Source organism: Macaca nemestrina, chromosome 16 (assembly GCF_043159975.1).
Source record: "Macaca nemestrina isolate mMacNem1 chromosome 16, mMacNem.hap1, whole genome shotgun sequence".
Classification (NCBI taxonomy): Eukaryota; Metazoa; Chordata; class Mammalia; order Primates; family Cercopithecidae; genus Macaca; species Macaca nemestrina.
In genome coordinates this window covers 29,746,476-29,890,654 of record NC_092140.1, presented here as the reverse complement: position 1 = coordinate 29,890,654, position 144,179 = coordinate 29,746,476, and the positions used below count along the sequence as shown (strand labels likewise).

Genomic DNA, 144,179 nt, shown 5'->3' with positions numbered 1-144,179 from the left:
TGTGAAGTGTCTGCCTCTGTATGGATACATTGAGAGGAAGGGGACTGTGATTATCACTTTGTATCAACATAAGCATCATTGGACACTATGGTTCCCAGTTATTCAATCAAACATCAATTTATGTGTTGCTCTGAAGATGTTTTGTAGACACGATTAAAGTCCATTACCAATTAACTTGAAGGGATATTAGCATAGATTATCTGGATGGGCCTTGTGTAATTGACAAATCACTGCTGATTCTCCTCAGGACATATCCAACCACCCCAGTTTGCTTCTAGACTAAACTTAGAATCAAGTCCCAGCAGGCCACAAAAGATGAGTTACAAAGAATAACCCAAGAGGTTGTGCACTACAACCTCTTTTTGAGGATGAATACTGCTATATTTGGCTATATTGCCAAGGTATAACGTTACTTTTTCACCAAGTCTTTCTTAAAGGATTTATGACCATTTACCAGGGGTGTTACACTGGGGAAAGGGGGATGATAAGACTATTTGTTCATTGCTGGGTACTGTCTTTGAACTGAAAAACATTCCTAAAGACACAAAATATTATTGTAGTCTACCAGTCAGAGAAGATGTTTGAAGAGGTCAAATAATCCATAGAGTTTTAGCCCAGATCCATATCATTGTTGGTCCAGTAGGTTACAAAACACCTTCTGTGGTTACTTCCTCAGTTCTGGAATGCATAATCAAAATAGACATAGTCCTGGCAGAATCTGCACATTTGTTCTCCAGCTGTGAAGTGATGGCTATTTTGGTGGGAAGGCCAAGTGGAAGACACTAGAACTGCCTCTACCTAGGAAAATAGTCAGCCAAAAGCAATACTATATTCTGTGTGGGACTGCCGAGATTGGTGTCACTATCAAGGATTTAAAGAATGCAGGAGTGATGATGCCCACCACATTCCCGTTCAGCTGACCGATTTGCCCTGTGCAGAAAAACAGATGAATTTTAGAGAATGGCAGACGATCATAAATTTAATCAGGTGGTGACTCCAATTCCATCTATTCTTCCACATGTGGTTTCACTGCTTGACCAAATCAGCACATTTGTTAAAATTGATATTCAGCTATTCATCCAACAAATGCTCTTTTCTAACCACCTATTAGTAAGGGCTGCTGGAAGTACTGCTTTTTGTTGGCAGGTCTTAGCAATACAACTTCACTGTCCTACCTTGGCTGGATATCAACTTTCCAGCCCTGAATCATAATTTAGTCTACAGGTAGTTTGATTGCCTATTCCTCTCCACAAGATATCATGCTGATTAATTATATTGATATTACGCTGATTGGGGTTGGGGAGCAGAAATTAGATACTACATTTGTTACACTAAATATCAAGTATAGAAACTATACTTGTTTTCTGTGTGTCAGAGTGCAGAAAATAAATCCAACAAAATTCAGAGACCTGCCACCTTAGTTACAGTTTCAGGGATCCAGTAATATGGGGCATGTTGAAATATCCCTTCTAAGATGCATGATAAGTAGCTACAGCTAGTCTTTGCAACAACAAAGAAGTGCAACATCTAATGAACCTCTTTGGAAAAAGAAGGCAACATTTTCCTCATTCGGATATGCTAATATAACCGATTTACCCAGTGACAGTTATGAGCGGGGCCTAGAATAAAAGAAAGTGCTGCAACAGGTCTGCAATGCTATTCAAGCTGCTCAGTCACTTGGGCCATTTAGTCCAAATAAGTTTGGTACCTTTCACCAGCCTCTGTAGGCTAATTATGGTATCACTCTTCAGTTTTTGGAGCAAAGTCCTCCATCCTCTACAGAAACCTACCCTCCATTTGACAGTTTTTGTTTACTATTAGGCCTTAGTAGACACACTGAATGCTCACTGATGGACCACCAAAGTGCTAGACGACCTGATCCTCATGTGAACACTCACAAAATGGTGACCTCAGCAGAAGATTTTACTAACAAAGTGGATAGGATTACCAATTTTGTAGATATCATTTAGTCTCTTTCCCCAACTATTCTTGTCCATGTTCGATAATCTCATAAACATAATTAACATGGTGGCAGGGATGGAGGTTTCTCTTGGACTCGACAATTATAAACTGAGTGTTGTCTGACCCTTTAAACTGTAAATGGGACATGCAAGGCAGTACTCCATCATCAATGGAAGTGATACATGTGATAGCAGGCTTCAGCAGGTCCTGAAAGCTCAAGTAAATTGCATGAAGAAGAGGCCCAAAACACCCTGGGCCCTTCTTTGCCTATGTTACTTTTACTCTTTGAAGCCCACACTAATGACTCCTGGAGAGCTCTGTATGAACAGTTGACTGAGGAAGAGATAACTTGGGTCTGCTTTAGAGATAATTCTACATGATATCCAGGATACATGACAGTGGACAGCTGTAATACTATAGCCTCATTCTAAGACTTTCTTGAAAGAAAATAGTGAAATAAATTATTATCAGTTGGCAGAATTTTGAGAAGTACACCTATTTGTTCATTGTGCCTGGAAAGAGAAATGACCAGAGGCATGTCTATAGCAATCCACGGGCATGGCTAATGGTTTGACCATATGATCACGACTTGAAAGGAAAATAATTGAAAAATTAGTGACAAGGAAGTCTCAGGAAGAGGGAAATGGCTATTCCTCTAGGAATGGGCAAAGAATGAGAAGATATTTGAGTCCCATATGAATACTTATGAAACCATGACCTCAGCAAAAGAATATTTTAGTAAGTAAGTAGATACAATTACCCATTCTATGAATACAAGCAGCTTCTTTCCCTAGTTACTCTTGTCATTGACCAATGGGCTAATGAACAAATTGACCATGATATCAAAGATGGAGTGTATACACATGCTTTCCAATGTGGGCTTCCATTAGGAATACTAAACTGACTCCAGCTATTGCTCATTGTTCACTCTTTGAGAAGAGATTAAATCTAGGTCTCCTGGAATAAAACTAGATCCCTAAAATGGTCAGCCAGCTACCTAATGGCAGATTTATTAAATTGGACAACCTTCATTAAAAAATAGATAGTTTTTACCCTGGATCTGGATGTGCCTTTCCTGAACTCAGTACTTCTGCCAAGCTACCACCCATGAACTTACGGAATTTCCTCCATAGGTTTCCTGGAAACTGCAAGTTTAAGTGAAATAACTTACAACAAAGCCTCAAATAACACTGTTCACTTCATGTCATTTTACTATAATGTTGATGAGGAAGACATTAATTTTGCTATGCACTGTTTCACTTAAAGTCACAGTTTCAAAGAACCTATCAACAATATTCAGTGAGGACTTAGTGTACTCCACACAACATTGCTTCTCATCAAAGAATTCACTTAACAGCAACGGGCCCATACTCATAGAATTACTGGTATTAGCATATCTGCCATCATCCAGAAATGAATGATAGCATGGACTTCTGGAAATTTAGTTTCAGTGCCATATAGGTGGCAATACCTTAGAGGACTGGAGCAATGTCTTCCAGAAGACTGTGTATCATCTAAATTAGCATCCACTATATTATTTCTTCCATAGCCAGTATTCACTGGTCCAGGAATCAAGGGGATGGAAACAGGAGTGATCCTGATCACTATTTCACCAAGTAATCCACTAGAAATAAATGTAGTTCCCGTTCCTATTCATTTAGGCTGTACTGGTCCACAGGTTGGCACACACTGTTACAAAGGTAAGAATGCATCTCCAGGGAGATGCAACAATAATTGAACTGAACTGGACACTGAGATTACCACTGGCCACCCTGGACTCGACACGCCTCTGAATCAACAGGCAAAAGAGTTACTATACTCTTTGGGGCAATTGATCTTGACTACCAAGGGAGAATTGGGTTGCTACAATATGACAAGAGTGAGAAAGACCATGTTGGGAACAGGGCATTCCTTGGGGTATCACTTAGTACTATAATGTCCTGTGATTAAAGTCAATGGAAAACTACAACCACCTAATTCAGGCAGGACTGCTAATGGGCCAGGCCCTTGAGGAATGAGAATAATGACCAGTGAGGTGCTGAGGTACTTTTTTTTTTTTGAGAGACAGGGTCTTATTCTGTCACCCAGGCTGGAGTGTGGTGGCATGATCAGAGGTCACTACAGTCTCTGAATCCTGGGCTCAAGTGATTCTCCTGCCTCAGCCTCCTGAGTAGCTGGGACTACAGGTGCATGCCACATTGCTGGGCTAATGTGTAACTTTTTTAGTAGAGATGAGGGCCTTGCTATGTTTACTAGGCTGGTCCCCAAACTCCTGGCCTCAAGTGATCCTCCTGCCTAAGTCTCCCAAAGTGCTGGAATTACAGGCATGAAACACCACGGTCAGCCCAGGTGCTTCCTGAGGGCAAAGGGCATATGGAATTTGTAAGAAAGTAGCTAACTATAAACACCAATTGTGATCATGTGACCAGTTCCAGAACTAGGATTGTAATAATTATTCACATTATTATGCACATTTGTTTCTTATTTTGCTATGAATATGTTTATATATATATATGGATATGGAATATATATACACAACCACACACATATCAGATTTTGTGTTCTTTGATCCCTTTAACCCTTATCTAAAGTAAGATGTATTGTTAATACTTAACATTTTATCATAATATTAATCTAAAGGATATTAAAGGAGAAGTGTCAACCTCACCTCAAGGCTTTGCATCCTCTCCTGCTGAAAGGGTAAGCCTATTTTCAAATTTGTACAAGATAGTTGTATCATGTTTTGTTAAGGTATGACTTTGTTATGCTAAGTTAGAAACAGTTTGGTTTAAGAAGATGTGTATGGGTGCCAAGCTGACAAGGTTGGGACTCTAATGGTCAGTTTTACATTTCAACTCATTAAGCTATTGACCGAAGTATTCAAACAGACATTAACCTAGGTATTGTAGTAAAGGCATTTTGTAGATGTGGTTAAATCCCACAGTCAGTTGAATTTAAGTAAGTGAGATTATCCGAATGAATCTGCATGAGTCTCGTCCCATCAATTGAAAGGACTTAAAAGCAAAAGTGAAGTTTTCCTGAAGAAAAAATTTCAACTGTGGACATCAGCTTCAGCTCCTGCCCAAGAGTTCCAAACTGCCTTTTCTATCGCAAGTCCTATGAATTTCAGACTTGCTTTACCATCCCCCAGAAGCAAGTAAGAGATTTCCTTGAAACAACTGTCCTCATGTCCATCTCCTATTGCCCTGCTTCTCTGGTTGTACCTGACAATCTGTTATGTACCTTTTACATAATAGATGATGCAGTGGGAACCAAGGCATAGAAAGGAACAGGGATCAAATTGAGGACTGAGTGAGTGGGGGTGTGGTTTAGGGTTAGAGTGGAGGGATGGTGAAAAGATGTAGCTAGGCCTATGGTTTATAGGTTTCTTTTCTGACATATACACTGAGGCTATGAATTAGTTTGTTCATGCACTACAATAAAACTGAAACTGTGTAATTTATAAAGAAAAGAGGTTAAATTTGCTCATGGTTCCACAGGGTCTATAGGAAGCATGGCTGGGGAGGACTCAGGAAATTTACAACTGTGGCAGAAGGCAAAGGGGAATCAGGCATGTCTTACATGGCCAGAGCAGAAGGAAGAGAGAAGTGAGACGTGCTACACACTTAAAGAAAAAAAAAAAAAGAAAAAAAAGCTGGGCACAGTGGCCACGCCTGTAATCCCAGCACTTTGGAAGGTCGAGGCAGGTGGATCATGAGGTCAGCAGTTCAAGATCAGCCTGACCAACATGGTGAAACCCATCTCTACTAAAAATACAAAAATTATCTGGGTGTGGTGGCAGGCACTGTAGTCCCAGCTACTTGGGAGGCTGAGGCAGAAGAATCACTTGAACCCAGGAGGCAGGGTGCAGTGAGCCAAGATTGTGCCACTGTATTCCAGCCTGGGCGACAGAGGGAGGCTCCGTCTCAAAAAACAAACAAACAAAAACACAGATCTAGATCTCGTGAGAACTCACTATCAGGAGAATAGGAAGCAGGGAAATCCGCCACCATGATCCAGTCACCTCCCATCAAGCCCCATCTCCAACACTGGAATTGTAATTCAACATGAGATTCGGGTGGAGACCACAAATCCAAACCATATCAGCCTGCAATCAATATTCATGATGCTTTGTATTGTGTAGAAAATTTCACATAAGCAGCATGATCTTTTTCACTCTCTTTACATGTATTTCTTTATCTACAGTGTTCTCAAATTATCCACATTGTTTAATTTAGTAAAGAATAATGCTCAAAGGTTAAAAAATTTTTTTTCTGATTCTCATAATCTCAGAATTTTTAGTTTTTCAGCTGATCAGTTAAAATGCAACTGCAGTCTCTATAAATACCTAGGAACATACTCTAGAAAATTTTTTTAAATACATATTTAAGTTGGGACTGCATGTCTCTCTAAGTCTACATTGTCTCTGTTTTAGATTCTGAGCATTTCGACATATATTGTAACCACTTCCCTATTATTTTCTACGGTTTGTATTCTTCATGTATTCCTTTTATCTTTACTTTTGCTGAAACAAAATTGCTGCTGAATTGTCCATTAACTCTTCTTAGCAACTGCACTTTCTTAAGAAAAAAAAAATTCATACTAGCTCAAGGCAAAATGAACAGATATTGCCAGTATTTTCAGCAGCTCCATTACATAGCAAATAAGGGAAGAATATTAGACTTAAAGAAAATTAAAGCACTAACAATACAAGGTCTTTCTTAAGAATATTTCTGCTAAAAATTAATCTGTTCTAAAATACAGAATGAGTTTGCTATATTGATGAAGCTCTTCCTTACAATTAAACATCAACAAGACAATTAAAATATATTATCCTTGTTTTAGGTCTCTCTTTAGGAGGATAATCGGGGGAAAACACACACATACACACAAAATGAGGTAAGAAAAATAAATGAGACTAAGAGGAAAGATGGGGTAAAATAAGCAAGAAAGAGGAGAAAGTTCTAGAGAAAAAAATCTTGCCGAAATAGTAATATTCAACCTTTGTTAACTCAATGCATAATTCAGTCTGCCTCACAATAGACTATCTGATTCACGGGAGTCATTTTGAATGTTATCTTCTCAAACAGCAATTTTGCCTTTTGGAAAACTAATTTCAAATAGGCTAGGATTCCTTTGTAGACTGTCAACAATAATAGCAGGTAACAAAAGAAAAAAAGAAAAAAGAAATAGTTGCGGGGAGGGAGGGAAAATAAATGGAAGGAAAGAAGGAAGGAAGGAAGAAAGCAAAGATATACTTTGTGAAGTTTGATATACTCTTGTTACACGCATCTTGCATGTGGATTACTGTTTTTTAAAAGGTTCACATAGAGCATTTTAGAGGTTTATATTTAGATCCATGATGTTTATACCTTTAAATTCAATAATATATTTATTTGAAGATTAAGCTAAAGAACTATTAAATACTTAGAAAAATATATGTTCATTAAGCTATACATTACTGCAAACTTATTTGAAGAGGGGAAATTAAAAGAAATGTAGTTAGGACTCAGAGAACAGTTAGTAAATTGTAGGCCATTAATTAATGAAGAGTAGTATTCCCTTGCTAAGATGATTATTAGATGCTCTATGCCTGTGGGAATGAATATAATGAAGATCTGAAAGCAACAGTTGTGTTTGAGTAGTGGAATTGTAAGTAATATTTCAATAATTATCTTTTTTATGTAATGCAGGGAAATGAAGAAGAAGATTTGGCCTATGATGTTTTTTCAAAATTTTAATTTCCCTAAAATAATTGGTGGTTTTTAAATGACATTTTGTCTAAACTTTCTCTTCTACACCTGTATTTCTCTTTTACTTTAATCACACTCTTTCTTCTCTTGGTTCACTTGTCCAGTCCCACTGTTTTTATATTGATGGTATTTATTCTCAGACTCTCTAATTCATTACCTACCTCAACTCCCATTTTATAATATGTATTTATTTACATCTAAAGGACATTGTTGGGGAGGAAAGAAAGACATCTTGGGAGGAGGGAAAGAAAAGATAATAAAGAGAGAAAAAGAGAAAATAGAATTCCGTAATGTAGGTGCTTGAAGACACAAAATTAAATTCAGGTGGACATAGTCCTTTTCCAAAACGATGTTTTAGTCCCATAAGTGAAGATAGACATTAAAAATAATAATAAAACAATTGTACACATACTTATGTGGAAAATTCCGTGAAAATGAGTATACTTTAATACAAACACACACACACACACACACACACACACACACACACACCCCAAAAAGATATAATTTAGGTTTGGAGTTCAAAGAAGGTGGTATCCACAAATATCTTATATTAGGATCAATTATAAAGAATATAGTAATTATTCAAGGTGAAAGAAAAAAAGTGATTGTTAAGGGCTAAAGCTTCTTGTGTGGCAAAGATTTAAAAGAAAAAAGGAAATGAGATCTATAGGAGTTTGGCACATATGAGAAAATTGGAAGATTGTGGTTGTGGTCAGAGCATATGAGAAAGGAGAAGTATAGAGTTGATGTATGATGGGGTCAGAAATTTAGACATGACTTTTTTTGTCATCGTAAGAACTTAGGATATTTAATCTAAAAGCAAAGAAACCACAGAAGTATTTAATGCTAGGAAAGAACAAGAGACCAAACTCAGGTAGTAAAAGGAATGCCTGGATGCTTTGTAGACAATCATCTGGAAGTAGCCAAGGGTGAATATGAAAGCTATTGAAAAAGACAAAGCAAAAAATCATAGTGGCTTAGACTAGGGTGCAGACATGAAGACAGAGAGGTTTTGTATTAAGAATATATTTCAGATATAATCCATAGAATTTGGTGATTAACTAATGTGAAAGCAAAAAAGGTCAGACAAATACTGAAAAACTCATAACATTTGAAGTTGTGGTTAATGAACACAAATAAAAAGGAGGCGTCTAGGAAGAAGTGCCAGAGATATAGAAATAAATTTTTAAAGGGTAATCACAAAGAAGACAGGTATAAATTATGTGTAACTTAAGTGTTTCTGTTTACTTTTTCCTTCTGAGGATGACCCCAGCTATCTTACAGAATTTGGTTTTATTTTCTGTCCTGTGTTTATAGAGATCGGACTTTCTTCACTGCCTCTTCCTCCCACCAGGGACTCCTCACAAAACTCCTTGTAGGGAACTATTGTTCTGACTTACGTGAAAGCAGAAAGAGATTAGGATACATCAGGCTTCCATTCTCCTTGTCACACTCTGTCTCAGATAGCCTTCATGAAAATAGTATTCCAGAATGCAAAGTTTGCTTTGAAGGGCCAGGGAAATCTCAAAATGAAGCTAAAACACAGGAAATACTAGTGGTTAGTTAACTTTGACTTGGACATTGCACAGCACTGGAGAAAAATTTCTAGGCTTAAGCTATAGGATCCTGTGTGACGCCTGGGAAGTTTTCTCCACAGGCGAACTAACTCTCCTGGCTGGTATCCCCATTCATATGTAGACTGACTTCCTCCTGGCTCTCAGTTCTAAAGCCTCACTCCGTTCCCACCCTCAAAACTAATACCTCCTTTATATTTTCCCTATCCTTTCCTGCAACCTTCAAATGGGATGACTTCAGCCCATGAGTTAGCAAGCAAAACTCCATTTCTAGCTAATTCTCTTCACATTTAAGAGATCGTGGCTTCTTATTTCTCTTACTACAAATCCTAATCAGAAACATAAGTCTAAAAATTAGCATTTCCTTTACAAAAAATGCATGCTATACTTTTAAATTCATTTGCAGCCATTTAGACTTAAGGAAAATTAGGTTATATTCTGCTACTTTGGGGGGCACTAAAGACATCAAGCAATTAACTGAAAACATTTGATGGCCGCTTTTGGTTTTTCGTTGTTGTTTGTTGTTGTTGTTGTTGTTTTTATTTGGGTTTCACTCTGTCACCTAGGCTGCAGTGCAGTGGTGCAATCTCAGCTCATTGCAACCTATGCCTCCTGGGTTCAAGCAATCCTCCCACCTCAGCTTCCTGAGTAGCTGGGACCTTGGATACATGCCACCATGCCCAGCTAATTTTGTGTATTTTTGATAGAGACAGGGTTTCACCATGTTGCCCAGGCTGTTCTCGAACTGCTGAGCTCAAGTGATCCACTCGCTTCAGTCTCGCAAAATGCTGGGATTACAGGGGTGAACTACTACACCCAGCCTGTTTTCTGTTATGGGTGTCCATCATATTATATAGTTTTTATTTAAAGCATTTCTTTATTAGAAATAAAGAAGACTAACAAAGATCTATTTTAATGAGTTATTGCTAATCTCGGATACTAAATTCAATACCGGGAACACTAAATCTTTTTCACTGGGTGGAATGTCTTGTTAAACTGACGTGAAGTTATTCAGCTGTGTGAAGAGGTAGAGGCCAGACTGGAGCGGATTGAGAGTGTTGATGAGAGATGGAGAAGTGGAAACAGGCAAAAGAGTCTGCCTATACCATACATAGAAATGAGGTGAATTAAAGAGTTAAAATGGCTGCTGGATGGTGAAATCTCAATTTTAGGTGGGAGTATTAATTTTTAGAAGTCACTAGATTATATATGAATGAAGATGAAAAGAATAAAATTTAAAGGCAGAGATAATGTCATAGAAACATGGGCTAATCAAGATTAGAGAAACCAGAGGAAGAGACAGCTCACAAAGGAACAGATTGCCTTGATAAGAGGAGGGACACAATCTTGACTAAAATACATATGAAATTAAAGATGATGGGTACTGCAGAGATAGATTTGGATAATGTGTGCCAGAAATTGGAAATAATTTTTGCTTTGTCTTTTACCTTCTTAGTGAAATATGAAATGCCAAGTGTTCAAAATGGATAAAATTTGAGAAAGTCATTACAGATATTACTCAAGAAAGCTGATTAGAATAATGCAATAGGATACCAAGGGATGATTACTGAGGACCAAGTGGAGGTTAGTGAAAATAAATTTTCATCTTTAACAGTCTGCCGGCTATTTGTGTGAGATTCTCCAGCAGTCTGCATCTACGCTAGGCAATGTAGAGAGGAGGAAAATGTATTAATGATTAACGCTAGTGTAGGAGTTTCAGTCGTGCCAACAAATAATTATACATACTGCTCTAACACATTTTACTCTACTCTAACACATTTATATAACAATGTCATGTATGAAGTTTTTGTTTTGTTTTGTTTTGTTTTAGAGATGGAGTCTCACTCTGTCCCTCAAGCTGGAGTGCAGTGGCATGATCTCCTTCCCTGCAACCTCCACCTCTGGGTTCAAGTGATTCTCCTGCCTCAGCCTCCTGAGCAGTTGGGATTACAGGTGTCCACTAGCACGCCTGGCTAATTTTTGTATTTTCAGTAGAGACGGGGTTTTGCCGTATCGGCCAGGCTGGTCTCAAACTCCTGACCTCAGGTAATCCACCCAGCTTGGCCTCCTAAAGTGCTGGGATTACAGGCATGAGCCACCATGCCTGGCCTGAAGTTTTAAAATAAGATAAAATATGTGTTTGCTTGATCAAACAGCTCTGAGACTTAACACTGATAGCATCTCTTTGGAAGCTCTTCATGAGTTTGGAAATCACCCACGTTTGTGATTTCTCAGTCTACACTTTGTATCATTGCTTCTATATTTTAAAATCTAGTTATTGGCAACAATTTCACTATAAACTATTGTATATAATGGTTTAATATAAACTTGCAATGCACAAGGACATATATTCTATAAATAAAATTTCATTCTCTTGTTACAATTTTTATTCTTGAGCATAGATATAAACTAGTATGAACAATATAACAAATTCTACCACATTATAATCCTCACCCACAATGCAAAACTATTTGTAAAAACCTAAAGTAGTGTCATTATATGTATGATTCGATACATATCAATTATTTTAACCTGGTTGTGAAAGTGCAAAATAATTCTCCCAATTCTGACAAATAATGCATTTCTCTTTAGGTGATATCTATATGTAGTTCCAGCAAAACAAGTAAGATACTGGCTCTATCTCCTGAATATAACTACATTCTCTCTATATAGACAGAGAGAATTAAGATAGACACTCTCTGTATATTTTCATATTATTTTAGTGTTTGTGTGTGTATGTGTGGGTGTGTTTGCTTGTTTTGTTTGCTTTATTTTGTATGTGCAAAATAATGACTGGGGGATGTTGATAAAAAGTGATTCTTTTGTTGGAAGCAGAAGGCAATTAGGATAGAAACAATCCTTATATGCAGGTGATTTTAATAAAATATATATCTCCCTCTGCTACTGAGCCTTAATGTGTTTATCTCTTCCTACTTCTGTTTTTCATCTCCTAACTAAAAATGTTGTTTTAAAGGCAGCACATTTTTTTCTGTATTTTAAGGCAAATAACTCTTATTGCATATTCCACCTGCTTTGGAGAGTCTTCCTAAATAGAAAAAAATTGACTGTTGATCTAGAAGGATCATTTCTCAGCAGAAATAATTTTAGACAGTGGGAATATGGAAGTTACGTGTAAGTTATGTGTCCCTTCCCCGGAGCTGACTTCACAGCTTTAACATTCACAGAAGGAAGGAAACTGTAGCTGCAACCCTCGGGCTAACTGTCACTGTTTTTTAATGTCATGATCTGGAAGTTCAGGAGGGTCATCTGAAAATGGGTCTTGGGCTAATCCTGAGAAATGGCTAGAGGATGTATAAAAATTGATGCTGTGGCTGATAATACATCCTCATTGCCAGAGGATTTAAAGGCTGCTTGGAGAAGTTAGATAAGAATATTTTTTCAGAATGTTCATTGCTAGTAATTTTAGTAACTGGAAAATGTCTGGGTATCTGTGGTAAACATGGACCCTTTAATCATGCTCTGAGTGTAAACAAATATGATCATCCAAATAATAGTAGGATTATATAGTTCAGTGCTTTAAAAAAGTATATTATGACCTATAATAGTTTCACTTATTGCACATTTTTCTATGAATTGGCACTATTACATCTTTTGGCTTTTTGTCTTGTTTTGGTTCTCAGTCCACATAACCTTATTATTACCTATATTATTATAAGATACATTATTTTCAGAAGAAAATGTATTTCAACTTACTTTATAGCTAAGATATTTTTTAAAATAAAAATTCAGAATATTTGATACTATGTAAGATGCTTGAATGTATTAAAAACTGAACTGTGAGAGCTTTATAAACTCTAATTTTTCACTTGAAAACTTCAAAAGATGTTGTTGTTAATTGTAATTTTAAAATGGTAGAGTAAGGGATATGATTCAACAACATTTTAAAGATTAGATGGTTTGCATAGGTTTTGTCAAAATGCTTATTACCTAATCAGCATTACAAAAGAATAGGGGGATAATAAGGTATGATTTGGATTTTTTTTCTTTTGCATTTTCATCTGAGATTTTAATCTAGCTTGGGAAGAAAATTTCTCCCTTAAAAATTTTATACATTTTCTAAAATATTTCTTCCCAAAGAGTCACATCCTAAAATACTCATTGTGAGCCATGATTTAATAAACCAAAAGAATAATTTATGAAAATATAGAAGAATGATTTTTCCGAAAAATTTAGTAAAGGTGGGTATTTGTTGAAATAATAGCTCTTCATATTGAAAACAGTTGATTAAAGAGAAAAGCATAATGTAAATAATTATCAAATGTAACTCTTTATAAAGAATAACATAAAATTGAAAAAATCACTTGACTTACCATGTATTCGAATTTGTGTTGTGAAGTTTACATTTTTTAAAATATTTGAATATTTCAAATATTATTCATAGTTTTCTCAAGAATGAGCAGAGGATATATTGTTGTTAAATTTGCTCATTGTCACATAGCAAAGAACGTGAAGAAATTGAGATTTGAGATTTCAACCCCCACGTGTTGAACTTGCAAGTTAATTCCAACACAAATATATTTTTTCTTGACTCTAAATGGAAGTTTTTCTGATTAACTTATGAATAGTATTTTCCAAATAATAAATTATTATATTAGTTTTATAGAAAACATACAGATATAGTGAGATAATTTCACCTGTAATCTGAAAATTCTGTTTTAGTGTGTATTTGATAACCTGTGTGCTCCGTGGTGTGGTATATATACAGGTATGCGTGAACAAGGGTGTCTGTGCATGTGTAAGTGTATAACATAAACGTTATTCATACATAGAAAATATGTGTCATCTCTTCTTTCCTTTATTATGATGTCATTGAATGTGTTCAAAGAAAAACAAAAATTCATTTACAGATAATGTTTTTAATAAATAAAGCTATTCTTACATTTGAACTATATCAGTTGAGTTTTGTGAAACTGAATGACAAGTGTGTCTATTATCAAAATTAGAAGATGAATTCTCTACTTTGAAATTTTTTATCTCCCTGTTCTTCAATACACTTGTTACTTTAAGTGATCTTTTGACTTATTATATAATAAATCATCTATCAGTTCTTATAAACAGAGCATTTCTCAAATGATAAGAACTAAGAATTTTTTTTCATAACAACATGGGTTCTCCTTTTGGTCACTGGTAGTCACTGGCTTGATCAGAATTAATACGTTATATAATAGCTGCTCAATTTGTCAAAAAAGCAAATTAATATTGATCTCATTTTCCTTAACATGTTAAACCCAAGTACATATATACTGCAAGAAAAATTATCTCTGTTTAGAAGGGACATTAATATGAAGGAAAATAATTTTTTATTAAGTATTTATGCTTTACAGCAAGCATTGAAAATTGCCTGGAAACATTTTCTGTGTGCGTTAGTGCCTATAAAAATTATCTTCCATGTACCATTTAAGTATAAATAGACAAGACCATGTAAATTATACCTTACAACTACACCTCTGTAATCTCCATACAGTAAAACTGGAAAGGTCAGAATATTATTTAATGTTTTACAATTTACATGAAAATAAACTGAATCGTAGCTTCCCATTTGGCCTTGACAGGTAATATGGTAATATTAAAAGCTTCTAGATTCTTTCTTTTTAATTCATATGGTAATCTGACATCACCTTCAGTTTCTAATTTGCCTTTTAGTTTGCTAACACTTTCAGAACTACTGGTACATAAAGGTCTTATTAATACCTTGCCTCTATTATTTCCCAAACTGATCTGCATCTCTATTCACTCAATTAAGAAAATCTGTCCTACCTATAATAGCAATGCAGTCAATGAAATAATTGGTTTAAAATGTTGTACTTTGATGCTGTACACTGTAAAGACTTTTGCAGCCATTATAGTTTTTAGGATATCACTTAGAATGTGATTTGTGAAGTGTACTGTTATTTAGAAGAAATTGCAGGACAAATTTAATGCATTTGGTATTTCCCTTGACATGAGTGCTTTTCATACCTTTTCCCTCATATTTTTTGGTTTTGAAAATTTTCTTCTCCCATCTTATGCAGAGTTGCAATATGAGGCTGCAAAAATGCTCAAGTATTGCAAGAGAGCTGACTGATCATACAAAGCCCGTGTCTTACAGCCTCAGTTCCCTCACCTCCAAGCAAAGTTTCTAACCAAAAGCGATCACTGGAACACAAAATGTGTTCATGTAAACTCATTCCATGCAGCATGATTTGTTTAATTTAATCTTACTATATTTGTGATATTCTATTTCGCTTCATATTTGTTCCATAAGGGAAAAAAAAAACCAATTTACATTATCCCCATGTGTTAAATTGGCAGCTTGAAAATTTTTGCAATTAGGAAAACTTGGGCATAAAATTTTAAGAACTTGCTACAGGAGAAAGGAAACACATTTGGGAGTCAAGTATTAACTTTGCCAGTTAGTGGTTGTATATATTCTGGCAGGTCACTCAGTTTTCTCAATTTTGATATATTGAGCGTCTAAAATAGGCATCGTTAGAATAAAGATATGTAAAGTTTCTGGTATTTTAACCAAGTATACATGCAAGAATTCCCCACTACCCTTTTCCTTAATTTCAGGAAACCTGAAATGGGCCAATGATGTGCTATAATTACGTTCTTTTTAGTGTATATGGACACGGGTAATCTTTCAGACACAAATCCAGTCAGGGGAAGGGCAGAAACCTAGTGGGTGCTTTAAAACACTTTGCATTTATCAGTTAATAGGGATGATTACTCAAAACATGCCTGTACAGTGGCTATATGGTGGATTTGAAGCAGTCCAGCCAGAAAGAAAAGAAGTATTTTATCACAGATATTGTTTAGAATTGTTGGCACTTGGTGTTAATAAAACATATACTCACTTTTATTCCACTTTAATATTGTTTTTAAATTATCTAAAACAGAGGTTCCCCTCTCTCCTTATAGCAGTCACCTTTTGAGACATTATGGACTGAGCTGGTTGTTTTTGTCTGTTGTCCAGTCAGAATTGGTCACTTCCCATTTGTCATTTCCATGTGCCAATGGGTCAGTGCCTGTTTCTGAGAGTCAGTATTAATGCTGCCTTGCCGTCAAATATTGTCAATATCAATTCTGATTGAAAGAAACTATATGTAATATCAGATAGTAAAGGAATGATTCGGATATTGAGAAATCCATTTGCTGCCCATACATCCTCCAAAACCCTTTAAGATGCTATGTTTCTGATGCAATTGAATATATGTAGTATAAGAAATATGTATATTTTAACCATAAGTAAGAATCGCAGGATTAAAAGAATCCTATCAAACACTGATTTTTAAACACAAAGTATAATTCTAGCCATGTTTCAACTTTTACCAACATCCCGACTATTAAATATACTTTAAAGGAGAATCTTTAGGCAGAAGATAAAAATGACTTTGATATGCTAGCACAGACCTTTTTTTCTTTTAGCTACTTTAAAGTTACTTTTTCCCATTTCTTCTCCAAAATTCTCAAAGACTAGCTTTGTCTCTCTTTGTCCACTTTCTAACCTCACATTCACCATTTAGCCCACTGCAACCTGGTTCCTGCTCAGCTAAAAGCACTGTCGTTGTGAAGGTTACTAGGCAGTTCCTAATTCCCAAACCTAATGGACATCACTTCATTTGATGTTATTGAAACACTATTCCACTTATTTCTGAGTTTCATAATTCTTACTTTTACTTTTTTTATGAGCACATTTATCTCGTTTTCCACATTATGCATTTTACGATATTCCTCAGACCCACCACTCTTGACGCTTCACAAATTCGCTTACTCTCCTGGTAGCTATGACTTTGTATACATTGAATCCCAAAACTATACGTTCAAGAGCAGAGCTTACAAACAAAACTTGAGGTTGAGATTTTTTAAATCAAGATCAGAACTTTAGGACAAAATGTGAAGCTGAGATAATCATGAATTTACTTTCTTTGACATCTCCACCCACATGCCCTACAGGTACATCATATTGAATATACCAAAAACAGAGTCAATTGTGTCTATGCTTAAACAATACTGTATTTTCTGAGTTTGTGCTATTATCATCTATTTTTCAAACCTAGAAAAAGTTGAGTTATATGTTTAATTATCTTTACTTGCTTTCATTTATCTTATTATAGTTTTTTTTTTTTTTTTTTTTTTTGAGACAAAGTCTCGCTCTTGTCCCCCAGGCTGGAGTGCAGTGGCTGGCTCACTGTAACCTCCGCCTCTCTGTTTCAAGCGATTATCCTGCCTCAGCCTCCCACGTAGCTGGGATTACAGGCACCTGCCACCAGGCCCAACCAATTTTTGCATTTTTAGTAGAGACAGGATTTCACCATGATGGCCAGACTGGTTTCGAACTCCTGACCTCCGGTGATCCGCCCACCTGGGCCTCCCAAAGTGCTGGGATTACAGGCGTGAGCCACCGCACCCTGCCTCTCTTTAATCTATATTTAATGAATAATCTATTCCTTAGGTACCCTAATTTTTATCTCTATTTTATCTTCTCAAGGTCAGATCTTTCCTCTCTACTACTAGACATAACTACTGTCGAAGCCTCCTAAGCCAGTCTCCTGTTTTTGGTCTTATCTCACAACAGTCATTCTCCAGAGAGTCAATGCAAAGTTTTGTAATGCAAATATGCCTTTGTTTTTCTGTGTAAGTGTTGAGGCACATATAATGCATTTTTAAAAATATAGTCACATCTTTGTTCAATACCATATCTGTATTCTCCTCTTTTACCTGTTGTGAAGAATCTGTCTTGTAAGATGTCTCCTCCATGACAAGTTAAAATGCAAACAAACAAAACATGAATCTGAAGAGTTAGTGGCTTTATTAGGTCCAGCTGATAAATCTTGAAAATGTGATCAGAGAACAATCAGGTTTCATTCTCTGCTTCCATTACTGCTTTTTCTAGTTCAAAGTGTTATTATTGCGAATAGATTATTGTTACAAGATTTTCCCTTTCATCTGTTGGTATGGCCAACAGGCTTTGCTGCTAGAATATCAGCATTAGTTTCTTAGACCAAAACAGTTCATTTCTCCCCAGTGTTATCTTAAACCAGGATATCTGATCCTACCATAGTTTTTGCAAAGTAATAGGATTTGAATGTACCTTAATACACACACACACACACACACACGCACACATTTTTCAAACATGCCTTTCTAGTCTTGGAGTATAGCTTTTAGAAATAATTCTAGGCTAGGACTTGTTTTTTCAGGAACAAGCCATCTTCTGTGACAATGAAGACCAGAGGAATCAATTCACAATGCATTCCATTCTGATAATTTCCTTCTCAAGAGAGCCTTGATATCCTAGCCAGCCAAATGTCTTCACTTGGGGTTCTATAAATGAATGTCAAATATTCAACAACACCAACATTCACAAAGTAAGGAGTAAGAACCTTGATTCGTTTTCTTCCCAAAAGGGATCATTATCATTGCTCCATATCCGAGAAATGTGCTTTTCCTATTTAATATGGTATACTTTCCACATCAATAACTACTACTGAAAATAAACATAATTCATAATGGCTGTGTATATTATACAAATACACCAAAAAAATTAACCGATATCCTTATACAGAGTAATTTTTCAAAAGCGCTTTCTCTATTAATACTTTTGTAAATATCTTTGTACAGAGATCTTTGTTGTTCTGTGACTATTCCCTTAGAATGTACTTCCTTCAGTGGAATTACTACAAGAATATTTCCAACATTTTTATACAAACAGGCTAATTACTTTCTACAAAGTTATAAAATTTATATTCATGTCAACACTATGCAGGAATACCCATTTCTTATATGTTTAAGACTGTATTTTAGCATTTTAATAGCAAAATAGCATTTTTATTTTAATTTCATATAATGGATTTGTCGTAATTAAGACCCTAGGCTCTCTTCCCACTGGCATTTGTGCATTATTCATAAGGCCCTATGTATTTCTCAAATGAACTGGCATAATACTGTTAGTTTTCACTTTTTACAAATTACTTCTCAAATTTGGTCTTCATGGTAATTTACTACTGAGCTCTCTGATGTCAAGACACCAGTGTTATTGTATGTTAAAAAGAGTGGTTTATCTGGTTGGCCTTCTTAAAGATGCTTATGGTTGGCAAGATCCCTTTTTTGCTGTGCTTTACCCCTGACACATTTAAACCCTACTGTTATGTTCTAGTAATATTTTAAAAACAAACAATTCTACTTCCTTCTAGAATTCTTTTTGCCTTTGAGATATTTTCCTCATATTAATTCCCTGTGTTCAAACACTATTGTCTCTGCAGATGAGCTCTTTACTGTTCTTATGCAAAGTAACCCCCACCGTACTTCTTGTCAGGCCATTCAGAAGTGTACAAACCATCGATATGTTAAGCCATATCAACTTATAATCACTCCTTATTATAAACGGAACTTTGTGGTGTGGAGGGGCAATAGTAACTTCTATGACATGTCATAAGGCCGGTTACCGAAACATACCAAAACTTATAGAGACCAATATGCACTCTGGAATTCCTTAACTAGATACATTAAAGCCATCAATTATTTACACTTAATTCAGAGTATAAAACAACCAAAGGGAAATGAAAAATTCATTTATACTATGGTACATTCTTTCGGTTCAGGAGTTTTTACATAGGTTCATAATGTCCATGGTCCACTAGAATACGTATGAAGTTTTTGTTTGAATTGCATATTTTCTCTAGCTTTTACAGTTGCTGCAAGGGCTTGACTCAGAAATATGTTTAATAATAAAACCACATAGAGGTAGTTTTCAGTAAGATTTCTATCCTTCTGATTACAAGAGGACAGTAGCCATGTGAGGAGAGAGATTTTTACCTATGCCAGAGGGATTATAGCAATATCTTAACTTTTTGTTGTGTTTGTTGTGTTGATTTGTTGTTTGGTTGGTGGTTTTATGTCCTGGTTTTCTATGCAGCTGTGAATTAAGACAAAATGATTTGGTTTTTTTAATTTAAAAAATTGCTGAAGGCAAAGACTTCTCTCTTTAATACTACTCAGCAATTCTTAACTGAAAAGTTGGTTTAAGAAAAAAAAAACAGTAGGGAAATGATTTTGATTAACCTTTCTGATGAGGACATTAATTGATAATTTTTATCATTTGATGTTATTTTTCCACCTATCCACTTTCCATTGACCTTTACGGAATAATTCTGAATTAGATTTCAGTTTCCTTTCGTCTTTGTGATATTTACTATTGAAATATCATTTACTTTGTGGATCATTTTTAAGAGGCTCCTTTATGCACATAGCATTACTATAAATGAGGCACTGATACTTCATGAAGTCTTTCTTCTCTAATCTTTTCATCCTTGTAGCCAGTGTTTAGTTTCCACATATATATTCCAACTCTAAAATACACTGTTTTTAGTACGATAAATAGTGATCCTCTAATTATTTTAATAGGCAACTCTAATATAAACTAATATTGACTTTAAAAAATCAACTTAATGAACAAAAGCTTACAATTTGATATTTTAAAATAGCATTATTTTTCAGTGCCATGTAATTAACAAAATATTTGTAGTGTTTTTACGGCCCTGTTCTGGATATAGGAGAGATAGAGAAAATGGTGGCTACACGACTTTACAATTCTGCACAAATTCTACAGTCAGAAAGTGTAAAGTTTTCTACACTAGTGTATTAGCTGGAGATATGTAGTCTAAGATGCTGCAAAGTCATGTATTTCTCATTTACATAAAAATGAGGTAGACTGGTGGTCCAGTGTTAATAGGCCGCTGATCTCCACTTAATCATCCAGGTTCATGGCCCTTGTTTTTGGCTTCTCCTATACCTCAACTACTGTTGTTATCTGCATATTCAAACTTGGTTCACCAGCACCACATCCAAGTCCCAGACCACAGAAACGAGAAAAATTTAAAAAGAAATGCCAAAGGTGTGTGGTTTTAAGGGCAAGAACCCATCCTGAAAACAATTGTCAAGAACTTTATTACCCAATCATACATAGCTACAAAAGAAATAAGAAGTGTCTTTTCTGTCTATGCAGCTCTGGACTAAATTAAAACTTTGAAACCACTAATAATGAAAAAAACATGAGATTGAAAACTGGAGAATTATTATCATTACAAATGTGTTTTTATAGAAATAAATATTAACACAGACAAGGTGCTGTAATATGCAGAAAGGTGTGAATGTAGGAACATGAGCCCTTACTTGTGGATGTGAGAAGTTCAGAATATTTCATAAATGCTTTTTGAACTGAGGCTTAATGTTTCACTTGCAATTCAGCCTATATAGATGGAAGGAAGGAGCTTTCAAAGAGAAGGGTCAATGTGGTCTATGGTTTAGTGATGAAAAATATTAGGAGAAGAGGGGAAAGTAGTTTGTAAGAAGTAGAATAAAATTTTAAGATCTGAACATGCAGGGATTGCATGAAATTCAAGGGATTTAGGATTTATTCTTTAGAGCATTAAAAATAGTAAATGTTAAATAGAACCTCATGTTAGCAGTACATTTCTTGAAGTAATATGACTAGAAGAAGATAGGAAAAGGTAGGATGACACAACAATAGTTATGGTAACAGGTAATCAATATTCAAATCAGTACAATTGAAAATTAGTTTAATATTTTGAATGGTGGTTTTATTTTATATGCACAAACATCATGTTGTTAAGTAATTTAAGATAATCCTTGAAATATCTATAATCATACTTTAAGTTACTAATTAACAATATGATGCTATACATTTTACTGTGTTTGAAACACCTATAAATTAGGTTTCCAGATATATAAGAAAGAAAGATAACCAACATTTCCCTAGAGTTAATATTTTATGTTACTATAATTGAGTTGAAGTGGTCATATATCCAGTTTCTTGACAATTCTACTAATGCTATTATTCATGGTATTTGTGGTAGTTAGCAAATCAACAAAATAGACACCAATTCTAAGCACGTAACAAGACCAATGGCTTGGCTTCCAAATGTTTTGTGAATTACATGGAAATTTCTAATCAGAAAAATAAAGTTAATTATTAAACATTTCTAAAACAGGACTCAGAATTCCAACAATTCCACAATAGTGACTTTAAAAATATTTGAGACAAAATGTTAGAAAGAAGTAATTGAATCACTAGTCATATTTTATCTTCCTACGTAGCACAGGATAGCTATTCTTTCATTTTCCACTATTACAATTGGTGGGGAAGGGGGAAGAAACAGGATAATGTTGAAAGAATTTTGTATAAGGTGTTAGTAAAACTCAGTTCCAGTTCTAGTTTGCCTATCTTCCAAGCTATGTTTGTGTTTCAGTTATCTATTGTATCATTATAAACTACTCTAAAAGCTAGTGGCTTAAAAACAAAGTAATAATTGCATTGCTCACAAATATTCCATTTTGTCTGGGCTTGGTGAGGGCAGCTAATTCTATGTGCTGTCATCTACAATGGGTCAACTATGGCTAAAGGATGCATTTCAAGGTGGCTGGCAAGTTAAGGCTACTATCAGCGAGGAGTCAGTTCTCATCAATGTGAGTGACCCTCTTCGTTGATTGTGTGGGCATTTTCTAAGAGCAAATACTCTAAGAGGCAAGAAGTGAAGAACTGAAGAACTCTGCGGAACTGGAGATGTGAAGAACTGAACTCTCTGAAGATCTGGCCAGGAAACTGGTATGACATCACTTCTGCCAAAATCAACTGGTCAAAGCAATCTCAGAATCCATTACGATCCAAGAAGAGAAGACACCCAGTGGTATGCTGGTAAATTATCTCTTACGAAAAAAAATCCCTGTCTGTAATATACACCAGTTTCTGTGGTGTAAATATTCTCATGATGGCAGAATTTGAGCTACCAGTATTATGTCACTAAACACAGAGTAGGAAAGCAATGAGGAAAATCTGCTTTTGTGAGCTGATACAAGCAGGTTCCAGGACACTATTTCCCATATCCAAACTCCTAATGGCAGATACTATGACCATGTTTAACCGGACACATATTGACAATTTCAGTGAAATTGTGTGAACTTTTTCATTGCTAAGTTAGGAAGAGTGTCTGTATTGCTTCACAAATTTTGTGTCAGGCAAAAGGATAGGTTATAATTTAAAACACTTTGAAGTGTAACCGCTTTGTTACTAGAAGCTATTCTGAAATTGTGTCATTAATGATAGTGATGTTTCTCCATAATATAACATAAGGTGTTATTTCGCCATCTATTTTTTACACTAAAACTAATGAACACTGTGAAAATCTTTTAAGTTATAGCTCACATTCTGGAGAAAATACTGTATTTTATTCACAGAGAGTTCTCAAAAATATATGCAGTCTTAAACATAGGAATGCTATTTGTATCTGACTAAATGTACAGATTTTAGTAATCTCTTTTACATGTAGGGTAGAGGAGTGCCAGAATGCAGGTCTCTTAATTTGCATAATACAGTTTTTCTCCCTAAAATATAGTGATACAACTGTCCTTCTGATCTCAAAGAACAAGTAACAGTGATAATGAGAAGCACTTGTTTTAATGTGGTATTGAAAAAAAGAAAGGTCTTTTTCTAGAGATTGATAACATTTCAAAGCACATTTCATAGGCTGGGAAATCAAGGTTACTGTTAATATTGACCCTTGTTTCAAAGACAGCACTTTGTTCTTACGTTAAACAAGTATTTTAAAAGCAGTTTGTTTCAATATATATCTGTGAATTTTAAACCCACGATCAGATAGAAATATTTTTGAAACAGGAATCCCTAACAAAATAATTCAAAAACTACATTTTCATATTTAACTCTAAGTCTTCAAGAAAAATTTTTTTCTGAATTAGATTTTATAAACATATTCCTAACATCTCTTACAGATCCATTGATTTTTATTGGAGATTTTATGTTATTATCCATTTCAATTGTATTTCATGAACTCAAAAAGCATTTTATCAACTATGTAAAAAGTAAAGACTAAGTAGAATGCTGGGACTTTAGAATACCTTGTTGATATTTGAAAGAAAAATAAATTACTATGCTATAATATTTCTTGTGATCCAGTTGTCTATAAAGCAAGTGCTCTGCTGTTATTTAATTATTCTTTTGAAAGTGTAACACTCTCTCTGTATAATGTTATTTATAGAATATGGCACAATACAATATTCATATGAAAATACAAATGTAACTTACAGGGAAAAATCTGAAAGTAAATAAAAAGCATCATAGAAATGCTTTAGTAATTGAGACAATATTTCTTTTTACTGAATTGCTTTTTATAATATTAAAATATTTTTTTCAGGCTAGAAAATTTACTTAACCATATCAATTTTCTATCTTATAAGTAAAAAATTTGAAAAAATGTAACATCCATTTAAACAATCTTGACTAAAAACATACCCCCTCATTTTTCAAAACTACACTGAAATGACAGAAAGTTATACAATAATTTAAAATAAATGAACCTTACCTGTATGTATTACCATGGATTGATCTCAAAAACACAATGTGAATAACAGATACATACTTCACAATAATATAGAGAGTATGATAGTTTTCCTGTAACAATTCCTCAACACATAAAGCATTCACATACTGTTCTTGAGTGTGTCTTTGTTCGGTTCACCTAAGAACTAATTGTGTTGCCCGATTCAGGGGCCAGGGACTGTTCAGTGCTCTGGGGATTCAGATCAAACTGCTGTCTTCAGGGTATTTTCATTCTCGTGGTAACAGACAGTAAATAAACAAGTATAATTCATAAAATAGATTAGAGGTTGATAACTGCAATGGAGATAGAAGGCAGGTAAAGAGACAGTGTGTGTTGTGGATGGGGAATATCATTGCATTTTAAAGAGAAGTCCTCCCTGATTCTGTGTAATTTAAGCAAAGAGACGAGAGGAAGGATGAGACACTGAGCCACATGGGTATCTGGAGGAATAGCATTTCAGCAATAGGAAATAAATGCAAAGGTGTGGAGGGAGCATCTCTGCTACAATGGAAGAAAAGTATGTGTTGGGGCGGGAACCACCAGCAGCAGCAGCTGGTGCCGAGACATGAAAACAAGTAGCAGATGTGGCCAGAGAGGTAAGTAGAGTGGAGGGTTGTGTTGGGTTTGAGTCTGCAGAAACAGACCCTGAGAGTAAATATACATACAAGTGATTGATTATGGAAATGTTCCCAGAAGAACCCTGTGAGAAAATGAGGGGGAAGAGGGAGAAGAAGCACAGAAAGACTCTTATTTCAGGCAGAGTTCCTGACTCAGTCTGATCCTTCAGAGGAACTCTGGAGTACAAATTTCTCCCTCAGATTTTATTCCAACTGCAAGCAACATGGCTGAAGTTTCATATCCCAACTCAAGTTAGTCCTCAGGTTAAAGGCTGCTTGGGAGAATGTAAATGCCCTGGGGCCATCAGCTCCCTGAGGGCAAAGTGACTGCAGCAGCACGGTCCAGGCTCCGAAGAGACTCGCAGCTGTGTCCTATTAGAGGGAAGCACAGAACTAATAATAGGGGTTCTAGTGCATCTGAGCAAAACACTCACTGCGTATCTACAGAGCTAAAGATTATGTAGAGTTTGGCTGATCTTCCAAAGGTTTTGCCTTTTACTTTAAGCAAGGTGGCAAACCACTGGGAGATTCTGAGCGGGGGTGATGAGTTCTGATGATTGTTTTAAAGGAATAGACTAAAGCAGTCAAGGACAAGAGGAGAAAGAATAGGAAGTTAGGAAGTCGTAGCTATATTCCCTTTGACTCTATTTTCATAGCTTTGACTCAAGTGGTAACAGTAGAGGCATTAACAACGATTTGGGTGGAGGTTAATCTTGAATATGAAGCAAACAATATTATTACATACGCTTGTGTTGTATGATAGACAAAAAATCAAAACCAAAACCAAACAGTGAAGGAGGACTCCAAAGGTTTTGGTCTGACCAACAGGAAAGACAGAATCCATCATTACCAACATGGTATAACTTAAAGAGAAATATTTTTTAGTATGGGAGAGCATATCAAGAGCTCAGTTTTTGATAATTAAATTTAGAAATACTTACTAGATACTTGAGTAGAGATGTCAAGTAGGCATTTGAATGAGTTAGCCAAATTTAAGGGAGAGATTCCGTCTGGAGATTTAAATTTGTAAGTAAGTATGTATGTCAAGGTATGAAAATACACAAAGAACATCTGAAAGTGACAGTAAGCCAACAATAAAGGTTTTCAAAGATAGATACCCTGAGTTCTTCATGATCTATATACAAAGAAATGAGGAGAAATAAAGAAAATTAAGATACAGTGGTCAATGAGGTCCAAAACTAAATAAAATCCTTGGAGACCAAGGGAAGAAAAGGCTTCTTTCCTAATCTGAGAATTATATCAGATGCTGCTGTGCCTCAGGATAAGGACAGAGAATTGACCATAATATTCAGCAACTTGAAATCATTGGTGATCTTGACACCTCAACTAAACATATTTTGATGTGATGATGGTGACAAAAGTTTGGCCGTAGTGGATTTAAAGGAGATAGAGAAATGGAAACAAAGTGAGAGAATGAATACAGGAAGAATATATAAAGTTGTGAAATTTTGCTGCAATGGAAGGGAAAAAAATGGGTATTAGTTGAGTGTTAATATATAGGTAGAAAAATGTTGAATGTTTGAAGTCAGAAGAAAATTAAATAGTTATCTTTCACACTGGGAGAGTGGATGACTTAAAGAAATATGATTGTAAAATCATATTTTACAATCAAAACTTCAGTGAAGTTTCAACTGAAATTATTGATCATGAATTTAAATCACAAGATTCAGCAAAAATTTTGTTTTCTTTAGCTATATTTATCAAGTTACTATGATAGATCAGGGTCAGGGTTGTATTTTGGCCAAATGAGTGTAAAAAAAGAGTTCCAAGAGAATGAGGGTGTTTGAAACACAATGATTAACATGATTATTTATGTTAGTCAAATTCATGTTAACCAAAAGAAATAAATGCTGTTTTGTACATGTGAATATGAATTTTTATATATCAAGATGAGCAAACAAAACCCAACTGTTACCGAGTGACACAGCAATAATTCTAAATAACTGGAAATTGAGTATATCTTGTGACCTCTTTGGGCCATTCATGTAGGTAAATAAATCGCAAGGAAGAGATCACTGTGTTACATGGGATAATTGATTCTTATTATAAAGGAGAAATTGGGATAATACTAGCAAATGGGGTGTAAGAAGAAGAATGTTTTGCTTTCTGAGGTTCCTATAGGTATCTACATATCCTGCAACTAATGTCAATGAGAAATCATATGAACCCAGCAGAGCAAGGATGTCTAATAACCCAGACACTTTAGGAATAAAAGTTTTCCTCATTCAACCATACAAGGAACCACAACAAGCTGAGGTGGCTGCTAAGAAATACAAAATGATAGTCAGGAAAGGTAGTGAAAAACGCTCATTATGGCCTCATGACTAATATGATTAAATAAGGACCATATTTGTTATGAGTGTTTCATCTTTATTTCAATAAGGGATGTATTCACATAATTTAAGCATTTTTCCTTGCCTTCTACTCTCTTACCAACTAACAAAATGCCTTAGTAGTAGCTAATCTTATATCTCAATATTTAGGTTACAGAATATCAAAGAGGAAATGTGACTCATCCTGAAGAGAAATAAGCATCAGCTAAAAATAAAATAATTTTATAAATTTATTTAGGAAGAGGTTAGTATGAAAGGGACAACTGAATCACATCAGGAGTAAGCATGATTTTGGAATTTATGTCTGGTTAATAAGGATATGTATAGTTTCCAAGAGGGCAAGAGATACACCTTGACAGCTTTTTACTGTGTCAATTTAGCTAAGCTGGAACAATGTTTCTCAGACTTTCCTTCCTTTTATGCTCCTTAGGCAGGGCTGGCCACTATAGAAAATTACCTGTGGAATTTGGAAGGTGGACATAAATAACAGCTTGATCAAGGCTCAAAGGGTCATGTAATATCAGACACATTATAGCTCATGCATAGTGTTGTAGACTTGCTGACTCACCTTGTTGGTGTAAAGCAGTAGCCAGGCTTCCAACTCCTCCACCATCTGGGTATGTGTCTATGCCCTTGGCAAATAGCACCTGCTTTTGTCTGCAGATTACCCATATCATTGAAGTTGGACAGTTGGAGGTATTGAGACACAACTATGCTTTCCAGTTTATACTCATAGGTTCTAATTCATCCTCACAAGTTCAAATTTGTCCTTGCCCCCTCTTATACTATATATTTGTTTCCTCACATACTTCTTAACTTCTTCACTTCAGACCCTGCACCAGATACAGAAGCAACATTGGTAAATGAATTTTTTAACCACTCCCACAATTGCATAAACAAACTCTTGTAATAACTATTTTGTTATATGCCATTCTTAGTCATCCTTCCCTAATTGATCTCTGCTACAAATACCCACACACTGAGAAGAGTTTTGGAAACTTCTCTTCTCTAAAGAATCTCTTATTTAAATCTATCACTGATTTCAAAAATTTCTGTAGAAATTTTCAGTATTTTTTAGTCATTGAAATACGGTATGTAATAAAGTAATATTTATGATAGAGTAACAAATATTTTCTCCCTTTAGCAGAATATTATGTTTTTGATTTACTCTATATTAAATTTTTTTAATCCATAAAATTTAAAGTGTTATATCAAATTAGGATTAGAGACCAAATAAAACTAGCTTATAGAAACATGCCCAACACAATGGCTCATACTTGTAATCTCAGCACTTAGAGAGGCCTAGGCAGGAGGATCTCATGAGGCCAGGAGTTTGTGACCAGCCTGGGCAACATAGACCCCATTTCTACAAAAAAGTAACAAATAAAAAAAAAGAAACAAAACTTAGCTGGGTATGGCAGTATGCACCTGTAGTCCCTGTTACTTGGGAGGCTGGGGCAGAAGGATCACTTGGGCCCAGGAGATCGAGGGTGCAGTGAGCCATGATTGCACCACTGCTCTCCAGACTGGGTGACAGAGTAAGACCCTGTCTCTGAAAAAAACAAAAACAAAAAAAGAAATTTACCAAGTTTAAGATAATAAAAATTGATAACATTTGCTTTTATAGTCAATTGATGAATCTACTTTCATACTTTTATTTATTTGTTTATTCTAAACTATCAATAAGATGCAAGTGAATATTTCAGGCCACTCTTGCCTGAATTTCGTTATATATGGTAGTATTCTTCCCAATATACAATAAAAACATATAAAATGACTGCGTTTTCTAAGTTTTATTTTAGTTTTGAATTATGTATGTATGTTATAAAAATGTTTATGAAACATATATGAATTTTGATCAAGTAAGTTAATTTGTAGATTTAGTGAAGATCATTATTATGCAAATTTAACCCAAGGGAAAAAAGAAAGAAGAAGAAGGTTATACAAATGAAACAACATGAGACGAGGATTGATAAATGTTTAACCTCTATGAAATTACTTGTGGTAGGCCCTCAAATAGCTCCAGGATGGGGCCTGATCACCAAAAAGACTAACCACATTAGAGGGTTTGAGCTTTGAACTAACCTAACTTCCAGAGGTGGGGAGGTGGCCAGTGATTAATAAATTATGCCTATGTAATGAAGCCTTGATAAAACCCTGTACACAGAAGCTCAGTGAAACTTCCTGGTTGGTAAAACCCATTGATGTGCCTGCCAGTGATATATTGATTCCAAGAGATAGCTCAGAAGCTCTGCATTCCCTCTCAGAACTCATGCATATGAGGACCCTTTTTATTAAATCTGTAATAGAAGCACAGCACTTCCCTGTGTTCTGTATCTTTCTAGCAAATTATCAAACCTTAGGGGATGACAGAAACCTTCAGATTTGTAGCCATTTACTCAGAAGATCAGATGGTCTGGAGACTGCTCTGAGAATTGCAGCGCACATCTGAAGTGACAATGGTCTTATGGAGGTTGTTGCCCTTAACTTGTGGGGTACGTGCTAACTCCAGGTAATTAGTGTCAGAATCAAATTGCAGTACACTCAGTTATGGTTGGACTAGTTGGGCTAAACATAATAATTGTCTCTTCGATAAGAAATACATTTCTTTTGACATATTCTTTCAGATATAGCCTCTTATTTCTCCAACATTTGTCCCTACTCTCTAATTCAAATTGGTTTTGTAAAAACACCAACATGATTATATTCTAAACATATCTTGCTTCTCTTCATGCCTATGCTCATGTCACCCTCTGTCTAGAATGTCCTTCTTACAGTACTTAGGTATAGTCAAGTATCATGGACTGATTCTTTTACACTTAGCTTGGTAATCACTTTTCTAGGATGCTTTCCCAACCATTAAGCCAACTACACCCACTGTCAGAAGTTTGAGTAAGGTACCTTTTTAGTATTGTCATCAACCCTATAACCATCTCTATTACCGTGCTTGTGCGGTATTTTATAGTACTCAAGTAATTCTTTCCCACAGCATGCAGTTAGTTCTTCACAAAAATGATTTTATCTTTCTGTTTTTCTATCCCCAGAACATAGCTCAATAATTGCACCCAATGGGTATTGAATAAGTATTTGTCACTGGAATTATTTGAAGAAAGTCAATGTCTCTGTATATGCCTTTGTAAAATGTTCATTTTGGTTCTTTAGATCTAAGTTTAATGTGTGATTTATTCTTGGAAGTAAGTTATTTTTATGATTTAATTAATTTTAAATAAAGTTTTTTTTTCTGTTAGATGAGGAGCATTGTTTGCTTTTTGTTACTTTTTCTATAATTTTCCTTCATGTTCAAATCAATCTGCTCCAATTGCTCTATGCATGAATGAACACAATTATGTGTGCTTTTTCCTCTCAATTTGAACTGTCCTTAGACATCCTCATAAAAATATTTTATAATTACATTGTAATTTTGGCATATAAAGGCTAGATAATAGCATATATTAATTAACTTTGTCTATATTTATTACTGATATAAGATTAGATCTTTATGAAAGGATGGTACATTTTGCCATTTCTCTTTTGAAGATTAAGCTTTATGGTAATACAAATATCATATTTATCATCAAGACTATCAACTGTTGAATAGTAAAATAATCCTTAATTATTCTATTAGAGTGCATCTTCATTATATCATGTTGATTACCTTTTATCCTCTCCAGTGTATATGGAGCAGACTAGTTTTGATCCAACAAACTGTAAGACTGTGTCTCTATAATGTCTGTTATTTAGATGATGAGTAAAATTTCAATTACTCTAAATTGATAACTGGTGTGCAATTAGAGAACTGAAGCTAGAAATTCACTTCTTTTTTTTCTTAAAATTAAAGCTGAAATGATGTAGGCCTCTGGACTCTCACTGTAAAAGCAGTTAAGAGTAATAATCAGGATCTGCTAAGAGAAAAACTTTCATAAGAACCAGAGTATAAGTGCCTTTATCAAAATAAATATTTTAAGTCTTGTGTACAGAGAGTGTAAAGTGATACATTTATATCTATATAGACCATTTTATTTTTTCCCAAGCTACTTCTTTGCAATTATGTAGACATGGGTTGAATGTATTTACATTTAAGGTTCTCCCTTTCATTCATGTTACTGCTCATTTGCAAATTCTTTTATGTTTGAAAATTAAAATAATATATAATTTCTGCCTTAAAAGAGTTTTAAATTACCCTTAGAATAGGATGTAAAAGCGAAATCTTTCAGCAGCGGCAGAAAGGATGCCTTGGTTAGAACTCTACACAAATGTTATCACTCAACGATATTTCTGAATGAAGGAATGCATATATGCATGGGATAAGAATCACTCCATGTTATGAAAAATTGCCTAGAAGTTATCACCAGATCCATTCAATTTATCTATTTGTATATGTGATATTTTAGATTAAAACATTTTATATTTGTAGTAATCTATCTTTTCTACTGGATTCTAGAAAATTTGATCCTATTTCTCTAGTTTTTAGGTTTCATTCTTCCATAAATATTGAGCTCAAGCCACCTCCTCATTGGTGCCTCTGGCTCAAACTTAATTTCCCTTTTTTTCTTACTAGTGACAGCATAGCACAATTTACTACCTTATTATTCTCTAACTTTTTGAGAACTGTGCTTATCTAGTTATGTAAATAGCTCTTTTAAATCACCAATAAGGTTTTATTTTTCTGTTTTGCTTTCTTCCTTCAAGGAACAACCCAAGAAATATGGTACCAAACGTTGAATGGATATATTATACTTGCATGATTAATTAATTAAATCATTGATTGACTGAACTTTCTACTCAATGTAATCTCTTCTAAGCAATCTTCCAAAGTAAAAAGACAGCCCTGGGCTAATATATTTAAACAACTAGGATAATAATGCCTCTTCCCTTGCCTCTTCCCTTGTCAGTTTAGACTTATTCATATGTAAATGAAATAGTTGCATATATGTGACTCTGTCATTTGAATATGGAGAAAGAGGAAAAGCAGAAAAAAAGAGACAATATAAACATCACCACCATAAGGAACATTAGCTCTGAAGCCAAAATGCCTATATTCTCACCTCAGCTCTGTCATATATTAGCACTTTTATCTTGAGCAAATTACTTAACTTCAGTGTTTTAATGTCCTCATTCAGAAAATGGGGATAATTTGTAACCATTTAATACTTTTCTTCATGGAGAATAAATAGGAATTCAATGTGAAGTAGCCAGAATAATAAATATATATGTGTTAGAATATATATAGGATAAATGATAAGCTGTTTGTATATGCATTACAAATATACATATAGTTCATACTTAACCCTACATTGTGGTCACCATAATATTGTCATTCTTAGTCATCTTTCAAGACTCCTTGAGAAGATTCTATTTTTTTTTTTTTTTTTTTTTTTTTGCAACAGAGTCTCACTCTGTCACCAAGGCTGGAGTGCAGTGGCAAGACTCAGCTACTCAGCTCCACCCTCCAACCCTACCCCCACATCCCCCAAGTGATTCTCCTGCCTCAGCCACCTCAGCCTCCCAAGTAGTTGAGATCACAGATGCACAGCACCACACACAGCTAAGTTTTTATATTTTTGGTAGAGATGGGGTTTCACCACGTTGGCCAGGCTGGTCTCGAACTCCTGAGCTCAAGCCATTCACCAACCTCAGCTTCCCAAAGTGCTGTGATTGCAGGCATAGGCCACTATGCCTGGAGAACTTGACAGGTTTCTTTTGGGGATGTTTAATAGTTAAAAAAAAAAACTAAGTCAATTCCTGGGAAAGAACGCACTATAAGGGAACAGGTATTAATAGTTATTGTATTTAGCATGCGCTAGTACAAATTCTCAGTGTCAGTAATGGATGGTTTGAGTACCAAAGAGCATGTGTCATTTTTAAATTTATTTAGTTATTTTATTTTAGGTTCATGGGGTACATGTGCAGATTTGTTACATGGTAATATTGTGTGATGCTGAAGTTTGGGCTTCTAATGATCCAGTTGCCCATGTATTAGGTAGGTACAGAAATAATTGTGATTTTTGCCATTACTTTTAACAGAAAAACCGCAATTATTTTTGCACCAATCTAATATTAAACATGGTACCCTATGTGTAGTTTGTCCACCTTGTCCTCTTCCCTTCCCCCCTCTTTTATATTACCTTCCAATTCAGCCTGTGGTGACTGACTGATGCTCGAGTTTTAGGAAGAAAGAAATGTGGCAAGAAAACGTGTATCTGACATTTGAAGGGAAAAGCAACATGGTCCTGTAGCCCACTTATGGAAGCATAAGAATTATTGTTGGCAAATGATGACGTAGACACAACCACTTGAGATACATCCGGTAGGAGGAATGGCTGGCAAGTAAATTAGTTTATGAGTCACTAGTGCAAGAGTTAGCTAGGAAATTAGATTTTGCAGTGGTTTAGAGTTGTTTGTGGTTTGGGGGTAATTTTCTAGCATTTCCTAGCATTTTTGGTAGCACTGATCCTGCCATTAGTAGTAGGAGTTATTAATGTCAAAAAACAGAAGATAAAAAGTTAGATCTCAGAGAGTAACTCACTAAATATTATATGGCTTGCTTAAAAATTTTACAAAGTGGAACAGAAATAACATGTAAGTTTTCCTTCTGATCCAGAACTTTGTGCCATGTTTTCCTCCCATCATTAACTAGATTTTCATATATTATTGGTGATCAAAGTCACTTGGAAGATTTTTCAAAAATCCTGAGTCTAGTCATTGAAAATTTGACTCACTATATCAATGGCTGGTCCAAGAAGTCATAGTTTTTGTAAATCTTTTTTTCTGTATCTGAGACACGGTCAGCTTTGGAAGCCAATAACCTAGACTATTAAATGATTCCTTTTTAAATTTTATTCTTTATCTTGTTTTGGAATCAGCTAGCATGAGTAAGTATCCTAGGGTTTTATATATATATATAATATAATATATATAAAATACATATTATATATATAATCATATGATGGTGTGTATATAATATATATAATATACATATATATCATCTGGTATATATATTATATATATAATATACATACCATTATATGATGGTATTTTTAAAAACACTTTCTTATAATAGTTTTTATATACTTGAGATAGGTTAATATCATTACAATTCACAATTTATAACAAAGAGTGGGAAAAAAAGTCAAAACTGAGATTTTACTGAACTGAAATTCTTTCTATTTGTCAAAATACATAAATTATTAAATAAATGAAATACCTTTCACAGGTAAACTACTTAGTTTATTGAATTAACTACCAAGAAGTATCAATATTTACTATTTTAATTCTAAGAACAGTCTATCTCATTATTTTTACAATGAGCTGATTATTATTGCTTGTTATGTTTTCTTACTACTTTGAAAATTAAATCCAAATATTTAAATTATTTAATATAAGTTAAATCCTGGAGTTGGCCAGTTGATTTCCACTTTTAGGATTTTGAACAAGTCATAAATTCTATGTAACTCAGATTTCCAGTTTGCAAAATACTATTTACTTTATATGTTTTATTACTTCTGTTTTATGAATAATTCCAAAATATGCTATTTTACTACCCAGCTTTGACTACTATCAGAAATTTTGTATAGTTATGAAATTGAGGTTCACTATATGAAAAAATTAATATGTAATATCAAATTTAATTCAGTTCTATATCTTCCTATAAACTAATACAAAGATGAAAATAGTTGATATTTATAAAATTAGAATTTTCTATTTTATCTGAAGTCATTTATCAAAACCTATTTCTATAAAATGCCTTGAATATTTTTACAACACACATACACAGACATGTATATACTATATACACATATTTTTTGTTTTCACAAAACATTCTCTAGTATAGTACAAATAGTTTCAACTGCTTCATGTTTGCAATCAAATTATATCATTCATAAAGATTGTTACCAAGTGGCATTTTTGTTTTGCTTTGTAAATATATATTATATATAAGCATATATATGTTAATATAAAAGCTAATAAGTGTATACACATTGTGTGTATACACAATGACATATACATTCAGTTTGTTTTGGAAGATATGAATAAACATTTTTATTCAAAAATTTGGCTGTTTAAGAGTTTAAATTAAAGAAAACATATTTACTAAAGACCTTTACATACTTTTGCAATTTTTCCTAGTCCTAATTTACAGTGTTCATGGCCAACATCTATATTATAATCAGCATTACTATTCAGCATAATTCAGAGAATCAGTACATGTAGTCCTAATATTGAAACATATTTTAGAATTCTCTATTCTATTACAAAGACTCCAAAGTACACTGTGCAATGCGCTTGAAAGATGTTATTAAATTTCTATGGCAACAAACAGCAAAAAAAAAAAAAGAAATGGAATCATAACAGATACGCTGGATCTGCTTAACATTTAAATTATGTTAGGATAAAGGTGTTTCTGATCGTGAATGGAAGCATACAAGTAAAAAGAAGAAATAAAAAATATATAATCCTTATATTCCAGGCAGTTCAAATAGAGAAGCAAATATCAAATTAAAGAGAAGCAGAGTAAATCATTATTGTACTATAAGTACAAATATTCACACTGATTATAATAAGAATTTTCATTTGTATGAGGAAATAGTCTTTTTCATAAAGAGATTTATGTTCAGCTTTAGAAGATAGTAAGTTTTAAACAAATAGAGAAGGAAGTAAGGAAAAAAGGGAAGAATTTTAGAAAAGACACATAGTAGGAAGAGTACCATATGCTCCTCTTTTCAGAAAATGGCAAATTGGCATTTGACTGAAGAAAGATTTGGGGATAAAATAGGAAATAAAAAAGGGAAAAGTCGAGTGACATATCATATTCCTTATGGAATATGGAAAGGTCCTAAACCTTTCCAGCAAAATATAAGGAACTTGGTCTTTTATACTCACCAAACAGTTGTTAAGAGAATAATGCTATAATTTAAATTGTGTTATAACACACCAGCTACCCAGAGCACAAAGAATAAAGTAGGAGACTCAATTCTGGGTGAGTAATTAGACCACTATGAGGCAAGGAGCATTGAAATTTTGAATAGGCAGATGAAGTAGGAAGAAAGAAGGAAATACAAAATATTAAAACAATTTAGTTTATGTTTAAAGGTGAGGTTAAATGAAAGCAGTGACTTTGAGATTTGTAGCCTTGGTGACTGAGGGGATATAACAACACAAAATAAAATATTATCTTACAAAAACCAAAATCAATTTAAGAATCCTACAAAATAATATATGATTTTCTGAAAATCAACCAAAATTACTATTAAAAATATCTTACTATTTATATAAGATATTTATTTAGAAAATTCAAACCTTTATGAATTTTAGCATATTAGAGATCTAAGCACCATAAAGAGTAAGTAACTTCATTTAAAATAAAAGAGATTTGCACACATAACAACCCATTAAATACCACCCTCACTATTAAGTCTCTTGAATGTGATTGGGACATTCCCCCATGACAAAAATAACTAATTCTCAGAGGTCATATTAGATGACATGATTTAGTTTACTATGTTTAAAACCTTTCTCAGCTGGGTGTGGTGGCTCAAGCCTGTAATCGCTGCACTTTGGGAGGTCGAGGCAGGTGGATCACCTGAGATCAGGAGTTCAAGACCAGCCTGGCCAACATGGTGAAACCCTGTCTCTACTAAAAATAGAAAAATTAGCTGGGCATGGCAGCCCATGCATGTGGTCCCAGCTATTTGGGAGTCTGAAGCAGGAGAATCATTTGAACTCAGGAGATAGAGGTGCAGTGAGCCGTGATGGCACCACTGCACTCCAGTCTGGGTGAAAGAGAAAGACTCCATCTCAAAAAAAAAAAAAACTTTCTCATCCCAGTATTTAATAAGTGGCTGTTTTTTCAGGCTGTTGCTTCATAATAGAAAATAAGGAGTCATGTATGATCTTTGTTGTAAGGAACTGTAAATGTTACAAAATTAGAAAACTATTCATTAAATGTTAGATGCAAACAAGTGCGATGAAACTTCTTATATTTTGATAATGGTGTATAAGAGAAATTCACAGAAAGTCTCTAACTTCAATTTTACTTAATCTCTTCAATCTCCCTATACTAAAAATTTAACCAAAAGATTTAATATTAGGTAAAATTCCCCTGATAAAATGTGTCCTCTGACACAGATGCCAGCATGATATTAAATGGCCAAAACTCTTGCAAGGCAAGAATACAAAAAAAAAAAAAAAAAAAAAAAAAAAAAAAGAAGAAGAAGAAGGAGTTAGTTATTAATTTTAAACTATTTTATAAACTTGTGCATGAAAAGGATGTGGATTAATTGAGCTATTTAGCAATTCCTAATATGATGGTAATTTCATGATATAAAATGTTTAAATAGTTAAAAAAAAACTAGGCTTATATAGCTCTATTACTTATTCATTATGACTTTGACAAATTTATAGGCCTCTTCTATGTGTGTTGCAGGTTTTATGACATAAGAATACTGAGTCTAAAAGAAATGAGTAAAATATAAGGTTACATGCTTATGTTAGCCTTGAAAATTATTAATGACAGTAATTGGAAAGGAATAGCAAAAAAAAAAATTGTAAATCCTGGTTCTAACCAAAGTTTCCTTTAAAGTCTAATTTGTTAGTTTTTCTATAGATTGCTATTATCTTCATTAACCTAAAAGACTTTTGAAGACACGTGCTTTAGAAGCATATCCTAAAAATTACTATTGATGGAGAAAGAATCCAGTACATTTGTAGTTTTCTAGACACTAGCTAATGTGTTCTCTACTTTATTAGGCTTAGCTTTAAAACGTGGAGTATAAAGAAAAGGAAGACTGATTTAATAGACTAAGGCCGGGCGCAGTGGCTCACACCTATATTCCCAGCACTTTGGGAGGCCGAGGTGGGTGGATCACAAGGTCAAGAGTTCAAGGCCAGCCTGGCCCATATGGTGAAACCCCGTCTCTACTAAAAATACAAAAATTAGCCAGGCATGGTGGCGGGTGCCTGTAGTCCCAGCTACTCAGTAGACTGAGGCAGGAGAATCACTTGAACCCGGGAGGCGGAGGTTGCAGTGAGCCAATATCATGCCACTGCACTCCAGCCTGGGCAACAGAGTGAGATTCTGTCTCAAAAAAAAAAAAAAAAAAAAAAAGAAAAAAGACTAAGTTAATTGGATTAAAGAATCTTCAGATTGGGAAAGATACATATGGGGATCTAGCTTGAAAGCATCGCATTATAATACCAGCTAGTATTTGCTACAAGCCCATAAGCCAAAGTACCAGAGTCTTAACATCATTTATTTAATTGTCACATTTTAATAGGTGTTATTATTAACAATTTTATTTTATAGATGAGGAACCTGAGGCCCAGCAAGCATCATTAGTTCATTAAAGCCTATCCAGCCAGCACGTGCGAGGTCCAGTGTTTTCACATACAAATATTTAACTGTCAATACTTTCATCTTTCTGCTACCTTATTCCTCAAATAAGCTATTTAGTGTAAAATATTGGTGTTAGGTGCGTTAAGATCAGCTTTTGTCTATAACTCTGAGATGTTTTCTTCCAACAGATGGATTGCCTGTTGACGACGCCCTGCTTTTCCTTTTATTTTTGAACCTCAGTGAATTATTCAACAAATGTAAATAGTATCACTTTTATATGATTACAATTAAATTTAGAATCTTGCCCCAGATTTAAATTAATCAGTTGCCAGAATACATCTTTTTCTATTGTCTTCTGTTTAACCTTAATAAAGGATCGAAATGACTAGCACAACCTCTACAACGTTAACTCTAATTTGAGCCTTTGACACCTGCATTTTAAGGTCTTCATAATTTTATCTTCGTAGGCATAATGATCCATTTTGAAAAGATGAATATGAACTGGGTTATCAATACCACCATACAATTATATTTAAGTGTGTGTTCTTGTTTCTCAGTCTCTATTCCTGCTTGTAATCAGTATTAGTTTGCATGTTTCAAAAACATTTAACATAAATTAGAGTCCCGAGAATGGGCTTTGCATGCTAAAGATGTCGCTTCCTGGATCTTCTTTGTATAAATTCTCAATCATCTACTATGATCTTATCTAGATCTTTGATTTATCTTTGATGCATTCCACCATTTATATAAAATTTAGAGATTGATTTAAGTATTAAATTTCTGAAGGAGGTGAAAGCAGCTCATCATTTTTCTTCTGCTTAAAAGTGTTAGATCTACATTAAGATCATTTTCCATTTCTCTTGAGCCTTTTAAACTGTGTTCTTAGGTGAGAACAATGAATTACCTGACAGAAAAAGGTTCACCTGTACTGCCAAACTTCCACTGCATGATAAAAGGATCTTATGCAGTTTTTATGTAGCCCATAATGGCTGCTGGCAGGCAACTGTGACAGGCAAGGACCAGACAGCACCTTTATTTCACAGATCACACAGAACAGCTAGTGAACCAGGGAAAGGGGTGCAGTGAAGGGTAACTCCAACTCACTTCATTTAGAGGAGACATGGCTTACATTTACCTTTCCAACTTTGAACAAAATTGCAGGATTGCAATAAACCAAACTTTCCAAAAGGAAACATGGTTTGATGGTTTGGAAGATTACTTGAACTAGTAAGAAATGTATCATAAATGTAAGAATAATGCTATTAATACATAAAATTGTTCAAGATGAACCTTGAAAACATGATACTAGGTGAAAGAAGCCAGACAAAGACCATATATTACATAACTCCATGTATATGAAATGCCCAAACGGGCAAACCAATAAAGATAGAAAGTAGATTGATACTGGGGATAGAGGAAGGGGGAGGAAGATATAGGGAGGGACTGCCAATAAGTACATCTTTCTTTTTAGGGTCGTAAAGGTCTTGTGGATTAAATAATGGTGATGGTTGTACAACTTTACAAATATAGCAACAGCAACTGAATTGGACACTTTAAAAAACTGAATATTATGGTATATTAATTATACTCTAAAAAATAGTTTCAGACATAATATTTTGAAGATGTTCAAAGCCAAAAAATCTAGGGAAAGGAAACAGAAATTTGACCAAATGCTACAAAGTCAAAATTTAATAAGAATGCATATTCTAAAGTTAATTTTTCTCAGGCACTTGAAAAAACCTTAAACTAGAATGTAAAGTTAAATATTCCAGCCAATAGCTAAGACATGAAGTTCTAAAGTTTCCAGATATATTTCCTTTTATAATAAGTATGAGATTTGAAATCCAGGAGTCCCTAAACTCTTAGCTTAAAAGTACTGAAGAAAACAACAACAACAACAACAACAAAAACAGCAAAGTAAGCCACAGTTAATGTTTGTATTGGTACTATTTATTCTAATTCTAATTTTTACTCTCTAGTATGGATACATACATCAGTGTTATAATTAAATCTGAAGATTAAAATTCTGTGTGACTATAAGAACCTAGCTTTCTTCTCTCTTTCTCCTTCTATCTCTCTTGAAAATGTGCTAAGAAGCTTTGTTTTAATGAAATGACAGAGTAAAATAGCTTTTTATCAAATAAAACCATTAAGTTTATATAATAATATTATAGCAATTTAAATGCACTGTTGGTAAGTATATTGCTTATTGAAAAGCAATCATGTTTATGGCTTACTCAAAACTTTATTTTTTCCACCACACACATTCAAATGAAGCTGAAACCACAGTAAAATTTTGGCAATGTAGAAACTCTGGCCAAAAATGTATATTAGTCATACAAATTCCTTCATTACCTATTTCTCAGTAGAAAAGAATAATTCAAACAAAGCATCTTATTTCCTGCACCTGTATTGTTCACATGTTGAATGGCACATAAAAATAAATGTTTTACATTCTGATTTGCAGTTACTTATTTTTATTTCCTAAGCCATCTCTTTAATGACACAGTGAAAATGTGTTTCAGTATCATGAAGCTAACATTTTAAGACTAATAGGCAAAGAACTGAGGAAAAAAACATAAAGAGTAACAGTATAAGACATTTTAAACTTGAAAATAAGGAAAATTGTTATAGATACTATTTACTAAGCATCTATTAGAAAGCAAGATTTTATAACACATAATATCAAGTAATTCTTCATAATTGCAATTCATCATCAAAAACAAAAGTGTGAACTTATAATGCAGTTAAACTTTTTCAAAATCAAACCATTTAATAAGTAGATGTTAATATGTTAACATTTTAATAAGATTATATCATATCACTTTGAATAAAGTTCACCATACTATACACCTGATTATAGGACACACACACACACACATACACACACTACACACACATGACAAAATAAGAACAAAAAATCTACCAACGGTGCTATTTTGTAACCACATATTTGTGACAGATATTTAAGTTCTCCAATTGTCAAAGATGAATTATTATAGTCAATTCATTTTTTACTCACAAAATTGTTGAAATGCACAATGATGTTACCATAGCATAGTGGCATAGTGATACAAAGCAGCATGAAACACCATAAATGTAATGTGTTTACACAGTTGAGTAATATTAAGCCCATTTACTTCAAGTGAGATAGTGTTATAGGCCTTGTTGTTACCATAATTTTTTGAGAAGGGAACAATATTATTACAAATAAAGTCATATGTTAATGAGAATGTTAGATAGCATTAGGTAGAATTTATTCATGGAATTTGAAGAAAAGATAGCATCATTTCCCAAAAAAATTATTATATTGCAAATATATTTGGAACCACAGACTGGTTACATATATAGATTCTGGGTATCTGTGTATTTCCTATCTCAATACCATTTGAATACAGTGAATGATAGTGTTCAATATTTTACAAATAAACCTTTTTAATGAATTTAAAAACAGCAAGAACACATTATCCTCAAAAGCTGTACAATGTGTTTATAGTTATTTAAGTTGTGTTATATGTATAATACATTCGCTCATTATTGTTTTCAGAACATTAATGGTATGTTCTACTATAATATGGTTTATTTAAAAATTCATTAAAATACACTCTTTACTTGTATACAAATGACAATTTCAGCTTTCTTTGTATATTTCCATTACAAAAAATTACTACATTATCACATATTAATTTTTTTATATGTAAACCATTCCAGATTAAAGAATGCTAATAGGATTTTGATACTAAAATAAAAATACTATATGTATCAGATTGCATGACTAGCAATGACAACATTACATACTATTATGACCAGAATTTAAATAAAATCTAGCAAGGATCAATTGAGCCCAGGGGTTCGAGGCTGCAGGAAGCCATGAACATGCCACTCTGGTCTGGGTCACCAAAAATAGTAATAATAATAAACTAATTAAAAATAAATAAAACTCAGCTAAACAGTCACACAAATATTTAAGATACCTGCCTTAATGCATAAATAAAATGTTGAAAAAAAATTTCTGAAAATGAAATATTAAGTGCCATCTTCTACAAAGTTATGTTGTTGTGATTTGATGTAACCAGACATTGATTTACTCTAGAAATATACTAGGATTATATTTTTATGGACAAAATAGGGAAAAGGGCGTTTATTTATTGGATGTCAGTGACACTTGGTCTATGTCTCACTAGTTGACTAATTTTCAGTCAAATGAATCAGTCTTTATACTAAAATGAGAGAGAAAGAGAAAGAGAGAGAGAGAGGAGCTTAACATTTTAATGCTAGTCCTAGATAGAATATTATTACAGACTGTATATCTCTTCCAATTTAACTTAGAGCAGCTAGTAGAGATTTGCTTCTTTATTGAAGAAAACATCCAAAGTTAGGACAGCAGTGTTCTTCATGCTTACAGCAAAGATAAATAATAAGACAAACTAATATAAATCAAAAGTAGGAAAGGCATATCACATTTTTTGTTGTTGTTCTTATTTATGTGCAGTTATTTTGTGTTTGTTTTTGTATAAATTCTGTATCTGGTGGCTGAATTTTTCAAGCCTATAGTTATAAAGTTCAACTACTGTCTGTTCAAGGGAAGCAATTAAAATATGGAGTGGAAAAGTATGTCCCAATTTGTTAGTCTTGTCTAACTCCAACAAAAAGCCACTTCTCCTTGCTTTGTTATGTTAATCACAATAGTGAGGGACTACAGGTGAAAAAGATGCCAGTGATGGTGAAAAAATCATCCACATTGAGATAGGTCAAGACATCAGAGGATTTAACAATGGATCTCGGAGACACTTCTCCTTAAAATAGTGTGAAATATACAAAATATATAAGGGCACCTAAAACTCAATAGTATTTTTTGAAAACCTAATAATTCCTTTAAAAATGAGCAAAAGACTTGAATAGACATGACATCAAAGAAGATATACAAATGGCCAACAGGTATATGAAATAATTCTCACATCATGAATCATTATGGAAATCCTGCCATATGCAAGAACAAAGATGAACCTAGAAGACATTATGCTCAGTGAAATTTTCCCGTAACAGAAACACAAGTTCTGTATGATTCTATCTGTACGAGGTATCTAAAACAGTCAAACTCATAGAAAGGCAGTGTAGATGGTAAATGCCAGGAACTGTGGAGAGGAAGAAAGAGAAGTTACTATACGGCTATAAGTTATCAGTTATATAAAATGGAAAAGTTCTAGAAATCTGCTGTATAACATTGTGACTTTGTTAACCATACTGTGTTTTGCACGTAAAAGTTTGTTAAAAGAGTAGATTCCTTGGTGATTGCTTTTACCACAATTTTAAAAAATAGAAAAAAATGTGACATAAGTCCTGGGATTCCTTAAGAAATAATTTTGGTACATTAGAGTCAATTTATATTTGTAAAATTCTCTCAGTTATTCACTTGAATGTAATTTTGTAAAAACACAATATAACATTTGTGGGAATAAATGTTAATATTCAGACAATGAGAGAATGTCAGATTAATTAACGTTTATATCTATATTTTTGTTAGACAGTGTTCATGTAAACCTGTTTTTCATTTCCACTTTGGAGTTATACTGACATATTTTAAGTATACTTAAACATGATATATTGTCTCTTTTTATGGTTTCAGCAGAAATATTCATTTTTATCTATAATAAAAAGGTTAAAATAGCAATATTTTGTTATTGCCATTATTTTTGTTTTCTTTTTATTTTTGATTATTTTCCAGCTTTCTTCATACCAGAAGTTATCACTGAACACACTTAAAACTTGATTTCCAGCACAGAAAATAATACCAACCATCTCACACCCTTTATAGGCCTATCTCAAGAAAATTCCACATTTGGAGCCAGTTCAGTTGTTAATTAAATCTCAAAGAGAGTATGATATAAAGTCCCTAGTCAATATGATTTTAAAAATATTAATTTTTGTATTTCAAGTATCTTACCTTGAAAATTACAAATTCTGAAATAATTTGCATAATGTGTTATTTATTATTTATAAAGTTTGATTTGTATCTCCCCTTGAGATACATGGGATCATGAGTGATGGGAGGATTGCCTCACAAGAGGAAGAACAGATGAATGGAAGCGGATAAGCCACAGCCACCATTATAGGAGATATCCTACCCATATCTATTGAGTATGCAGCTGTTGATTGATTTAACTATATTTGTGTAACCATGTTTTCCTGCCTGCTTCATGTGACTAAACTAAACATTAATAATATTGTACTGTATAAATAATAACTTTTTTTCTGTTACTCAGTGAATTGATATCAACTACTTACATTCGGTTAACTTAATAAATGCTCATTTCATTGCATTTGGAATTAACTAAGATAATTCCTAACAGTATTTTTCTCACTAACTAGACATATAAAAGCATGAAGTGAGAGGTCTTGAAGAGATCATTCATCAAACATATCCCACCATGGCATTGGGGTTGGTTAAGTTGGGGGGGGGGGCTCATGTTACTAAAGGCAAAACTGGTATCTATTTCATTTTGCATTTTCTAGAAAATATATACTGTATACCATAATTTTAGCAATATAAAATATGACCATTTTAAGGTTTTTTTGTTTGCTTGTTTGTTTGTTTTCCTTTTTTTTAAGACAGAGTCTCGCTCTGTCTCCCAGGCTGGAGTGCAGCGGCGCCATCTCGGCTCACTGCAAGCTCCGCCTCCTGGGTTTACGCCATTCTCCTGCCTCAGCCTCCAAAGTATCTGGGACTACAGGCGCCCGCCACCTCGCCCGGCTAATTTTTTGTATTTTTTAGTAGAGAGGGGGTTTCACCGTGTTAGCCAGGATCGTCTCGATCTCCTGACCTCGTGATCCGCGCATCTCGGCCTCCCAAAGTGCTGGGATTACAGGCGTGACATTTTAAGGATTTGAGGTGTTGGTTTTGTAAGAATTTTTAATGGCTCATGGAGATTATGAGTATAACAAATACTTCATTGTACAGTTGATTTATTATTCACTGTATGTTCTGGCTGTTTAAAACTTTTATTTTTTTTTCCAGTTGTTTGACAGTTTACTCACATTTGTTTTTTCTTTTTTCTTTTTCTTTTTTTTTTAAGAGAGTATTTCGTTCTGTTGCCCGGGCTGGTGTGCAGTGTTGCAATCATAGCTCACTGCAGCTTTGAATGCCTATGTTCAAATGATACTCCTGCCTCAGTCTCTGGAGTAGCTAGGACAAGTGTGCACCACCAAACCTGGCTTATTTTTAAATCATGTTGTGGAGACAGTATCTTGCTGTGTTGACCAGGCCGACCTTGAACTCTTGACCTCAAGCTATTTTTCCCCCCTGGCCTCCCAAAGCACCAGAATTACAGGCATGAGCCACCCCTCCCAGTCTCAGTCATGTATTTCTACACATATATTATGAGTTATTGGTGAATGACAGTAACCAGTCAAAATTGAAGTCTTGGTATAGATATCCATAAGTATAGCAAAAACCAATGAAAATGAACCAACTACTGTTTTATGCAAAACGATACAAGAATATTAGACAAAATAGAACTAAATCTAAAAAATGCCACACACCACAAAGAACATGTTGTATGAGTCCACATAGATAAAGCTCAAAAACAAGTTAAACTAGCCTATAGGATAGGAAGGCTAATGTCTGGAGTGTGACATAAGAATGCCTTTCTGGTGCTGGGAATGTTTTATATTTTGAAGAGCATTGTTGCTAAACAGATGAGAAAATCATCAATGGCATATGCATTTATATAAGTTAAGCTTTATTTTTAAATATTTAATAAATATATTGGAAGCAGAGTGTTCTTAAAAAAAAATTCCAAAGAAAAAGTACAATGGGTTTTGGAAACTCTTAAAAGACAAAAGATAAAAAATATATCTTATGTTATGAAAGCAATTGACTGATATCAAATATATGGATTTTACCACATAGCAGATACAGTTAGCACATTGTAAATCCTAGCTTCAATTATTATTATTTAAATTATGTTTATGAAGACTTATAAGAATTTTGGTGTTAAATATTTAAATAAAATAAAGGAATACTAAAAATATTTGGTAATATGTACAATACAATCAAGAAATAAGTACAATAAATTGTTAAAAGTAACTCTATTGTGTTAAAATGGTTGATTTGTCTTTTCTACTTTATACTTTTCTATATCTGTGAATTTCCTAAAGTTTTCATTAAAACTTAAAAACCATTTCACGAAAATTCTCATTTCCATTTACCCAATGATTATAAGACCGAATTTTGTTTTGTCTAAATAATTTTACATACAGGAAAAGAATAATATTATTTATGATAAAGGAACTAACCAAGACTTGATATTCAACTAAAGGAGACCATTGCAGGCCAGGCGTGGTGCCTCACGCCTGTAATCCCAGCACTTTGGGAGGCCAAGGCAGGATGTTCATGAAGTCAGGAGATCGAGACCATCTTGGCTAACACGATGAAACCCCGTCTCCACTAAACATACAAAAAATTAGCTGGGCGTGGTGGTGGGCACCTGTAGTCCCAGCTACTCGGGAGGCTGAGGCAGGAGAATGGTGTGAACCTGGGAGGCAAAGCTTGCAGTGAGCCCAGATTGCACCACTGCACTCCAACCTGGGCGACAGGCGAGACTCCGTCTCAAAAAAAAAAAAAAAAAAAAAAAGATCATTGCAGTAACTATCATATACCTGACAAAAAGTTTATAACAACACATACAATATCATAAAACTAGTGATTCTTCTTTCAATATATACTTTTCTCTATTATTATTTGCTCAGAAGTGTCATGTTATTAAATTAATATTTTAAAAGCATAATATGTACTTTTTGTTGAGCAGCATTTGTGAAATATTAACCAGCTCTCACATGCTAATAGTCTAGAATAGCCCATATCCAAATACAGTGTTCATTGTTTAATGATGGAGACACGTAATCAAAGCTGTGTGTTCATAGTAGGTATAGGAAAGGTAAAGAACAGGCCAAAGTTTCAAGCAAAGGTGAGGATTAAAGTCAAACTACGTATAATTGTCCATATAAAGAAACTCTGCAGTTGGAATCAAGCAACCTGTTTAACAAGTTCTGCGTATGATTCTGATCCATGCTAACATTTGAGAACTCCAAGTGTAAACTAGAACATAATGGAGTGGCTCAATATAGTTGGTATAGATATTGGCATTAAGACTTACCACAGGAGTAAATAAAAGTGAGTAATTAACTAGAAATTGCTAAGTGTGTTGTAAGAATTCTAGTTAAAAGAATTATGTCTAGATCTAAAATTAAATAACTAGAAGCAGGTCCTACAGGACTCTCTTATTTATAAATTTCCACAAACCTGCCATGAGGAAGCTAATATAGAAAAAAGAGAAAGTTAAATTATTAATTTAAATTTATGTAATGCATTTCACATTATGAAAGCTTTTCTATAATCACTGTTTAATTTTATCCTCAAAGTTGCTAAGAAAATGTACATGAAATGTTACATACACTTTTTATGAAAGAAGAGAAAGACTGTGTCTTAAGATGAAATTACCTTCTTCAAATTCCATGACTGAGAATAAGCAGTCAGAACTTTTGGCTCCAAATCTACTCTTCCAATGTTTGTATTTTAAGAAAGAATCAAAGGAAAGAACAATTTTTGCTTAGCAAGCATGACTACTCATGAATTTTATTGTGTGTGTGCATGCATGTGTGTGTGTGTGTGTGTGTGTGTGTTTGTGTCTTCATACGCCACTCGATTTCCCACCACTACAGAAAAGGAAACAAAGTTTTTTACATGAGGCTCAGAGTTATAATTAAAACAATCAAATCCAAGATCTCTAAAATGATTCTGAATAGATTGCAGATTGCTTAAAAGCAGAATATAATCAAGCAAATAATCAAGCAAATCCACGGACAATTTAATAGACAGAAACTTCTGTCTTAATTATATGTACTGGTGCAGTAGAGAGCCTGTAATAAAGAGGGATCATTGTATTTTGTTTTTAGCGGACTGTGTCTCATTATCTTGCCATTTGTCATAACAAATATTTATCTTAAAATGTGCATGTGACCAACCTTTTAACCTTTCTCTCTGTGTGAACTATCTGGATCTAAATTTTCCTTTAAACATATGAGATTATTCAATACTTTTTGGGTTTCCTAATTGCTTATCAACATGTAGGTCTATATATGAGAGTTAGTGATACAAACTGCTCCTTCAATTTCCACCAGTCTGCCTTTATTAAAAAATAATAAATCTATTTGCTTTAATGACGTAGCAGTAGAAACATATGAACTAGGTTAAAATGTAAGTTGACAGCATGAGTAATACATTATTTTTTGCTTCTATTCACATATTACCCTGCATATGTTACAGGGTTGAGTCTTTTTTGGTTTAATTTAATGTCACTGTCCACATCAAGGTATACAGAAGTTTTATGAAGGAAAAATAAACCAATTCAATTAAATGGGGTATCAGTTATATGTCAGGCATTAGGCTAGGTCGTAAGAACTCAGTGGTGAATAACAAAGATGTTGTTTCCTTTTGGGAAAGACTGACAATGAACAACTATGAGAATAATAAACATGAAGGTGGAAGTTAAAATGAACTAGGAATCCAACCTAGACACAAGAGAGAATTGAGCCCTCTAAGAGCAAGTTGTATTTCTGATAAGAGATAAAGTATATTAGTTAGGTAGCTACGATGGTTATAAAAATAGATTTCATTCTGACAGAATAGCATGTTTAAAAACATGGAGAACATGGCTTATTCTCAGAACAGACAGAAGAAAAGCAGGGTCAGGAGCTTAGAGGGAGTAGTGTTAAAAATGTGCTGAAAATGAAAGCAGAGGCTATTTACATGTCTTCAAAGCCAGATATAGGCCTTGACCAAAGATCTATAAATAGATATCAAAGGACATTAATGACTTTATATACATTTTTTAAAGAAATAATAATTTTGAATGCAGTGGGTGGAATATATTAAAGAATGTCAAGAATAGGGATTTAGCAGGATACTCACTTAGTTTTGCTTGTGATAGAGGCATTAGGGATGGTTGGAGCTTAGTGGAAAAGTTCAAGATACATTAAGTTGTTAAATGAAAAGATTTGGTAATTGGTTAGGTGCACATGTTAGGAAGAGGTGTATGTTTTAGGAAGAGAGAGGAATTGAGAATGACTCCCTGGGATGTGGCTTGAGAAAGGAGGTAGACGGATGTGTATAATAATGGCAATAAGAAACTCCAGTAGAGAAGTTGGTGTGGGTGAAGTAGAATGAGCAGTACAGTCAGAACCATAATGAATTTGAGATGTTTGCAAAGAGGTAACACATACAGATGTCAGTTTCACAGTTGGGCAGTCATTCTAGATTTGCAACAAGGAGTTTCGGGCTGGGAATTTGCATTTACAATTTGATGATGATAGTAACTGCAATGAATCAACTCTCATTAGTAAACATACAGGACAAGACAAATGCCAGCCTTCCAGGAACATGAGGGGATACACTATTTGAGGGAGAGATTCAGCAAATGATATGGAGGATAAACACCTCCAAAACAGAGTTGAAAGCCCAAGAGAGTATAATGTCCTGGTATCCAAGGGTACATCAGGAAGGTTGGGGGGAATAAGCTGGATCATCTATCCTTGAGAGATCCAAAATTCTCTAAAGTAACGATTGGTTTCAGTGACATGGAAGTCATCAGTGACTTTAGCAATAGTCAGTTCTACTGATCAGTGAGAACGAATTGAGAACAAATGGGAAGTTGAAAAAATAAAGACATTAAGTCTATATAAAATTTCAACAAATTTTGCTTAAAGGAAAAGTAACATAGATCAAGTTACATATCTAAAGGTAAAATAAACCTTCTCAGGGGAAGGGAAAATAATACAGAGTTTAACATTTTTAGATTGAAAGACAAGAATACAGCATAGAGGCAAATAGGAAAGAGTCAATAGAGGAAAAAAGGCTGAAGATACAGGGAAGAGAGTGGATATAATTAAGGTTCTACTAGAAGCAGAAGAAAACTGGACTACCATGGGTGGAGATTGGAGAAGGTGTTTATACAGATGAAAGAAGTGAGAAAAAAGGTAAGAATAAAAAAATGACTAGAGAAAAAGGAATTTTAAAATGTATTCTGGCTGGGCACAGGGGCTCATGTCTGTAATCCCAGCACTGGGAAGTCTAGGTAGATGGACGATGTGAGGCCAGAAATTCCAGACCAGGCTGGGCAGCATGGCAAGACCCCGAACTCTACAAAAAATGAAAAATAAAAAATAAATTAGTTGGGCGTGGTGCCACATGCCTATAGTCCCAGCCAGTTGAGAGGCAGAAATGGGAAGATCTCTTGAGTCCAGGAGTTTTAGGTTCCAGGGACTTACGATCATATTATTGCACTCCAGCCTGGATGACAGAACAAGAACCTGTCAAAAAAAAAAAAAAAAGAAAAGAAAATTATTCTGAAGGAGAGCTGAAATAGAGTATTCATAAAAAGAAATACGAAAATAATAGAAGTTGAGAAGTTTAGTGGAATGGAAAAGTAAAAGAAATATCAGAGAGCTTGAATAGGAAGAAAATTAATTAGATAGCACTGGGGAAAGAGGAATGAGAGGAAGATGGGGGAGTTTGTCCTGAAGAATTTGAGGGCTATGACAATATTGTAATGCAAATGACCCTAATTAGTGTCTAGAATCTAAGACAGGGTCAGGTATGTGTCTCCTTTTTTACAAGTTATAACACAATCTATAATTACAACTTAACTTTGTACCTGATCTAGGAGGAACACCCTTACTTTTTTCCCCATTTTTTCATTTTCTATCCTTTCAGTCCACATGCAAAACACAATTTCTTGCCATTGTGATTCTAAACTAGTCTTGATTTACCATTGTCTTCAATTTATACATGCTTCTATTTATTCAAGTCGTTTACAGGTGGCAATTTTGACAAAAATGAAAGTACTTTTCTTGACACAGTTGATTAATACCAATGTGTACTTTTATTGGCACAGTTGATTAGTACCAGTATATTTTGGCATTGTTTCCATTGTGTTTAGTTACAGAATCTAACAGATTTCTTTTATCAGAATCAAATAAAGAAGATATTATAAGGATATAAATGGGCAAAGTTCATGATCCTCCACCTGCACAAACACAAGTTTGTATTGTATAAACAGGAATTTTGCATTGCATGGTGCATGGTCTTTGGCGCCACAGAGACCTGAGCCTCAATTAAAGTTTGAAAAACTTAAGCAATCTATTTAAACTTCAAAAGCCTCAGTGACTATGTGAAAAATAAGAGAAACAATATCTGCTTTTAGAAGAATATATATAAAATACACAACTCACAGCAATGCTCAATAAATGTTAACTTTTGTTTTACAGGATTTTTTATTTTTTATTTTTATTTATTTATTTTTTGAAACGGAGTCTCACTCTGTTGCCCAGACTAGAGTGCAGTGGCGCAATCTCGGCTCACTGCAAGCTCCGCCTCCCAGGTTCACGCCATTCTCCTGCCTCAGTCTCCCCAGTAGCTGGGACTACAGGCACCCACCACCACGTTCAGCTAATTTTGTTTTTGTATTTTTAGTAGAGACAGGGTTTCACCGTGTTAGCCATGATGGTCTCCATCTCCTGACCTCGTCATCCACCTGCCTCGGCCTCCCTATACAGGATATTTTAAACTGTTATTTTTTATTGTTGTCAGTCGTACAATCTGATTTGTTGAGAAAATAAATATTAAATTTAAAATAATACACCACCAAAATATTATTAAGGAAGGATCACTAAATTCAAGGGCAGAATATAGTAGCTAACATCTGATTTATTTTTGCAGAAATCATTTTCTAAAAAATTTTGGTAATGACTTAAAATATATTTTATTATGAACAATTAACTGTAATAATAAAAGAGGGAAGGACATGATATTTTTGTATTATCTAGTATGTATGCTCTGCTACATGTGCAATTTTTACCCATTGTCTTATGTAACTATAGAACAATCTTTATCAATGCAAGTCACCAGGAAGAAACTAAAGTTCCAAGAGATTTGAACTAATCTTCCATGATTATTCAATTAATGCATATTGGAAACGAGCTTTAGACAAATCCCTGTTGGTGCCACGGTCCATCCTCTACATTTCACAATTCTACAAATCAAGAGAAGAAATTCCACAAAGTCTTTCCATTACAGAAATGATTCAATGGTAAGAACTTCCTACTAGGAACTTGAGAGAGATCCTTCCAGGAAGAATGCATGTCGAGTTATTTTGCCTAGAGTTAGGTAATGAAGTCTCTGGTGTCCAAACTCTCAAAGTCCTTGTCATTGATTTTTATCCCATCAGTAAAACAATTAATTTATTGACATGCCTGATGAAGTCCAATCTCTCTTTTAGTTGAGAATTATATATAAAGAGCTATGTGTTGTGGTGTTTTTCTTCCCCCCCTCCCCGCCCCCAGTGTTTTGTGTGGCAATTTGGACTCAGATTAGGCTGCAGGACACATATTTCATAGAACACCCAAGAATGTTAAAAATACCACCCCCAAGTTAATTCTCTGCAGTAGTAGGGGGAAAGAACCAATGGCAAAGTTGATCCTACTTGCTCACTAAATTACCTATAATACTCAAAACTCAAGGTTTAAAATGCTTAATGTTCAAATAGTTCTCAGATATTGTTAGAAAGTTAAAAAATCCCTTTATTATTTGATACAACCTAGACCATTCTTCACATGCTAGCCATAGGTGAAAGTACTGTCTTTCCTTGCTGACTTTCTGGAAATTTTCATGCCATCTTAATTATTCTGTTGACTTATTTGCTTTAGACAATAAAATGGTATATCATATATTTTATATTATCTAATTTTTAGACACAGTTGCAACAACACCAAAATAGCATATACTTTCCCTCTCATTTGGCACTATTTATGTTTACATAATGCATGGGTAGCAGCAGGTGTTTGCAAGATATAATTTCACACATATATACACACACACTAACTTACTAATTTATATAGGTACTAAATAATTAAGTAGTTACATTTGGTATGCAGCACATAGAGCAGCAGCACAGATAAGTCTGCAATATTAAAGTTTTTTGAACTGTAGAACTATATTCTCATATTCAGATTGTTGATGAATATTTAGTTTGGGAATGGGGACAGTTGATTGCACTAACGATTTTGAGGCTGCACACCCTTCTTTCTCATCTGCTCCAATAAAAATCATAATATTGCCCTGGAGTTGACTATTACATGTTTTAGTTCATTTGCATTTACCTCCCTCTTGAGGCCTATTGTCCTTCTCTTTTTATGTTATAGTGCATGATTAATTTATCTACTCACATTTATACTTGAAACAAAGCCTACATTTAAGAGGTAACATTTGTTTTAAAGAGAGGCGAAGAGACTGACTCTAGTTGATGTTTGTAGCCAGAGGTTTAGTCAGCAATAAGAACTTTATGGCAGTAGAGTGATTGTATATTATAAAATATATACAAGGCCATTTGGTGATTATACTCTGTGCATGTTTTATAAAGGAGGATTTTTAACACAATCATATTTGCAATTTTATGGCAAATAAAGTACATATGGGCGAAGAGATTATATGATTTTTTTCTAAAGCTTTAGTACTTTACCAATATTTTCCTTAAAGTATTTGCTATTAATTGATTATCCTGGCTCCTATATTATTAATTTATTATTTTGAATCTCTTTCAAAAATAAGATTTTTAAATGAAAATGACTTGGTATATAAAAGTTAAATCAACTTATCAATATGTATTTTTATGAAAATTAAATATATTTTAGATTTTAGAAAAAATAAATCGAAACATATTTTTACCTGAGCAAAATAATTTTAAAATTATACTTAAGTCAATGATGAGTGAGAACATTATTATATGATTAGCATCTTCATATAGTTTTGAATTTTCTTACAAAGCTTATCTGAGACTTAAAATTAACAAATTATGGTATTTATGATGTTTATCATTCTTCATTTTATATAGATATAGATATAAATAAAAATATCTTTATGTATCTTATTATATAATCACTCAATTGTTAGATCAATAGATCAAGAGATAGATGCATCTTAATGCCTCTCAGAGAATATGTGGTCTTAAAGCAATCACACATAACAAAACACTACCAAATAAAGACAAAAAGATTTAGATATTCATTAGTATTAGTATATTTTTGGCTATTTAGATATTATTATTATTGTGAGAGAAAGACATTATATGCTCAGAGACTTTAAATCCTGGGAATATTGCGCTATTCTGGCAGATATTTCTCAGTTGTGTTGTATGTTCTGCTGACATTCATCTCTAATAAATTCCACCATTTTTGCTTTCTAACTGATTTCTCTTTTTAGCTGTTGTGACTTTTAACTCACCATTCTTCCACAATTTTGAGTAGCACAGAAAGTAGTTAGATCTATTGGCATCTTGCTGTTAGTGTTGTCTGCGTGATGAATCCCATGATTTTACCGGCAAATATTGAGATAGCAAAGTCCAATTGTGTCATGTAGTAAACCATTTGATTTCCCTCATGACATAATCCTTTTTTTCTGATGCCATTTCTCTGGATAACTACTACTACTATTCATCCTTACAGCGATTACAGGCATGGATATTAAATACATTCATTTCTGAATAACTCTTGCCCTCCCCAAATACATGTATTTGGAAGAAAGTAGTTTCCAAATAACCAATATGTTAGTAATGTGATTGGAGGAAATACTTTGTGCATGCCTTCAAGGGTTACCAAGAACACATGCAATTGTTTGTATGGTACAGAGGATCAGAGGATTCTCCTTTTGCTCAGGCTGATTTGTTCCTTTTATAGTCTTTTATTTGTGTTAAATTCTGTTTGTGATTTGTGTCCAAAAATGTGTTGGATATTTGTTTCCCCACTAAAGTCCTGTGTAATTAAGGCAAATTTTAAAGAATGAATATTATAAAAGTGAAATAAATCATTTTTAATAGAACTTTTAAAATCCTTTTAAAAATTATGGTAATACATTTCCCCAAAAGGGAACTCTTTTTTACATTCCTTTCACTTTCCTACTTTTAGCAATACTTATTTAACTTTGCTATAATTTTCCAAATTTTCTGCAATACTATTTTTTGTTTGTTTTGCTTTATTTCCACTGCTGTTTTGAGTGTGCTGCTACTTTTTAATGTATGCAGAACTGTATCTCATCAGAGATGTAAATTAGAACACAACACGTCATGAAAAAGTCAGAAACTTTTAGGCAGAAAAATATTAAATTTCAATGTGGAGGTTTATTCTTATGTTACTTTTTGACAATAGTGTGTCAATTTTATAGATGAGAGAATTTTTCTTATTTGAAATATCTCTCTATTGACAGATATTTTATCATGAGGCATTTACTTCATTATTTATTCCTTATGTATAAATATAAAATATAAATTAAAGATATTTATAAATGGCATAAGCTTTTCTTTTGGAAAAAAGAATTTATCAACATAACAAAAAAAGGCTCTATGTTTCTTTCTTTCTTTTTTTTTTTTTCCAATGTGAGATGGAGTTTTGCTTTTGTTGCCCAGTCTGGAGTGCAATGGCATGATCTCGACTCACTGCAACCTCTGCCTCCTGGGTTCAGAGGATTCTCTTGCCTCAGCCTCCCAAGAATCTGGGATTACAGGCACATACCACCACGCCTGGCTAGTTTGTATTTTTAGTAGAGACGGGGTTTCTCCATGTTGGTCAGGCTGTTCTCGAACTCCTGACCTCAGGTGATCCACCCACCTCAGCCTCCCAAAGAGCTAGGATTACAGGCGTGAGCCACTGCCCCAGCCCTATGTTTCTTCTTATTATTAATGATACCACTGAGTACAGTCTCAGGTTTAAGTAGGACTAAAACCAAATTATCCTCATGAACCAATTTGGCATTTGTCTACTGATACCCTTCTTTGGAGAAGACAAGATCTTGTGAAATTTTTTTCACTCATTTATTTAATATATGTATTTAGCATCTATTTTGTTCCAGACAGTCCTAGGAACTGCTGATCCAGAAATAGTACACATAGCTCCTCTCCTCATGGAATTTTGTGTGTGTTCCCTATGGAGTTTAGAGGGTGTTCTCTACTAAGTCTGTGAATTTCCCATGATTACATCAACACCTTCTTTTCCCCTTGCTGTAAACCCTCTTTCATTGTACAGACACCTTTCACCATTATGTTAGATAGAAGCAATTAATCTTAAAAGCAATAAAATGTGAGATTGAAAAATGTACGTCCTTTTTGTCTGTTCTTACCATATTATATTTAACGGGAGAAATGGAGCAGAAGAGTGAAAGGATATATATTAAAGTAAGGAAAATGCACAATTACCTTGTAACCATTGATAACCACTTTGATTTAAAATGTAACAATAAAGTATAAAGAAAACCTTTTTTGGCATTTTTAAGCCTCATTTATCTTTTCACAGAAAATGTTAATGGCATTTGCAATTTAGCTTAACTACTAACATATCAGTAGAGGTCTTATTCCAGTTCTCCCTGAAACCCATGCATCTCCTAATACTAAAGTTATTCCATTTCCATCTTTATTTAAAATTCTTAAATTGCACCATTTTCATCAGCAACATATTGCTCTGAAGCAGTTTTCACAGCAGTCTCTTTTACCACATATCAATCAACATGATTAGTCCTGCCAAACATTCAAAAGTAAGACATAAAAGAGCACAAATAAGACAGACCTGCCAGGTATAACTTTTCAGATCAAATGATTCAAAATCTCTGTATTAGTGATCATTGTAGCTCAAGGAATATTTAGAGAAATGTAGACTTGAAGCTGAGTTTATCAAAAGTCATTTTTTAAAAATCTCCTATCACTTTCTTGAATCTCTTTTTCCTACAATAACTTAAATAGATGGTGATAACCTGCTGAAATTAAATTTCTGATAATTTAAACAATAAGCCAAAGGTTACATATAAAAGCAAATTTTAAGGAAAAATATATAAGCAAGCTCTCTCAAATGCATATGTTTCTCTTTATTCACTTTCATTAAATATAACCACTCTGTAATTTATATAACAAAAATGAGATCATTTTCTAACTTGTAATAGTAATGAATGATTTGCCTAGATGAGACAATGTTCTTATGACTGTTTTAGATAATTATTTTAATTCTTTTAGTGTTCTTCATAAGTACTTTGTTACATAATTAATAATGCTGAATTGATTCAGTCATATAGTGTTTTACCATTTTTTCCTGAATCTTATTTTTAGTTATTCTGTAGACAAAAGCGTAAAGCTTAAAATTTAGTGTAACACTATAATATGATCAGTTTCATATGTACCCATTAGGACTAATGTAAAAGGGGGATCTTCATAAACAGAATTCTACAACCATATGAGAGTCTTTATGTTTCCTCTCCAACATAATGTGATATGTGAACAAATAAAAGTGGCCAGATGCAGAGGCTCAGTCCAGTAATCCCAGCACTTTTGGAGGCCAAGGTGGGTGGTTCACTTGAGCTCAGGAATTCAAGACTAGCCTGGGCAACATGGTGAAACCCGGTCTCTACAAAAAAATTAAAGAAAAAGAAATAGATAAAATAGATGGGCGTGGGAGCACATGCCTGTAATCTCAACTACACCAGAGCGTGAGGTGGGAGAAACACCCCTGAGCCCAGGATGTGAAGGCTGCAGTGGGCTGTGATCCGGCTACTGCACTCCAGCCTGGGTGACAGAGTGAGATCCTGTCTCAAAAGAACCAACCAACCAAACAGTAACAAAAAAAGAAAGTGAATAGCCTTTCCTATTTAAAACTTTACAAATAAAAATATTTATTATATGGGATCTAATTACACTAAAGAGTTACACCGCAAAAGAAACTATCAACAGAGAAAACAGACAACCTATGGAATTAGAGAGAATTTTTGCAAACTATGCATCTGATAAAGGCCCATAAGAAACTGATGCAAATTTGCAAGAAAAACAAACAACACCATTAAAAAGTAGGCAAAGGACATGAAGAGACACTTCTCAAAAGAAGACCCTTACACATCCAACAATCATATGATTAAAAAGTTCAGTATCACTGATCATTAGTGAAATATAAATCAAAACCACAATGAGATACCATCTCACACCACTCAGAATGCTACAATTAAAAAGTCAAAAAATAACAGATGCTGGTGAGGTTGTGGAGAAAAAGGAACACTTTTACACTATTGGTGGGAGTGTACATTAGTTCACCCATCATAAGGGAAGACAGTGTGTGATTCTTCAGAGACCTAAAAACGAAATCTGATTTGACCCAGCAATCCCGTTACTGGATGCATTAGTCCATTTTCACACTATTAATAAAGACATAACCGAGACTAAGTAAATTATAAAGGAAAAGAGGTTTAATGGACTCATAGTTCCACATAACTGGGGAGGCCTCAGTCAAGGCAGAAGGCAAAGGAAGAGCACAGTCACATCTTACATAGTGGCAGGCAAGAAGAGCTTCACCAGGGGAACACCCAAATATAAAACCATTAGATCTCTTGAGACTTATTCATTACCAGGAGAACAGATGGGGGAAACCACACCATCTCCACCTCGCCCCACCTTTGACATGTGGGGATTAATACAATTCAAGATGAGATTTGTGTGGAGAAGCAGCCAAACCACACCACTTGGTGTAAGATTATATATCATTCTATTATAAAGACACATATACGTGTATGTTCACTGCAGCACTATTCCCAATAGCAAGGACATGGAATCAACAAAAATGCCCAGCAATGATAGACTGGATAAAGAAAATGTGGTACATATTTACCATGGTATACTACGCAGTTATAAAAAAGAATGAGATCATGTCCTTTGCAAGGACATGTATGACACTGTGAACCATTATCCTTAGCAAACTAATGCACGAACAGAAAACCAAATACCACACATTCTCACTTATAAGTGGGAGCTAAATGATGAGACAACACATTGACATATAGAAGGAAACAATGTACACTGGGGCCTACCAGAGGACAGAGGGTGGAAGGAGGATCAGGAAAAATAACTAATGGATACTAGGCTTAATTCCTGGGTAATAAAAAAACCTCCATAACAAACTCCCATGACACACATTTACCTATGTGACAAACCTGCACGTTTCGCAAATGTACCCCTAAACTTAAAATAAAAGTAAAAAAAATCATTATAGTTTTCCTGCTATTTTTCTATATGCATTGGGGCAGGATATTTCATTATTCATTTATCTATCTATCTATCTATCTATCTATCTATCATCTATCTAACTGTTTATCATCTCTAGACTATAAAGAAAAATATCTGTATCTGACAAAGAGGAATGCATATTGCATTGAGATACTGGTCATGAAGCTAGGTACAAAAATTGTATGTGATTCAGTCGTCTCCTGAAAAGATTGAAGTTAGCATGTTTGAAAGTGTATATAAAAAGAAAAAATATTGTTATTGGATGGCTGAAGTGGTAGAAAATAGAAGTTATTGCCATTGAACTCCACAGACACACATTCCTCCCCCAACTACCCAGCTGCACTACCCTTTAATGTACATTTGGGTGGGCTCAGAGTAGTCTATGACTTGATGATTATCTCAGCCCCCTTGCCATTTTTTTGCTCCAGAAAACCCAGTCTCTATATCGATCAGCATATAGTAATTTTACAGTGAAAGAAATAAGTACAATTCAAGCCAAAAGTTTACCACTGACTTCCTGGAAAATTTTTTCCTTTAAAAATCTAGGCAATGGTCATCTCTTCCCTGCTGAATAAAATTGCTACTGTTCCCCTTTGCAATCATTCTAGATCCTCCATGCCTGCCAGAGGGAGACCAAGTGGAACCATGGAAAAAATATGTATGAATCATGATGCTACTGTTCCCCTAAATCTTCAGACCCTGGATCTCATGCTAAGCTGTAGACTTCCTTTAATGTGATTAAATACATATTAATATTGTTCAAAGCAATTTGAGTTAGATTTTCTGCTTCTTACAGTGGAAAGAATATTAGGGAATACTTTATCTCCAGGTTTGATCGAATATTAGCTTCATCTTGACTCAATAATTTATTTATCCTTTCAACATTTATTAAATATCTACTATCTCAGTAAAACTATATTTGACTGTAAATAAGTGTCTTAGACAAAACATATGTTTATTTCCCTCTTGCATAAACACACTTCCGAGGTAAATGGTCCAAAATTATTTACTGACTCTGTTGTATGAACTCCCTTAGGAATCAAAGGCTTCCCCTTTAGAACCCTGCTATCCAGTGGATTTGCCCCCAGTGTCACATTTCAAAATGGAATACACATCTCCCAAGAAGTGACATGAAGGAGGGAACCAAAAACAATAAGGCCAAAATGTGTGTGCCAGCTCTCGCTTGAGGAAGGTTTCTATAAATTGCCAGATGACATTTCTTCCTATATCCCATCTGACCTGAATTTACGCTCGCTCCTGGAGTCATGTGTATTTTGGATTGGCATGTATAAATTTAGAAAATTTGGAGTACAGATATTGAGGACAGCTAACAATCTCTGCCACTACCAGTATGTGCCAGAAATTATGTTAGCTGCGGAACATTAGCATAATTCGGGATTTACAATAATTTTGTGACAAACATACGACCAATAGATAAGATAACCATTTAATCTATTGCCCAAACCAGAACAACTTTAAGCATGAAAGAAGGTTCTTTGTAAAATTTTGTTGGATAATTAACATAAATCAAAACTGTATCACAAAAGTGTGCAGGTAGGCAGTATCATTTAGGTTTTAGAGCCATTTATATATTTTTCCTCTTAATTAAAACATGTCATATTTGCATAATTTTAAATAACAACTCTGTATTCCTAATATTTTAAAATTTAAAATAAAATATTCTTTATTAATGATTCCATGTCCTGGGGAAATTATTTTTAGACATTTGGGAATATGTTGAAAGCCATAAATATGTGTCCCTATGCATTTTATTATATATGATTATGTTTTATGAGCCCCTTGATTATTTTTTATTATTTCTTTTCCTCTATGGTTAATCTGTAAATTATTATTCTTGGTTTTGGTCACTATGCTTTAAGAGTCACTCTAGCACTCTCCTATAAAATTATTGTTCCAAAGTAGATTGAGCTGAAAAAAGAGATAAAAGATCTTACTAGAATTGTGTGTAAAACAAAATGCTGAGATGGATCCAAATGAGTAAAGTGCATTTTAGGGCATGAAATTTTAGACAGCTATTTCAGGTTACCTAGAGGTCTGTGTAATGTCTTAGTTCAAATATTAATACTTATTCTATAGAGTGCAGATTATTAAGGGAATCTGTGCACATAAAATAGAAAAATATGTCCTGTTGCTATGCATTGTATTATATTTGCTCGTCTATATGGCAAAACACACTTTAGACAAATTTTTAATTCCCTTACTGTTCTCTTCCTTTAATATGCCAAGTACATTATCATTGTGTCTTCCCTAGTCCAGTCAGAGAAACAGAAATCAATCCAGGTTGTTCAAATGGGCTGAAAGCTTACAGAGGCAGCAGAGGGATAAAAGATAAAAAAGACAAATGACTGAAAGGACTGAAGGAATAAAAAGAAAGGAGACATAATGCCAAGGAATTAAAGTTGCTGATGCCTCTGGGCTGGAGTCCTCCAGCCTGCATCAGCTACTGCACACTAGAAGAGGTTGTAGTAGTAGTTTTGGATCCACTAATGAGGCATCTTTTTGATAAACATTGAAACTATCAAAAAAGTGCTCAAGTTCAATAATTTCTCACTGCCACCAACCACTCTTGTTTCTGTTAAGAAATCTAGTCAGCAAGACATGTGAAAAACAAAGTTTGTAAATTCCCAGTGCCCTAAAATACATAGTGTGACACAGAAAAACATACATGAGGGCCTATATTAAACTGGAAGAGATGAAAATAAAGACTAAACTTTGAACCTAGGAAAATCAACCATACAAATTGAAATTGAGGGTGATCCTATTGGCTGTGGATGTGTCAATGATGTTGGCTTCTTATCCACATGCTGTTTATAGGTGTTTTCTTCTTCTGCCTGGAAAGTTTAGAGTAACTCAGGGATAGCTTTTTTATTACCAGATTCAATTTGAGTTTTTACTTGAATTAGCTGGTGACTACTACGTGCATCGGTCACAGACATGTGAAGCACATGTATACAATTAGACTAGTATCTTGCATAATTCTTTGGAAGGTTGACATAATTCAATAAATTCACTTATGTTTGGTAATAAAATTGTTTTCATGCCTGTAGGATTGTTCCTATTACAATAAACACATTTTCACTTTTATGTATCTATTCAGCTAAATATGTATCAGTTGTGTTAATATATATACATACTGTATATACATTAATATATACAGTATGGTCAGAATAGCTTAGGTTTTGTTGTGCTGTATAAAGAAAATGGCACTGACATATCACACACACAAAAGTTTATTTCTTGTTGCTCTTATACCTGTTGTAGGCTCAGGTGTTTGTTTAGACTATACTGTCAACCCTCCATGTCGCAAATGAGTCATTTAAGCTGCTGAGACCTCAACATTCTTCCTCTACCTCAGAACAAGGTCTTCTCACTTTTTGGAGAATTGCATGATGCAGGCAGAGGGTCGCACAAAGGCTCTCCTATGCGTATTCCTGGAAGCGATAAATTACTTCTAGTCACAAATTTCGTGGCCCACTAAAATTTTCTGATATGTTATCTTTTAGGAGTTTCAGAGTATTGTGTTTTACATTTAAGTAGGTCTATGATCCATTTTGAGTTAACTTATGAAAGGTATAAAATCTGTTTCTTGATTCTGTTTTCTTACATGTGGATGTCCAGTTTTTCCAGCATCGTTTATTTAAAAATGATATTTTCTCCATTGAATTTTCTTTGTTCCTTTGTTAAAGATAAGTTGACCATATCCATGCAGAAGATGATTATTTTAAGAATTGATTATAGGAATTTCAAAACTAAACAGGAATAAAATTCCCAGATTACAATAAAACTAATTTTGGGGTTTGGCAATGACTTCTTAGTTTAACACAAAAAGCACAATCCATAAAAAACGATAAATTAGATTTAATTAGAATTAATAACTTCTGCTTTGTGAAATATACTGTTAAGAAAATGAAAATGTAAGCTACATACTGGGGAAAAATTATAAAACACTTATTGAATAAAAGAAACAGATCCAAACTATAGAAAGAATGCTTAAAGCTAAATAATAAGAAAATAAAGACCCAATAAAAAATGAGCATATATCTAAACAAAAATTTCATCAAATAAGATATACAGATGGCAAATAAGCATATGAAAAGATGTTCCACATCACACGTCATTAGGAAATAGCAAATTGAAAGAATAATGAGATGTCAATATGGACTTATTGGAATGGCCTAGATCCAAAGCATTGACAAGGCCAAAGACTGGAGGGGACATGAAGCAACAGGAGCTGTCATTCTTTGCTGGTCAGTATGCAAAAGAGTACATCCACTATTGAAAACAGTTTGGTAGTGTTACACATCTAAATATAGTCTTACTATGTGATCCAGCCATCACACTTTTTGGTATTTGCTTAAATGAGTTGAAAACGTATGTCCACAGAAAAATACATTGCATGTGCTTGTTCACTTCGGCTGTATTCATAACTGTCAAAACCTGGAAACAACCGAGATGTCCTTCAATAGATGAATGGATAAACAAAAAGGATACAGCCATACAATGGAATATTATTCAGAGCTAAAAATTAAATGAGCTATCAAGCCACTAAAAGATACAGCGAAATCTCAAATGCATAGTGATTAGGGAAATATGCTAAATAGTCTAAATACTGCATGATTCCAATGATATGACATTCTGAAAAAGGCAAAACTATGGAGACAGTAAAAAACTAGTGGTTGCCATGTGCCTGGGGTAGGGGAAGGGAGGAATAGGTGGTACACAAGGAATTTTACAGCAATAAAGCTCTTCTGTATGATATTGTAATATGAATACATTTCATCACACATTTGTCAAAATAAAATTTTTAACACAAAGATAAACTACAGTGTAAATGTGTCAATATTGTCTCAATAATCATAACAAATATACCAGAGTAATGAGCAATGTCAATAATAGTGGAAACTGGGAGAAAAGTGAGGGGTATAGAATCTACTTTTGCTCTCATTTTCTGTAAACCTAAAGCTGTGTGAAAAACAGTCTATTTAAAAATATTCTTTGTATCAACTTCACCATATTGATGATGCTCTCAGAAATGTATTTTTAAGATTTCAGACATGTTTATATTTGAATTAGATCATATGTTTAAAATATTGAAAAGTATCCACTTTAAAGTTATAATTTTGAAAACTATCTACTGTTATGTTTACTATAAAAAATAAAGAGAACAAAATATTTACTAGAATTTGAAAATAATTTTAGAACATAAAGGCTTGTATTATCAGACATTTGGTGTTGAAATAATTCAAACAATATGGTGCTAATGGGAGATTCAAGGCAAAGATTAAATCTTAGAATGTATTAACCTTAAAAACGTTTATGTGTCTTTTTTAATATGTAAAAGAAGTTTTAATTCACATAATTAAGAGAGTGATTAAAATTATAGTATAGAAAAATGTATAATACAATCAGTCAAATTAGGTGTTCACCCTCCACTATTATCTAAAAACTAAATAAATACAAAAAAGCTATAAATAACAAGTAAAAATGAAACAAAGAATGAATAGAAGATTAAATCATAATAATAATACCATGAGATCACATGTTCATCCCCTCTCCTGCCCAAATTGCTAGGTATGGCAAGAAAAATAAATGTATAACCACTCTACTGATTATGTTGACATTAGAGTCTCTTGTAATTCCTGAAATAAATCGGGAATATAAAAAAAAAAAAATCAGTGGATTTTATCCACCCTGTATCACTGGCAGGAGGATTTTCCCAGAGTTGGCAGAACAGGAAACTGAGAAGACCAAGATGGCTGACTAGACGCAGACAACTGGAATAGCTTCCAAGGAAGTACTGAGACAACCAGCATGCTTTCTAACAGATCTTCAGAGAGAAGGCACAGAGAATGGATTGAGGGAAGACACAGAAGGGAGACACATTTCTCCCCCTTTAGGGGAACCCCACATGGCCTACCATGCACTGCGACTCATTTTTAAACCAAAAAAGTGCTGGGAAATGGGTAAGTTGAACAGGCAAGAGAAACACGCTGTCTCCAAGAGTCTCTGGAACCCCAGCGGTAGGAGACCCTATGACCAAAGAGACAGTTGAAGTGGTGGGAAGAGCTACTAAGAGAAGTGGTGGGGTGGTAAGCCAGCTAGTGCAGCGCCCAGAGGGTTTGATACAAAGGCATCTGTAGAGGAGCACAGCCAGGTGTGGCCATCCCTCTAGGCTCAGCTTGCTCCATTTCCCTAGTGCTCAACATTAGCATTAGGGAAACTATCAGATCTGATTGCTGCAGGATGGTCTTGCACTTCAAGTGGGGCTGGTCTGACCTGAGCACCCCTTGGTCTGCTGGCCTCTCTCAGGTCCCCAGTCTGGCCACATCTGCATACAAGCCAGTCTTGGGTACCCTAGAGGCCCACACCATAGCTTCTGTACTGGCAGAACATGTGTGACCAATGGAGAACTCCAGTGAGGTGACTGCTACAACTGCACACCAGCCTGCACATTCCCTCCCCGTACTGCAGCTTCCCCTAAGCCCACAGCAACTCTGCACATCACTTTGCTGGCATGTGTCTCCATTGCTGGGTTTTGTTTTACTTACCTCACGAGCATGTGGGAGTGTAGTCCACTCCCCTTCACCCCCATCACCTTTCCCCACTGACTGCCATTGTAGATGGAGATTTGGTGGGCAAAGAGCCAGAAATTCCCACCTCTGCCAGAACCCCGCCCTTGCACAAACACTGTGCAGAGAATTGCAGATCCTTCCATACCCTGAGAAACCACTCCTGCTTGTGGGGAGCAGGGAAGGCACCCAGACCTGTGTCAGCCAGAATGCTGCCCCAAGCCAACATCACCTCCAATGCAGTGGTGCACACAGTCTCCAGCAGGGACCACTACTTCCCCCCTCTCCCCAACTGTTTTACCTTCACCACTGTGGTGAACACCCACAAGGAGCAGGCATCCCTGCCTTCATGGTACTCTGCTGCAGCTGCCACATCTCAGCCCTACAGTGCAGGGGACTCCAAACCTCAAGTAGCCAGACAACAAAGTCAGGGCCCAATACAAGTCCCCCAGATTTAGACAATGAAGTCCAGGAGTTGGGAGCTGAGTGTTGCCCCCTGAAATCTCCCAGAAATGAAGCCAGTCAGCTGAATCCACCTTACAATACAATAAAACCCTTGTGGTCAAATAGAATATGAGGGGAAAAAATCCAAAAGTCAGCAACATCAAAGATGGAAGGTGGATAAGCCCACAAAGACGAGAAAGAATCAGTGCAAGAACACTGAAAACTCAAAAAGCTAGAACGCCTTCTTCCCTCAAGTGATTGCATCACCTCTCCAGCAAGGGTTTGGAACAGGACTAAGGCCGAGATAGTTAAAATGACAAAAATAGCATTCAGAATATGAATAGAAGCAAAGTTCATTAAATTACAGAAGTACAATGAAACCCAATGCAATGAAGCTAAAAATCATGATAAAACAATGCACGAGCTGACAGACAAAATAGCCAGTACAGCAAAAAACATAACCAGCCTGATTGATCTGGAAATTGCACTACAAGAATTTCATAATGAAATCACAAGTATTAATAGAACAGACCAAGCAGAGAAAAGAATCTCACAATTACTATTCACAGTAGAATTATAAAATAATTGGACTAAAGTCTAATAATAATGATAGTTACATTAATTGCCTATTCTACCATATTTTTTGCATTTGTACATTAGATATTATTCAGCCTTTATAATTCTATGAGATATGAACTATTTTCTAACTATTTTATAGGTCAGTAAACAGGTTTGGTGTGGTTAATTTGGAGAGATATAATTCAAACACAAGGAGTCTGGTACCAGTGTTCTCTTAATCAGTACGTTATAATGAGACTTTTTTAAGTGAGAAAGTATTGAATATTCATATCAAATAATATGGATTATATCCTATCAATAATAATAATAGAGGGAGATCCTGCAAAGGACATTAGGATGACCTGAGATTTAAAAATATATTTTAAATAAAATAGGATACTAAAGAGCACTAGATTATTCATCGACATTTTATATAGTATGTCATATATAGTAATGCATAAACGTGTGTATAAATATATATGTGTGTGTGTATGTATGTGTATGTACACACAGAGCAGGAGGGAGTAAAAATTTAAAAGAACATGAGCATCTACATAAAAATATTTGAGATACCCAAGGAGACTAAACTAGTATAGAGTTAAAATAGCTAACATTTACCGACCGCTTAATATATTCAAAATGTTTACGCTTTTCTGAGAAATTAACAGTAAAAGTTGTTAAATATCTGAAAGTTAAGTCTGTGAACTCACTTAAGATGCTCTTCCAATTGCCTGTAATTTTCTTTTTTTTTTTTTTGCCCAATTTCCAGAGTATTTCTCATAACTTTCATCTGATTCTACTTGGTCTTCCAACCTCATAGTATTACTGTTACCTCTACCCACTTCCTCCAGGTAACAATTCAGGTAGTGGCGATTAACTGTTCTGTTTTGAGTGTGGTATACTTTACACTTTTTAGTTCCCTAAGAAAATCTGTTTCACTTAGATCCACTTTATCCACCAGAGGACTACACTAGGATTTGCAAAAATAGTCATTTAGTAATTAAATATGATCATTTCTATGAATGATTACTTCATAGCTCATTAAGATACTCACTGAGATTAGACAAAGTTACTTGGACACTTGGGGGATTAGAATGGCAATATCTTACCAAATAGCCACATGTATGTTAAAGTACCTTACAATTCTCTTGATTGATTAGCCTAATATTTCTACTATATCAATAAAGTATTCAGATATATTTTTAGCCTATCAAGGTATTTTTTAAAGTTTCTCATCATATATTATGGCAAATTTGAGAGATTTATATGAATTATATTGCAGTTACTTTGTTTTACAATTATTTGAAAAATTATGTCCCAGGAATGAGTAGCAGATTGTTTGAAACTGGAAGTAGGAGGTTTTGAAAGCTGTCTTAAGTATGGTATGTTTGGTGTGCTAGAAAGTCCCATCTTTGGCTTCCACGTTGTTATTAACGTCTTTGATAAGGTTATTTTGGTTGCTGATGATACAGATCAACCAGAGCAGGGAGAAAAAAAATTCACACTTAATAAGTATGGCTTTTCATATAAGCTGAATTAACAGTCAAAGACACAGAATAAAACAAAGAGGCATATACTTACATATGTGCATACACACATGCACAGATTTACTCACATGCTACACAAATTGCATTCCTAATTTAGTTATCCAAGGATAGATAATCACAAAAGAAATAGGCTTTCCATTGTGGCAAAACAGATGTAGCCCTATAATCCTTAATAAGTGAACATAGTTGCCTGTAGCACAATGCCTAAACAAGGTAGAGTATAGTGGGGCCCTAAAAAGGCAACTTGTGCTGTAATTCTAACCTTTTATGCATAGAACTTTGACATCTGTCTTAAATTATCAGTCAATATGCTTTTTTCCATAAATTTATAGAAGTCTTGAACTAAATTCTGCATCAGCAAAGCCACATATTCTTCTAGAGTGAGAAAACACAGTTAGTGCCTAAATGACTGAAAAAATCTCTGCATTTGGCTTTCTCAATAAATGACTTTCTTTCTACAGTAGCACAACTATATTTCAAAGTTCTGATGAAATAAACAACCTGAAATTTAGCTATAATAAATGCAATGTCTGTGTTTCAATGTAAAACACGATAAAAATATAGAATGAGTGAGGAGGCAGGGGTAACATCTATTTAGCAAGAAAAAATTTAACTCAGATATATATGATTTTATTTTAATGTTTACTAGTTCACTGTGCCTCTAAAACAGTAAATAACACCCTCAAGATTTAAGCCTAAATAAATAAATTTAGGGTCCAGTTAAGGAAGCTTATCTGTGAAACCCTTGTAATCCCAGCACTGCACTTTAGAGTTATTACAAAACAGAGTAATGCAAAAAACAAATAGCATATTACAAGATAAATTTAATAATATAGTTTGAAAAAGTAAATGTTCTAACCATCTTCAAATACTTCATTGGCTTCCAGGTAGAAGAAAGCAGATTGATTTCATGTGTGAAGGACCAGGACAAATCTTTAGGAAGTTTAGGAAGTTGATATTTAATCAGTCCAAGTAAGGACATTGATTAGAATTAAAACAATCCATTAATAGGTATAGACTGTGTCACAGTCACAGGGGAAACACAAAGTGGCTTATTCAAATAAAGTTTAGATAAATATCTATGAAAGATTTTGTAGAAGGGATTCAAATGACACAGTTAATTCAGAAAATCATGCTCAAATCTGATCATGAGCAACAGTTTATCAAATGAAGATCTAAACTCTGAAAAATCTCTAATGTTTTTGTCCAATATAACAAATACCCAAGAAATGGACCCATATTAGCCACATGATTAGTATGCTTCACCAACACCTAGCACATTGATGATGTCTTGGCCTAATTTGTAAATGTGTGCAATATAAATGTGTGCAATATAAACCTTGCATTTAGATAGTTACAAGGTGATCTATGTTTGTGAATCTGTACCCTAGCTGTCCATTAGAGTCACCTGAGGGTTTTTTTTTTTTTTTTCTCATCAGTTCTTAGACTTCTCTACACCCAGATATTTTGATATAAATATTTGGAGTAGGTTTTTCCTTTCCTGCATTCAGAGCTGAGAGCCACAGAAGTCACCTAACTTTATTACAATGGGAGTGAATAGCAATCTCATGGTGTAAATTATATAGAGCTTCAGTATTTCTCAGGAAAGAAAATAACTTTCTCATTTATTCATAAATCAAATAAACAATGAGTCCTTTTGCTAAGGCTAAGAATAAAAGAAAAGCAAGATTCCTAGGCAAGATGGCCCAATAGGAAGAGCTCTGTTCTGCAGCTCCCAGTGAGACCAACGCAGAAAGCGGGTGATTTCTGCACCCCTAACTGAGGAACCCGGTTCATCTCCTAGTGACTGGTTAGACAGTGAGCGCAGCCCATGGAGGGCAAGCTGGAGCAGGAGAGGGCGTTGCCTCACCTGGGAAGTGCAAGGGATCAGGGAACTCCCTTCCCTAGCCAAGGGAAGCTGTGAGAAACTGTGCTGTGAGGCACAGTGCACTCCAGCCCAGATACTATACTCTTCCCACAGTCTTCACAGACCGCAGACCAGGAGATTCCCTTGGGTGCCAATGCCACCAGCTCCCTAGGTTTCAAACACAAAACTGGGCAGCTGTTTAGGCAGACACCAAGCTAGCTGCAGTTTTTTTTCATACCCCAGTGGCACCTGCAATGCCAATGAGACAGAACCATTTGCTCCCCTGGAAACGGGGCTGAAGCCAGGGAGCCAAGTGGTCTTGCTCAGTGGATCCGACCCCCATGGAGTCCAGCAAGCTAAGATCCACCAACTTGAAATTCTCGCTGCCAGCACAGCACAGCACAGCACTCTGAAGTCGACCTGGGACTCTTGAACTTGGTGTGGGGAGGGACATCCACAATTACTGAGTCTTGAGTAGGCAGTTTTTCCCTCACAGTGTTAACAAAGCCGCTGGCAAGTTTGGACAGGGCGGAGCCCATCACAGTGCCACAAAACTGCTGTATCCATACTACCTCTCCAGATTCCTCCTCTTTGGGAAGGACATCTCTGAAAGAAAGGCAGCAGCCCCAGTCAGGGGCTTACAGATAAAACTCCCATATCCCTAGGACAGAACACCTGGGGGAAGGGGGGCCGTAGGCACAACTTCAGCAGACTTCAACATTCCTGCCTGCCGGCTCTGAATAGAGTAGCACATCTCCTAGCACAGTGCTCAAGCTCTGCTAAGGGACAGACTGCCTCCTCAAGTGGGTCCCTGGCCCTTGTGCCTCCTAACTGGGAGACATCACCCAGTAGGGGTCGACAGCCACCTCATACAAGAGAGTTCCGGCTGGCATCTGGCAGGTGCCCCTCTGTGACAAAGCCTCCAGAGGAAGAAGCAGGAAGCAATCTTTGCTATTCTTCTGCCTCTGCTGGTGATACCTAGGCAAACAAGGTCTGGAGTGGACCTCCAGCAAACTCCAGCAGACCTGCAGAAGACGGGCCTGACTGTTAGAAGGAAAACTAAAAAACAGAAAGCAGTAGCATCAACCTCAACAAAAAGGATGACCATGCAAAAACCCCATCGGAAGGTCACCAGCATCAAAGACCAAAGGTAGATAAATTCATGAAGATAAGGAAAAAACAGAGCAAAAAGCTGAAAATTCCAAACACCAGACCGCCTCTTCTCCTCCAAAGACTCACAACTAGCCAGCAAGGGAACAAAACTAGATGGAGAGTGAGTTTGATGAATTGACAGATATAGGCTTCAGAAGGTGGATAATAAACTCCTCTGAGCTAAAGGAGCATGTTCTAACCCAATGCAAGGAAGCTAAGAACCTTGATAAAAGGTTACAGGAACTGCTAACTGGAATAACCAGTTTAGAGAAGAACATCAATGACTTGATGAAGCTGAAAAACATAACATGAGAACTTCATGAAACATGCACAAGTATCAATAGTCAAATCAATGAAGCAGAATAAATGACATCAGAGATTGTAGATCAACTTAATAAACTGTGAAGACAAGATTAGAGAAAAAAGAATGAAAAGGAAGGAACAAAGCCTCCAAGAAATATGGGACTATGTGAAAAGATCAAACCTATGTTTCCTTGGTGGACCTGAAAGTGATGGGGAGAATGAAACCTAGCTGGAAAATACACTTCAGGATATTATCCAGGAAAACTTCCTCGATCTAGCAAGACAGGCCAACATTCAAAATCAGGAAATACAGAGAACATCACAAAGATACTCCTCGAGAAGAGCAACACCAAGACACATAATCACCAGATTCGCCAAGGTTGAAGTGAATGAAAAAATGTTAAGGGCAGCCAGAGAGAAAGGTTGGGTTACTCACAAAGCAAAGTCCATCAGACTAACAGCAGATCTCTCTGCAGAAACTCTACAAGCCAGAAGACAGTAAGGGCCAGTATTCAACATCCTTACAGAAAAGAAGTTTCAACCCAGAATTTCATATCAAGCCAAACTAAGTTTCATAAGTGAAGGAGAAATAAAATCCTTTACAGACAAGCTAATAATGCTGAGGGATTTTGTCACCACGTGAGTTTCTGAAGGAAGCACTAAATATGGAAAGGAAAAACCAGTACCAACCACTACAAAAACATACCAAAATGTAAAGACCATTGACGCTATGAAGAAAACTGCATCAACTAATGGGCAAAATAACCAGCTAGCATCATAATGACAGGATCAAATTCACACATAACATTAATGTTAAATGTAAATGGGCTAAATGCCCGAATTAAAAGATACAGACTGACAAATTTCATGAATAAAGAGTCAAGACCCATCGGTGTGCTGTATTCAGGAGACCCATCTGACATGCAAAGACACATAGGCTCAAAATAAAGGGATGGAGGAAGATTTATTAGACAGATGGAAACCAAAAAATGCAGAGGTTGCAATCCTAATCTCTGATAAAACAGACTTTAACAAAGATCAAAAAAGACAAAGAAGAGCACTACATAACAGTAAAGTGATCAATGCAACAAGAAGAGCTAACTATTCTAAATAGCTATGCACCCAATACAGGAGCACCCAGATTCATAAAGCAAGTTCTTAGAGACCTACAAAGAGACTTAGACTCCCACACAATAATAGTGGGAGACTATAACACCCCACTGTCAATATTAGACAGATCAGTGAGACAGAAAATTAACAAGGATATTCAGGACTTGAACTCAGCTCTGGACCAAGTGGACCTAATAGACATCTACAGAACTCCCACTCCAAATCAACACAATATACATTCTTCTCAGCACCACATAGCACTTATTCTAAAATTGACCATAATTGGAAGTAAAACACTCCTTAGCAAATGTAAAGGAATGAAAATCATAACAAACAGTCTCTCAGACCACAGTGCAATCAAATTAGAACTCAGGCTTAAGAAACTCACTCAAAACTGCACAACAACCTTCTCCTGAATGACTACTGGGTAAATAATGAAATTAAGGCAGAAATAAGTAAGTTCATTGAAACCAATGAGGAGAAAGGCAACAATGTACCAGAATCTCAGGGACACATTTAAAGCAGTGTGTAGAGGGAAATTTATAGCAATAAATGCCCACAGGAGAAATGACACAATAAGAAATCATAAAGGGAATATCACCACTGATCCCACAGAAATACAAACTACCACCAGAGACTAACATAAATACCTCTACGTGAATAAACTAGAAAATCTAGAAGAAATGGATAAATTCCTGGACATATATGCCCCCCACGAAGACTAAACAAGGAAGAAGTTTTATCCCTGAATAAACCAATAACAAGTTCTGAAATTGAAGTAGTAATTAATAGCTTGCCAATCAAAAGAAAAATAAAACCAGAAGGATTTACAGCTGAATTCTACCAGAGGTACAAAAAGGAGCTGGTATCATTCCTTCTGAAACTATTCCAAACAATAGAAAAAGAGGGACTCCTCCCTAACTCATTTTATGAGGCCAGCTTTATCCTGATAACAAAACCTGGCAGAGACACAACAAGAAAAGAAAATTTCAGGCCAATATTCCTGATGAACATCGATGCAAAAATCCTCAATAAAATACTGGCAAACTGAATCCAGCAGCACATTAAAAAGCTTATCCACCACAATCAAGTAGACTTCAACCCTGGGGTACAAGGCTGGTTCAACATACACATATCAATAAATTTAATCCATCACATAAACAGAACCAATGACAAAAAACACATGATTATCTCAATACATGCAGAAAAGTCCTTTGATAAAATTCAACATCCCTTTATGCTAAAAACACTCAATAAACTAGGTATTGATGGAACATATCTCAAAATAATAAGAGCTATTTATGACTAACGCACAGCCAATATCATACTGAATGGGCAAAAGCTGCAAGCATTCCCTTTGAAAACCGGCATAAGACAAGGAAACCCTTTCTCACCACTCCTATTCAACATAGTATTGGAAGTTCTCGCCAGGTTAATCAGGCAACAGAAAGAAAGAAAGGTATTCAAATAGGAAGAGAAGAAGTCAAATTATCTCTGTTTGCAGATGACATGATTTTATATTTAGAAAACCCCATCATCTCAGCCCAAAAACTCCTTAAGCTGATAAGCAACTTCAGCAAAGTCTCAGGAGACAAAATCAATGTGCAAAAATCACACTCTTATACACCAAAAATAGACAAACAGGGAGCCAAATCATGAGTGAACTCCCATTCACAATTCGCTACAAAGAGAATAAAATACCTAGAAATACAACTCAGAAGGGATGTGAAGAACCTCTTCAAGGAGAACTACAATCCATTGGTCAAGGAAATAAGAGAGGACACAAACAAATCGCATGCTCATTGATAGGAAGAATCAACGTCGTGAAAATGGCCATACTGCCCAAAGTAATTTATAGATTCAAGGCTATTCCCATCATCAAGCCACAATTGCCTTTCTTCACAGAATTAGAAAAAAACTACTTCAAATTTCACATGGAACAAAAAAAGAGCCCATGTAGCCAAGACAATCCTAAGCAAAAAGAACAAAGCTGGAGGCATCACACTCCCTGACTTCAAACTATACTACAAGGATACAGTAACCAAAACAGCCTAGCACTGGTACCAAAACAGATATATAGACCAACGGAATAGAACAGAGGCCTCAGAAATAACACCATACATCTATAGCCATCTGAACTGTAAAAAACCTGACAAAAACAAGCAATGAGAAAAGGATTTCCTATTTAATAAATGGTGTTGGGAAAACTGGCTAGTCATATGCAGAAAACTGAAACGGTACCGCTTCCTTACAACTTCTACAAAAATTAACTAAAGATGGATTAAAGATTTAAATGTAACACCTAAAACCATAAAAACCCTAGAAGAAAACCTAGGCAATACCATTCAGGATATAAGCATGGGCAAAGACTTCATAACTAAAACACCAAAAGCAATTGCAATAAAAACCAAAATTGACAAATGGGATCTAATTAACCTAAAGAGCCTCTGCACAGCAAAAGAAACTATCATCAGAGTGAAAAGGCAACCTACAGAATGAGAGAAAATTTTTGCAATCTATCTACCTGACAAAGGGCTAATATCCAGAATCTACAAGGAACTTAAACAAATTTACAAGAAAAAAAACAACTCCATCAAAAACTGGGTGAAGGATATGAACAGACACTTCTTAAAAGAAGACATTTATGCAGCCAACAAACATATGAGAAAGTGCTCATCATCACTGGTCATTAGAGAAATGCAAATCAAAACCACAATGAGATATCATCTCACACCAGTTAGAATGGCGATCATTAAAAAGTCAGGAAACAACAGATGCTGGAGAGGATGTGGAGAAATAGGAACACTTTTACACTGTTGGTGGGAGTGTAAGTTAGTTCAACCATTGTGGAAGACAGTGTGGGAATTCCTCAACGATCTAGACGTAGAAATACCATTTGACCCAGCAATCCCATTACCGTGTATATGCCCAAAGGATTATAAATCATTCTACTATAAAGACACATGCACACATATGTTTATTGCAGCACTGTTCACAATAGTAAAGACTTGGAACTAACTCAAATGCCCACCAATGTTAGACTGAATAAAGAAGTGGCACATATACACCATGGAATAGTATGCAGCCATTAAAAAGAATTAGTTCATGTTCTTTGCAGGGACATGAATGAAGCTGGAAACCCTCATTCTCAGCAAATTAACACAGGAACAGAAAACCAAACACTGCATGTTCTCACTCATAAGTGGGAGTTCAACAATAAGAACATATGGGTGCAGGGAGGGGAACATCACATACCAGGGCCTATTGTGGGGTGGAGAGCAAGGGGAGGGAGAGCATCAGGAGAAATACCTAATGTAGATGACAGGTTGATGGGTGCAGCAAACCTCCATGGCACATGTATACCTATGTAACAAACTTGCATGCTCTGCACGTGTATCTCAGAATTTAAAGTATAATAATAAAAAAAAAAAGAAGAAAAGCTAAAGGTGCCTTCAGCACAGTCTACTGGATGAGACAAAGTCATAAAAAATCAACTGCTAGATAGTATAAGTGTAAATATAAGACATAGATAAATATGGAAAGATGAAGGAACAAGCTACAGTCTTCAAGGGAGCATCTTAAAGTGGTAGCATACACTAGAAGATTGGTAAAGTATTAGAATAGATTGGGGAACTTGATCAACTTGGGAAAAACCCAATATACTCTAAGGCATTTGAGTCTTATCACAGAACAAAATGCAGAGATGTTAAGACAGAAAGAGCACCTCACTCCTCCTGCCTTTTTCCACTCACTTATTTTTTTTCAACACATAGACAGAAAGGAGCAGTATTTTTTTTATTCTTTGGCACGAACTAGGTAGTCCTTAAATACTTGTGAACATTCAAATTGGAAACTCCCTTCTTGGTTCACGTCTCCAGGAAGAATACAGTCCTTGTCTCTGTTGCCTGAAAGAGCCTAGAACTAGTGCCCTTTCCAGTGCCTAGAACTAAAGATTATATGAAGGTATTTAATGGGTATTTGTAAACAGAAAATATAGGACTTTGGACAATCATGGACTCAGAATAGATTTTGGAACTACTAGATATCACAAAGAATAAAGATTCAGTAAGGAATTGAATGATAGAGGAGTTATTTTAATAACTAAGACATAAATTAAAAGGAGTTGTCTGAGAACTGTTTATGCATTTGTTTTAATAAAAGTTATTACTATGAAATATTAATTATTATTATTATTATAGCTAGTACTTAATTGGTGCTTCCTGCATGGCATTTATTGTTATAATTACTTCATATCACTTATTTATTTTTGTTTGTTTTTGGAGACAGAGTCTTGTTTTATTGCCCAGGCTGGAGTGGAGTGGTGCAATCTCAGCTTACTGCAGCCTCTGCCACCCAGGTCCAAGTGATTCTCATGCCTCAGCCTCCCAAGTAGCTAGGACTACAAGGGCGTGCTGCCATGTCCAGCTAATTTTTGTATTTTAGTAGAGACGGGGTTTCAGCATGTTGGCCAGGCTGGTCTGCAAGTCCTGACCTCACGTGATCCACCTGCCTCAGTCTCCCAAAGTGCTGGGACTACAGGCATAAGCCACTGTGCCCAATTTTTTAAAATAATAATGGTCTCATATTATTAAATCATAGGCAAAGAAAATTGTACACAGTAAATGAAATTCTGAAACAATTACATATTTACTCAATTATTTCAATCACTTCAATATCATGTTTTACTGAAATTACAGCAGGGAATACAGGAAGTACCAATTAAAACACTCATGCAAAAAAGTATGCTAAGGCCGGTTTAAAAATAACTCTAGATATAGGCCACATGTTGTGTTCAAATGAGGTCATGGTCTCAATTCAAGCTTATATAAAATACATAAAACATATTTTTAATCTTTGGCATCTCTTGTTTGTATGTGTGTGAGAATGTGCACGTGAATAGCAGTGATTTAATAAAATTATGCAGACATATGGCAAGAAGCTTGGCTTTGTGGCATGTTTAGCAAAATGACTTTAGTGATTTTTGAGTTATAAGTGAGCAAAAAAAAGAATACTTTTTAACTTTGTAAAACATTTAGATTTTCATAACTCTATATAATCCAAAATAACAGCAGTTATAAACTTTCTACTTGGCAACCTTAACATTCTTATTTCAAACTGAAAGAAGCTTATGTTGTGAAGTCTATGGAAATGTAATCATCTGCAGTCTATTTTCAACACAAGCAGAAGAGGAGTTTGGTTTAAGACCATATTTAACTAAATAATTAAACCCTTGCAGATACTCTGATGTGTATAGCAGTGTAGCTGAAACGAGACATTAGATAACGAATTCTAAATTAATATACTCATTAATTTACCCCTATGCTAGCTTAATGCTATCACTTCAGAAAACTTTCAGTTGAATGATAATTGTTTTGCAATTTTTTATTTACTTTTGGTAACCATAATAAGAAATTATTTCTGATATGCTCCTTAATACTCTGGCATTGAAAAAGATATAGTATATTTTTAAAATCTTTACTCTAAAGATAATAGTCATTTTGCTTTGCATTTTTCAGTGATGTTGAACATTTTTTTACATGCTTGTTAACCACTTGTATGTCATCTTTTGAGAAATGTCTGCTCATGTCATCTTCTACCGCAGTTGAAACAATAATTAAAAAGAAAACATAACAAATGCTGGCACAGATGCAGGGAAAAGAGAACACTTATACGCTGTTGCTGGGAATATAAATTAGTATAGCCATTATGAAAAAACATTACAGAGATTTTTCAAAAAACTAAAACTAGAACTACAATACCATCCAACAATCCCACTGCAGGATATTAATTCAAAGGAAAATAAATCAGTATATCAAAGAGATACCTCCACTCACATGTTTCTTGCAGCACTATTTACAATAGCAAAAGTATGGGATCAATCTAAGTATCCATCAACAAATAAATGTATGATGTTTTATATATACACAATGGAATATTATTCAAACATTAAAAAGAATGAAATTGCATCATTTTCAGCAACGTGGATGGAACTGAAGGTCACTATTTTAGGTGAAATCAGCCAGACACAGAAAGACACATGTTCTCACTCATATGTGAGAGCTAAAAGTTAACGTCGTGGAGGTAGAGAGTAGAATAGTTGTTACTAGAGGCTGGAAAGGGTGCATGAATGAGGGCAGATGAAGAGATGTTTGTTAAAGGATGCAAATAAACAGAATAAGTTATATTGTTTGATAGCAGAACAGGGTAACTATAGTTAACAAGCATATTGTATACTGTTAACCCTTGAACAACACAGGTTGTAACTGCATGAATCCACTTATGTGCATCTTTATTCCAACAAAAAACAGCTCAAAAACATAGTATTTACAGGATGTGAAATCCACATATACAAAAAGCTGACTTTTTGCTTACAGGGTTTGCACGCATTTGGTTATATGCCAGCTGTCCTGGAACCAATCCCTCTGCATACTGGGGACATTCATATTTAAAAATAGCTAGATGGAAGGATTTTGAATGTTCTGCAAATACAGAAATGATAGATACCTGAGGTAACGGATAGCCTCAGTACCCTGACTTGATCGTCGCCCATTCTGTGCATGTAACAAGGTATCACATGTAATCCATAAATACGTGCAAATATTATGTGTCAATTAAAAAAGCATCAAGCTTTTTATTTTTTGCTGATATTTATAATAGCTGTTTATCTTTTGGGGATACATATGATGTTTGAATACCAGTGTATTCTGTGTGATGATTAGGTCAGCATGGTAGGGATAGCCATCACCTCAAACACTTGTCCTCTCTTTGGGTCAGGAATATTGCAATTCTTTTCTAGCTATTTTAAAATATATACTTTTAAAATTATATTTGATAGGCTCATGCATTTTTTTCAAAAATTAATATGCCAAATTAAAAAAAAAACTGTAATCCTACCACTTTGGGAGGCTGAGGCGGGTGGATCACCTCAGGTCAGGAGTTCGAGACTAGCCTGGCCAACATGGTGAAACCCCATTTCTACTAAAATTACAAAAAATAGCTGGGCATGGTGGTGCATGCCTGTAGTTCCAGCTCTTTGGGAGGCTGAGGCAGGAGCACTACTTGAACCCAGTAGGCAGAGGTTGGAGTGAGACGAGATCACGCCACTGTACTCTAGCCTGGGCAACAGAGTGAGACTCTGTCTCAAAAAAAAAAAGTAAAAATATATATTTTCTCCAAAGTTAAAAATAAAATGATAGTTGCTATTCTCTCTCTCTCTCTTTTTTTTTTATAAGCCACATTGTTAATGGTTTTGGGAAAGATAAAACAAAAAAAAACACTTAAAAAAAATCATGAGGATCCATTTTGTAGAAGCTTTGAGATCATGTATTTAATTTGTCATTCCTATACAGTATAAAAGGCATTACAGGTCAAACCTTATTATCATGAGCACAAAGAAACTTTTCAAAGATTACTATTAACATAAGTTTTCCATTATAAATGTGCTATGCAAGTTTTACTGCTCAGAGCATTTTGACATTATAACACAGTGTGACTCACATATGGATAGCAATAATCACCTGTTTACCATTTCCACAAAAGGGAAGCAGGAGAGATTTATCTCAGTCATAACTACTAAATTCTTACAAATGAATAATTTTTGTGGTTTTATTTTTTTGAGATGGAGCCTCACTCTGTCGCCCAGGCTGGAGTTCAGGGGCGTGATCTCAGCTCACTGCAACCTCCTCTCCCCAGGTTCAAGCAATTCTCTGCCTCAGCTTCTGGAGTAGCTGGGATTACAGGCAACTGTCACCATGCACAGCTAATTTTTGTATTTTTTAGAAGAGATAAGGTTTCACCATCTTGGCCAGGCTGGTCTTAACTCCTGACCTCATGATCCACCCGCCTCGGCCTCCCAAAGTGACAAATGAATAATTTTAAACACAATTACATGACATATAGATGTTTTGGTTCTTTTCTCTTGAACAATTCCTGCAAAAATTGTACATTTATGGCCGGGCGCGGTGACTCAAGCCTGTAATCCCAGCACTTTGGGAGGCCGAGACGGGCGGATCACGAGGTCAGGAGATCGAGACCATCCTGGCTAACACGGTGAAACCCCGTCTCTACTAAAAAATACAAAAAACTAGCGGGGCGAGGTGGCGGGCGCCTGTAGTCCCAGCTACTCGGGAGGCTGAGGCAGGAGAATGGCGGGAACCCGGGAGGCGGAGCTTGCAGTGAGCCGAGATCTGGTCACTGCGCTCCAGCCTGGGCAACAGAGCAAGACTCCATCTCAAAAAAAAAAAAAAAAAAATTGTACATTTATATATTTCCAAGATGAAAGATGGCCTTAAATTGTATGATAGATATTTTAGTTTATATGTTTATTTTTTTAATAATAAAGCCAGGCAGGGCAAGGTTGCTCACGCCGGTAATCCCAGCACTTTGAGAGGCCGAGGAGGGTGGATCACCTGAGCTTTAAGTACGAGACCAGCCTGACCAACATGGAGAAACCCCATCTCTACTAAAAATATGAAATTAGCCAGGCATGGTGGCGCATGCCTGTAATCCCAGCTACTTGGGAGGCTGAGGCAGAAGAATCACTTGAACCCGGGAGGCGGAGATCACAGTGAGCAGAGATAGAGCCATTGCACTCCAGCCTGGGCAACAAGAGTGAAACTCCATCTCAAAAAAAAAAAAAAAAAAAAAAAAAAAATCCAAGTAATATTATTTTTATTTTGATTTATAAGGAAAAATGAAAGCGTTTTTGTGTCTGCATGTTCGTGTATATATGTATGTTTGTGTGTATATATGTGTGTATATATATATTTTATATATATGCAATATTCTGTGTTAATTCTGTTATTTCAAGCCCATACATTTTTAAATAATCAAGGATATTGAATAGTTACAAAGAACTTTTCAAATTCTTATTCTGTTGGAACATTATACATGGTTACTTACTCTCATTCTTAAAAAAATATGTATTATTTATTGGAAGTCTACCAGTTTCAAAAAGCTGTGGCAATCCTAAACCCAGTGAAATTTGTTCATAGCTACCCCTAGGATCAGACATTGGTAAAAGTTTCTGAGTTTTATTCCCACTTCTATTATTCTAACTATGTCATGTTACTTCTATATCTTTCAGTAAATAATTTCATTTATAACAGAATTTAAGTCTATGTAATGGTCATTTTTTATAATTGGAGCAGGAATAGTTTTTAAAATATTTTGATTTCACTTTTTAGTCTAAAAAAATAAAGCACTTGAACCTAGGTAGCTATGTACCTTCAGTCTGTGTTGGAGGAAAAAAAATTCCTTCTCAGACTAAATTGAAAGTTTTGAACTTGAGGTTTTTACAAGAGCTGCTCTTTATGGCAACTCTGTATTTAAAGCATTAGTGGTACGCTAATTAGCCTCCTGTCCTGGCTATCGATGGAAAGAATACAAAATACATGCCAGTATTCATGGTGCAATTTGAAGCTGATGAAGTCAATGCAAATGTCATGTATGGGATTTTTCAGAGAGAGAGAGGCCAGGATGGGGATAGGGACAGAGTGTTCCTGTATGAAAGAAGTGTTTGTTCAGGCTGCTCAAATGAACTACTTGTTGCTGTTCTCAGCTGGCTCAAATCCACAAACTTTAGACCTCACATGTTCTTAGCATCCCTTTGTTTGGTATACTAATACTGTATTTTTAGCAGTTATGAAGATTCCTGACCTTGTTCAAGTATCCAAAAACAAAGTGATGTTATTTTTGTTATTAATCCACTCTATAAGAACAAGACTTACGTCAAACGCCATACACACAAGAGCAAGTGGCTATACCACAGATACTAGCAAGAAATCAATGAAATACTTTGTGTTGAACATCTTTGTATAGCAGAAATGCACTTGTGTTTGTGTTAATTCATGCACATTTGTCATTAGTCTCTTCTCTATAATATTTTTAAATATGTAATGCGATAATGTTTTATATTTTATAACATGGTAAAATTTAAGAAGTGTCATTTCTTAATTATAATATTTTAAAAATATAGTTTGTTTTACTCACAAACAGAGAGATACCCAGCAAGTCCTTACACACCCTTAATTCAGCTCCAGAGTAAATCGAATTAAGCTATGGCTCAATTAGAAATTGTGTGTATGTATGTGTATGTTTAGAAAAAAATGGGACAGCAGTGGCATAAGAAATAAACTCACTGTTTATCATTATGTAAGTGCAGTGATTTCTAAATTTGATATAGATGTACCACTTTTAATTTAAAAAGATTATATGCCAGGATAGTAAACTAGATAAGAAACATAAAAAAAAATAGGTACCAATCAGAGCTGGAAATATATTTTTAAGGATTAGACCAGATATAAAATATTGCAGCAAGCTTATTTTAAATATAGTTATGATAAAAATTCAAAAACAGACCGGGCGCAGTAGCTCACGCCTGTAATCCCAGCACTTTGGGAGGCTGAGGCATGTGGATCACGAGGTCAGGAGATCGAGACCACCTTGGCTAACACAGTGAAACCCCGTCTGTATTAAAAATACAAAAAATTAGCCAGGCGTGGTGGCGGGCACCTGTAGTCCCACCTACTTCGGAGGCTGAGGCAGGAGAATGGCGTGAACCCCAGAGGTGGAGCTTGCAGTGAGCTGAGATTGCGCCACTGCACTCCAGCCTGGGTAACAGAGCGAGACTCTATCTCAAATAAATAAATAAATAAATAAATTCAAAAGTAATTGAAATATTTTATAAGCTAAGTATGGATCAGTGATGAACTTAAGGAATTACTGACCAAATATAAGTTTTGAAAATGTGTTAATCATTTTATTTTATTATTTTGAATTTGGCATTGTACTAACATTATGGAAATGCTTTCATTCGTTATAGGTCACGTAGTATAATAATCTAAAATATATTTAATAGAATGGCTTGCTAATAGAGTAGCTCACTAAGAGCTTATATCAAATAATCATTAACTGATATCACAAATAAAAATATTTGAACTGAGATATTTTCAATTGGGGAAATAATTTTAAAATGTATAAACTATTTAAATTATCGAATAACATTATGCTGTAATGTATTAATATGGTATTTTAAAGAAAGATCTCAAATAGGTTTAGGTTCAACCAAATACTAGAAAAATGATGAAATAATGGATATCTAAAACTGCAAAATTTTTATCAAAATATTTAATAAAGTTGGTTGTTTTACTCTTTCCCTCGAGATACCCAAAACAGAAAAGAAACTACATAGTGATTCTCAAACTTTGGAATGTATTAGAAACACCTGGAAGTCTTGTTAAAACTTAGATCACTGGGCTGGACTTTCTGATTGAGAGGGTCTGGGGTGGGACCTGTGAATGAGCATTTTTAACACGCTCCGCATTGATAGCAGTGCTGCTGGTGAACACCACATTTTAAAAACCACTAGACTACTAACAAAATAAGGCGATATCAGCATGCATAATCCATAAAAATGCAAAGCCAAATTAAATTTCCACTATTTTCAAGGATATGATTGCATGTTTGTTTTCACTTATCAATTTAAACAGTGTGAACCAAGTGAGGTACATTAAGTGACTATTTATCCCTTCATCCAATCATGGTTCTATAATTTTATGATCTTTGTTAGATATGAAAATGTTAGAAAAATTTGTGAACTTAATCCTCTATTCTCATGTCTATTCAACGTTTGTGTTCTTTTCCTCTCTGCCTGTGTCCAGCTTGATTCATGGTCTTAGTAACCCAGGTGCTGTAGGTGGTATGGTCCATTTTCCCATTGCTACCTCTCTTCTTTGGATTCCTTCAACTTCTACTAGGTTTATATAAAAACAAGAGAAGTAGAAAGGGATGAATGCCTCTTTCAGCTACATTTTCCTTCCTCTTTTCTCTAACAGTAGGACATTACTGTTGTCCTCTGTAACAAAAGTCTGAGGGCTGGCTATCTCCCTGTCTACATGGATAAACCTACTGACTAGAGATCCCTAAATAGGGTGAATTTTTCTAGCTCACCTTCTTCTAACTCTTCTTCAACTACCATCCTACAGTCTTTTGTTCATTTGGCAGCCAACCAGCCTTCCCAATGGAGAAATTGGCAACCTGCTTGATAATTTGATTATCATCTATAAATACAATGGAAATTTCATGCATCCTTGCCAAATGGAGTGATGGTTATGCTTGCTGTTCCACCCCACATCTCCTTTCTGCCTAGGATAGTCACTTTGATTTTCTCCTTTTGACAGCCTGAACTTGCACAAAACTATCACCCCTGCTTAATAAGGACTAGGAGATTCAGGATAGGAAATTCAGGAAATAAATTCAAGATCAAATATGAGTTCATTTTGGAAGTTCACATTGTTAGTAAAACTGAGATATTCAAGAAGAGATATATGGATGGAACTCATTGATTTAGCGTGGTACATGTCTCAGAAGACTTTGAAGCCATGGTTCAGAATGAAATCTCTAAGGATAAGTGTGTAAAGGAAAAATTAGACAGGATGAGGAATAGAAACTTTTGTTGGATAAGTAGAAACAGAGCATCAGTTAGGATGTTGAAAAAAAAATGACAATATGGAGGCATCACTAGAGCAAGGCAGGCTTCCAGATTGTGTCAAAATTACATAGAAATAGAGTAAGATTGATGCAAATCAGTTGGGTTGTCAAATTTATCTCATTGGTAGAATTCCTGCTTTTTAGTAGAAATGGTAGGTTATGGTAGACTGACATTCCCACTAAAGACTGTGGGAAAAGCTAGGTAAAATACTAAAATAATTTAATTAAACCCAGCAGATAATTATAGATGCAAGCAAGTTTATGTTGATAAAATTTCAGACGAATACTTCTCAAAAGTGAGCTAATGATTGCAGACCCTTCTCCCCCAGGGTATTTCTTACTATGGGTGTAGGTTCAAGGCTAAGGATTGAAGTTTGGCTAAGGATTGAGGTTCAGCTCAGGCAGAGCATGAGCACCCTGCTGACAGAACGAGTTGCCACCAAATCTTGTATTGGTTGTGCAGAACTGGAGTGACAAAATTGAAGACTTGGTAAACCTGAATAACAGGAAAACTGGAAAATGCACATGTGGAGACTAAACAACATGTACTTGGACAACCATTGTGTCAAAGTAAAAAAAATCAAAGAGGAAATTAGAAAATACGTCAGGTAAAATGAAAATGAAAACACAACATATCAAAGCCAATGGAAGTTCATAGTGCCCAACTCCTATATTAAAAAACAAGAAAGAACTCCAATAGCCTAACTTTACACCTCAAGGGACTACAAAAAGACCAAAAAACTTAGTCCAAAGTTAGCAGAAGAAAGGAAACAACAAACAGCAGAAATAAAGATACAAAAAAGTATTAGAAAAAAAATCAACAAAATTAAGAGTTGGTGGAATTTTTTTAAAGATAAGCAAAATTTATAAACTCTTAGCTAGACTAAGGAAAAAAGAGAAAACTGAAATAGATAAAATCAGTAATGAAATAAAAGACATTACAACTATTGGGAGCTCAGCTATGAGAATGCAAAGGCAACAGAATGACACAATGGACTTTGGGGACTCAGGGAAAAGGGTGCGAGAAGGGTAAGGGATAAAAGACACAGTGGGTACAGTGTATACTGATTGAGTGATGGGTGCACCAAAATCTCAGAAATCATCACCAAAGAACTTATTCATGTAACCAAATAATGATAATAATAACAATAATAATAATTTGAAAAATAAAAAAGAAAAACAAAAAACAAAAAACAAAGGAGAGCCTTGAGAGCTATCTGGATCTCCTTTCACCATGTCAGGATACAATGAGAAGTCAGCAGTGTGCAACTTGGAAGAGAGCCTTCACAGAACCTGACTGTGCTGGCATTCTGACCTCAGAATTTTAGCCTTCAGAGCTGAGAGAAATAAATTTCTGTTGTATATATATACTCCTAAAAAGACATTACAATTGATGCCACAGAAATAATAAGGATTATGAGACTTTACTATAAACAATTATACTCCAATGATTTGTATAGCCTAGGAAAAATAATAAATTCTTGGAAATATACAAATCACCAAGAATAATTTATAAAGAAATAGCCTAAATAGGCCTATAATTAATGTAGAGAATGAACAGGCAATCAAAAACCTCCTAAAAATAAAAAAAAGTTCTGTACATGATAGCGTCACTAATAAATTCCATCAAACAATTAAAGAAGAAATAACACCAATCTTTCTTCAACTTTTCCAAGAAAATGAAGAGCGAACACTGTCAAACTGATTATATGAGGCTAGCATTACACTGATACCAAAGGCAGACAAACAAAACAGAGAAAACTGCAGATGAAAATCCTCGATGAATCTAGATGCAAAAGCCTAGCACATTCAATCTAACAATCCATTGAGGACCATACGCCATAGCCAAGTGGGACTCATCTCTAGGATTCAAGCATGCTTCAACATGAAAATCAATTAGTGCGATATACCACATTAACAATACACAGAATGAAAATCTCAGAGTAATTTAAATAGATGCAGAAAAAGCATTTGACAAATTCAACAACTTCTGTGATTTAAAAAACAAACTCTCAACAAAATAGGAATAAAATGAAATTACCTCAACATAACAAAGGCCATGTATGAAAACCTCACAGCTTTTTCAATGCTCAATGATGAAAAACAGAGCTTTTCCTCTGATATCACAAACAAGGTACGGATACCCACTTTCACCACTTCTATTCAACATAGTACAGGAAACCCCAGCTAGAGTAGTAGGGAAAGAAAAAAAGGCATCCAAACCACACAAAAAAATAAGTAAAATTGCTCTCATTTGCAGATATGATCTCATATATACATGATCCTAAAGACCCCATCAAAAAACTGTTAAAATAAAAAAATTTAACAAAGTTGTGTGATACAAAATTAACATACAAAAGTCTATTGTATTTTTTCACACTAATAATAAACCAAGAAGAAAATTAGGAAAATAATTTCATTTACAATAACACCAAAAAGATTAAAATAGCCAAAAATTTGTTTTAATAAGCATAGTCTTTGAACAGACATTTCTCCAAGGAAGACATTCAAATGACCAACAAGTATATGGAAAGATGCTCAACATCACTAATTATCAGGAAAATGCAAAAAAATGCAAATTGAAACTGCAAAATGCTATCACCTCACAACTATTAAAATTACTACTGTTGACAAGGATGTGGAAAAAAAAGAAACCCTTGCACACTTGGTAAGAATGTAAAATATTTCATCCGTTATGGAAAACGTTATGAAGGTTCCTCACAAAATTAAAAATGTAACTACCATGTGATGCACCATTCCCACTTCTGAGTATACATTCAGAAGAGTTGAAATCAGAATCTCAAAGAGATATTACCACTCCGTGTCCACTGAAGCATTATTTACAATAGCCAACATGCAAAAACAATCTAACTGTCCACTGAGAGATAAATAGATAAAGAATAGATGGTTTACACATGAAATAGAATACTACAAAAGAAGGAAATCCTTCAGTATTTGACAACATGGATGAACTTGGAGAACAGTATAACCCAGTCACAGAAAGACAAATATTGCGTGATTCTACTTACTTAGGGGAATATCGAAAATCATCAAATGTATAAAGTCGAAGAATGGAATGGTGGTTACCAGGAGCTGGGAAGAAGGGAATATGGAAAGTAGCTAATCACAGGGCATAAAGGTTCAGCCAAGCAAGTAAAATAAGCTCTAGGGATCTGCTGTACAACATTTTGCCTGTTGTCAACCACATATTGTACACTTAAAAATTTGACAGAGTAGATCTCATGTTACATATTCCTACCACAGTAAAATGCAAAGGAAAAAATAGACATTTCAGTAATGTTTGTTTCAAATTTATTTCTATCTGAAAACATTGAGGGAAAAAATAAACTCATTCAATTCTGGACTATAGTCAACATGTAGAAATGCTTTTCCTTCATCTGATACAATTTTATTTATTTATTTTTATTTTTTAATTGACAAATATAAGTTGCATATAGTTATATACACTATTATGTTTTGATATACTTACGAATTTGTGGAATGGCTAAATTGTGCTACTTAACTCTCATATGCGTGATCTCACATACTTTTTTGTAGTGAAAAAACTGTAAAATCTACTCTTCAAACAATTTTCAAGTATGCAATATATTGTGATTAACTACAGTTGCCATAATGCCAATACATTGCTTGAACTTATTTATTTTGTGTGACTGAAATTTTGTTCCTTTTACGAACATCTTTTCAATCTCCATAACTCCAATCTCTGGAAATCATTATTTTACTCTCTGGTTCTATAAGTTCGACATTTTTAGATTCTCATGAGTAGAATCCTAAATGGCATCCTTGAGAGACAATTCCAAGAAAGAAAATTCTAATTTCCCTGACGATTCTATATTTTGTAGCTTATGGTCATTTACATTCTTTAAAAAAGTCATCATAAGAACTGACATTTATTTGATACTTGCATCTGTCTGTTTTCACGTTGCTAATAAAGACATACCCGAGACTGGGCAATTTACAAAAGAAAGAGGTTTAACTGGACTTACAGTTCCACGTGGCTGGGGAAGCCTCACAATCACGGTGGAAGGCAAGGAGGTGTAAGTCCCTGCTTACGTTGATGGCAGCAGGCAAAGAGAGAATCAGGAAGACCCAAAAGTGCAAACCCCTGATAAAACCATCAGAGCTCATGAGACTTATTCCATACTATGAGAACAGTATAGGGGAAACCAGCCCCATGATTCACTTATCTCCCACCAGGTCCCTCCCACAACACGTGGAAATTATGGGAGCACAATTCAAGATGAGATTTGGTTGGGGACACAGCCAAACCATATTAATACTTACTTCTGTTAAGTCAGAGAATGCTGAGTCTGAAATTTTACCTTATTTGCAAGCAACTAGGCAGCCAAGTAGAGTATATATTCACATACTGACAGAAGAAAAGAACCTGGGTCAGAGACATATAATGTTTTTTATTTATTTATTTATTTATTTATTTATTTATTTAGAGATGGAGTCTCCCTCTGTTGCCCCAGCTGGAGGGCAGTTATGTGATCTTGGCTCACTGTAACCTCTGCCTCCTGGGTTCAAGTGATTCTCTTGCCTCAGCCTCCTGATTGCAGGTGCATGCTGCCACACCTGGCTAAATTTTGTATTTTAGTAGAGACAGGGTTTCACCATGTTGCACAGGCTGGTCTAGTACTCCTGAGCTCAGGCAATCCACCCACCTCGGCCTTCCAAAGTTCTGGGATTATAGGCATGAGCCACTGAGCCCAGCCACATACTGTTTATTATCCACAGCAAAATAATATCCAGTGCAATACCATGTAGCAGTTCCCTGTGCCCCAAATTTTGCAGGACTTGTCAGCACAGGTGAGGAAGCATGAACTTGAGAATTGTCAGCGCAGGTGAGGAAGTGTGAACTTTAGAAGATTCTGACCTTCACTGGGGCTACCTGTTATTTTCTCAACCTCTTTTTTAGACAGATTAACATTACTAATTACCCTGGAATGTAAGCAAATTTACTCCATGGGAGTGTAAGATGACATCCCTCATGTGATACCACACCATAATATAAGCCAAGTTTTGAGGTAGGGGAAGAGGTGGGCTCTATTTTCAAAAGCCTAGGATAAGATGACTCCAAATCTCTCCACAGGGATAAATTATCTCTAACTTCCAATTCGTTTTGCTATTCAATCATGCCCTTTGCTCAGAAGTCAAGATGCCATACAGAAACACAAGCAGAGAAAATACATGTGTCTAATAAGCATATCCTTAAGGAATGCAAATTATACTAATAATGAAATACTACTATACACTACTAGAATGGTGATGATCATTAAGAGTCACAATATCAAGTATTGGCAAGGATGTGGAGAAATTGAAACACTTTTACATTGTTAATGGGACACTAATGTTATGCATAAGCAAAAATACGATGCTTAGTTAAAAAGACCAGGCACAAAAGAAGCCAGATAACATTTATATTAGAGTTCAGAGAAGACAAATTTATAAAGATAGAAAGGGAATCTGCAGTTTCCTGTTGCCAGGCATACGAGCAGGGATTGACCTCACACAGGCATGAGAAATGCTTTTGTGTGAAGAAAACTAAAATTGGATTGTGGTGGTAGTTGTGCAATTGTGTGTATTTACTAAATATTACTTGAGCAATATGCTTACAAATGGTGAATTTAGATTATACCTCACTAACGCAATTTAAAAAGAAGGAATAGGCACTCACAATACATCTGAAGTTTAGATTCAAGAAAATGAAAAATAATATTTTTGATTCAGATGACTATAAATTGTATCAAAGACAATGTTTTTTTTTTGTTTGTTTGTTTGTTTTTTGTTTTTTGTTTTTTTTTTGAGACGGAGTCTCGCTCCATCGCCCAGGCTGGAGTGCAGTGGCCGGATCTCAGCTCACTGCAAGCTCCGCCTCCCGGGTTCACGCCATTCTCCTGCCTCAGCCTCCCGAGTAGCTGGGACTACAGGCGCCCACCACCTCGCCCGGCAAGTTTTTTGTATTTTTTTAGGAGAGACGGGGTTTCACCATGTTAGCCAGGATGGTCTCGATCTCCTGACTCGTGATCCGCCCGTCTCGGCCTCCCAAAGTGCTGGGATTACAGCAAAGACAATGTTAAAACTACCATACAATGCTTAATATCCTTTGGTACCATTCAATGCAAATCCCACTGGTTTTGTATCATCTCTACACCATAACTCTCATTAATTCCCCTTTTCTAACACAAATTCTACTGCCCTACTCTCACTCAAACCTTCTGGTGATTTCCTATGAAGCCACTATTCTGCAATGAACAGTTTGCCCTAAATCCAGAATCTTTCACAGAGATCTTTAACCTCCTTTCCTTCATTGAAAATGTATATCCTTGAGAATCGTGCCTCTTATGTCCCTGTGAAGTAAAAGGACCTCTTACTCTGACATCACAGGTATTCCTTACTCCCTGCCACTTCCACACCATTACATTTGTGCCCTTTTATACCAAGCTCTCTTCATTGAAGCTTATCTGTGCTATGATAATGCACTCTTGTTTTATTGAAAAAAAATGCAGTGCATTACAAATGGTTCACAAAAATGCCATTTAGCTATATCTGTCTACTTTATGCTTATACATGGCAGTAGCTTTGCAGAATTTCTGAGGATCTTACATTGCACTCAGTTTCCTATTACAAACAAAGAACTATATTATACAGTGCTAGAAAATCCTTCAAATTAGGCTAGATGTAATGCTTAATCTAAAGTTATTATCCAGAGTTAAAAAACTCATCAGGAACATAGACATATAATCATCTATGAAAACAAAGAACTAGGAATCTTCCCAGCTACCTCAAACTTGATATTCTTCTGTGGTATTTCAACCTACTTCTCATTTTTAAAAGCAAAAATAACTTACATGTCTGCCACTGTGAAATATTTTAGACTCTACGCCATGTGTCTACATGACATTCACAAACAACCCAGCAAACCACCCCTTTACCACATCCTACATCCCAGAGATTTTCCTTCTTGCCAGCGTAGTTTTAATGGTGTTAAATGGGCTGAAAGGCACACGTGCACACATACACACAAACACACACACACACAAACACACACACACACCATCAAAACCAAAATATTAAAAAACTAAATAAATAACGTTAGCTATATCAATGTATAAACAAGTAAAATACATATCCAAATCTCAAATGTAGTATTCCTAATTAAATTATTTTTTGACTCTTTATACAAATACCTAGTTCAAATGTTCAAATTATTAAATCAACTAAAGAACATATTTATAGCTTGTTTTCAGAGAGAGAGAGTCCCATTCTGTCACCCAGGCTGGAGTGCAGTGGTGCAAGTCTCGAATCCCTGAGCTCAAGTAATCCTCCTGCCTCAGTCTCCCAAGTAGGTAGGACTACAGGCATGCCCATGACACTCAGCTCATATTTATAGCTTCAGGTAGAACATAAACTTTCCACTTCCCAAAAGCATACCTTTGATAAAGTTAAACACTTAATTTAAGCAGTTTCTTTACAGGTAAGCTATAACTAATTTAAGTATTATTTAAACAAACTTATTTGAAAACAGAATTTTAATCTATTAGTTACTGTCTGTCTTCTTTTAAGGTATAATGTATTAATATTTATTAAATCAACCAACTTCATCAACACTATTCATATTCAAATGATTGGTGTGCAATCTCATATCTCCTATTATCCACTTTCCTGTACTTCTTGTATTCTCGCACATTCTTTCCTTACTTTGAATAGTAATCAAGCTCTCTTTATGCTTTGGCAGAATCTAGAAATCAGAAGGAGGCAATGTGTTAGATTTTCCTCCTTCCTTTACCTTTTTATTGTGTGTGTTCTTGTGTGTGTGTGTGTGTGTGTGTGTGTGTGTGTGTTTTCCATGCTCAATATCATATTTCACCCAGCTTTTAAGCTTGTTTATTTCAACCTCAAAAATGCCGTCTTCTTACTTACACATACATTATTTAAGACCTCCCTTTAAACTGATGAAATTTTATTTCAGCGAATGTAGATTAGACTTAACAGAAAAATAATGTATACTTGAATTAAACAGCTTTAATCATGCTTTTTCACTATGCTGGCAACTAACCTTGACCAGGCATGTGGAACAACTTAGTAAGGCTTTAAAATCACTTGAAGTTTTATCATATTGAAACAAAAGGCTAGTAATGCCAAAGTCAAAATAATCATTGTTATTTCTGGTAAGCATAATCAAAGCATTAAATTGAGTGAAGATGAAAAGTGTAGTGAGAGACAAAGATATCATTTTCAATAAATATCAAATATAGTTAAACCGGGTATTACATGGGCACTGACCTCAGATGAGTATATCCAGTGGTTTAAAATTAATATTTTTAAAAGTTAGGGAAGTTTTTTATATTTTAGTAAGGATGATTTGATTATACTATAAAATAACTACCTTATCTATAAATGAATGAATTTTCACACAAAGTGTTTAAAGCAGTTGAAGACAACTAATCCAAAAACAACTTGCAAATTCATTGGTTATGGTCCTAGACATGTTTATAAGCCTCTGGTTTACTATTGGTTTGTAATATTGTATACTATCATTAGTGCTTATGAATAATTGCACATGTATGTTAACCTGCATAATTTATTCATTGTCATACATTTCATTAAATATTGGGAATTTAGTTCAGACAGAATTGTTTTGTTTTTAATTAAAGTAAAGGTAATGAAGTAAAGATTATTTTATAATGATTGAACACAAAATATTTTTATGAATGTGTAGATCGTCCATTAATACTAGAGCTTTTAATTGTAATCTTATCTGGTGATTGATTACCTGTTGAGTAAAGTAATTACTTTACTTCTTTCAATTTTAATTATTTTGGTCTAAGTCGTCTTTTTCACAAAACCATGGAATGTGCTTGATTTTTAAAAAATTCACAAGCATTCTAATTACATATTTTCTCCAAACAAATTAACATTATATTTCTGAAAAGAATAGCTAATATGTGTATTTCAAAAACATCACATAAGTGACTGACCAGAATCTTCAGGGCTTATGACTTATTTATGATTGCCAGTTGAATAATATACTTCCTCTGGGCAGATAATTTTTTTTTTGATTGCATGATAGTTTTTGTTGTTGTTTTCTTCTCATTTAATTGTTATTTATCAAATTGATGTTTTAAGTGGTCATTTTTTGTTAAACATATTTTAAAAGATTTGGTGGGCAATGGCATTAGTTTTACAGTTCTTAAAAAGCAAAAGACTGTCTTACTAAAGAAGAATATCAGTTCAATCTATGTTTTTCTTCCTAACCTCACTGAAAAGAAAAATTACCTATGCCTTCTGATCATCAAGCCATTTATTCAGTATTCTTCCACTTTCAAGGTCTCTCAATAATTATAATCTAGTAATTATTCCTAGCTTAAATTAGCCATAAGGTCTTACCTGCAAGCTTTATCCAAGTTTAATCCCTGAATTCTAAAGATCTAAATCAGGGTAATTCATGTAACTACTGGGGCCTGATATTATTGAAGGTTATAGACCCAAACTAGGCTTCCAAAAAATTGGGCTTAGATGAGCTCTTTTATGTCCTTATTCTTTTAATTTGCAGAAAGATCAAAATCTTTATCTATATCACAAGTTCTCAATATCTGCATACTGTGCTAGGACAGTCTTCACATTGATCACAATCATCTCAGTCTGGCAGAATAAAGACAAATTTAATAACAGTTTGAAGTTTGAGCAGTGCCACACGGTATGTTGCAACAATGTTAATGGAAGAAATGTAGAAAATAAATAAATAAATAAATAAAACTGTACTGAATATTCATTCTTCAAATACCAGTGTAAGTCAGAAAGAGTTTTTTTTTTTTCTTGAGACGGAGTCGCTCTTTGTCACTCAGACTGGAGTGCAGGGCACAATCTCGGTTCACTGCAGTCTCTGCTTCCTGGTTTCAAGTGATTCTCCTCCCTCAGCCTCCTGAGTAGCTGGGATTACAGGCATCTGACACCACACCCAGCTAATTTTTGTATTTTTAGAAGAGGTGGGATTTCACCATGTTGGCCAGGCTGGTCTCAAACTCCTGACCTCAAGTGATCTAGCAGCCTTGGCCTCCCAAATTACTGGGATTACAGGCATGAGTCACCATGCCCGGCCCTCAGAATTAGTGTTTTCATGTTGGAAATGTTCTTCAGCCCTAGTGACTTTTGTAAAAGTCCTGCTGTTATTTCTGGTGACTTATTTTACTCAGATTTTCAGTTACTTTATTTTTATATATATATAAATAAATGTATATATAAATATATATATTCATATAAAAATGTATATTTATATTTACATAAATATAAATATTCATATATATATTCATATATAAATGTATATTTGAATATATTGAATATATAAATGAATATATGAATATATTCATATATAAATATATACATTTATGAATATATATTATATATTTATGAATATATATAATATATATGAGTATATATAATATATATGAATATATATATAAATTATATGTATTATATATTTCATTTGTAAGTGCATATATAATTTACTCTAATACATATATATAACCCTTTTAATACTTAAAGAGTATTTTTATAGGCCCTATGCTAACATCTAAAGATACAAATGCAGAAATGCAGCCATAGCCTCTACTATGATTCTGCTTGAAATCTAGTATTAATAGAAAGAATTTCTTTCAGTTATAGTTAAGAAACCTCTAATATAACATCTTTTGATACAATGATGAGAATACATAGATGTAAAGCCAAGTTTTGCAAGTTTCATTTTACTCCACCAGCCCTTCAAACACAGATTTGGAAGCAAATATGTAAAAATGGTGAGAAAATTGCTCATTTTCAAACTCTAATTAGCATGGCTTTCTCTGCATAAGAAGAAAACTGAGGAATTGACAAATTCATCACATTGGTAAAGCTAAACCTAATTTTAAAGTTTTATTTGAATTGTCTGACTAATTCACTTGTAACTGTGTGTTATTTTAAATTTCCTTAATGTACTTTTTTTCAAGATGTCTGAATATGAACATCAGATACCAGTTCTACTCAAAAGAAGACCAAAGTTACAGGTGAATGGTCATGATTTGAATTGAAAACTGAGGAAAGAGAGCCAGGATCTGTCAGAAAGTCCACAGATAGAGGCTGGGGTATGGAAAAGAAAAGCAGCAAGAACCTGGCTATAACTGACCCCAAGAGAACTTCAAGTCTTGCAGAAAGGGTAGGCAGGGATGCTTCTCAACTCCCTTCACACTTGTAACAAACTGCTCACTGCCAAACTGTTAGAGAGCCCTCTGGCCTCATGTTACCAGGCAATGCTGTTGGTGGAGATTTGGGAACTTCCTGGAGAAAGAGCACTGGATGGCCAGTTCATTCTGGTACACCCACATTCCCCTCAGACGTGAACAGAGATCCATTGTGCACCCATTGTAGGCCACTGCCCTGCACAGAGAACTCAGGTCTTGAGTTGCAGCATCACCATATCCTTCACAAACATAGCCCACAACTCGCTCTGACTTTGGCAAGCACAGGGAACCTGAAGGACCATGAGGAGCTGTGGGGTTCCTAAAGACCTAATCCTACACATGGGTCACCCCTAGGAGAGGTGGTAGTGCAGCCCATCAAAGCCTCCTTTGGGATAAAAGAAACATGCCCGCAGTGCCAATTGCTAAATGAGGTGGCACTGGTACCTAGGAGCAGAGGTGAAGAGAGGATTATCTCCTGCTCCTCCTATCCACTGTTATGGATGCAGCAGAGACTTTCCCCACTGGGGGCTGGCATGAGCACAAATGGAGACAGTTTTCCCAGCACTTTTTGTGGCAGCTATACGCCCACTGAAAGGAAGATACCCCACCCAGGCTTACATGAAGGACAGGACCCAACTCCTTTTTCCTATGCAGAGCAGCAGCATCCTGGAAAGAGAAGGTGGACAACCTGCAGAGCTATCCGCTGTGAACAGAGGCTCTTCCCTAAGGCCATTCCAGCGGTAGCCACCAGTGTGTTTCAATGGACCTCAGTTGCACTGTAGCTAGGAATCAAATGAAAATGTCTACATTTATGTAGGTCATAAGTCCTGTCATAGGGGTGCAATAGGGAAGTGGATTGCATTCCTGCTGGCCCAGGATGAGGTACAGGTGCAGCCCTCCAACCCACATCTATCCCTGAGACCTTAGAACAATCCAACACAAACTTCTCCTGCCATGTCATCAGAGCTGTTGCCTCCACTCATTATCAGACTACTGGCCCATAAGCTGGGTCTTACTCTTAATCAACACCTACTGGACTAGAGACTGAACTGCATCACCAAATAAAAAATCTGCTATCAGAAAGGCAAAGTGCTAGTGTATGAGGTAAGCTTCCTATAGACCTCCACATTCTCACCCCTGCAGAAGATAGTGTGTTGGCTCATAGACCCAATATATCACTACAACAAATAACATTTTAAAAAGCCTATATATATATATATATATATGCAAAAACTATCCCTAACTAAGGTACCTATATAGTGAATTGGTCCCCTGAAAGCATACAGAAATGAAACCGAATGATCATATACAAAATAGACCACAATCATACCCTCAAGGGGAAAAAGAATTTAAACAAATTAAAAATTCCATCTTCATGAAATGGGACTTCTTTCATATTAAAAATAAGATATGAAAGTTCCTTCAGATGAGACAGATCAGTATAAAAACTCTGGTAATTCAAAAAACAAAGACTGTTGTGACACTTACACACAATAACACAGGATAACACGAGCTTTTTAGCAATGGATGCTAACCAAGATGAAAATTCTGAAATAACAATTGGGAATTCAAAATATGGATTGTAAGAAAGTTCAGTGAAATCCAGGATAAACTGAAAACAACACAAAAATAATTTAAAAATAATAATTTAGTATCTGAATGACAGCTATATTCTTAAAGAAAACAAACAGAACTTCTAGAAGTGAAAAAAATTACTAAAGGAAGTTCAAGAATGAATGTTAGAGCTAGAAGAGCAGTCTTTCTTTTTTTTGGAACAGAGTCTTGCTCTGTCACCCAGGCTGGAGTGCGGTGGCACGATCTCCGCTCACTGCAAGCTCCGCCTCCTGGGTTCACGCCATTCTCCTGCCTCAGCCTCCTGAGTAGCTGGGACTACAGGCACCTGCCATCGCGCCCGGCTAATTTTTTTTTTTTTTTTTTTTTTTGTAATTTTAGTAGAGACGGGGGAGTTTCACCGTGTTAGCCAGGATGGTCTCGACCTTCTGCCCTTGTGATCCGCTGGCCTCAGCCTCCCAAAGTGCTGGGATTACAGGCGTGAGCAACCACGCCTTGCCAAAGACCAGTCTTTAGAATTAATCCAATCAGATATAAATAATGGGGAAAAAGTGAATAAAGCCTATGTGAAGAAATGAAACCTAAGACTTATAAGCATTCCTAAGGACAAAAAGAAAAAGCAATTAATTTAGAAAACATATTTGAGAGACTAATTCAGGGAAATTCTGTGATCTTGCTAGGGAAATAGACATCCAGATACAAGAAATTCAGAGAACATCTGTGAAATACTATACAGTGTGAATATAACGAAGGCAAATAGTCATCAGACTATCCAAGGTCAAGATCACCTATGAAGGAAATCTCATCAGACTAAAAGCAGACTTATCAGTAGAACCATTACAAGCAAGAAGAAATGAGGGGCCTATTTTCAGCTTTCTTAAAGAAAATAATGCCAGCCAAGGATTTCATTTTCTGTCAAACTAAGCTTCATAAATAAAGAAGAAATAAAGTATTTCCCAAACGAGTGCAAATTTGTTATCACTACACTGTTTCTATAAGAAATGCTCAAAGGAGTTGAAACATAGATACAAAAGAACAATACTCACTACCAGAAAAAGACAATACTCACATGTAAGAACAAGGTTCATAGATCCTATAAAGCAATTATACAATTAAGTCTACGAAGCAAATAGCTAACACATTATATCAGAAACAAAACCTCACATATCAATATTAACCTTGAAGAAAATGGCTTAAATGCTCCATTTAAAACATACAGATTGGCAAATTGGATTAAAAAAAAAAAAAAAAGAAAGACCCAACCATCTGCTGCTTACAACAGATCCATATAATGAGTAAAGACACCCACAGGTTCAAAGTAAAGGGTAGTAAAAGATACATCACACAAATGGAAAACAAAACAAAAAAAAAAATAGAAAGTCATTATTAATAAATACCCACTAGATCTAAGAAAAGCAATAGACTTCCATACAATAATAGTGGAGGATTTCCACACCCCACTGACTCCACTAGACAAATCAGCAAGGCAGAAAGCTAACAAAGAAACTCAGACATAATTAAGACTCTTGACCAAAAGGTGTTAATAGACATCTACAGAACATTCCACCCAGCAACCCCAGAATACACATTTTTCTCATCTATGCATGGAACATTCTCTAAAATTGACCAAACACTTGGCCATAAAGCAAGTCTCAATAAATTCAAAACAATGAAATAATATCAAATATCTTCTCAGATCACAGTGTAATAAAATTAGAAATCAATAGCAAGAGGAACTCTCAAAATTACACAGGACATGGAAACTAAACAACTTGCTCCTGAGTGACTTTTGGGTAAACAATGAAATTAAGGCAGAAATCAAAAATATTTTGAAACAAATGAAAACAGAGATACATCCCCAAATCTCTACCAGACTAGGAAAAAAATAAAATGAATTTCCTTAATGCCTTATATTTATCTATGTATGAATGAATGAGAAGGCTTATAGGTCATATATAAAGATCTAATATGGCAACAATGTTAGAAGACGATATAGCACTGTCTTCAACATTCTGATGGAAATATTAATGTATTTTTAACCTAGACTTTAGTTAACTGTGAGGATAAAGTAAAACCTTCTTCAAACATGCAAGTTCTGAAAAAAACAAAATCCTCCCAAAGACTTCTAGGAACTATAGATAAATGTGATCTGACAAAAGAGAGAAGTAAAGCAAGAAAGAAGATGTAAAACTAGGGTGGGGAAAGAATCCACCAAAGAAGAAAGGTATAGGAGACTCCCAGCATTAAGATAAAAGAGAGTTCTAAGGCTGACAGCTGAGCAATAAGCCTAGAAAACAATTCAGAACAGACCAAAAGGAAGAAGGATTTTGGGGGAAGCATCTCCATCTCTAGGAAAAAAAATAAAACAAAGCTGACATTAATTTATTCCATTCTCTGTATACAGATATAATGCTTAAGTCTTTTGTGCTTTTGTGGATAAATTCAAATAGAAAGAAAAGTAAACTAAAAACTTTGAGATTAAGATGACAATGCCCCTCAATTAAATACTACATAAGAAAGTAAATATAACCATAGAAGAGTAGCAAAATGTTCATAGATATAACAAACCCCAAATATTTCACAAAAACAAGATAAAATGATATAGCAACAATGAGGATGGGAAAAGAAGAAGTGTGTCTGGGTGTGGGAGTGAGGGGTTATATATTGGGTTGAGTAAATCCTAATTTTCCATAAAATGCTAGTTTTTCATAAAAAGCAATAGATTATTTTGTCCACTGAAGAATCATGAAATAAGAGAGTATGTTTGTTAGTGGGCTATTTGGAAAAGAATAAAATAAAAAACAAAAAATAGTGTTGCAGTGGTTGACTCTAGCATGGAGTGGAGTGGGGAAGTGACAGCAATTTTGTTGTAAACATTATAGTATTATCTTCAATAACATAATGTCTTATTGTTAGAATAATAAATGGATTTAAAATAAAATGAGTGACTTCATATTTTTAAAATATATTTGAGAAAATGATTTTAGCATACTCTTATTAGGAAAAGTTTCCTGATAAACAAAATGTAATAATGTGTCCTTCAGTAGATATTTCTATTATAATTTATGTCATATGTCAGGCCATCAGAAACAGAGAGAATGGAATGACCTGAATTTCCAAGCTATGATAAGGCAATACTCAATTATTGTGACATAAATGAAATGCTAAAATAATATAATAATGAGACTCCTCCTGGCTTGATGAGAGAAATAGTTCTGGTTTTCAGGTTGGGCAGAGGTAGAGCAGACTACATGTTTGCCCAATTTTTTGTTACACTGAATCTCACTTACTCTTTGTATTTGGGCAAAATGCTCATGAAACCTGCCATGATGTGCTCTTTGTAGGGTAGCAGGTGGAGGGTAGAAGGTGGGAACAAAGAAAACAACAGAGAGTTGACTAACCTGCAGAGGCAGAAGTGGTAAAATCTAGTTGGTTAATTTTACCTTTTAGAAATTGAAGCCAGAGTGGATAGGAGAGTGAAAATAGACTAAAACTCTTATTTTATTCCAATGAAATTTAAAAGATAAAATATTTTCAAAATGATTTTTACAAGATTATGCTGTTTTTATAAATTCTTCCTATAATATGTTCATAGAGAACAATAACAATATACTATTTAATCTCGAATTTACATCATGATAAAAACATAAAAACATAAAATGTTGCATTCATATTTGCAACTTTTATAACACATTTGATTAAAAGTAACAGATTCAAGTGCTTGTTACTTTGCCTCTTAAATAGGTCTTGGGGAAAAGAATTCATTAGAAATCTCACTGGAAAGAAACTGTTGATATACGCTGCTGACTTCTGCCACCCATGCAATTGCTTATACAACATGGCAATAAAAACAAATAAGAGAACAAAATACAAAATCTGACAGTCTTTTAGGAAACTTGGAGCTAGAATGTGACATACAATTGTCATAATAACTTTTCACGGTTTACAGAATAACAGTTTCCAATGTAGTTTCCCCGGTTTATTTTTCTTGATCCAAACTACAGGCATAACAGTATTATTTTTCTAACGATATTTTTACATTTTTAAATGAAGACAGTGTGGTTAAACACCATTGAATAGTCTTCTCAAGACTGCTGTACTTATGATGCCAACCATTATAAGGGAAAGCTAGTTATGATTTTAATTACATATAGCCTACATTTTAATAAAGTCAACATGTCTGGCAAAATATATTTAAAAGAAAATGTGGGATGAATGTCTGCTCTTCGTCTGCTCGGGGGCCAGTGCCCTATGCCGCGTTCTCTTGTGATCCCTGACCTAACCCATCTCTTCCTTTTCCCCAACCTCAGGTGGAGCCGCCATCACCCTCCATGTTGAACCCTCGGATACGATAGAAAATGTAAAGGCCGAGATCCAGGATAAGGAAGGAATTCCTCCTGCTCAGCAAAGGGGGATCTTTGCTGGCAAGCAACTGGAAGATGCATGGACTTTGTCTGACTACAATATTCAAAAGGAGTCTACTCTTCATCTTGTGTTGAGACTTCGTGGTGGTGCTAAGAAAAAGAAGAAGAAGTCTTACACCACTCCCAAGAAGAATAAGCACAAGAGAAAGAAGGTTAAGCTGGCTGTCCTGAAATATTATCAGGTGGGTGAGAATGGCAAAATTAGTCGCCTTCGTCAAGAGTGCCCGTCTGATGAATGTGGTGCTGGGGTGTTTATGGCAAGCCACTTTGACAGACATTATTGTGGCAAATGTCTGACTTATTTCTTCAACAAGCCAGAAGAAAAGTAATTGTATGAGTTAATAAAATACATGAACTAAAAAAAAAAAAAAAAAAAAGAAAATGTGAAGGTGTTCCCTGTGGAATAAAACTTATCACTTAATATTTAAGTCTCATTTTCACATATAATATATGCTTAAAATATTATTTCTGCTTCACTGTGTCAAATAATTGTTACACATTTGAAATTTCATGAGTTATCACACTAGCTGAATTAGTGTCACACCTATGTCACATGTGAGAATCACCAAATAGAACACATATAGTGCCCTAAAATGGGAAATGGATAGAATTTCACTGTCATTAAAAAAAATTATCTGAAAATCTACTTCCCATATAACTAATATTACAAAAAATTATTAATAATGTAAACTATATTGAATTTAAATATCCTTGCAAAATTTGACAATTTTGATAGGCCAAATACGAAGCTGGTTTTTCCCTTTGTGAATTAAAAATTCCTCAATTTTACATGTTGGAATGGACACACAAGGATAATACTGAATCAATGTATTTTTAAAGAATATAACAAACTGTATGATGTTAGGAATTTTTATGACATTTGTAGAATGGTTTCATATTTTTAAGATAAATAGCCTAACAAGGTACACTAAACCTCTCTTTGTTTTACATCAAATACGAGGGAAGAAAGCACAGCCAGACAGTCATGATGGAGAGAAGAATCAATGCACTTTTAACAATGTGAATTCCAGATTCACAAAGACCCAACAGAAAACTATGTGGAAAAGATGAAAGCCTGTGCTCACCTTTGCTTTCATAAGTCTCTGAGGACATCTGTCTTGGATTCATTGGGTTTCAGAAAGCCCAGTGTGCTTGGGAGCGTTGTAAAACCAGATCCTCCCTGTCTCTTAGGATGTAATATATCTCTGAACGTTTGCTTGTGGTACTAGAGCCAAAGATAATTATTCAGAATCCTTTTGGGCTTCCTAAGGAAAAGGCTAGAGAGAGAGAACAAATAGCATGCTGCTGAAGTACAAATGTTGACGAAATGATAATGACTGAGACAGCATGTCAAGAAGACTTCTTCAGTTAATTCTTCCTACAGCTGGAAAAAAGTGCAGTTACCAATTAGGCATCATTTGTATTGTTTACTTGCCAATTCTGAGCTATATTATTCTAAAACCTCAAATTTCTTAGAGGCCTTAATGGTTGTATGGGCTGTATCATAAAAGCATAGCCACAGACAACATAATGTAAGGAAAACCAACATTTTTCTCACTACTAAATTTCAATCACTCAGTAATTCCACCATTTATGGTTTCATTAAATAGAAATATAAAGCTTCTATTATTATGCAACACTACCTAAGATGGTCAACATAGGAAGCACTGGAATTATTTTGATACTAAATATGCTTTTCATAGAATTTAGACATCCTTTTAGCAGAATTCACTGGTAACAGAACCATAAACTGTTCACTCTATATGCTATTCCATAGAGGGGTAAGATGAATGTGAAGTATTCACTGCAGATGAGAGCTGGGGAGCAATATGGGAAGAAGGGGATAATGTAAGGGAAGACCAACTGAAGATAATCTCTGGGATAAGTCACAAGAAAACCCCCCTCAAGTTTACCTCAAATACTTGGACTGACATCAATAGAACTCCACATTCTCTGGAAATCTTTTCTCTCTCAGATAATTGATTGGGTTTTTATGCTATTTGATCACAATTTCCCACCATTGCGACTCCATATAGCTCTAACACGTTTGTTCTTTCATCTCACTTTTACTTTGTTCTTTTGTTCCCTAATCTGTCTCACTCCCTGCATCTCTTTTCTTATTCTCCCTCCTTTTTCTAATAATTACCACTTAAATGACTCAGGTTGCTAACATACTCAAATAATTTGCCCTTCTGCTCTTCCACTCCATTCATCTAGCAAAACCGCCTGTCTGGATTGAAATAATTGTTATTAATGATACAGTAAATAGTGGATCAAGGGAAGTCCATAAGCAATGAAAACTGATCATGTTTTTATGTCTCTGATTACATTTGGGATACCAGCCTTGCCCTGCACTAACTCCTCTAATCTCTTAACTTTTAATTTGAGCATCTTTTTTTCTTTCCATCTGTTCCATCCCTTTCCTCAGAGGCAATTTTTAAAAACACCAGATGAGAACCCACTCAACTTTCTGCCATCAAACCCATAATTGTACCCTTCTCTGAAAACCTTATTAGGCTTTTCTGTGGATTTGGATGCTGATTAGTGAGGGAGACCTTGGCTGGAAGGGGAATGACCTTGAATTTTCCCACAGAGCCCATCTCAGCCATGTTACTACAATCATGGCTATAACCCAGTCATGGTGCTGATGCTGGGAACATTTAATCTTTGTTTACCAACCATGTCAGAACCAAAACTATTCTGACAACTTCCATATTCTCCCCCTCTGCAATGTGAGAGGAAGGGAAAGTAAGGGTTGCCATCAGTGGCTTGGGATTTACAAAACTCAATTAGTGGCTTCTTTTATCTGTGCTACAGTCTCCATTACCTTCCACTTCCCAATTCATAACTAAAAATTTAGGAATATTCGTGAAAGGACCCGCTCTCCTGGAGCTTCTGGTGATGTTGAGTCCTTCTTGACTGCCCAGCTTTCATGAACTCGTTGATCTGTTAACTGAAATCAACATTAGTCCTTAGGTCGTGCATTAGATATCTAAACTTTTTCATCCTATATATCTGCTATTTTTTTATCCTTTGACCTACATTTGCCCCTTCTCTCTCATTTCATTCTGTATCTCTGTGTAGTTGAGCTTTTTTTGTTCTTATTTTACATATTAGTGAGATCGTGCAATATATTTTTTCTCGCTTATTTTACTTAGCATAATGTCCTCCAGGTCTATTCATTTTGTGGCAAATGTAGGGTCTTCTTTTTAAAGGCTGAATAGTTATTCCATTGTGTGTATATATATACACACACACACACACCACATTTTCTTTATTCATTCATTTATAGGTGGACATTTATATTATTTCTATATTTTGGCTATTGTAAATAATGCTACAATGAACATGGGAGTGCAGGTATTTTTACAAGTTGGTGATTTTATCTCCTTTGGGTATATATCTAGAAGAACGATTGTCAGGTCAGATGGGAATTTGATTTTTAATTTCTTAAAGAATTATTGTGAAAAATAGTATGGCGTTTCCTAAAGAAAATACAAATTAAATTTTCTTTTTAATTCAGATTTTATCAGAAAAAAGTTGACTTTTGTCTTTACGATTTTAATTTTCTAAACCATGATTGTTTATTTGCATATAAATAATATCATTTAATTTATGTTTGCTAATATGAAGTTTTTGTGAAAGTCATATTCTACCATGCAATAGGGTAAAGGGTAAATAAGTGCAAAATATGTGCCAATATGTGGAAGTGGTTCCTCAGAAAAAGTTAAAAATATAGGCTGCTGTAAATTAATTTTTACTTCTAGAAATAGAAAATCTTGAGAAAATTTCCTCTTAATTGATGGATTAATTATGCTTTAGTTATTAAAATATTCCTGCATTAAAATTTTTGTAACTCACCTCTAAAATTATTAATTACTTAAAACCAAAATTTATATAAACTAGTGACTAACTTATTTTGAGGCTTCACACTTGACATGCTGGCCACTTACTTGGATTTCTAACCCAACTAAATTACCTTTCTCTAAATTAATTCCTAAACTTAATTTTTAATGTGACCTGAAAATAAGTTTATGTACTTATAGAAATAAACAAAGTATACCACATAAATTTGAACATTGATTCTTATGTGCTATACATATTTGACCCATTTTTTTTTTTTCCAAAGTGTCTTTGAAAACTCTGGGAATTTCTTGAAATTGACAATTTTAGCTGCTGTTCACTTGGGTTCCTAATTATGTGGCATATAGATTCACATGAATCACAAAGCATCAAAAGGAATGTTTTATTACTATAGCCTCATGTATCAACTGACAAGTATTTGATGTTAACTAATTCATTTTAAATCCCTGACAATAATCCACTGTTCTCATCTTTCAATGTTATCTGTTTTTAGAAGAGGGCAAAAAGATGAAAGAAAAAATAGAAGAATAAAAGACATTCACTATAATATTCAAAGAGTAAAAAAGTTATTTCAAATAATAGAAAAATTACTATTTTAAGCATTGAGTATTACATGTGATGGATTTCTTTCTCTCTGGGTATGGTCATGTTATCTTGACTAACTTTATTGAAAGCTTTACTAATTTACTTTAAATTTTGTTTATTAAAACTGCAGCTCTACTTCTGGTGATCTTCCCATTTAATTTCTCTCCATGAAAACTGGAGCTTATGAGAAAGTCTTCAGTTAGAGTAATATTTTTTATATCAGAGACTGGAGGTATAAAGCAGTAGAAAAAACATAAAAATCTGAATATGGGAAGAGAGTTTTTATAAATTCTAGTTGTTAAAATAAGTGTTAAAAGGAGTACTTTTCGAATGCCTCTAATATTCACATTTTTTCTGTGAGGCTGTAGCAATCAAATTTCCCCAGAAAAATAAAACCAATAAAATATCTCTATCTATCTATCTATCTATCTATCTATCTATCTATCTATCTATCTATCTATCTATCTATCATCTGTCATGTATCTATCTACATATCGTTACCTAGCTATCTATGTCTATCTATATATGAAAAGATTTATTTCAGTGAATTTGCTCACATTATTCCGAAGACTGGCAAGTCTGAAATTTGTTTGCAATTTGCAGGCTGGACGGCGGGAAAATCAAGCAGTAGTTGATGTTCTGGTCTTAAGGCAGATTTCTTCTCCTTATCAGGAACATCCCTGTTTTTGCTCTTAAGGCCTATCAAATGATTAAGTAATCCTCACCCATATTATTGAGAGCTATCTCCTATACTTAAAGTTAACTTATTATAGATGTTAACCACATGTACCTTCACAGCAACACCTAGGTTAGTGTTTGATTAAATAGTTAAGAATTAACACTTGTCAATTTGACACATAAAACCAACCAACACAGAGGCCATGTATGTATAAGCAAGCCATAACAGCAAATATTTTAATAGACAAATTTTCTTTATTCTGTTTTTTTGTTATTTTTAGTAAAAAGTAATTTTTAAAGTATTTCTATATTTTTCATGGCATCACTATTATACAAGGAGAAATTAAGAAATGTGAGCTGAGCTATACAAAGTGTTGAAATTTAATATTTATAAATATAAGTTAATCATTCTTAGGACTAAGATATCTGAATTAAATTTTGTTTAGTACTCAACATATCTGTAATTGTCTCATCACTTGCTTTATTTTAAATATAATCATTTTGATAGATACTATACTTCCTAAAGTTTAAAGAATTTATCTAGTAATTGACATATTTCCAACAGTTTCAAATTATTTTTCTCTTAATTCATATTTTAACAATTAAATCACTTAGGACAGGTATGTGTTGGCTTTCCTGACCTCTTTTTGCCTTTAAAATACTTCTGACATCTTATTTGTTTTCTATACTGGGATTATAATTAAAAATTATCTTTTGATTATTTTCTCATCAAAATTGAGTTAGAAAAATGTTTTATTATCATTATTATTATTATTTTGTGTGTTAGAAAAATGTTTTATTATTATTATTATTATTTTGATTTTTTTTTCATTTTACAAATTCAGTGATTCAGAGTCTATTCAAGACTTAGGTAACATTTTGGATGAATAAATATGGGGTTCATTACTTTGTTTCAGGCCATGAGAATGCTATAGCTATAATGCACAGAAGGGCTAACATAGTCACATTATTGCAATCATCTAGATAATTGGGCATTCTCTAAAATTTGCAGCATTCTTATTTTACTGTTTCAGGTCATGAAAACTATTTTTTATTTATAGTATTTTAAGAAATATTTTGCATTTTAAATCTTTAGATATTTTGTTTAGTTGACTGTGTCCTTGTCTCCCATTACTTTCAGGTAAAGATGCATTCATATTTAAAATTGTCAGTTCAAAATACTATATATGCTATTTTGTTGACATTGTCAAAGAAGGAATTTAGATTCATACACACACACACACACACACACACACACACACACACACACTTACTTCAGTTTACTGTTCCATAAGTGCCTAAAGTGAGTACCAGGACATGACCTTGGAATCTAGGAAACTAGATAGGGAACATGGAAAAAAATTAGTCTGAAATTGCAATGGCAAGATTGTATGCTCTTAGCAATATTCTAAAACACAAAAAAGCAAGACACTTGTGATAAGCAATGAGGCAGATAGAGAAAGATTTCTGCTTTTATATATATCCAGAAATGGTAGCAGTTTATTAATTCTTGTTTGGGCATTTAAATGAGTAAAGAGTACTTTAAAACAATATTTTCTTTTCCTACTTACCAATTGCTGCTTAGAATATAATTCAATATATTGAAAAATAAACTCAAATATAGCCTAACAAAGGAGTGTTTCTTTTAAATCTTACATGTAGAAGGCAGAACACTCTAAATTACTTTTTATTATATTTTGAGCACTCCATAAAGACTTAGATAATAGTTGATTGAGTGTTTTAGATATTGATGACGCACAGAAAACGTCTGCATTCTTCTCCTTAACAATTAAAATAACAGCATTAATCCTAAACTGAAACATGCTTTATTTTGATTATTTGCCCCTAATATTTGCCCCTCTGTTAATTTTTCAATTTTAAATTGCAAATTATATTTTATGATATGCAATATACAATGATGCTATAAAAATCTATCAATATCTATTATATTTCCATCAAGACACTCACTTGCATTTATGTGGAAATACTATCAGAGTTTTAAAAATAGGATTTATCTACCATTTGGGCAGAGAAAAGATATCTAGGCACACATAAATAATGAGCAGTGAATGACCAGGGAGTTCTCAAGAAATAGAATCATCATTTTTTTGGTTTTGTTTTGTTTTTTGAGGGAGGGTCTCACTCTGTTACCTACAGTGCAGTGACACAATCACAGGTCACTGCAGCCTCAACCTCCCAGGCTCAAGCCATCCTCCCACCTCAGACTCTTGAGTAGCTGGGGCTATAGTCATATGACACCACATACAGCTAATTTTTTTTTAAGAGATGGGATTTCATTATGTTGCCCAGGATAACACAGAATCAGAAATTTTAATAATGGTTTGTATTTTCTGTTGTCACAGACATTGCCCTAAATGAATTTGAGTTGTCCCAAGTGAATATGTTTACCTATACAAGAGGATACGTTTGCAATCATAGCTGATGTCAAACATTCATTATATAGCTTTTCTGTAAGTTTTTGCTGCTTTATTACTGCTAAAATCTCCAGCTGGAAAGAGGCAAGAAAATTAAATTTTTACAAAAGTCAGGTCAGTTGAGGAGCTCCACTGCTAATAGCACCAGCTTCAAGTAGATTTGTATATGAGCTTGTCCCAGAGGGAACAATTTCTAATAAAATCTGACTCTACTTTTAAGTTTTCTACATTAGGCACTTTGAATGGATCCACACAACAAAGTGAACACTAGGCAGCGTCACTGTTTTCTGATATGCAGTTTTAAATATTGTATATTACCCCAATTGCACATCTAGAAGGATATAAAAACATATTGTATGCATGTTTGGATTACAAATCAATTTAATGACATATGTTTGTGAATATACTTATCTTTAATTTACTTTCATGCCTTAAGAGGAAGTAATTCTGTGAGAGTGATTTCTATATCACTTTAACATATTACCACAGGTGTTTTGTTTGTTTGTTTGTTTTTGGCCTAAAACAACACACATTTATTATCTAACTTCTGTAGGTCAGAAATAGGGATGAAACTGCTAGTTTTTTGCACTGGGTCTCAGAGAGCCAAAATCAGTGTCAGTGAAGCTTTGCTCACCCTTTCTGGAGGCTCTGGGGAATTAACCAGTTTCCACATACATTCTGGTTGGTTGGAAGAATTCAGTTCCTGTAACTGAGGTTCTCATTTCTTTTCTGCCTCTCAGCTGTGGGGGTTAATCTTCCCTCCTAGAGTTTGGGTGTTTTTCTTCTCATGCTTTTAGGTGCTTGTGACATTCTTCTTAATGGCCCTTCTCACCCGTGGTCTCCAGCAACAGCAAGTGGATTCCCTCTCAGACTTTGAATCTCTCCAGTTTCCCTTTTGCTGCCTCTCTATGCCATCTTGTTCTTCAACTAGCTGTAGAAAATTCTCTGCTTTTGTTTTTGTTTGTTTGTTTTATTTTTTGAGATGGAATCTCACTCTGTCACCCAGGTTAGAGTGCAGTGGCATGATCTCGGCTCACTGAAACCTCCGCCACCCCCCCACCGGGTTCAAGCAATTCTCCTGCCTCAGCCTCCTGAGTGGCTGGGATTACAGGTGTCTGCCACCGTGCCAGGCTAATTTTTGTATTTTTAGTAGAGACGGGGTTTCACCATCTTGGCCAGGCTGGCCTTGAACTCCTGACCTCATGATCCACCCGCCTCAGCCTCCCAAAATTCTCTGCTTTTAGAGGCTAGATTAGATTAGATTCAGTGATTAGATCAGCAGCACCTGGATAATTCAGGTCATCTTTCCCTATTTTAAGGTCTATGACATTAATTTTGTCAGCAAAACTCCTTTTACCACACTGGGTAACACTCACAAATTTTCAGGGCAAGAACATTGCACATTTGCAAGGGTCTACTATTCTGGCTACCGGAACTGCTAGTCCACAGGAATTGGTTTACCTTTTCCTTTATGTTAGCATCTGATTTTTTAGGGTCACATTTTTTGAAATATGAATACAACACTTAATGTTGTATAATACAGTTATCGTCAATTGAAGAAATACATTAATTTTTTTCTATCTTAATTACAGAAAGAGTAGCATGATGTTTTAATTACTTAAAAAATATTGAATCAGGGGTTTTAAAAGTATCTGATATCTACCCAAACAGTTGTGTTTCTCGTTTTAAGAAAATCAGTAAATTGAATATTAAGAGACAGATTTTCCAGTCCATTTTTTGTTCTGCATTTCCCCCCAACTCCCCAAAAACATATAGGATCTGAAATTCCAAGATATCATGTTCATTTTACGTCCCCAACAATAAGACTGTATTGATGCTGGCTGAAATCGATGAATGTGTGACAGAATATTATTTCCATCCTTCATTAATATTCTAAATAGGCTCTACATTTAAATAGTTTCTATTTCCCATTCATTTCCTCAGAGAACTTAACATTCTTAGGCCAGAAAAAAACATGTTAATTTGTACCTTTCAATATGTTCTTTCCCCTCTATGCCTTAAACATTATCTGTAGCTCTGTTATAAGCTCTGGTATAAGTATTGCAACAAAAAATGTCCTGACTGTTCGTCACTCCAAGCATATTCTTTAGAAATAATATATTTTCAGTCCTGAAAGTGCTTGCTTACGTTTAGTTCATTAAAGTTTATTATTTCCTAAAATGCATGAAGTAAAAAATATTTCCGTTCATGTTTTAGATTTTCTATTAATTTTACTCTGCTCTTCCTTTTCTCCCATTTTCATAAACTAAGTAAACATAGTAAACTCTCCACAGTTTTTAAAGCATGAAATCCTTTCTGACATAAGCAGGAAACTACTTGAGTTTAATGATGAGGCAGAAATCCAACTGATTACAACAGTATCATCTACTGATTTTAACAGTGAGAAATTCTGTGACGCTATTTTGGGAATGTAATTTCTTTGCAGTCTGTCCCTTCGGCACCCAGGACATTTCTGGAATGATGGATATTCTATGAGGAAGGCAGTGTCAAGCCTACAGACGTGCCTGAACACACTGTGGAAATTTATGGCCTGCTTTCTTGGTGCTAATGTAATGAGCTACATCATAGTTGAGGTTCAAGAAGAGAAGCTGTAATTTCAGAATTTGACATACATGGATGTTAGAAAAATTAACCATTTTCAAACAGATAAAAGCCATGCATGTATTTTCCTGTATGTTGTTGTATATAAATATAAGTGAAATTAGACTAATCATGGAAATGAATGATTTTCTAGCACATTTCCACTTAAAAAGGATAATAAAATATTTAGGAAAATCAAGATCTAAGTGAGCATTGATACTTTTTATAACAATTGGATACGGAATTTTAATTTCTTTTTTTTTTTTTTTGGCAATAAAGTATTAGTAATATCCTAAAGTTTTACACACACACACACACATACACACACACACCTATTGTCAGACAGAATGAGAAGATTCTGTTTGGAATTATTTTTCTAAAACAGAATAAAGATTTAAGCCAGGAAAACACATTGACAAGTTATTTAGGGTACTGTATTTTTAAAAGAAATATAGCAAAAGTCTTCTATGGAGCTATCTTTGAAAAGTCTCCCTAATACTGTAATACCATGTTTGATGCTTTCTAAAGTCAAATATGTGGTGACAAGTAAATGTATTCCTTTATCAGCCCAAGTACAAAACTTTTATGTATGTTTCAAGCCAATTGTCATTTTTTAATCTCCAGTTAAAATTTTAATTATCAATAACAAACGTGGACATGTAATTATATTCTATAGCCGATCTGTTTAAGCAGGTCTTACTCTTTTCACCCCAAGCTAAATAATCTCAGTTGGTACATCACTGTCTTGAGATTTTAGTACAAAGTGGGTTTCTGTTAAAAATAACTATAGTTATAACATCAAAAAAAAGCTTGAGATAAATAGAAATTTTAGTTCATGATTTTTTCAAGAGTGCAAACATAATTCAAATATAATTGCTACTTTAAAATTTCACTTATGTCAGACAGTAAGCAATCACAAGTACAGAAAACAACAGTTATTTGTTGAACAAATAGTGAAGACTTTTATGAACAGGATACCTTTCATGTAGTGGGCCACATGAAGAAATTCACATTAACATGAAATTTTGACTTTGCATATGGATGCATATTTTTTCATAGCTTTTGAAGTCTACAGGAATCTCATCACTTTCTTCTCAGAATGTTCTCCATGAGATAATTGTGTGCCATTTTGAGATGGGAGAGTTCCCTGAACCCCTTTGCTAGATTTGCGACAGGGATGTGAACAGCTTACTCCACCACCATACTCAAACCCTTTGCAGGAGGGAGAGCACACAGACAAGTGAGTGCCAGGGCTGGGGCAAGGGCTTTTGGGCTCTGGCCCCATGGTAGTGTCTAGGGGTGTGCTACAACTAATGCTCTTTTAGCAGTTGCCATGTGCAAATGACTAAGTGTTAACCAGCTTAGTGGTGAGTTGGGTGACAGCCTTTTACACCCTGCCCTCTTGGTACCCTGGTCCTTGTCTGACATCCACGAAGAATCAAATCACATAGACTTGAGGGATAATGAATGTGGAGGTGTTATTGAGTGATGAAGGTGGCTCTCACTTGGATGGGGAGCTGGAAAGGGGATGAAATGGGAAGATAATCATCCCCTAAAGCTAAGCCATCTCCAGTTGGCTCCTCTCCAAAGTCATGCCATCTGAAATTAAGCCAAGTCTATCCACAGTCTCCGACACTCAGTTGCCTCTTCTCCTATTGACATTCAGCCTCTTGGCCCTCTGCCAGCTGAGGTCTGGGGTTTATATGGGCACAAGGTAGAGGAGCAGGGCAGGCCAAAAGCAATATTTGGGTGGGAAAACAGGTATGAGAAGTTCTCATTTAGGGCTGCGGGCTCCAGCTTGAGAGTGGAGAACTCACCAGGGATCCTACACTCTTCTACCCAGTATTTCCTGGCCTCTTGTCTGTATCAATTTCAATTAAAATCTAACGTAGTTTCCTTCTACTTTCAAAAGCCACTTTAAAGTATAAGTACAATTTCTTATGTTACTAAGGGAAATCACTATGTGGATGAATACAGATACATTCACTTAACATTTTAAATGTCCAATACATCTAATCTCCTCAGTCCCTCAGGTTTAAAAAATAGATATACAGTTTTCAATTATGAAATTGAACAATTCACTTTGCGGATTGTTTTGTTTTAATCTTTTTGACTGCAACACTTTCCTGCTGTTCACTGTTATTATTTTTTCGATTTATTCCTGTTCTTCACTTCTCTGTATGCCAAACAGAAGCCTAAAGGAAAGGTCTTTTAGATTACATCACTGACTTAACTCTCCCCTGGTAACATAATATATCAAAAGGAAAACTGGAATCAAGGAGAAAACATTACAAAGATATTGACCATTCATCACTTTATTGAAAATACTCCTTTCTAATAAGAAATTGAAAGCTTAGTCTCCCAACAAATTATTTTCAAAAAGGGGGCTAATTTTTCCAGTGACCTAATCAAAATCTTAGGTAGTAAACCTTTCTGCATTGAGCCTATATATATGTGCTATCTGTCTTAGACAAATTTATAAAGAAGGCAAAAGTCATTTAATGTTAGTCTTCCAGGTTCTGCTCTTTAAAATTTAGATTCACCAAATATTTGGGTTATCACAGATAGACATACAAAGTCTCTGAAAACAATATAATTAACCTGTGCCCTGGTCACTTAAGCCAATGACGTGAAATTGATTGTTTCAAAAATCCTCTATTATCAGAATTTCTGCCTTAGAACACTGTCTGGAAAAGGTCCCTCAGTGACTTAGCTATTATTTTTACTATTTTCTGAAAAATACAGCAGAACTCTGAAAGCTAGATGTTGGCTTTTTGTCAACTTTTAAAAATTCCATTTACAAAACTATGGTAAAGGAAAATATTTTAGCAGCATGTGACACAGTATGCTTTGCTACACATGACGTTTTATGTGAAGATGCAAAGTTCCATGCATATCTTACTAAGTAACAAAAGGACCTAGGTCAATTATATATTGCCTTGATTAGTTAAATTTTAGATAACCAACTACAAATTTGTTTTAATATTCTCTAGCTTATTTTTGACATCTTACATGGTGAAATATGTTCAAAATAAATAAGTAGGTAGACTTTCTTTTAGGATTTATTTTTTATGTTGGAAAATTAGTAAAAAAAAAAAAATCTCTAAATTAAATATTTTTCAGATAGTAAAAGGTCATTTGCTGCCTAACTGGATTTTCTCAAATACATATATGTATATATATGTTTAACATATATATGTATACAGAATTTTAAACAAATTTACTATAGAACATTTGAACCTATTTCCTACTGAAGTATTCTAGATTATGAGAAATGCTGTAGATAATGTTCAAGAACATAATTTAGAATGAAATACAATGGACATTCTCTCATATGAGTGTTCGTATTCTAAGTGTCAGAATGTTATATTACTAATGGAATGTCTAACTTAAGTTTAACTTTTAATATTAAAGAAAGAAATCACAAACTTGAAATTTATCAAGACGTTAATCTTCTGATGGATAATAAAGGCTATTAGTAGAATAGGTCATAAATTTTATTTTCTCTAAACTATAAAGACAAAGGAGACATTAGTGACAATTTGCTTAAATTAACCTGGTCTTGCTTGCTTTGTTTTGTTCAAGCGAAGCATACCATTTTAGTGTGAAATATTTGGGTTAACTCAGTTACTTTTTAAAATAGAGCAATGCTCAACTGCCACTAAAATAAAAAATGTTTTTTGGTATGCCACTATAATCAGAAGTAATCAGTAAAATACCATGCTTAGACACACAATTTCCTTGCAAATTTGACAGGAACTTTAAAACTAAGATGAGAGAAGAAACTTTCATGAATAAAGTGCTTCAGATATCTCGCTGATAGAGCATATTTCAAAAAAGTGGAACAGGAAAGCTTGTTGTGCTTAACCTTGATGGGTCAAGGACATCATGGAGCCAGACTGCTTGGATTCAAGTCCCAGCTCCATCACAGGCTTGCATCAGAGCTTTGGGAAGTTGTTTAACATTTCTGTAGTTCAATTTTCTTATCAGTGAAATATAGATAAATAATAGAAATATCTGCCCTATAAGCTCATTGTGGGATTAAATGACAATAAACAGTGGTTAGAACGGTGTCTGACTAGAAGATAAAGTTTTGTAAATTGTTATATACTTAATCTTCCCATACATCATTTCCTAGATATGATGAAAACTCAAGTAAATTTCTTTTATTTTCAGCAAATAGAACTAAATATGACTCACTCAGATAACCTTATTGAAATTTCATAATGGCTCTTACCATTATTTCCATAAGATTCTGCTACTAATGATGAAATTCTTACTGAAATTGAGGAACTAGGAGAACACAAGAGGAGAAATAGGCTATTACATATACTTAGGACCCTTTAGGCACTGAAAATTAATTAATAGTAATTCTTATTAACTGTAAAAACTGAAAATAATTTTTTGGCTTTGAATGTAACAATACTAAAACAAATGGTAAAATTTATTAAAGGACATGTGTACTATACTGATAAATATAGTTTTAAAGTGGACTTTTATACATATTTATACATGCTTAACTTTATTTCATATTTTATCTTTCAATTCTCTTAGTCTAGAACTCTGAATTAAAAGCCTGAATTAAAGTCAAATTTTAATAATATCAAATAACATAAAACCAACAAAAATTAATGCCCTATATAAATGAATATTACTGATATGGTTGCTAAATTGAAATACAAGTATAATAATAAAATTTTGCAATTATATTGTTTTTTCATTGTCTCATGTGTTTTACAAATTACTTATGTGTCTACATGGGTGTCACATTATGTCTCACTACAAGGGGTTTTTCCTTTAGCAAAACAACAGCTCTGCAACAGGACAGTGACCTCAGACACAGTTAAATGTAGCCAATTAAAGTTCTTTCCTTCTTTTGAAGGAAATAAAATACCACTATGAAAATAATATTAGACAAAAAAGAAAATAATATTACACACACAGAGACACACACACACACGTGCTATTTCAAAAGTTTCCTAGTTTATGTAACTAATAAAGTTAAGAAGCTGCACTTTTCAAAATCTTTTAAGTGGGACCGCTGATCAGAGATAATTTGTTGTTTGTCATTACATTGGTTCAATCAATTTAGTTTGGAGGGACTTCTCTAATAGTTACTGATGGTCTGCTCTAACAGTTTCTGTGAATTTTTCAGGTACTGCAGGGACTTGAGTTCACCAGCAATTCTCTGCTGTCCTTAGTGTGGGCTGTCAAGAGCCAATGTCAGATTATACAGGTGACTGTAATTAAGTTGTCAATGTGCATCTGTAACTCTGGCATTTTCCTAACCTCTCAACATATACGTGATGCCATAATCTGGTTTAAAATTCATTGTTTTCATATTGAATCCTTAGTGTACTGCTATGTCTTCTGAAGTGTAATCATATCCCTGACTTCAAAAAGTTTACCATTTTTCAGGGGGAAAAAAGCAAAATATTTTTCCTTTGATTCCTCTTTTACCTTATATTTCTAGCCCTGTAATCTACTCAAATCTACTTAGACAGACTATTTTATTTTATTGTACGCAGCATTCCAATTATTATTAAAGCCCCCCAAATAATACTATGAATAAACCAGCATTCTCATACCCTGCAGATGGAATATAGTAAATATTCTATGGAAAGTTTTTAGAAATCTTTATCAACATTATAAAATTATAAATGCCGTTCTCTTGGACCCAGCAATTTCATGTCTAAATAAATTTATATATACATACCCACACACACAAACACACACATATATATACACATACATACACACATATGTATATATAGTTTCTCATGTGAAAAATGCATAAAATTGTTCACTGTATTATTTTCTTGTAAAAATACGGAAAAGATTAAGAATTTTAAAGTAAATTACCGTATATGTGTGTGTAAATGGATATTCGTTTAAATATGTATAGTTCTACAAAGGATACACAAGAAACTATTACATCATTTGCCTGCTGGGATGTGAACTGGGTATTAAATAGGCAGGAATGGAGGTTTTCTAAACCTTTTGAAATTCAAATTATAGGAACTGTTTGCCCTAATAACAATAGGGGGGGATGTCTTGAAAAATAAATCCTTAACCTTCCTCTTAGAGTCACTACTAATTTTCTCAGTCAATTAATAGTTGTTTAGCCCTTAACAGATACAGTGGCAAATCAAACACTAATACATTTGCTCAAAAGGCAGCACTAAGGCCCAAAATTTATATGCATCACATCTTTATTAAGATTCAATGTATGTAAAACTGAAGACATTGATTATACATCTATGTAGCTCCTCATCATGATTTTTATATTTGTACTACTATTTTGGAACTAAATAAACAATACAATTTGACAATTAAATAAAATTTAAATAACACCTAGTTATAAAAACATTTTAAAAATTGAGGCCAGTTTTATTTTCTTGGAGCCAGCAAAGAGAACACAAAATAAAAGACTGGGCTTCTTTTGGCTGTGAGTAGAACATTGTTTTATAAATTAGTTCATTTTCTCCAAATCATTATTTTAAGTTTTTAATATTTTTGATTATGGTTCTGGCTAGAACTTGTATTTTAAACCAATTTTAGGAACCAGTGGAAGTCACTGAATGACATTTTAAGAACAGGAATCCAACTTACAAAAAAAAGAGTATTAAAATTCTACAATTGGAAAATTTTAAATAATTTAAATTAGGTAGGAAACTATATCAATGATTACTGACCCCACACACACATTGAAATTGCTCTGATCTGAATGTGTCTCCCCAAAATCTGCATGCTGAAATCTAGTTACCAATGTGATGACATTGGAGATGGGGCCTGTGGGAACTGAATTGGTCATAAGAGCACAGCACTCCTCAATGAGATTAGTGCCCTTGTAAGAGAGGATCCAGATTGCTGCCTGGCTCCTTTCACCATGTAAGGATACAGCTAGGAGACTTCATCTATCAACCACGGGACAGGCCCTTACTAGACACCAAATCTGCCAGTGCCATGGTTTTGGACTTCCCAGCCTCTGCAACTGTCAGAAATAATTTTTCCTTGTTTACAAGCTACCTAATTTATGGTATTCTGCTATAGCCAACCAAGAGAACTAAGAAATTATTGTCTCCCCGCAGTAAAATAATTACAGAAGGCATTACAGTGCTCCTCTCCTCCATAGAGATTAAAACATACTGCATTTTATGACCCTTAATAAGTGTGGATGTATCTTTTGACAGATACTGTATCTTAATTTTTCATATATTCTGTCCCTTGCTATTCGTAAAAATTCCTCCCTAAAATTTCAGTTAATATATGCATATGATTTAGTATTGTTTCAGTCTTTTTTATATACCCAAAGTCACTTACTGTAGAAAACAAGTGGTACAGTTCATTTGTAGCTATGAAAAATGCACCTCTAACAATGCCAATTTAAAGTACTTGACAAATTTGATTTATTAAAATTGCAACCAAAACAATCAGCTGGCCACTTTTTAAAAATATGTAATAGTTAAATATAACTCACCTCCTTTAGTAAGCAAAAGATATTGGTGCTGCTGGAAGGGGGCAAAATAGCTGGATATCCTATATGCATGAGGAAGAACAAACATAATTAAGCTTAGATTGTGGATGATTTTTGTTGTATAACTTAGCTACTGGTAGACAGACAGCAATTTTAAAAAATTTCTCCATTTTATAACTTTCTATGGGCCTTGTGATTTTGGAAATTTAATGAAAAAATAGGGAAAGTGATGACATTTGTTATATATATATAAATATATATATCAATGTGTGTGTGTGTGTGTGTATATATATATATATATAAAATGTACCAGTCACTGGGCCCAAAAGTTATGTATTGCCATATGTGTTTTATTACTTAATTTTAGGAAGTAAGTGATCTCATTCTTTTATTCATTCAGTCAACAACTATTTCAGAATACCTGCTCCTATGTATGAAGAGTGTAGAGGTAAGCAAAACAAATGAACAGGGAAATCCATATCTTCACACAGCTTACAATCTGGTAGTAAAATAATGCTGGCAAATATCATCAATAAAGCAATGAATCGTATATATAGTCAGGTAAACAAATTTTATCAGGTAAACAAATCTATGAAAAATGTATCAGGGTAAGGATATAAGTAAGCCTAACTAAGGGTGTCAGTTTTTAATAACGTGGTCAGAGTTGACCTCACTAGAAGAACCATTTAAAGCAGCAGGAGAGGAAGCCTTGCAGCTATCTGGGGGAAGAGAGTTTCAGTCAGAGAGATGGAAAGCCAAGCTCTATCGACCTAATGGACAGCATGCTGGCTATAGTTAATAACAATGTACTCTATAGTTGAAATATGTTAAGAAGCTAGATAGACCTCATGTGTTTTCACCACAAATTTAAAAAAGGATAGCGATGTAAAAATAAATGTCAGGACAAAAATGAAGAAACAACAAAGGAGTAATGAGAAAATGAAAAAACAATGAGGTGGGAAGAAATCAACATAGTGTCCACAAAGGTAAAGGAAGAGGATTGTTCAAAGACGAAGAATGATTAGCAGATACAAGTGGTCGTGAAATGCTAAGCATAAAGTGGATTAAGAATTGACAAAATAACTTCACAATATGGATGTCATTCATGACCTTGACAAAAGCAGTATCATTCATCAAAAAAAAAAAAAAAAAAATTAAAGTAAGGCCAGGAGCAGTGGCTCACATCCATAATCCCAGCGTTTTGGGAGGCAGAGGTGGGAGGGTCACTTGTAGCCAGGAGTTTGAGGCCCACCTGGACATCATAGCAAGTCTCTACAAAAAAACATAAAAATTAAAAATTAGGCTAGTGTCTGTGGCTCATGCTTGTAAGTCCAGCACTTCGGAAGACCATGGTAAGAGGAAAGACCATGGTAAGAGGATCACTTGAGTGCAGGAGATCGAGACCAGCTTGGGCAACATAATAAGACCCCACCTCTACAAAACATTTTAAAAATTAGCTGAGTGTGGTGGTGGCTGACTGCAGTCCCAGCTACTCAGGAGACTGGGGTGGGAGGATTGCTTGCCTGTACCAAGCAGGTCTTGCTCTGTCACCAAGGTGGGAATGTAGTGGTGCAATCAGGGCTCACTGCAGCATCAACCCCAATGCCTGAGTGAGCCCTGATCACACCAGTACATTCCTGTGTGGATGACAGAGAAAGATCTATCTATAAAAAATAAAAAAATTAAAACATGAGAAAAATAGAAAATAAAAAAGGAAAAATTATCTAGGTGAAGTGATGCATGCCTGTGGTCCCAGGTACTTGGAAGTCTAACGCAGGAGACCGGCTTGAGCCCTGGGGTCAGAGGCTGCAGTGAGCTATGATTGTGCCACTGCACTCCAGCCTGGTCGGCAGAACAAGATCCTGTTTCTGGGGAAAAAAAATAGAAGTAAAAATCTGACTGAGGTAGATTTCAGAAATGGAGATGGTGTAGGTCAAAGGGAATGGGTAACAGAAAATTCTTTCAAGGTGTTGCTCTGGCAGTGGAATAAGGAAACAATGTAGTAGTTAGTGAGATAACTGGAACATGAGAAAGTTTTCTAAGATGGAAGGAATTACAGCCAATATTTATGCTAGTGGAATTATCTAGTAGAGAGAAAAAACAGATGATGCAATACAGAGAAAAGTGTTGCTGTCTCTATGTAGGCCAGAAGTGATAGGATCTAATGCAGAGTTGCATGTGTCTGTCTGTGTGGGTTAGGGATCAGCCTTAAGGATGAGGACAGACCATCTGTAGCAGCAGGAGAGAATGCAAAGTATATATTGTTAAGAAGAGTTAATATGGGGGATATATTTGCATTCTCAGTGAAATACTTAAGGTCATTAACTGAGACTGAGAATAGGAGAAGAGGGTTATAAATAATGTCCTAGGACAATGAGAAAGTACATGAAATAGAGTATAACTGCTGCTCTGTACTCAGACACAATATGAGGTTCATTTATAAGAATTTAAATTAAGACTTGTCATCAGTCCTGTGATTTTTTTTTTTCCTCCAGTCACTGTCAGCAAGTATAGCCTAGATAGATAATTAGGTTAAGTCTAAGTCATGGCTTTGCCACACAAACAAGCTGAGGGGCATTGAGGAAAAATAAAGGGATGGGGAGCGGGTAATTATAAACCCTGACCAGAGAATTTAACCATGATAAGAAGGAAAAGAATGTATAAGTGGGAATGAAGGACAGTGAAATACTGGTAAAATCAGTGAAGTTTAATCCTAGGCAGGTAAAAGATTTGTTGGAATATTTAAACTTGCCACACTTCTCTCTTGACGTAGCAAAGACTAAGAAGAGGCAAATTCAATGAAAAACAGATTGTAATAAATACAAGTTTAATTTATCACATACTATCTTGAGTTTTCTGATATTAACTCATCAGTAGACAATCATCCCAGTAGGATCTTACTACTTCTTCAAGGGTCATTGGGAGGAAGGTGGGGATGGATAATGGATAAAAAAAATAGTTTGAAGAATAAATAAGACCTATTTGATAGCACAACAGAGGTGACTATCATCAATAACAATTTAATTGTACATTTTAGAATGACAAAAAGAATATAACTGGATTGTTTGTAACACAAAGGATAAATGTTTGAGAATGGATACCCCATTCTCCATCATATGATTATTACACACTGTATGCCTGTATTAAAACATCTCATGTACACCATAAGTATATGTAAAAATACGTCTACTATGTAAACATACACCTGTGTCCCCACAAAAAATAAAAATTAAAGAAATATATATAAACACTTGGAAACTAAAAAAAAAGTCACACTTTTCCTTGTCACAGGCAAAATATTCACAAATTACTTCATGGGTATCATTTTCTTGCTCATATATTTTTTCTTTACTTTTTTATAATCAGAAGGACTTCAATGGTTCGAGCTCCTTCACCCCAATACTATGTTTCCATTGAATTCAAACAGGCCACAAAAAGGACAATATTACAAGTTGCTGAGGAACTTTCCCGTTCTTCCCAACATCACCATCAATTTTTCCTGCTCAAAATCATAAAACCTGTTATTCTTTTTTAAACTAGTTCAGCTGAATATTCTCATAAGATTATAATTTTATAGTTAAGTATATAGAAACTGATGTACAGAAAGTTTTTTTTTTTTTTTAACAACTAAACTGCTGATTTGAGATTCAAAGCTAAGTCTGGAAATTGTTTCCACTACACTCTAGCGAAAATAAGCAATCATAGTTTCTTAGGATATTTTATATTTCATATTGTTTAAAAAGGAATACAAACTAAATTGTTTTCATTTGTGGCTTAAAATTAAAATGGAAAAATTTTGACTTCTATTTATATCCATTTAGGATGTTTTTTTATTTGCTTTGATTTTGATAAGCCCTGAATGTTTCCAGGAGTTTTCAAAGTGAACCTGATGTCCTGACAATGATTAATCTTGGGATTGGAAAATTCTCATTACCAGCCAGCTCATTCTGTTACCTAGATATTTCAGTCTGAAAAAAAAAAGTAGGCCAGTTGTTCTTTTCTGTATCTTAACCTTTCTTTACTTTTTTCCCTCTGTGTTAGTGTGTGTGTTCATGAGAGTGTGTGCATCCTCACACTATCATGTGTGTTTGTCTCAGTATTTGAATCAAAAAACAACGAAACCAGGAAAATGTTTAGAAACTACAGCCTGCCAGTAGGCCTAGCAGAATTGAAGCAATGTGTCAAAGGATGTCAGCTGTAGTCACAGTTTGGTGATAGTTATGTCCAGTCCAGTTCATATGATTAATTCTATTCTCTTGCCATGCCTACTAAACACTTTAGAGAAGCAAAACATCATTTTTTTCTTCAAGAATAAAATGTAATCTCAAGTACATTGTATTCTAATGAGTTAAATTGTAAATTTAATATTTTGCAAAGCATTACAATAGAATAATGGCTATTTTAAAACTTCAGAGATATATACTAATAAAAGAAAATACATCTAATGTATTAAAATGGTTGCTTTTGATGTAAGGTAAGTAGGAGTAAGGAATGGGATGCTGTGAGATGATTGTATGTATGTATATATGTACTTATATGCATATAAATGAAGATGAAAATAAAAGCTTGACTAGGACCAGGAATAATGGTGAATTCTGAAAAGAAGCATATAAGTAAATAAAATTTCAGCATATAAGACAAAAATAAAACCTTATGATAGTATTAATTTGTGGTATAATTGTATTAATGATAATTGTCAAACTATAAGAAATTGTTGTATTTCTAGGTTTAAAAAGTAACATATTGGCAACTCCATGTTGTTTAAACTTATTCTAATATGATTAACTTATATTTACCTGTGACATCACTCGTAGGGCATTTCATGCCATCTTTACAAAAACATTGTTATATATTCAGGAATTATCATGATACAGATAATTAAATTATCACTTAGATAATTTAATTAAGTTTCTCAAGGTTAGAGAGGTATTACACATCAAAGCTAGATTTCTGGGGTCTTAAACTAATCTGCTTTCTAGTATAAACCATATAAAAGGTGGTCATGGGCTTTTAGTATCGTCCTGGTTCTGCTGGTAATAAGGAAAATTCTTTAGATTATAATATCTTTACAAAATGGATAAGTTGGATATATAATCTGGTTTATGACTCATCAAATATGTCAAAGATTTCTAATTTTATTTTTGTCTTTTTAATAAAGGCCTCATGATTATTATTATTGCATTTACACTGAAGTATGAATATAGTTCCTCACTCATTACATTACTATTAAACAGACTGGGTCTCTGAGATCTTGGCTAAACCTTAATCTCTCATACTGTTCAATATAACTATTTTAGTAAAGATTTGCTTATGATGAAAAAGTCAGGGGACCACCCAACAGTAACCTCTGATGTTACTACCATTTCCTTTATTGAATGATCTTGGTCATTAACCTATAGCGGTGGCATTCACACATGTATTGGTAGTAAAGCCTTGATTTCTTTCCAATAACATTTTATGCAGAATCTAATGTAAAACAGACTTGCATGAGGATGAGGTCTTATTGCAGTAGCTGCAAATGAACCTGAAAAATTGCTCTTGTTTAACTCCGTATAAAATTTCCAGAAATCCTGAGGCTCCAGAAAATGTCAATCAAAAAACATTGTTCAATATTTGTATATTCTATTGTCATCTATGTGTAAGAACACTAACTGAATTCTCCATTGTATTTTCCTTCTGTGTACATGGAAGAGTTTTTTCTTAAGTTTTAGAATGCAACATTAAGTTAACCAGATAACAGAAAATGGGGATTATTTCCAAACTAGTTCTATGTTTCTTCACCTATAATAAACAAGTTTTTAAATTGTAAGATCCTTACACATGAATATTTTTATTCTGAGTTGAATAAAATTAGACAAATGTCAAACAAATATTTACCGCATCTGACAGTCCTTTAGTATATTTGATTCTCTAAAAATGTATCATAAAATATCTGCTTCAAACAAAGTATCTGTTGATTTCACTGACGTTTCATATATAGACATCAAAGAGTTTGAAATTCTTGGCCGGTTGCAGTGACGCATGCCTGTGATCCCAGCACTTTGAGAGGCCGAGATGGGTGGATCACCTGAGGTCAGGAGTTTGAGACAAGCCTGACCAACATGAAGAAACTCCATCTCTACTAAACATACAGAAAATTAGCTAGGTGTAGTGGCACATGCCTGTAATCCCAGATACTCGGGAGGCTAAGGTAGGAGACTCGCTTGAACCCGTTGCCGTGAGCCAAGATCAAGATCGCGCCATTGCACTCCAGCCTGAGCAACAAGAGTGAAACTCCAACTCAAAAACAACAAAAAAAGGGATTCTTATATAATATTTGTTACTGTCCCACATATGGTGGACACTTCTTGCAGTGAACGCTGACATCAACATAGAAACATAAGGAAGACATCCTGTACTTACTATCCATTATTGCAGCAATGCCCTAAGGGAAGCAAAAAACTTTTAGCATTGAATATAAAAAGAAACATTTTCACAAAGCACAAATGTTTGTCATATACTCAAAGAATGCTGAGATTCAAGGTTAATTATGTTTTCAATAAACTGCTTTATTTTGTTAAGAAACATTTCTTTTTATTTTAAAAGTGTTTTTCTGAGCATCTTTCAACATGTTGGATCACATAAGTCATTTTAATGCTTCTGTATCATCTAAAGAATCAATATGGAAATAAAATTAAATTATAAAAGAAGATACTACCAAAGTAAGTATTTTAAAATATAATTATTATCCAATGAAAAACACTCTAGACCACCCACTTTCTCTCATCTTCAAACATTTATTTTGGTAGTAGCTGAATTATCATATGCATCTGGGACTCCTCTGTCTGATCCAATTTCACAAACATGCTTGCCTTATTTATTAGCAAATAGTCCTTGCATGTCGATTTAGGGCAGGAAACTTCTATTCTGTAAATGGCCACACAGTAAATATGTTTAAAAAACAAACAGGCAATAGACTGGATTTTGTTCACAGAACATAGTCTACTGACTACTACTTACAGAAAATTCTTTAGAATTTACTTTATATTAATCTTTTATTAATTTATCTATTTATTCAGAGATGCAGAAAGTTAAAGGAAAAAATATGATAAAGAAAGGTCAAATGGTACAGTCTAAATTGTATATTATAGTAAAGACTCAATCCATCAGGGATCTATAAACTATAAGAAACTGAATACAATACATTTATTTTTAAAATTTACCTATTTCATTCTTACATACACAGAAATGAGTTGAAAAGTCTCTAAAATCAGTCTTTAATTCACAACTCTCTGCAGATAGCATTGCTTGAGGAAAACGGCTCATTTCCGAATGAATGAAAATCTATAGGGGAAGCGAAGGCAATGTTCTTTGTAGTGAGTGCCAGGTTGCAAGCCACAATGGTATAATATATTTACTCCCTGTTCTCTATTGGCACTTGCTCTAGAAGCTGGGCAATCACTTCATTTCCCTGGGCTGCAATTTTCTCACCTATGAAAGGGATAGATGGGTTTAGATGCGATCTAAAATCCCTTCGAGTTTTAGGTTTCTGTTAAATGGCAGCCCATTTCTCACTTTATATTATCTGAAATCACAATGGAAATTCTCTGTATCTTGTCTTTGCAATAGCAAATTTCATAATACGTTTTGCCTCATATCTAATGCTACCATTTCACCAACTCGAGATGCCTACTCATTTCTATTCTTATAATGTTTCTATTTGTTAAGTGCCTTTTTCTTTCTGTTGCCAATGAAAAGCCATAATGGATTAACCTTCACTTCTCAAGTAATTAAAATAAGTTTTTAAATAACACGACTAGAAAATGTTTCCTCTCTGTTAAAAAATACCCAATGAATAAAAATTACATATTTTTTTTAAGTTTTCTTCTTTGTTGAACTACTTTTTGGATCTGTGGAAGAACATCAACAAAGGAGGCAGTCCTTGAAGCGAAACAATTAACAAATAGCTCCTCTAAGCAGCTGACAAAGACCCTGTTGTGTCACTGCACAGCAGTTGGAAAGTTTAATGAAAAAAAGAAGGGCCAAAAAAATGACTTTTAAGAAACTAATCCTTTGAAAATGATGAGGAAGCTGTGGCATCATATGTATCACACAAAATAAGTTAATGTTATCAACTCATTAATGACTAAAACCCACTCCTTAATATGCAGAACTTACAGTTTCAGGCTCTTGAGTGTAGGTAAGATACTAGCCAAACCTCACAAGGGCAAATTCAAAATGGGATAAAAATAAAAAGGGAGAAGATTAAAGAATCAAATGTGCATTCATAAGAACACTATTTTTTATCATGTCTTCAATTATAGAATTTCTAATTGTGAAAAACAAATATTGCCATTTTAAAAAATATTTATTTTATAAATCCATTTATATTTATTTTATAAATATAATTATGTACACAATATTTATTTTATAATTACAATTATATAAATATTTTTCATATATTGTTAACTTTCTTTTGAAAACAAGTAACATTTTATTGAACCTAGTTATTTTATGATTAAAAACTATGTTATATTCATATATTTCAAGTAGAAGAAAAGCTATTATCTCCAGAATGCACTCAAATACGCATGTACATAGTAGAAAAATTACAGTCTTTTGCACTTTCAAAGACTGAGAGGAAAGATGTGACTCAAGTGATATAAAAGTATGATAAAGGTTACTTTTCAGATGTTGTTGGTGATGCTGAAAAAGTACACAAATTGGCTTTGGAAAACCTTGATTCAAATTCTGGCTCTGTGCTTTACTAAACAACTTTGTAAAAGTTATTTCACTTTATATTAGCTATAAAGTTGAACTCACCATCTGCCCTTCATACCTACCATGTGCTGTGGAGTTCAAAGGTGATTGTGTATATGGAAGAATTTTTTAAGGGGTAATACTCCATAAAATTGTTAATCAAGTTCTTCTGGAAGGATAGAGAAAAACAAATGAACTGAAAATCTGCTGAATTGTACTTGTTTATAATCTTTGTTCCGCCTTTAATTAACCATTAATTAGAGAAGTTTGAATGAAATATTTCATCTGGATTTTAGATTTTGTTTTTGGGAAATGAGGACATTGTTGATTTGGAAGATTTCCATGCAATCTTTGGTTCTAACTTCTATTATTTATAGCTGAAAACTTTTTCCAGGGTCTGTTTTTCTCCTTTCAGCATTATCTTCTCCATGAGTGAATTCATCTACTCCTGAATCACCATAACTATCTATGGTACAAATTATTTTAAGTTATAATTATTGACTACTATTTTCCAGGCAGTTAGGTCCCTGTTCATAGCCCCAGTTCTTTCAACCATCAGAAATCTTCCCCTCCATATATATGCTAGAGATACATCAAGTAATAAATATATATTAAAAAATCACCATTTCTCTCTTCTCTAAAAATCAAGCAAAAATATATTTTTTTGCTTGTTGGAATTCTGGCACTAAAAGCCACCTTAGTAATTTGGACTAAAACTAGAGAAAAAAAGAAAGACAAAATCTTGACTCTTCCTTCTTCATCATTCCCTAAGCCAATTAATTGAGAGTCCTACAAAATTGTATTCTGTAAATATTTACTTTTTCTACATATGCTACATTTTCTAAAAGATAACATTAAAACCAGCAACTTGAACAAAAACTCATATAAGATGAAGTAGATTGCCTAAAAAGAAAATATATCTATAATCCTATAGTAACTATATGTCAAAGATAAACATTAAGTTTTAAGCACATTTTTATTTTGTACACATTTATAAATATTTAGTAATTACTACTAAATTTTATAAAACTAAATTTCTTATAAAAGTATCTCATAAATTATAAATTATATAAAATTATAAATTATAAAATATGTTATAAAATTAAAATATTTTTAACACTCAAAAATTTGTATATATTAAAAATAAAAACTTTTGTGACATATCTATGTATCTATTATCTTTAACTTCTTCTTTTCAGAAACTATGTAGTCATTAATTCCATTAGTATACATTTTATTTTTTTGCTATTTTTATAACACTCAAAAATAGAGTTAATATATATCTTCATGTATTGAGAAAGCAAATATTATGTGTGTGTATATATATAAATGAATGCAAAAAAGTATGCATTTCGTTTACACACATGTATGTGTTCTTTAATCTTTAGAAAGCAAAAATTTCACTTTTCAAAAATCATCCTTTCCTTCTCATTTACTACTGTCCTAATTCAGCAGTTTATAGTGTCTTTCCTGAGTCTCCACAATAGCTCCCTAACTTTCCCTAATGCCTGCGGCTGTTGGTCTTTAAATCTGTTTTTCTCAACATCATTCAAATGTTTTATTTGAAATGGAAGTGAAAACATGCCGTTGCTCTGCTTAAATGCGTTAATCGCTTCCAGACACCCACAGGATAAAACCACCTTCCCAGATTGCCATGCAAATCCTCCATGATCTTGTTGTCACTTAGTACGCTCCTGCATATATATCTAAAATACTTTTCTTATTTTTTTTCACTACCTCACTCTCACGTATCTCTAAGGCTTAATTCAGATATTACATTCATCAAGTGGCTTTCTAGACATCCTCAGATTGGGTTACATGCTCATTTTATGCATCCTTCACTTCCAAAGTCTGTCACCACGTTACTCTTTTAATGTCTTCAAAGGGTAGGGACTATACATCATGGCCAATCCCTAACATTCTGTGAAACAGCAGTAATAAAACTTTGAACTTTGTAGACTTTGGTTGGTCAAGATTAATAAAACCTTAGGTATACACCTTGGTTACTTTCCTGTTGTCTGAAGAAAAGCCTAAACAATGAATTGTCCTAAGTTTAGAATGAATGTCTGTAAGTGGTACCTGGTGGCCTTCTAAGCCCTCTCTATTGTATCTTCAACTCTGAAACCAAGCCCCTTCACCCACCAACTGTGTCCACCTCAGACTGGCCCTATAGAAGCTAGAACCAAAATCAAGCTTACTGGTGAAGAAGCTAAAGTTCTTAAGGCAAAGCACTACATCTTCATGTTTGTGTTGATTTCACACTTAACATAGTATCTTATTTTACTTTCACTGATGAGACACCCACAAGGGCAATGAGGGAAATAAAACTAACCTCTTGAGATTTGACTGTAGAATCTTTATTAAATAGGCTAGAGCAAAGGGTTATTCTGATAGTAGAGAAATCCAATTAAATGTAATAGAGAAATAAGCTATTAGTAAGTAGAGGGAAAATATGATAAATTTAAAATATTGAAATATAAAGTCTTAACAGAAAAATTCAGCATTGCCCTTCATGTGCTAAGAAGGAGGATCCTTAGCTTAGACTTCCATGTTCATGCATGATTGCACTTTTCAACAATTTCATTTTCTTATTCTGATTCCATGTTCACAAAGAGATATCTTCAAAAAAACTTGTAACAAGTATAACTTGGGCATCAACCAATGTAAGCTACAATCAGTCTGAATGAAACCGGTTCTAAAATATGACTATGATCTCATCAGTGGATACTGGCTGGACATTAGCTTTTTATTTTACTACATTTCTAGGGCTGCTTTAACAAAGTAGCATAAACTAGGTTGTATAAAACAGCAGATTTTTTTTTCTATCCCAGTTTCGGAGGCTAGAAGTCTGAACTCAAGATGTAGGACCTATACAGGACATAGTTCCTTTGGGACTCTGGGTAGAACTCATCTTTGTCTCTCACTTGCTTCAGGTGTTGGTAGTCAATCCCTGCTCCTTGACTTGAAGTTACATCACTTCAATGTTTGCTTTGGGGACACCCGTTCTCCCTGTCCCATGTCCATGTCTGTGAGTTATGTAAAATCAATTTTCTAAGAAAGTTACCCATACACCTAGGCTTTTGTATTATGTGGCACCAAGAGCAAATTCCTTATGCAACAAGTTTCCAGGACAGAACTCGGGTCTTAGAATGCTTGCTCAGGTACTAAATGTCCTGTTGAGAGGCCTTTCAGAAGATTGGAAACGCTTGTTAAATTTCTAGCTATAATCTTAGTAGGGTGCAGTTATTTAATATACATTTGTTGAGTACAGCAAATAAGTAAAGAATAGTTATCAGTAAAAAACATTGTTGTCATAAAAATGTGAAACTTGTCAAAATCAAAATGAAGCTGATTGTATCAAGCTCTGACAAAATGGAGTCAGGGAACGCCATGAAGAGCAAGTTCTCATGCATAATTTCCTGATAACAAAAGATTCTGCCAATGGGAGGCGTAGCTTGCAGTGAGCCGAGATTGTGCCACTGCCCTCCAGCCTGGGCGAAAGAGCGAGACTCCGTCTCAATAAATAAATAAATAAATAATTAAAATAAATGGCCAAACACTGCAACCTTGCACAAAGGCCAGAGCACAATATTACATGTTATACTTCTACAACAACATCTGCCCAGCAACTACCTGTCTAATCTTGGACTGATACCATCCTTATTATTGATTCTGGTAGCTAAGGATATATGCTTCAAAATAACTTATGTAATCCTCTTCATTTTACCTTTAAAAACTTTTGTCTTGGGAGGCTGAGGTGGGAGGATCATGAGGTCAGGAGTTCGAGACCAACCTGATCAATATGGTGAAACCCCCTCTCTACTAAAAATACAAAAATTAGCTGGGCGTGGTGGTATGGGCCTGTAATCCCAGCTACTCAGGAGGCTAAGGCAGGAGAATCGTTTGAACCCAGGAGGTGGAGGTTGCAGTGAGCCGAGATCACACCACCACAGTCCAGCCTGGGCAACAAGAGCAAAACTTTGTCAAAAAAGAAAGGAAAGGAAAGGAAGGGGAGGGGAGGGGAGGGGAGAAGAAAAGAACAAAAACAAAAACCTTTGTCTTCCCCTTCCTCCTTAAATATGCCCATAGTTTACTATGGCACTGCATTTCCCGTTGCAGTACTGACCCCCATATAAGCTCATTACCTTTGAATATTCTTTCTGTTTTCATTTTAAGTTGACATAAATTGGTGTCAAGAAATGTGACCTAAAGTGAGCTCACCTTGAAAGGATGGGTGACACCTGCAATTACATGCAGTACCCACTAAAGCCTGTTTGAGCTCTTGGTTTCCATGCCTCATCTTTTCTTACCTGGGGAGTCTTCTCTCAGGCTGAATTCCCTCCTTTTGGTGAGTTCTTTCGACTTTATTCAGGATCTGGTTGGGATAAAAGCTGCCTCAATAAAGGACACTGCATCCCTCTTGGACCATAAAAGATTTTTCGTCTTTTCTGGCAAGCCCTTTCTAGTATAAGGACACTGATCTTCCGGATAATACTCTGGTTTTTACAGATATTTTGTTCTGTCTATGACGACCTCCTGTGTTTTCTGATAAATTCACATTTGCTTTTTTTTTCTACGCACCTGGCTTAATATTTTGTTGGCTCTATATGCCTGTTTTAAAGTTTTTGTGAGTACTCTTTTTTGGGCTATCATTTTGGTTTGCTTATGCGCATCTGCAAATAATTTGGCTCTTATTTTTTTTTCCTTGCTTGTTTCTGAACTTCTTTCCAGAGCAAAATTATTTTTTAAATGGTGAATATGGGATGGCCACTAGAGTGATCACCACCATCTATGAGGAACTTCTGTTTTTGAGGGTAAACTATTCTGTGTTGGAATGTAGTGGGTATGGACAGGCAAAGTTACTACTAGGGCACTGGCCAGTCTCCAGAAAAATGCAGTATGAAAAGGAAAAACCTGGTCACAGGTCAAACAACCAAAGGTAACTTACAGGTTAAAAAAAAAAAGAAAATTCTGTGTCAGGTACACTTGCCAAGGTACACTTTGGGCTTTGCCCAAACCCTGAAATTCTAGATATAAATTGTAGGATGTTTTTGTTCTTGAAAGATTAATGAGAAACAGAATGGAATCTTCTAATTCTAAGGCATGCTAAGTTGTCTAAGAACAAGCTTCTTTCAGAGACCTCAACTTAATATCCATACAAAATGTTGGCTTTTCTTCACATACATTTTTAAACCACTGAACAGATTACACTAAAGATAATTTGTGGCCATTGTGGGCACCTTTTGAGTTCCCCAAGCTTATTTCTCTTACCATTAATGAAAAACAAACAAAAACACAAAAATGCAACTGTAGGGTTAAGCAGTCCGAATGGTGCAGCAATATCTGGAATCTGCTGACTTTTTTGCTTGTATTAAGACAAATCTGTTACTAAATTCAAAGCAACTTAGAGGTTTATATTCCAGGCAGTTTTAACTGAAATATAACATTTCAGACTTGAGATAGAAAAGCAGAGGAAAAGAGTAAAGAGGGTTATTTTAAACTGCTGTGAAAACTGCTTTACTTCAAATTAGGTCCGCAGCCTTCATTAAGTTACCTAACAGGACAAATAAAAATCTTGAGGTTTAGCCACATGAACAGGTGACGTTAACTTGTGCCATTTTGTTGGAAATATAATTTGGATCAAACTGTCTTTTATAAGTTAGAGTGAGTTTATATTACTGTATTTTACTGTCTCATGACAAAAGATCTAAAATGAAAGGTATAAGATCTTTGTGTATATACATGTTTATGTGGTTTATACATGTATTTTCTGTCTGCCATGGTAAAATCTCTTAAAGAATTCTATTCAAATTGGCTCAGTGATAAACGAGGACTTAGGCTAATTATACTTAAAACTTTAAAAATATAGAGTAAGCCAGATGTCTTTTAGTTCACATGACTCAAGTAAATCTTTGGTAAATAAACTCTTTTTACATTTGTTGGTAAAAATAAAGATGAAGGTGTCTTCAGAGTTGTTAGCATACATGTTTTGTCTGGGTTTGCTGATCAGACAAGGTTATATATGTCTCTCCTAGAGAATTTAACGTCATAAATCTGTACATTCAGCCTAAGAGCAAAATTATCTTTGTGTAACTTCTGATAAATAAGACTAATATAATATTGTTGGTTTCATGTAAACAGCTGTATCTTCTGAGTTATTGCCAAAATGCTCATATATTTTATTTTACCCTTACTTGGATCATTAACATCTGATATTCACAAGCTATAAAAATGGTTAGGAGAGCAATAACTTGAAATGATGACTAGCTTTGTCTAGTATCTCAGTTTTCATAAATGATTTATAATTATTAAAAAAAATAGGTGTAAATGGAATAAATATTTATAAATGAACTTTTTATGTAATTTGAGATCTTAAATTTATGTTATTTTAAATTAAATAATACATATTTATGGAGGGCCTAGGTCATTTCCAAGTAAGTTAAAATACTAAAATGTTGATTGCTGAACATAGATTCAAGTTTATTTACTTTTGGATTCTTAAATTTTATATAAAAAAACGGAAAACACTTTGGTCTGTTGGTAATTATCTTCTATTCCCCATTAAAAATTTATTCCGTGAGAAAGCACATATTTTTAGAAATTACAAAATATGTTTTCATAAAATGTTGAAATGTGACAGGTTGCAACTTGCTTACTTAAGTTTTTGTTAGAAATTAAATATACTGACAGTTACAATTTGTAATTAATACATATATATATACAAAGTATATCAGAAAAGTAAAATATGCTATTGGCTAAAAAATATGTGTGTATGTATGTGGTATGTATATGTGTGTGTGTGTGTGTGTATACACACACATATCCAAATATGTATATATGACATGAGAATATATATCACATATATAAATATGTGTATATATGACATGAAAATATATATACATGTGACAAATATTTATGACATGAAAATATGTTTTCTATTTAAAAGGAATGATTTTATCTACAGTTAGAGGTTATTTAAAGGTTATCTTAGAATATGTATTTAAGAATAAATTAGAAACAAGGCTAAAAGGAGCCAATAAGTAGGAGACAGTTGCAAAGAAAGTTGTAAGTATGAAAATGTATTTTTGTTCAGGAAAGCCAAAAGAAAAAAGGGTGTGACTTTTGTCTGAGAAAGAATTTTGAGTAGTCTCAATAATAAGGAAAAAGATAAATTTTTGTCCAAGGTAGAGTGGTTGGTTTTTCTATTTTTAAAAAGTATAGGGCAAAATTGATGTCTTAAGCAAGTCATAGAATGTTTGAACAAGATGTAGAAGGTTTGAGCAAGTTGTAAAAGGTCTGAGACAGTTGTAAAAGGTTTATGAAATATGAATCTTATAAGAGGAATTTTATGTGTGATCAAGTTGGCTCTAATTATTTGAAAGTTTTCCTAAGAATTATTAATATCAAAGTACAATAATGCAAAACCAGAATCTAGTCCCCTATGTTTAAAATTGATCTGCTCTTAATTTAAAATAATTTTGCAAGAGGTTTTAAATTTTTAATTCTGAAATTTGTTTCTTTAAAATTTCACCCATCTCCTGAACTTCTGAACTTCAACATTTTAATATTTTACATTTTCCACTTAATTCCATTTTATTTTTCATTTAATTACCCTGATCAGCTTCCGATTGCTATCTTCACTCAAAATAATAATTCTTTTTCTCAAAATAAAATTTTCCTTTTAAAGCTTTTGATATTTATATCTCACAACTTCAACTTTTGCTGTATTTCATTGCACTTGATTTGCAGGTCATGTGTCATTGCCTTCTGCTCTTCATCCTTCTCTCCTTGAAAAGATACCTTTTTGTGGGGGGCGTTGGCTGGAAAAATGACTTTTTTGCTTAACTTTTTTATTAGTTTCTGTAGCTTTTTCTTTCCCCAGTTCTGACTCTGCTATTGTGGCGTGATGCTAAAAATATTTGTGTGGATGGTCTAAGGTAGCACTGTCTTCCTCCAGTATAACTTGATTCCATACTACTGGCTTTTTGGGGTATGTTTGAATTGTTCTTCATGCCCAGGAAATTTCACTTGCCTTCGCTATTTCTAAGATTCATGTATTCTGCTGCTCATGGTACTGGTTTTCTTATTTATTTCTTCTACAGTATGATGTACATTTAAAACTTTGGGCATACATGCTTCCAGTGTTGGATTGAATTCAAGTACCTTTTCATCAGGTTTGACTTCCAGGATATCTAAATGGGCTTCCCACAAACAGAAGCAATCACACTGCAGGACATTTTTCTTTATCATTTAAAAACTGGCCTACAAAAACAAAGATTTGTTTCATCATGATTATTTTCTGTGCTTCTTGTCCTCAGTAAGCCTGTTTGATTGCTTAGACAAAAATAAGTCATCTCTGTTAGGGGTCTGAGATTCTTTTTAAATATATGTAACTTTCTGTATTTGTTTTTGAAGTCTTTAAATTATCGTTCTGGTTAAATGGCTGGTTATTATTTCACAGTGGCCTGTGATGCTGTTTTAATCAAGTGTCTTAAAATTTTGACATATTTGACAAGCTTCCTAAGAATCAAAGTTCTAAATTAAGTCTTCTTAATTGCAAACTAACTTTTGGAATCTCTAATTGGGCCCCTGGAACTCCGAAGGTATGTTTCTCACGTAGATATTAACTAATACGGCCCATTTACCATGTTGGATTATATGGGAAGCATTGTCAAATGATAGAGTGATGCTAAATTTTCTTTAAGTTCTATGTATATAAATATGCTATTGATGTAAATGTTCTGAGGATTATGTAAAATGTATAAAAGTCTGATGGTCCTGGAGTGATGCTATCAGTCATGATGCATGTTGTTGCCTTAAAGTAATGTATGAAATAAAAATAATTGAAGTTCATTTTTAATTGCATCATTATAATAAACTCTTATCAGATTTTTAAGCATGGCTATTCTATCTCTTTTTCATCCACAGTTATTGTTTTAAGTCTTCTCTAAAGATATCAATAGTCAGATTCATGAAAAAATGTTTCTAATCATTACTCTTAAATGCAGGTTTTTAATAACTTGAAGATCAGTAGATTAAGAACTTCCAGATCACTATTTTAAAAATTGATAAATTTGTGACACTGCAAAGATCAAAAGGACAAGAAATAATGACGTGAGAATAAATGAACTTATTTTTTAAATTATGAGTTTTACAGGCTATTTATTTAAAACATTACTGGTTCTTTACTTAAATGGTTCCCCCCTGCCCCCCAGATTTAAGGTATCTATAGTTACAGCAATTTGGTAAGTATCTTTTTCTGGACAAACTAAAAAATATTTACTTTTTCTCCCTATTTGGTCTTTCCAAAATTCTGAAACTATTTCTAAATATTCTTATTTTTATGTGAATAGGGTTACTTACATAAGTTCAATGGGAATCTGTTTCATTTTATAATAAAGTCTAATTGAAAATCTTCATTATATTACCAAAGTATTGACTGGGATGTTATATTTAAATTGTTTCAGGTCCTGCAGACAAAATCTGAAGTCCGCTTGGTTTGGCTTTCCACCTTGAGAAGTTTTCTGGAGTCCGATTTGAGATTACTTATGTAGTCAATCATTATTATTGCTGCACTTATGTAAATAATCATGTCAAACTGGATAAAATTAAACTTTTACAAGCAAATTTGTCTTACCAATTATCTTGGGCAAAAATCAGGTAGAGAAACATATTATTTTATAAAGAAAACTATAATATACTTGTTATAAGATTGTAGCCCTGTGCATTGTTTTTTGCATTTTTACTTTCTACTTGTAGACCAGACTAAATCGTGAGTTCTAGTTTATTTCCATATGCTTGTTTTCTATGTAATTACCAAGAATGAAACTGCTCTTTTCTAAAGCACCTTAAGCTGAAGTTGGACAATTTATTATAAATTTCAAGGAATAAGCTTCATACAGATGCCATAACCAGAGACATTCAAACTGAAAACCACAATGAGAAATTGATGGCTGCATGTTGTGGAAAACTGTCCCCAAAACAACGGAACAAGATTTCCATTTTAATGAGGTTCTTTCCCTATTAATTTTCATTGTTTATACCTACCATTTTTACTTGGCAGAATAATGGTGTAGTTAAAATTTTACAATCAGTAGGTTCTGTAGGCTAAATATTGGTTAAATAAGGAAACATATGTACTATTGTTAATGCTACATGATATATCTGGATAAATTTTTCTGAAGAAATTGAGACCCCAAAACATAAGATAAGAAAACAAGACACAAACTTACATCAGGTCTCATCTAGCTCACCACGGTCATGTAATGTACTCAGTAGGTGGCCTTTAAGCCAAACTTCATGGCTCAAAACTATTATACATGGCTCATGCCTGTAATCCCAGCACTTTGGGAGGCCGAGGTGGGCGGATCACGAGGTCAGGAGATCAAGACCATGCTTGCTAACACAGTGAAACCCCGTCTCTACTAAAAATACAAAAATTAGCCAGGCTGATGGTGGGCACCTGTAGTCCCAGCTACTCAGGAGGCTGAGACAGGAGAATCACTTGAGCCTGGGAGGTGGAGGTTGCAGTGAGCCGAGATAGTGCCCCTACACTCCAGCCCAGGCAACAGAGCGAGACTCCGTAACAACAACAATAACAACAACAATTATACAAGCTCCATTATTATGCTACTATTAATTTTACTTTGTATTTTCCTTTCTAAATATTGTAACTATTTCTGCAGAACTATAACTCATAACAGAACAATGGTGTCCTAGGACTTTGAGATGATAGTCAATGCCTAAGGAAGAGACAAAATTGATACTTAACAATGGATTCCAACTGGTATCAGCCTAAGAGTTACTCCCTTTAAATCCCCCTTATTGCTGAAATGTGGACGAAAAGCTCTTAACACTGACTCGTAGTTGCCAATCGTTTTCCTCCAATGTGGTACCAGAAAAACAACCAGGACAGGTCCATCCCTGCACCAAAAGTCAATCAAAACCTGAACATACGATGTTTGATAAGCAGTGTTTCCAGTGAAAGGACTTGCTCAAAAGAGGAAAATGTGAAAGATGTCCAAATTAAAACAAAGTCCCTTGTGTCAAACCCTGACAAAATGGAGCCAGGGAAGGCCATAAAGGGAGGGTATCACACATGATTGCTTGGTAACAAGAACTATCACAAAGACTGGCAAAACTACAACCTTGCATAAAGGCCACCACAACTTTACACAAAAAATACTTGTGTGATGACATCCACCCGGCAACCGCCTCTTCAACCTTGTACAGACACAACCCTTGTTATTGATTCTTGTAGCTAACGATAATTGTTTCAAAATAATTTACGTAACTTAAATATCTTATCTAAAATACAAAATTACACAAAATAATTTATGTAATTTTTAAAACTTCATTTTCCCCTGTCTCCCTGAATATGCCTGTAGTTGACTGTGACACTATATTCCACATTGCAGGGCTCACTCCCAAATTAACTCATTATCTCTAATGATCTTTTTTTGTTATTATTTTACATCGACAAGAAATACCATCCAAATAATAAGTCAGAAATGCATGTGCCATTATGTACAGCTTTGAGGTACATGACTCACTCCCAAAAACATGGCCTTAACTTTCCTACTAAGTGTACCTCAGACTTGTCACAGAAACAGAATAATGATAAAATCGCTTTATTCAGAATGTATGAGTGTTTTATTTTTGTTACGTAGTATATCAGAAACACTTAGTTAAGCAGTGACTAGGAAGTCTTAAGAAAAGACAGAGTCCCAGTCACCTCCAGTTAATTTTAAACTGGATTGCGTTTGGGATTCTGAGAGTTTCACTGCTGCGGCCCCATGACTCTCATGAGAGTCACAGCTTGGGGACCCCCTCTTACTAATAGTAGTTGGAGGTATTCCCAGTTATTTTTTAAAAAAAAGGAAGAAAGAAAAGAAAAGTCAAAAACTCCTAATCTCAAGAATAATGACTGTGTACTAGAGTAAAAAAAATCTATCATGCTCATATATTTGATGGCAGCGGTGGCCCATCTGGACCGGCCACTGTGAAGGCACGGGCTGCCACAGGGCAGTGCCTCTGGGGCTGCAAGTGAGCTGGTGGGAGCCAGGGAGGTGGGAGCCCCACCCCCTTCCAAGTTGCCTGGGCAGGAGCTCTGCCCTCCCAAGTACAGCTGCAGCTGCCCAGCCATTGTGGGCCTGGGCATCCCTACACTCTGGGAGGCCTAGAAAGCCTCCCCTGCCCCCACAAACTCAGAAGTGCTTGCTCTTGCTGCCCGGCCTGCTCTCAGGGCCCTCTCTGATTTTGGAACAAAGTTGTGGCCAAGCCCAGCCACTGTCACAACCTGGCAGGGTGTGGGCACACTCATGGTGGTGCTGACACACCAGCCCCCTGCTGCCTTGGCCCCCTCCAGACTTTGGACGCTGACGAGCACAGGAGGGAGGCTGAGGGGGTGCTGAGGGCCGCTTGGTATGGGCCTGCAGGTAACCCTAGGCACAAACAACCTAGATGCTGTGAACGGTATGTAGATGGCAGCAGGAGGCAGACAGGCTTCTGGGTGGAAAGGGGTGTGTCCCCAGTGAAGCCCTACCTTCAAGCCAGAGACAAGCTGAAACCTAGCGGCCAAGCTGTCAGTTCCTGGTGGAGTCTGTGCCGGGAGTGAGAACTTATGGTGATTTTTCCAGGCCTGTGCATGGCCATCCATGGACCCATCAGTACGTACTTTCTGAGTTCATAAAAACCCTGGACTCAGCCAGACTTGGGCAGATGTCAGGACGACGTGGCTGCAGATAGGAGCTATCCACTCTGGGTCTCGTCTCTGCTGAGAGTTGTAGTTGTCAGGATGACCTGCCTGCAGAAAGAAACTGGCCACTTCAGGTCTCCTGAGAGCTATAGTGTGGCTCAATAAAGCACCTCTTCATCTTGCTCTGTCTCCAATTATCCATGTACCTTATTCTTCCTAGATGTGGGACAAGAACTCAAGACCCACGGAATGGTGGGACTGAAAGAGCTAGTAACACAAATGGCTGAAACATGCCCCCTCTCTCCACATTGTGGGAAACAAGGAGAGAAGGCAGGAGAGAATTGCTGTGGCCCTTCAGGGAGCCTAGACCTAGGATCTCCCCAAGCCAGGGCTGTGACATCACCTTTGGGGCTCTGAGGTTCCTGGCATCTCCAAGCTTCCAGGCACCACTGTGTTTCCTGGTGCCTGCAGTGGAAGCCACTTGCGGGACACTTGGTCCAGCTGCAGCCTTGCAGGAAGTCGATGCCTGTGCCAGCACCTGGAGCTGCCTGCCCCACCACAGCTGCTTGCCTGGCTGTGCGCAGTGGCCAGACTCTGCACTCCCTCGCTTATGCAGCCCTTGTCACTCTGCCCCAGGCTCACCTTCGGCAGGCGTGAGATCCAGGCCAGTAGCATGAGCTGAGCACAGCCTGCTAGGCTGAGCGGGCAGAACGAACCCAGTGAGCAAAACTTGGGCAAAGGCACCACTGGCCACAGAGGTTCCCGACTATAAAAGCAACACCTGAAGGATACTGTGACATACTTTCTTTTGTGCCTGGAGGGAACTGGCTTTTTTAGACATTGAAATGGGCAAAGAAATACATTTTAAGAATAAATATGTGCAAAATTATGAATAAGAAAACAAATAAAACAAACAAAAAACAAAGAACTCCTAAGTTTGCTAAGGAATTCCACATGGTGAAGTATAAAGCTCTGGGTTTCATAAGATTTGGCTCTAAGCAGATCTTTTTTATTTCGTCCCAGCTTTGCTTTTGCTGAAACCATCTTAAATAAGTCATTAGAGACAAGTAACTCTTTATGGTAACTTAATATTTACATGCTTTTACATTTGTAAGAAGCTTCCAACACTGAACAAATAGTTAAGAATAGTTAAGAGATTTACAAGATTTTTGTCCTACAGAAACTGAAAACCTCAGGCCTTACTATATTATTGGGGGAAAGCAATGCTTTGAAAGCTGAGCTATTTGCAGCAATAGAAAGCCATGTTATCAAACATTAGGTAAATTAATAGGATCTTTTCTGAAAATATTTGAGGAAATAGCTTCTGGCATCCAACATTGTTTTAAAACAAAAAAATAAAATCATTCTAGGCATTATTTGTACGACAAGTTTTGTAGAAAAAATAATCTTTCCAAGATTTAGCAGCATTAGTGATACAAAATAACTGTTAAAATATATGTAAAGTATTCCAACAATATTAATAGGAAAATCATTACAGTAAGTAAAATATCTTGATTCCAAATAGTTAAAAGAGTTGCTGTGTTAAAAGTAAGTTAAAAGCTTTTTGCATTTGGAATGCAAAAAGCTATACCTTGTATTAATTAACCTAAATATTATTTGTCAGGCTTAGTATCATAGCACTGAGGGCTGCCAGAACCGTAA

The 144,179-nt window shown here is 34.7% G+C and overlaps 1 protein-coding gene and 1 long non-coding RNA gene across 2 annotated transcripts; one reads left to right on the top strand and one right to left on the bottom strand.

The window, feature by feature from the left end:
* Positions 1-34,803: 34,803 nt before the first annotated feature.
* On the bottom strand, positions 34,804-130,818 carry LOC139355383 (uncharacterized). The gene is made up of 3 exons (XR_011614703.1): positions 121,085-130,818; positions 109,843-109,906; positions 34,804-44,146 (listed from the first exon to the last, which is right to left on the bottom strand). It is a non-coding gene; the product is annotated as an uncharacterized lncRNA (long non-coding RNA).
* Positions 91,049-103,770, top strand: LOC112426650 (ubiquitin-ribosomal protein eS31 fusion protein-like). The gene is made up of 3 exons (XM_071081702.1): positions 91,049-91,073; positions 97,800-98,195; positions 103,328-103,770. Exons 1-3 carry the CDS (start codon positions 91,049-91,051, stop codon positions 103,768-103,770), a joined length of 864 nt encoding a protein of 287 aa, XP_070937803.1.
* Positions 130,819-144,179: the final 13,361 nt, after the last annotated feature.

Coding starts and splice junctions, on each gene's coding strand:
- LOC112426650 (XM_071081702.1), top strand. CDS start 91,049: ATGAACTTGAGAATTGTCAGCGCAG. Junction 91,074..97,799: donor CTTGAGAATTGTCAGCGCAG/GTGAGGAAGTGT, acceptor GGTCACCCCTAG/GAGAGGTGGTAGTGCAGCCC. Junction 98,196..103,327: donor CATTCCAGCGGTAGCCACCA/GTGTGTTTCAAT, acceptor CCCCAACCTCAG/GTGGAGCCGCCATCACCCTC.